Source organism: Callospermophilus lateralis, chromosome 9 (assembly GCF_048772815.1).
Source record: "Callospermophilus lateralis isolate mCalLat2 chromosome 9, mCalLat2.hap1, whole genome shotgun sequence".
NCBI lineage: Eukaryota > Metazoa > Chordata > Mammalia > Rodentia > Sciuridae > Callospermophilus > Callospermophilus lateralis.
Genome location: NC_135313.1, coordinates 28,360,302 through 28,504,480, shown reverse-complemented (window position 1 = coordinate 28,504,480; position 144,179 = coordinate 28,360,302). Strand labels below are relative to the sequence as shown.

General features: G+C 41.0%; 1 protein-coding gene across 3 annotated transcripts; it reads right to left on the bottom strand.

Moving 5' to 3' along the window:
- Positions 1-54,215: 54,215 nt before the first annotated feature.
- Klf7 (KLF transcription factor 7) lies at positions 54,216-143,020 on the bottom strand. Of its 3 annotated transcripts, none has more exons than XM_076865933.2 (4): positions 142,483-143,020; positions 101,311-101,944; positions 66,707-66,830; positions 54,216-60,307 (listed from the first exon to the last, which is right to left on the bottom strand). In XM_076865933.2, the coding sequence occupies exons 1-4, from the start codon at positions 142,582-142,584 to the stop codon at positions 60,256-60,258; spliced, it is 912 nt and encodes a 303-aa protein (XP_076722048.1). In that variant the 5' UTR covers positions 142,585-143,020; the 3' UTR covers positions 54,216-60,255. The 3 variants fall into 3 exon arrangements, with proteins under 3 accessions (XP_076722048.1, XP_076722049.1, XP_076722050.1); XM_076865934.2 differs by having other exon boundaries at positions 101,314-101,944; XM_076865935.2 differs by having other exon boundaries at positions 101,516-101,944.
- Positions 143,021-144,179: the final 1,159 nt, after the last annotated feature.

Sequence of the window (144,179 nt, the reverse complement as noted above, 5' to 3'; positions counted from 1 at the left end):
GAAGCTGCTTTGCAGCAGAAACTTGGATCTTTATTTTAATCAGTCTCATCCGTAAAATGAATTTAATTTTTCTGACCCCTTTCGTCAAGATGTTTCAAAGTGAATGGCAAAATTTTGACTGGTATTTTGAAATTAACCATCCCCAAACTTTAGATCAGGGTCTATTAAGGGCTATCCTATAGGATTAGAAAGCATTTGAATTTTGGAATCCAGCTGAACTCGATTCCAGTCCTTATACTGCCATTTAGAAACACAATGATCCTGGATAAATTAACTTATGGGTACCAGCTTCAATTTCTTCTTCAGCCAAAGGGGACAGGGAGTCCTATCTTGTAGCAGTGTGGTGAGGTACTGCGTCGGAAAGAACCTGGAATACAGTGGATGCTTAATACATTTGGTGCATCAGTAGCCTTCCTTTCAAATGAGGAGGGGATGATGTTTCTTTTACCAGTAAAACTGCTCTAGGTAAAGCTGTCAGCATTGATTCTGCTTCTTTCTCCATCCCTCTTCAAACCCTGAACTTTTCTCTCCTCTTTTCATCATCAAAATCAGCTCTCCGGAGAGGATATGACATCAGTCCTTCGCATTTCTTCACTAATGAGCTTACATCATCTCCTCCTTGGCCTGCCTAGGGGGACTTCAGGTTTCAAACCTTCCCCATAACAATAGAAAGAGTGGCTTTGCCTCTGGTTAAAAGTTCGGTTTGCTGGTTTGCTGGTTGGGAAGCTATGCACAGCAGGGCCCCTGCCTGGGACTCCTGAAACCCTGCCCATAATTCCCTCTCTTCTCTGTCTCTTTTGTCTCTGGTGTGAAGCTTAAAGTGAAGGAGAATACTGTGTTGCCATATCTACTGTACACCTGTCCCCAACCATCCTCGGAAGCTTCTCTCCTCGTCATGTAACTGCCTCCTTGGCTGTGTGGTTTTATTTTGGATTTCAATTATTTTTTTATTAGTAATAGTAATTCTCCATATGAGACAAATTGGGGGAAGGGGAGTATTTGTCTATTATTTATTACTCTTTACGCTAAATGACAGCAAGTTAATTAAATTGAAAAGTGCCCCCCCCCGGGATGTACAAGGTCCCTGGTGGTCCAATAAGGTAATAAAACCATGGTGAAACGGAAAGCATTATTGCATGCTGCTTTATTCTCATCATCAGCAGCTTCCAAATACAAATTTAGTTAATTATTGGGTGATTCAGAACAGGTTTTCTGGGAATTTAATTATCAAAATGGTCTGATGGGCACCACAGCGGCTGTGGGGCAAATGACTTGGAGTTGTCCAAGGGCCAGCAGCCTCATGTCCTGACTAAGCATGTGTACTCAGAAAGTGACTGTTGAACAAAGAAGTCTGCTGTGGTTTTATCAAAGAAAGTGTCTATCACAGCAACAACCTCTTTGAAGGGTGTGTGTGTGTGTGTGTGTGTGTGTGTGTTTCCGTGTGACCTCATTTTCTTAGCTCCTCAGCCTCCCTCCTATTAATTCATTAATTCTGTAAGTCTTTGTAAGCATCTTAAATTCCCCCAAACAATAGGACAGACATCCTCAGCATCTGAGCAACAATGAAATCAATAAAGACTTTGGAAGGGAACAAGAAGAATGGTACATGGTAATAGCAATTATTCACGGCAAGCAATCTAACCCATTTTTAATTTAATTTGGAGTGCCATTATTTCAGGATTCCAAATGCGAAGGTCATTTTAATCATGCAGATCCCATGTCTTATTGAGTTGTGGTAGAGAATTACTTTTTTGTGTGACCCCGAGTTATCAAGGACATGCTGGGCAAACAGCCAAGGTGCTATTCGCTCAATAATAATAATAATCTATACTTAAAGTTAGTGTGATGGTTATTAGCTATCGGCTATCCTGATAGGAGGAGTGTCACCCCCTCAGACCTTATAGCTGTTTGACTTAGCACTTTCTTTAGTGAATGAGAAACATCATCAAATAAACTATCTTTCTTGCATGGGAGGAAAGAAGGCATAAAACACAGACTACAAAGAGCCATGCAATAGCTAATAATATATGAAGGAGAGGTGAGTGTAGAGAGAGGGGGCCTTTGGAAAGGAGAATGAAAAGAGTCTGATCTTGCAAAGAAGGGCAAAGCCTCCCTTGCCTAGAGGATTGTCACAGAGTGAAGCAGAGCTTTATTGTGCTCTTCTCCAGAAGGAAAAGAATGCACTTACTGAAGGAAAAAAAAAGCCAATAGATACTTAAATCTGTATATAAGGTTTGCATTCTCTTCTCTAAGAGTTATCATTTGTTGAGTTCATATTATGTGCAGGGAAGTTCAAAAGTCCACTGCATATATTAGCATTATTTTTTAAAAACAAACCTGCTATATATATGACCCACATTTTATAAATGAGAAAATGGAAGCTTGAAGAGGAATATGTAATTTTGACCATAGCTAGCAAAAGGCAGTGCAGAAATACTTAATCTGGAATTCCCAGCCTCCCACTCTTCATTCTGCATCACCAACAGGCATTTTCCAACAACTTGTTAGAGGTATTTGTTGGTGGTGCTGTTTGTTTGTTTTAATAAAAAATTCAAAGATGGCCTTCCAAAATGTGTTTTTCTGGAGTTAAGTAACTTTCAAGGCTCCCAGAGAAGTACTGAGACATCCGATCATTTATTCTCTCCTTCTCAGAGTGCTCCAAATATTTAAGTATGATTTTAGAGGCACAACTAGTTAGAAAGTGGTATGTGCTGTTTGGAAGACAGGATGTTCCCTGTTTTAGCTGATAGTTACGTGGGGATGTAGATGGTGAGCTAGTAGACACTGCATCTATGCTGGGCCAGCTGTGCTAGAAGGTTTGATGACTTCTGAAACCGTTTTGCTGAGTGACATTGAGAGCCACTTACCCATCCTGTGACTACCTAGAAAGTAGGATTAATAATTTTGGTCACTATCTTTTTGGGCAAAAGAGCCAGATTAATAAAACAATACTCACACAATTGTAATTGGTAGAAAGAAAGAAAAAAGAGTTGACTTCAAAAAAAAAAAAAAACTACTTCAAAAACATTAATTCCTCCAATTTGCCTTCTAGGGAATGAAGACACAAAGACAGTCAATAATTCAAATTTACCAGTAAAATGAGAAAGTGTTATTGACCCAAAAGAGTATAGGGGTTAATTTATTTGCAAAAATCACCTCCTGCCACCAACTCTGGGTAGAAAAGAAATTATGCAAGCCTTGTGAGAAAACAGTCACCCCATTCTCTCCACACCCCAACATTTCTGTTTGCATGTTAATGAGGGGTTTTGATTATCTGGAAACCATGTTGGAAAATACTTACTAATTCTGTATTAACCATGTCAGCTCCTTAGCTTTGCAGATTTCAGAAGTGTGTATGTTCCCAGTTTGTCTATAAGAGAAGCCAGAGGGATCAAGGGGGGTATTGGCAAATATGGATGACAGTCAAGCACATTTTGCAGGTCAGGCAGAATTTTTGCAGGCCTACTTATTTATTTATTTTTTAATGATTTGCCAGCCTGGATAAATTAAATTACTCTGTGTTGATTACAAAATAGGTTAGTAGGGAAGCCCAGAGGGTCAACCTGTTCACCATTACAACTACTATTCTTTATCTCCACCCGAAATTGTTCTTTGGGGAAATTACTCTCATTTTTAATCCAATCTATAAAGACTATGGCTTTTCCTCAAATTATCCCAATAACTCAAATAAGAGAGCACTAAATTTAAGTCATGACTTGTTGACATTTGATTGGAGATTCACTGATGGGCTCATTAAGAAGCTTTTTGATTTAAAATTTCTTTGGAATGATATATATATATATATTTTTTTTTTCCTAGTAGACAATATGTCTGGCTGCAGAATTCAGATTCTTTTTAGGGAAGGAATATCTCCCACAGCTATACAGACTGAGTGGGACCATAGATGACGCCTACCCTCACACTTCCCCTAGGTAAATGGTGGAACCATCACCAGGTCCATAGGAGCCTCCCCTCTATATACACACTGAGGTGGCACTCACCTGTCCTGGCAGCAGAGCAGGGTGAGATGCTTAGGTAAGGCTGGAAACAGAATTCTAAAACAATCTGCCTCTTTTATTTTCCACAGTCAGTTCTGTTCCTCAGTTTTTTCTTCAATACTGTGAGTTCCCCCAAGCATACAACACTTACTTAGCCAATCCCTATTTTGTATAAATCAATGCAAATCCATTCCTGTTGTTTGCAATGAAATACTCTGATATTCTGTCTTTATGAAAAATGTGAAGATGAGCTGGAAGCAATGATGCTATGACCAAGGTCTAACTGGACCAGATATACGTGGGTCACTTACTTAAAAGTTTGGGCTTTGAACTCGTTTCTCCCTTGTATTGTTTTAGAAATATCTGGGGTAAAAAAAAAAAAATTACAGTGGAATTTCTCAATTAGCCACAATGCTCTTGAAGAAGGTGTCAAGTCTTAGCCTTCTCTAGTATTTGCCTTTTTGCCTCTGTACCCTGGATAGCAGCCTCAACATACAAGCCAATTCTAATATAAAAAAAATAAGCAGCAGATATGATTTCCAAATGACATTTACTATCAGTGTCCCTTCAAAAGGCAACCTGGGAAAATTATGAATGAAATAAATTTTGAATTCTGTATTAGACCATGCCAACCCCTTAGCTTTGCAGATTCCAAAATCTGTTTCCAAGATATGTCATTAGCTTTAATGTATTTTCTAACCTGATTTAGACTCTAGGCTGCTTTTTATAATTTGGGTTCATTCATAATTTACTCCTCAGGAAATTATTGTGTGAATAACAGCTGGAGAAGATCATCTTCCCTGCTCTAAGAATTGTGGTGATAATAGCAAGTTAACAAGGGCTTTCTTGGGTGTTCAGATAATAAACTCCTTGAGCTACATAGTAGTTGAGAACACAGGGAGGGGAAGGTAAGGAAAGGAACTAAATTTTCATGTATTTTTTGCCAAGCATGATGCTAGGAATTAATTCTCCACATTTTTTTAAGAGAAAGAAATTGATATTTTGAGAGCTAAATCATTTTTGTTCAATAAATATTTATTGAAGATTTAGCATGTGCCATGAACTGTGCTAAACCCTGGAGATGCAATGATGACCAAGACGCTATAATGAGGGCTGGGAATGTACCTCAGCTGTAGAGTGCTTGCCTAACATATATGTAGCCCTGTTTTTAATACCCAGTACCACACGTACACATACACATTAAAAAGAGAGAGAGAGAAAGAGCAAGAGTAATAAATGGCCGAGCCATGCATTAAACCCAGGTGCATTCATCCCTGAAGTCTGGGTCACAGTTAGTAAGTCTTTCATGCCATAGCTCCTCATTCAAGCTTTTTTCTTATGACATAAAAATAGTACCAACAACCAGAGTAGAGGCAGTTTCTTCAATGTTTTAGCATCAAGACAATGAACTCTTTACATAAATATGTGGTGTATTTTTTGCTAATTGCAATAAATTTTAAAAGAATCAAAGAAGAAAAGAATTCAATGTACACATACTTGGAGGAAAAGTCAGAAACAGAAAGAGATATGTAATCCAATATCACCTACAAAAATTAAAAAACGTGTGCACACACAAATATATATGTTGAATTTAAAGATACACATAAAGACGATTAACCTGGCTGGAAGGGTATGGTAGTGGTATGAGGATAAAAGAGGATATGTAAATAGTAAAAGGAATAAAGGAAGGAAGGAAAGAAGGGAGGGAGGAGAAAGGAAAGAATGATGGGAGGGAAAAGCATTAGTTAGCTATCATTATAATAATACTACATAGAAATTATTAAAATTTCAGTGGTTTACAACAATAAACATTGGTAAATCTGCTGGGAGATGACTGGTCGAGGCTGGGAACTTAGTCGCTACAAGTTGGATCCGGGGCCATTCCATATGTTTCTTTTCAGACTGGAAAAAGGCTTCCCAAGGTATGTTCTTGTGATAAAGGGCAGGAGCTCAAGTGGATGAACACAACTATGCTAATGCAACAGCTCTAATTTCACATTGGCCAAAGTTATACAGTTATACAGCCAACCTGAAAGTCAAGTGCAAAGAGAATGTCCTACCCACCTTGAGACTATGGCACTCCCTACAGAAAAGTTAAATATTTGAAATCTACAATAGTATCTACAATAATGATAGGTATGAATGTATGTAGATAGATGAATAGATTATTTTTACATACGTGCATATGTGTTTAAATACATAAACATATTCATTAAAAAAAAACAAGAGAAGGATCCTTGCTTAACAAATAATGATAATAAACCATGAACTAAGGAGCACGATTAATCACTCCTCTACATCTAAGTCACAAAAAAACAAAAACTACCAAACAACACTAGAACAGAAGGGAACAATAAGTGGGTAGGAAGTTCAAACTAAGCATCAGAGAAAGAGTACTGCAAATAACTTTAATTAGTCATCTCCATATTCATTATAGGGAACAAGAGTACAAAAAGAATGTTTCCCCCTTTATTTGAAATCTGTCAATATATAGGGATTTTTTTCTGTTATTGTTGTTTTGGTTTGTTTTTTCCTTCAAAGATAAGTGGAATCCACACTGCTAAATAGAGCTATGATGTGCTTCTTTTCTAAGCAATAATATAACATGGTCAAAAAAGTCAAATGTTCTGTGCTCTATGTATATGTAGATACATAGAGTCTATATGTATATGATCTTTTAAGTTCTATGTATAAAATGAGGTAAAATCCACTCTGGTTCTACTTTATTCTGGGCTGCTTAATGTACAAAAGTCAATCCTTTGCAACCAGATGTATAATTAGCATACCAGAAGGAAAATCACACGAAGAATTTACTTGGGGGCCGTTAATGAAAATGTATTAATAGAAGCAAATTCCGTTAGAACATGATTAGTACATATTTTAAACAACTTCAGTTCACTGTGACCAAAATACCTGAAAAGAACAACTTAAAGGAGGAAAACTTTATTTGGGCTTGCATTTCCAGAGGTCCAGTACATGGTGGGGATCAAGTTCATTGTTCTGGGCACAAGGTGAGACAGCACATCATGGCAGAAAGGTGTGCCTGAAAGGAACTGATCTATTGGTGGCACCTAGGAAGCAAAGAGGAAGAAGGAGGAGGGGACCACAGGGGAAATGAACCTTTCGAGGCATGGGCCCAGGGACACACCTCCCCAGCCATGTCTACACTTGTCTCTCAGTCAGATCATTCAAATATGGATGGACTGATTAGGTTACAGCTCTCATAATCGAATCAGTTCACTTCTGAACATTACTGCAATAACACAGGAGTTTGGGGTACACCTCGTATCTAAACCATAAGAGATCACATCTAAACTGAAAACTTACATTTATCCATAGACAAATCAGCAAAGTGTTGGGAAAAGATCTTTACAAAGCAATGTGGAATTGATACCTAAAATATAAGGAACTTTGCAAACAAGCAAGAAAAAGACAGGAAATCCAAAAGAAAAAAAAAATGGGCAAGAACAGGAACAGGCAACGGACAGATGGGGAAACTGAAACAGCTACCACATACATGAAAGATATACATCCTCATTAGTAATCAGAGAAATGCAAATTTCTTTTTACAAAATGAGATGCCATTTTGTAAATTTCACCCACCAGATTGGCAAAAATTAGAAAGCGTTGGCAAGGATATGGGGAAGTTTCATCCTCACTGGTGGTGAATTAAGAATTGGTGCAAACATTCTGTATAGCAATCTGGAAAGTATTTAGTGAAAAAAAAGTATGAGTAAACCCTCACAACTCAGAAATTTCCCTCAGGGGGTATGCTCTAGAGAAACGCCTACTCAGATCCAGCAGGAAACATGTTCATGAAGGATTATTGTAGCATTGTTTATGGTACCATAAAGTTGGAAGCAATCAAAGAAGCCATTAGAGAATCTAGGTAACCCTTAAATAATCCACTAGGGAAATGAAGAAGTAAAATGTGCTACATGAAGAGTCCAAAATGCTCTCTGCATGTTTCAGAATGGTCTACAGGATGCAGAAGCGATGCACTATATTAATACAGAGAAAAATGTTTAGATTTCAAAAACACAATGTTAGATTAAAAAAAAAGAAGAAAGAGAATGATAGAATACAGCACATTACCACCTACCTAACTTTAAGAAACATATTTAAGTGGCACTATTCATTCTTCTAAATAAACATTAAGAAACCAAATAAATACATGGAAAGTGGATTAAAAGGATCTGTAAAACACACTTGCAAAGGTGCTGATGGAAATGCCAGAGAGTGATTGAGGATGGAGACTAGGAGAGAAACAAAACCAAACAAGAGGACTTTGCAAGGATAATAGTGTTCCATGAATTGTCTCCACCATGTACCTTGTGATAAATAAATAGCAGTTGGGTTCCTCTCACAATTCTCTCTATTGCTTTAAAAAGTGCTGTGATCAGAAACTATCTTTTCAAGTTCATGAAGAAGTCCAACAGCAGAAAGCACACAAGAATTGAAGACAACAATGCCATTTATAGATTTTTCTTGACTAATCATTCATTTATATGCAGCCATGGGACACTGCTGATCTAGGGAGATATTGTATTGGTTTTAGCAAGTGTGCTGCAGATGAGTGATTGAACAATGGCATTTGTGTAAGTTAAATTGTTTTCTCTTTGTTCTCATGCAGTGACCATCATTTGAGGACTAAACACTCTATCAAATAGCTCTCATTTCTGACCAAATTGCTGATTGCCAGGAATTGAGCAGGCTGGAAACATTCCTACACAAGTCAGGCAGCTCCAAATCTCTCTCGATCTTCTTTTCAAACAAATGGAGATGTTGAGAAGGACATGACCCACAGATTCAGACTGACTAGCAAAGATGGCACCTCAAATAATTTTAACGAGTCATCTTCCGACTCATTATAGGGAACATGAGCATAATGCAGTTGCATTTCTCTCTTTATTTGGAATCTGTAAGTGTGCTACTTACTGATAAATATAAATGAGACTCATCCTGCAAAATAGTGCTATGATGTGGTTGTTTTCCAAGCAGAGCTCCAACATGGGTGAGAGTATCTAATGTTCTGGAGGTGGTGGTGGTAGCTGTTTTCATGGTGCTGGGGATCAGACTCAGGGAACACTAGAGGCAAGTGCTCTTCCACTGAGCTATCCCCCAACCCTCTGCTCTGGGTTCAAATATAGAGTGAGATGAGACCCTTTTACATCTGGCTCTACTCTATTCTGGGTTGCTTAATGTGCTAGTGCCAGCTTTTTGCCACTAGACGTGTATTTAGCCTATTGGAAGGAAAACCCAAAACAGGGAGTTTACATAGGAGCTAATCTGATAATTACATGGATATCTGAAAGCCAGACAGTAAGGGATAGTGAAAACAATATAATTAAATAACTTGAACAAAGCGGGAAAACTAAAGGAGTCTTTCTCTGAGACTGGAGGCTGCATAGATTTTTATCAAAAAAGGAGATCTAAAGAAAAATCTGATACAGAAGCACATTCTCTCTCAGAAGATTGATGGGAGTTCATAATCCCCAAACACCCCCCTGACCTAGTGTTCAATTTCAGGGAGAACCCAAATTGTGATTCTAACTGAAAACAGAACATTCAGGAGTTAACTTTTGGCCACATTCCATGGCAATTCTTTCAGTTCCTGAGTCTTGGGAATGGAAATAAGCCACAAAAAATTGGGGATTCCTAAGAATGATATTCTACAAATACCAATTATTTTCAGTTAGGTTTTTCTTTTCTTTTCTATTTTTGCTGCCAGTGCGGCATTTCCAATTGCCAAAATCTTCCAAGATATTTTCACAAACCACCCAAATGTTGCCTTCAAGGAGCAGGTCATCATGACCTCCAGGTCCCAGATGGTGAGGCTGAGGAGTTAAGTGAGTAGCCTCAAGCCACATACTTCATTTTGAGGCATCAGGTGCCAATATGAGATTATCTCTCCAAGTTTCTGACTCTTTGTACAGCAAATAAACCTTTTCATGGTGGAACACATCATATGGCATCTGCTATTTATACAATACAAGAAACTCTCCAGTGCAGTCTAGACCTCTTTGGATGTCACATCTGCCCTTGGAAGCATCCAGCACACGTTCATCAATGACTCTCCCACATAACATGGGGAGAGCATTACATTTATTCAGAAGCAAGCACAGGAGACTTGTAGAAAGCAGTGGCATCGAGTGGGCATTGGCAAGACTGAGAATGTCATAAGCAAACACACTGGTTCTTTTTTTCCTCCATATTTTCATTGGTTCATTGTAGTTATATATAATAGTGGAATTTTTGTTACATATTCATACATGTACATGATACAACAATATTTCCCCTTTTTTATGCTTTACTAGTCTCCCCTCAATTTTCATGAGATCCCTACCACCACCACCACCACCACCACCACCACCACCACTTTTTCCCCTCCAGCTATCACAGAGGAGAGAAAACATATGACCTTTGACTTTCTGAGTTTGCCTTATTTCTTTTAACATAATGCACTCAAGTTCTACCCATTTTCCTAAAAATGGTTTAATTTTTTCTTTAGGACTGAATAAATCTCCATTGTGTAAATACACCACATTTTCTTTATCCACTTGTGCATTGATAGCCACCTAGACTGCCCATAATATGGCTATTGTGAATTGTGCTCCTATAAACCTGGGTATGTATGTATCACTCTAGTATGCTGACTTTAATTCTTTTTTTAAAAATTGTAGTTATAGATGGACAGCATGCCTTTATTTGTTTATTTTTATGCAGTGCTGAGGATCGAACCCAGTGCCTCACATGTGCAAAGCCCAAGCGCTCTGCCACTGAGCTACAGCCCCAGTCCTGACTTTAATTCTTTTGGATAAATACCAAGTAGTGGTATAGCTGGGTCAAATGGTGATCCCACTCCTAGTCTTCAGGAACCTCCACACTGATTTTCATAGTGGCCAAGCTGATTTACAATCCCACCAACAGTGTATAAGTGTTCATTTCCCCATATCTTCTCCAGCATTTATTGCTTGTATTCTTGATGACTGCCCTTCTAACCAGAGTGAGATGTAATTTTAATTTACATTTCTTTAATTGCTAATGATGTTGTACATTTTTTTTATATATTTGTTGGTCACTTGTATTTCTTCTTTTGAGAAGTATCTGTTTAGTTCATTCACCTGTGTATGGGTTATGTAGCTTTGTTGATGGTGGTGATGGTGATGGTATGTTTTTTTTTTTTTTTGAGATCTTTATATACTCTGGATATTAATCCTCTTTCAGAGGAGTAACTAGCAAGGATTTTTCTCCCATCCTGTAGTTTTTCTCTTCACATTCTTAATTGTTTCCTTTGCTGTGCAGAAACTTATTAATGTAATGCCATCCGTTTATCAATTCTTAGTATTATTTCCTGAGCTTTAGTAGATTTCTTGAGAAAGTCATTGCCTCATGTCTATATATTAGGGTAGTTGACTCTTCATTTTTCTTTTAGGAGTCGCATAGTTTCTGGTCTAATTGCTAGGTCTTTGATTCATTTTGAGTTAACTTTTGTGCAGGGAGAGAGGTAGGAATCTAGTCTCATTCTTCTATAGATGGATAACCAATTTTCCCAGCACCATTTGTGAAAAAGACTGTCTTTTCTCCAATGTATCTTTGTGGTGCCTTAGTCAAGGATCAGATGACTCTCTTTGTGAGTTTAACACACTGGTTCTTAAAAGGTATCTGTCCTGAGGTAGCAGCAGGATGTGAACAGGAATTATATACGTGGTTGGATTCTTGGACTCCCCCATTACTGATTGAGTCACCTTGAACTTCATTTTTCTTGTCTGTAGAGAAGAGAAGATATTAAATGGATGGAGTTTTTCTATGTTCTGGGTTAAATTGTGTCCCATTCCTACCCCAAACGACCTAACCCTCAGTGCCTCAGAATGTGACCTTATTTGGAAATAGGATCTTTGCAGATGTAGTTGCATAATGATGAAGCCACTAGGGTGGGCCCTAACCCAATATGACTACGTACCTAAACAAAAAGGGAAATCTGGGCAGGGGATGTAGCTCAGTGATAGAGCCCTTGTCTGGTATACACGAGGTCCTGGATTTGATCCCCAGGACTACAAAAGTAAAAATAAAAGGGGGAAATTGGACACAGAGAGGAAGATGATATGAAGAGACAGCAGGAGAACATCATGCAAAGTTGAAGGATTAAAATCAAGAACCTACAAGTCGAGGAATGCCAGGAACTGGGAAGAGGCCTGGCAGGATCCTTCTGGTGGATTTTCAGAGAGAGCAAGGCCCTGCCATTTTCTTGATTTCAGTCTTCTAGTTTTCAGATCAGTGAGACAATAAATTTCAGTTGTTCTAAGCCACCCAGTTTGCAGTACGTTATTGCAATAGCCCTAGGAAATGAATGTATTGCAAATATTAAAAGCAATTGCCTATACAAACCATACAGCAGCCCCACAATCAATCTAAGTCCTTGTCTTCATAGAGAAGGACTTTCATGCCGAAAAGCAGACACACCTTGCTCACTTTCTCTCTTAAACTCTGCTGTGATCCAACCACATGGCTGATGCATCTCTGAATCTGCTGGAGCAGGCTTACATTCTATAAATCAGTGCCAGAAATGATCTGACCTCTGAGGGATCTCAGGGCTTAGGACTGTGGACTGAGCCACAATTAGAAGGTCTGAACTAGACCAAAGGAAATGACTGACTGAAACATAAACTGCCATATATTGGGAAGAGCTGAGAAGCTTTTCTCCAAAGAGACACTGGGACACAGTGTCAGGCCTGGCCACATTCCTGCACCCTGGGCCCTTCTCTCCCCACAGCTGGAACCTCTCCTTCTCACCTGAATCTCAGTCCCAGTCAAGGTTCTAGGAAACTGGAGCCCTTGAAGGGGGCTGTGCTCTGAAAGTCTGTTTGATGCAATGGCTGAGAATGACTCTGGAGCCAGATGGGCAAGTTACTCTTTAAGCCTCAGTTTTCTCCTCTGAAAAATGGGCATACCCCAGTCACAGGTGTGTTGTGCAGATTTGGTGAGATAAACTTGCTCAAGCTAGATACCATAACTAAAGCAATGGGTCAAGTTGAGACATCTTGTGACTATTACTTCTGATGCTATTGTCACCCCGACTGTTCTCCAGCACTGGCTGCTGACTTCCTAAAGCCCTTGTCTTGATAGCTTGCCTAATATTTAGATTCTCCAGAACTAGGACCTGGATCAGACTCTCGCTGCACCTTTTCCCCATTCCAGTAGATGGGACCTTTTGTCTGTGGCCCTGCCATTTTCCCAAAGACATCCCTAAAGTTACCCACCTGCAGGATGTCCAGATGTTTTGAACGCTGTAACCTTGGTCCCCCTCTCATGGTGTGATCTTATGAACCTCTGTGCTAACCACTCAAACAATGGCAAATGTTTGTCACCTGCTGCAGCCAGCCAGAATGGATTAGCTCCACATCTTAGCAGCTGGACTGACCCTGAGATGTCCCCCCACCCCACCCCGCTGTCTGTTCTAGTTTCCTGCAGTGAAAAGAGCCATGTCTCGGCCGGCGAGGAAGCTGCACTTTCAATATCTCCACATTAACGGGATCAGAAACACCAATTAAAACAGCTACATTCTACCTACTGAGGATCTTCTAGCAAAATTCCGTTGAAAGGAGACCTGCCGAGAATTAGTAAGTTTAATAGACGTGACAGTTTGCCCCAGACAAGTGAAACTTGACTGGCAGCGCGGGCTCAGAGTCCAATCCCGCGGCCACCCGCCGCTTCTGCAAGCGGCAGGCGGCCCAGAGCAGCGCGGCAGAAGGGTCCCCGCCCAGCCAGCAGACAGCGCCCGCCATCCCGGCTACCCTGGCGGCCCTGCTTTCGCTAGGCGAACAGCCACCCCACCCGGCTGGTTCTTAGCCACGCCGCTGCAGCCACCCGGCTTTACAAGCACCCCCGGCGGCCCTGCTCGGCGAGAAGGGCCCCCGCCCTGCCGGCAGACAGCTCCCGCCATTCCGCTCTTGTTCTGCAAGCAGCCACCCCGCCCGCTTGGTTCTTAGCCACGAGGCTGCAGCCGCCCGGCTTTACAAGCGCCCCCAGCGACCCTGCTCGGCGAGAAGGGTCCCCGCCCTGCCGGCAGACAGCTCCCGCCATTCCGCTCTTGTTCGGCAAGCAGCCACCCCGCCCGCTTGGTTCTTAGCCACGAGGCTGCAGCCGCCCGGCTTTACAAGCGCCCCCGGCGGCCCTGCTCGGCGAGAAGGGTCCCCGCCCTGCCGGCAGACAGCTCCCGCCATTCTGCTCTTGCTCGGCAAGCAGCCACCCCGCCCGCTTGGTTCTTAGCCACGAGGCTGCAGCCGCCCGGCTTTACAAGCGCCCCCGGCGACCCTGCTCGGCGAGAAGGGTCCCTGCCCGGCCAACAGACAGTTTCCGCCATCCCGGCTACCCTGCCGGTCCCGCTCTTGCCCTGCAAACACCCACCCCGCATGCCTGGGTCTTAGACACGCGGCGGCAGCCACCCGGCTTTACAAGCGCCCCCGGCGACCCTGCTCGGCGAGAAGGGTCCCCGCCCTGCCGGCAGACAGCTCTCGCCATTCCGCTCTTGTTCTGCAAACAGCCACCCCGCCCGCTTGGTTCTTAGCCACGAGGCTGCAGCCGCCCGGCTTTACAAGCGCCCCCGGCGACCCTGCTCGGCGAGAAGGGTCCCCGCCCAGCCGGCAGACAGCTCCCGCCATTCCGCTCTTGTTCTGCAAACAGCCACCCCGCCCGCTTGGTTCTTAGCCACGAGGCTGCAGCCGCCCGGCTTTACAAGCGCCCCCGGCGACCCTGCTCGGCGAGAAGGGTCCCTGCCCGGCCAACAGACAGTTTCCGCCATCCCAGCTACCCTGCCGGTCCCGCTCTTGCCCTGCAAACAGCCACCCCGCCTGCCTGGGTCTTAGACACGCGGCGGCAGCCACCCGGCTTTACAAGCGCCCCCGGCGACCCTGCTCAGCGAGAAGGGTCCCCGCCCTGCCGGCAGACAGCTCCCGCCATTCCGCTCTTGTTCTGCAAACAGCCAGCCCGCCCGCTTGGTTCTTAGCCACGAGGCTGCAGCCGCCCGGCTTTACAAGCGCCCCCGGCGACCCTGCTCGGCGAGAAGGGTCCCCGCCCTGCCGGCAGACAGCTCTCGCCATTCCGCTCTTGTTCTGCAAACAGCCACCCCGCCCGCTTGGTTCTTAGCCACGAGGCTGCAGCCGCCCGGCTTTACAAGCGCCCCTGGCGACCCTGCTCGGCGAGAAGGGTCCCTGCCCGGCCAACAGACAGTTTCCGCCATCCCGGCTACCCTGCCGGTCCCGCTCTTGCCCTGCAAACAGCCCCCCCGCCCGCCTGGGTCTTAGACACGCGGCGGCAGCCGCCCGGCTTTACAAGCGCCCCCAGCGGCCCTGCTCGTCGAGAAGGGTCCCTGCCCGGCCGGCAGACAGCTCCCACCATCCCGGCACTCCTGGCGGCCCGCCCGCTCTGCGAAGGGTTACCCCACCCGGCTCTTAGGCACGCGGGCGCCATCTGCCTGGCGCTGAGGGAGCCCCCGGCGGCCCAGCGCAGCCAGAAGGGTCCCCGCCTGGCCCGACAGAAGGCACGTGCCCTTCCGGCTCTGCTAACGGCCCTGCCCACCCAGGAAAGGGCTCCCCACCTTGAGAGGATGGGAAGGAAATCTAACCAAGCCTCTATGAATTAGCGAACTGGGATCTAAAACCAGAGATTATATCAGACCAGAGACAAGCCAGTTCCACCTCTCCCTTCGGTCACTCCTGCAAGGAGCCAGGGGCCCGCCATAGCAGAGAGGGAAAGTCACCAAAGATCGGCCAAAGAGATTCCTTCCCAGCGGACTCTAAATTAGCAGGAGCGGCGAGGGAGCCGGACGGAGCTGGCGGGAACCGTGGCAGCGGCACGGGAACCGGCGGGAGCTGAGGCGGCGCTGACGCAGGAGCCGGCGGGAGCCGCGCGGCGCGGGTCTCCCAGCTACAGCACCCACCAGTGCTGACGACTGAGGTCTCTTGCACCAGATACGGGGGCGTGGCTACCAGAAGAAAGAAACGCGATCAGTATGAAAAGACAAGGAAAGAAAGGACCACAAGCAATGCAGGTCAACTCAACTTTAGAAGAGGTAATATCTGCAGCAGATGGAATGTCAGATAAAGAATTCAGGATATACATGCTTCAGATGATCTGGAGTCTCAAAGAAGACATTAGACAGCAAAATCAGACAATGAAAGACCACTTCGACCACTTCGACAATAAATTACACAAACAAATCCAAGAAGCAAAAGATCAATTATACAGGGAGATAGAGGTTATAAAAAACAAACAAACAGAAATCCTGGAAATGCAGGAAACAATAAACCAACTTAAAAACTCAATTGAGAATACTACCAGCAGAGTAGAACACTTAGAAGATAGAACATCAGACAATGAAGACAAAGTATTTCAACTGGAGAAGAACATAGACAGCTCAGCAAAGCTGTTAAGAAACCATGAGCAGAACATTCAAGAAATATGGGATAACATAAAGAGACCCAACTTAAGGGTCATGGGGATACAGGAAGGTATTGAGGTCCAAACCAAAGGAATGACCAATCTATTCAACGAAATAATACGAGAAAACTTCCCAGACCTGAAGAATGAGACAGAATCCCAAATCCTAGAAGCCTACAGGACGCCGAATGTGCAAAATCATAAGAGAGCCACACCTAGACACATTATAATGAAGATGCCCAACATACAGAATAAGGAGAGAATTTTAAAAGCTACAAGAGAAAGGAAGCAGATTACATTTAGGGGTAAACCAATCAGGATAACAGCTGATCTTTCAACACAGACTCTGAAAGCTAGAAGATCCTGGAATAACATATTTCAAACGTTGAAAGAAAAGGGGTTCCAACCAAGAATTGTGTATCCCGCGAAATTAAGCTTCAGGATGGAAGATGAAATTAAAACCTTTCATGATAAACAAAAGTTAAAAGAATTTGCAGCTAGAAAACCAGCTCTTCAAAACATCCTCGGCAAAATATTACAGGAAGAGGAAATGGAAAATATCAATGAAAACCAACAGCGGGAGGTAGTACAGTAAAGGTGGGGGGGAATAATCAAAGAGGAAAACAAACCATGTTTAGTAACATAAATAAACAAATATGGCTGGAAGAACAAACCATATCTCAATAATAACTCTAAATGTTAATGGCTTAAACTCACCAATTAAGAGACACAGGCTAGCAGAATGGATCACTAAACAAGACCCAACAATATGCTGCCTTCAGGAGACACATCTGATAGGAAAAGACATACATAGACTGAAGGTGAAAGGTTGGGAAAAATCATATCACTCATATGGACTTCGCAAACAAGCAGGAGTGTCCATACTCATTTCAAATAAAATAGATTTCAAGCCAAAGTTAATCAAAAGGGATGAAGAGGGACACTACATACTTCTCAAGGGAACCATACACCAACAAGACATAACAATCATAAATATATATGCCCCAAACAATGGTGCAGCTATGTTCATCAAACAAACTCTTCTCAAGTTCAAGAGTCTAATAGACCACCATACAATAATCATGGGAGACTTCAACACACCTCTCTCACCACTGGACAGATCTTCCAAACAAAAGTTGAATAAGGAAACTATAGAGCTCAATAACACAATTAATAACCTAGACTTAATTGACATATATAGAATATACCACCCAACATCAAGCAGCTACACTTTTTTCTCAGCAGCACATGGATCCTTCTCAAAAATAGATCATATATTATGTCACAGGGCAACTATTAGACAATATAAAGGAGTAGAGATAATACCATGCATATTATCTGATCATAATGGAATGAAATTGAAAATCAACAATAAAAGAAGTAAGGAAAAATCATGCATCACTTGGAGAATGAACAATAGGTTACTGAATGATCAATGGGTTATAGAAGACATCAAGGAGGAAATTAAAAAATTCTTAGAGATAAATGAAAACACAGACACAACATATCGGAATCTATGGGACACATTGAAAGCAGTTCTAAGAGGAAAATTTATTGCTTGGAGTTCATTCCTTAAAAAAAGAAAAAACCAACAAATAAATGATCTAATACTTCAACTCAAAATCCTAGAAAAAGAAGAGCAAAACAACAGCAAAAGAAGTAGAAGACAAGAAATAATTAAAATCAGAGCTGAAATTAATGAAATCGAAACGAAAGAAACAATTGAAAAAATTGACAAAACTAAAAGTTGGTTCTTTGAAAAAATAAATAAAATCGACAGACCCTTAGCCACGCTAACAAAGAGAAGAAGAGAGAGAACTCAAATTACCAGCATACGGGATGAAAAAGGCAATATCACAACAGACACTTCAGAAATACAGAAGATTATCAGAAATTATTTTGAATCCTTATACTCCAATAAAATAGAAGATAGTGAAGGCATCGATAAATTTCTTAAGTCATATGATTTGCCCAGATTGAGCCAGGAGGATATTGATAACCTAAACAGACCAATATCAATTGAGGAAATAGAAGATACCATCAAAAGACTACCAACTAAGAAAAGCCCAGGACCGGATGGGTATACAGCAGAGTTTTTCAAAACCTTTAAAGAGGAATTAACACCAATACTTTTCAAGCTATTTAAGGAAATAGAAAAAGAGGGAGAACTTCCAAATTCATTCTATGAGGCCAACATCACCCTGATTCCTAAACCAGACAAAGACACTTCAAAGAAAGAAAACTACAGACCAATATCTCTAATGAACCTAGATGCAAAAATCCTCAATAAACTTCTGGCGAACCGGATACAAAAACATATCAAAAAAATTGTGCACCATGATCAGGTAGGATTTATCCCTGGGATGCAAGGTTGGTTCAATATACGGAAATCAATAAATGTTATTCACCACATCAACAGGCTTAAAAATAAGAACCATATGGTCATCTCGATAGATGCGGAAAAAGCATTCGACAAAGTACAGCATCCCTTTATGTTCAAAACTCTAGAAAAACTAGGGATAACAGGAACATACCTCAACATTGTAAAAGCAATCTATGCTAAGCCTCAGGCTAGCATCATTCTGAATGGAGAAAAACTGAAGGCGTTCCCACTAAAATCTGGAACAAGACAGGGATGCCCTCTCTCACCACTTCTGTTCAACATAGTTCTCGAATCACTGGCCAGAGCAATTAGACAGACGAAAGAAATTAAAGGCATAAAAATAGGAAAAGAAGAACTCAAATTATCACTATTTGCAGATGACATGATTCTATACCTAGCAGACCCAAAAGGGTCTACAAAGAAACTATTAGAGCTAATAAATGAATTCAGCAAAGTGGCAGGCTATAAGATCAACACGCATAAATCAAAGGCATTCCTGTATATCAGCAACAAATCCTCTGAAATGGAAATGAGGACAACCACCCCATTCACAATATCCTCAAAGAAAATAAAATACTTGGGAATCAACCTAACAAAAGAGGTGAAAGACTTATACAATGAAAACTACAGAACCCTAAAGAGAGAAATAGAAGAAGATCTTAGAAGATGGAAAAATATACCCTGTTCATGGATAGGTAGAAGTAACATCATCAAAATGGCGATATTACCAAAAGTTCTCTATAGGTTTAATGCAATGCCAATCAAAATCCCAACGGAATTTCTTGTAGAAATAGAGAAAGCAATCATGAAATTCATATGGAAAAATAAAAGACCCAGAATAGCAAAAACAATTCTAAGCAGGAAATGTGAATCAGGCGGTATAGCTATACCAGACTTCAAACTATACTACAGAGCAATAGTAACAAAAACAGCATGGTACTGGTACCAAAACAGGCAGGTGGACCAATGGTACAGAATAGAGGACACAGAAACCAATCCACAAAACTACAACTATCTTATATTTGATAAAGGGGCTAAAAGCATGAAATGGAAGAAGGATAGCATCTTCAACAAATGGTGTTGGGAAAACTGGAAATCCATATGCAACAAAATGAAACTGAATCCCTTTCTCTCGCCATGCACAAAAGTTAACTCAAAGTGGATCAAGGAACTTAATATCAAATCAGAGACATGGCGTCTGATAGAAGAAAAAGTTGGCTATGATCTACATACTGTGGGGTCGGGCTCCAAATTCCTCAATAGGACACCCATAGCACAACAGTTAATAACTAGAATCAACAAATGGGACTTACTAAAACTAAAAAGTTTTTTCTCAGCAAAAGAAACAATAAGAGAGGTGAATAGGGAGCCTACGTCCTGGGAACAAATCTTTACTCCTCACACTTCAGACAGAGCCCTAATATCCAGAATATACAAAGAACTAAAAAAATTAGACAATGAGATAACGAATAACCCAATCAACAAATGGGCCAAGGACCTGAACAGAAATTTCTCAGAGGAGGACATACAATCAATCAACAAGTATATGAAAAAATGCTCACCATCTCTAGCAGTCAGAGAAATGCAAATCAAAACCACCCTAAGATACCATCTCACTCCAGTAAGATTGGCAGCCATTAGGAAGTCAAACAGCAACAAGTGCTGGCGAGGATGTGGAGAAAAGGGTACTCTTGTACATTGCTGGTGGGACTGCAAATTGGTGCGGCCAATTTGGAAAGCAGTATGGAGATTTCTTGGAAAGCTCGGAATGGAACCACCATTTGATCCAGCTATTCCACTACTCGGTCTATTCCCTAAAGACCTAAAAAGAGCACACTATAGGGACACTGCTACATCCATGTTCATAGCAGCACAATTCACAATAGCAAGACTGTGGAACCAACCTAGATGCCCTTCAATAGACGAATGGATAAAAAAAATGTGGCATTTATACACAATGGAGTATTACTCTGCATTAAGAAATGACAAAATCATAGAATTTGGAGGGAAATGGATGGCATTAGAGCAGATTATGCTAAGTGAAGCTAGCCAATCCCTTAAAAACAAATACCAAATGTCTTCTTTGATATAAGGAGAGTTACTAAGAACAGAGTAGGGAAGAAGAGCATGAGAAGAAGATTAACATTAAACAGGGATGAGAGGTGGGAGGGAAAGGGAGAGAGAAGGGAAATTGCATGTAAATGGAAGGAGACCCTCAGGGGTATACAAAATTACATACAAGAGGAAGTGAGGGGAAAGGAGGGAAAATATAAGGGGGAGAAATGAATTACAGTAGAGGGGGTAGAGAAAGAAGAGGGGAGGGGAGGGGGGAGGGGGGATAGCGGAGGATGGGAAAGGCAGCAGAATACAACAGACTCCAGAATGGCAATATGTAAATCAATGTGCAACTGATGTGATTCTGCAATCTGTATATGGGGTAAAAATGGGAGTTCATATCCCACTTGAATCAAAGTGTGAATTATGATATATCAAAAACTATGTAATGTTTTGAACAACCTACAATAAAAATCAATTAAAAAAAAAAAAAAAAAAAAAAAAGAAAAGAGCCATGTCTACCTGTGGGACCAGGTATTCCCACACCTCACCCAAATGAGTTTGTTCATTTTGACCACATTGCCAAAACATTAAAAATAGGTAGGCACTAAAGAGTCATTTAGCACCTATGATTAATATCTATTTAATAATGACAATCCCATCATTCAGAGGTGTTGATCTGACTGTATTTAAGATTAAGTAGAATAGGAAAGTCAACATTTAGAAGCAAGTTGCTCTTATATTAGTCATTCCTTCCAAATGCATCAATGAGTGGTATTCAGGAAAAAAAAAATCTAGAACAAATTACAAAAGTAAAAAAAGTTTAACCATTTTTCTTCACCATGATGACTCCACTTAGGAGGTCTTAGTTAAATTCCTCAAATCACAGAGCTAGGGGAATCCAACATGGCAGCGGGCAGAGAGGTTGCGCTTTTAATGCACTCCCAGTGATGGGATCATAAAGTTGCAAGGATAACTCTTGGATTCTACCAACGGAGATTCTCCTAGCAAAATTCCACTGAAGAGAGACCGCCCGGGAGCTACTAGGATTTTTTTGAAGCGTCTGTGTGACCTGAATGAGCGGGACCCTGCCAGAGACGCGGAGTTCCAAATCCAACAGCCACAGTCCGCGCACCGCGGGCACAGCTGCAGATCCGTCCACCCGCCCGCAGCCAAAGTGACTGGGTCCTGCTAGACGCCGAGACACAGCTTGGCAGGAAGAAGTCTTTAGCCAAAATCACAGAGCTATAGGGGCAACTGAAATAGCGGATTGCCGGGAGGAAGGCTCTGAAATTAATGTTTGTTAAGTACTAGTTATATTTCAAACTCTGCGAAGTGCTTCCCACACAATGTAATTGTCATCAAAATAAACTTGTAAACTAGTTATAAACACTGTATTTTTACAGATGAAGAAACTGAGGCAGAAAAAAGTTAAATAACTTGACCAAGATTCAAAATCTACTGTAGCTGAGATTTGAAAATTGACCAGAGACCAGACCATGCACACTAAGAACAAAAACTCTTTTACACTCTTTCTTCCTTTTCCAATTGATTTTGATTCCTGCAGCCTGATAGTGTCCAACTAAGCATGCTCCTTCCAAACGTATTCAGTGACATTTGCCTGTGAGACACACAGCCAGCAAACACTACCCTCATTGTCCCCAGCATAATGCAAAGTCACCGTGGCCCTGGGCAGCAGAGGCAAGGAGAGTTCCTTTTCAATTTCATTAACTAACCTTGAGAGGGGATGGGGTGAGGAAAACACTAGAACTGGTTCTCCCAGCCAGCAATCAGCCTGGTCAGGGGACAGAGGCAGGATGTGATTGCTATGGGCCTTCCATGCTGATTCACCTTTGGTAGAGATAGACTCTGAAAGGCGTGCCTTGGGAATTTCTAATACATTCTTTGATAAAAATGAGCATAAAAATGTTTTTAGGGATGAAGGCAGGAAATTAGTGGCAAAAATTCCCCCCACTCCGTATCAAAGAAAATGGCTTTAGGAAGTTGAGCCTCAAATCTTGTTCCTGTTTCCCCCTCATAAATCTACCCCTAAGTAATCTTCAGGGAATTAGAGCGGTTGCTTTCTCCCTGGCAATAACGGGAATTTCAAGTACAGACCAATTAGAACACACCCAGAACTGCCAGTAAAATGTTTCACTGACTTGACTTTATTGGTTTCATAAAACAAGTGGAAGAAATCAGAGAGAGTTCCAGATCTAGGCCACGATGCGAATCTCTTCATGAAGTAGATGGAGGGGGACCATGTGGGCGCCCGGGCTCCCAGCCTCCCTCTAGTGTGCTCTGCCTTTATCTGATGATACCTGTGTAGGACTCTGTGGTCTCAGGAGCATCAGCTCATGACACAGACCTGAGATATGATCTTTCCCTTGCTGGATATTTGATCAGCGTCCTTGGGGGTTCCTTTCTTTTTCTCTGAGCCTCACTCAGTGTCCTTGTTTGTCAGTTTCAAGTGATGTCCTCTCATACTTATCTCAGGCATAGTGGTAATATAAGATCTTAGAGAATGACCAAATCCCCAGCTAGGCAAGGGATTGCCTTCATTCTTTCCCCCCCCCCACTACATTATACTTCTGGGTTGGTATTTAAGCTTAAGCATAAATAATCCTTGCTTTTATTGACACCCTATTGCAAGTGGGGTGTGTGTGTGTGTGTGTGTGTGTGTGTGTGTGTGAATGCACATATCCAGTATGCCTGTCTCCCTTTCATTCTTTCTTTGTTCCTTCTCGAGGTTTCTGTGAGAGGAGGAATAGAATGGGATGTCCTTGTCCGGCCCCCTCCCCCTCCCCAGGACAAGGGATGGACCACTGGCTACCACCCTCTCTCCAGGATCCCCCTCCCCCAATCTCATCTGCACAGTCAATGCAATGAAAGCTGAAGAAAAGTGAGTGATTCGATTATTTACCTGACCTTTGCCAGCGAGGGGAAGTGTGGACCCAGTGTTTGTTTTCTATCCCCCTTTGGGGCTTTTCTGACCCTGTCTGGGTAGGAGCCCTCCTGCCACTCCGTTGAATCAGCCTCAGTGGGCTGGATGTGGTTCAAAGCCAGGAGACTAGGAGCCCACACCCCCTCCCCACAAAATGTGCCTTTATCCCTCATCACGTTGGTTACAAACAACAATCACTGATAGTAATTAGCTGCCCAGAATAACAAGGGCATTATATTTTGCTCAGCTGTACGGCAAAGGCGCATGAGCAAATCTTATTGTGCTTCAGCACAATAAAGGACATTTGAAAATCCACTTTTAGGATTCTGGAAAATACGACCCTTGTAACTTCCTTATAACCTATAGAGCCAATTCCCATATTTATCAGGTTGGATTTCCCTTTTCGGCACAGTTCAAAAGGGAGGAGGGAACTGTCACTTTGCCCATAATTTTTTGACAAACCTACTGCTTTACTAGGAATCTGTGACCAGTCACTCGCTCTCTCCTATGGCTATCTTGAGTTCTAAGGCTTCACATGGCCTTGATGCTGTCAATACTGAGGCAAAAGCAACAATAAAATATGAAGCTCAAGAGAGGAGAGGGTGAGAAGTTAAAACTCTATTTAAACCACGGGAAGGGTTGGAAAACCGACTTACCAAAATAGCAATATCAAAAAAAATCCGAAAAACAAATTCACCACCAAACAGTTTCTACTGCTCCATTTATTTCAACTAGTGTGGTATTAATAGAACGCCTAACAGCAGGGAGTAGGAAAATAAATGTATTCTCACTCACAAGGGAATGACTAAATGACTCACAAACGCGAAAATAAATAAATGGCTGCCTATGAAAATCTGAAACTATATTACCCCAACTGAAACAACTAAGCTTTTTAACTGTAACCTAACATGTTAAATTCAATCAGTTTTATTTGAGGCCATAGATGGATCGAGCAATCAATCTCCATTATCCTGGGCTTTTTTTTTTTTTCCTTTTCATCTTCATAGTGCTATTTTTCTTCCTGTGAGACATTTCAGTTCATTTCCTTGAGCCTTCTTCAGTTTAATGGCTGATTTTCAGACCAAAAAAAAAAAAATCTCCCCTTCCTCTAGAGGGAACAAGGGACAAATAGAGCAATGGAAAAAAAAAAGTTTAGGAAGGACAGGTCGTAAGTCTTAATTCTATATAGTCAAAAGAAGGGCAGAGTGTGAAGAAGATAACAAGCAGATAGATAAATGCTGTGAGTTCCAGCCTGTTTCAAATGTTAACAACAGGTGCTGCCTCCTGACACTATAAAAAGATCAACTTTTTGTCTCCTTCATAATTTGTGAACAGGTAAGCCCTGAGGACCTCAATGAGGTCATGCCAATTAATGCACCAATTCCTGCAATCAGAGTGATAATGACATCCTTAGCAACCACCTTATCACTATGGCACTAGTTCCTGCTATAAAAACCCTTTTTTATCTGCACTGGTTGTAGGTTGGGTGGACAAGAGCTGTGGTCCTGAAATTCATAGGCTAAGTATTTACATGTACCCTTCTGTCTCATTCAGGGCATAGCATCTTTTCTCTCTCAAAAGAGGGTGGGGGGGATAAATTTTTCATTGGTCCAAAAAGCTAAGAACTAGGGCTTTCCCCAAGCACCACAGAAATCATTGGTTGGTTTGTTGGAATTATCCTTTATTAAGGGAAGTTAATGAACTTTATCTCTCAACTTTACTCAGCCTGATTGCATTCTATATTGTACCCCTTGCTTAAAAATGACTTGTGAATTATCTGCCTTTACCAATAGACGTTAATATTTACTTCATATGATGAGAATTGATACCCCAAAGGCAGCTGAACAACAATAACAACAACAAAAAACCTGCAACATCTAAGGCCAAGAAGTTATTAAACATTTTTAGGTTTTTGGAGATAGATTGAATATATACAACAAACAGGAAAGCAATGAAAAACACATAAACCAAAAATATCTCTGGTGGACAAATTTACATCAACAAAGTTCTCCAGCTACAGGCATTTCAGTTGGAGCTAACATTTATTATACCAAACCTCTCTTACCTGCTTCTCGTAATAGTGGATACTTTGGAAAATTCATGAAAATGTAAGACACTTGAGTGTATCCTTCCTAACCATAAGGGAAGTCAAAACCCTTCTGGGAAGAGAGAGGGAGGGAAAGAAGGAGAGAGAGAGAGAGAGAGAGAGAGAGAGAGAGAGAGAGAGAGAGAGAGAGAGAGAGAGAGAGAGAGAGAGAAACAGCAAACATTGAATGGGAGATAATTCTTTAAGGTATGGAGTCTTCATGGCCATACACCGCCTTAAATGATCTCTGATACTACATCTAAATAAATAATAAAATGGAAGGAGGAAAGAGAGGAAGGGAGGAAGAAAAGGACAGTCTGAGAGACAACAGAGACTGAAGAACAGCCACTCACACCAGAAGAAGGCAGTGAATACCAGGGGCTCCTCCGTAGCCGAGGCCCTTTTCTATGGCTTCAGTTACTTGCTGCCTGCCAAGATCTGACAATATATTCTTATAATGGTTCTATTTTATTAATTATTATTGTTAATTTATTTGCCTAATTTACAAAGTGAACCTTACTGTAAGTACATATACATAGGAGAAACATAGCATATATAGGATTCAATGTTATCTGTGATTTTGGGAATCTACTGGGGATTAGAATAAGAAAGGAACAACTGTATACCTCAGGGACTTTGCGTTTGTTGATCCCCTGGATGACATGCTACCCAAATCTTCACATGCTTCTTTCATCGTAAGATGAAAATATCCTACTTTGTACCTTTTTAGTGTTTGTATCCCTGTCCCCAACCCAGAAACTGTCCAACCTAAAACAGTGCGAACACAAGGCTCTCTCCAAATGTAATGAAAGAAAGAAGGAAGGAAGGAATAGGAAGCATTCATTGCAGGAGATGGAAACTGCATATTGGAGGAGGGTGTCTGGTAAGAGCATGTGGGCAGCAGAACTCAAGCAGGAGCTGTTCTCAGATTCCCTAAGCACCGGTGACAGTGTTGGCAGGCCTATGACTTCAGAAATGATTTTCAGAGCCAACGTTATCTGTAATGTCAGCAGTTACCATATATTTCTCATTGGAGGATATCAATTCTCCGTTTTCCTAATTGATTCCAGGAACATAGATACCCTGAGTGCTGTATACAGCTCACTGATTGCTGGGCAAACATTATTGAAGTGTCAATATTTGCTCTTTTTCCTAGAGCATCATTGTCGAAAGGACTGCAATTCATTTGGGGACATGTCTCTTATATTTAATGTACAGGGAGTGCCGATACAAAATAAATCTTCATTGTATTATTCATTACCCTGATCTGGTCACAGGAATGGCTTCACTCACCAGTCACCATGGCTGTCCTTAGCAACTTCAGAAATGTTCCCATCAGATGCTGATATGGGTAACAACTAGATAGTGCTATTTCCACTCTTCCAATGAGCCCTGAGAAAGAGAATCTGGAGTGACTTGGGTCGCTGGTGATCAAGGTTCTTAATCCTCTTCTGAATTGTATTAGAGGTGGCAGCTATTTCCTGTCTGACCATTTAGTTCTCAGCCTCTTGGGGTAACCTGAACCAAACTTGGACCAAAAGTTCCACCATCACACATGGCTGCAATCCTATAAAACTAAACACATATAACATACTCAGGAACATTCTTTCCCATTGTGGCATACAAATGTCCAGTCTCTTTTTTGGTTTATTGGTTTTGCCCAAGACAGAAAGGACTGTGTCTTGGCAGAGTCAGTGACCTCAAGTCTCAGTCCCCATTACTCATATGGAGGTGATTATCCTGCACTTACTTTAGGTGCAATAGAGCCACACTCTAGTGCTTTGTGTCTCCAGGAAAGTTCCCCTAGCTTGCTTCTCTTGGAGCATGTGTCCTGTCCCCCTCACTAAATCACCATGTGTCATTCCATCCCTGATCAGTTCCATTCTTCAGATTCCTTTCTTCCAATTCCCACTGGGTAAGAATTTCAGACTTGGAATCAGACCAGATTAAATCACTCTTATATTCCAGAGGCTTACAAAATGTTTTGTGACCAGAGTCTTCAGTTCTGATGACCGTGGTTTCTGTGTTCTTCAAGTTGAGGATGTTGATAATGACTTTGTTCATTCCAGCCATGTTAAGGGCAATTGAGGTCCTTCTGAAAATGAAAACAACCTGAGATGTGAACTTTCGTGACATGCCAGGCAGTGATATTTCTGATTAGTCATCACCAGTCCACCTAGACTTTCAGCTTACTTCTAATTGTGTTTCAGATAATGCTATTCCCAGTTAGGCAGATGATCATTGTAATTTCTGGTAATGAAATGGCGAGGGAGCCCATTCTGTGCTGGGAAGACAGCCAGAACCTGGCACTTGGTGAGAAACAAGTGTTATGGCCTAGGACAGATAGCTGAGGCCAGGGTGCTAGTTAAGCATTTCCAACATGCATCAGATTGAATCATCATCTATTGCCCTCCCTCCTACTTCAGATGAATATGTTTTCAAAAGGACTTGAAGGCAGTTCTGCAGGAAGCAAAGACCTATCATTTTTCTCTCCCCTTTGTGCCCTTCAGTATGCCAAAGAATCACTCTTGGCCTTCCAAATGGCAAAGTCATTTACTCTCACTATGGTCAATAGTGGTTTGATCAATAACCTACATGACCAACATCAATAAATAATAATGGAACTTTTTTGATGAGTTAATCAGATGATTATGGATAAGACAGGAAAAGGAGAAGGAAAGGAGCTTCCCCCCAAAGTATGGGATTGTCGGTTCCTAATATCCTACACCCCATATTTGTTTATTATACACTATTCACTTAGCTCCACATTTCTGGATCTTTGGACATTCCAGTGAAAAGCTGGAAGCTAGATCTCAATGGCTGTTTTCAGCATATTCAGCAGTTTCTCATTCTAACTCCTAACCATGAAGAACTCATTCTCCTTCAAGGTGGAAACCTGTCTCCCCTGATTCAACAGACATTGATTCCCTGCATACATTTCCCAGTTGTCTTTGTTGCCAGGTGGCCAGCTAGGTTCAGGCAATGGAGAGGACCCAGGGGCTGGAGAAAAGGAAGTGATTCTCTCTTTCTGCTTTAGATGGCAGTTTAAGCAATGATTCTGTCTCGTCTGTGGTTCTCACAGTCCCTCCCTGGCTTCTGGCCTCTGGAGCATCACCTTTCCCTGTATCTCTTCAGACAAAGTTGGCAGCAGCTGCCTGTTGGTATTAGTGTCCGGGTCACTTTATCACTTCTTGTGTGGCTTCTTATCTCTTACATCACCTGCACAATCCATTCTACTCTATTTGGAATACTTAGAGGGGTTTACTTTGCTGATTTGATCTTATCCTAGTCTATTCTGTTTGTTTCTGGGTAACCTTCATTGGATACAGGTATGAATTAAATCTTTATTCAGATTTCAAGACATTTCAGCAATAATTAAAATTATTAAGAGACAAACAAGGACAATAGCATCTCTCAACTATTCAACCACAGTTTCCTGGGGTCCTTACATGCAGCCAGTAGCATGCTAAGCAGGTTGCTCATGTTAGCTCATCTAATTCTCTCAAAACATTCTGGGCTAATTATTAGCACCCCCATTTTATAAATGAGGCAACTGAGTCTGAATCAGTTTAAGTAAATTGATCACAGCTATAGATAATGACAAGTGTCAACATATTGCTTTGAAAGTAGATTCATTATAAGCCCCTAGCTTTTAACTCTTGGGTCATACTGGCTCTGAAAATTTTGATGACAACCCACCCACAATCACGTTAGGAAGATACAACCGCTCCACAGAGGAATCATTAAAGATCCCAAGCAGTGCATTTTTTAATAACACTGCCCACTTCCTACCCTAACCTTTCGAGGTCATTCCCTCTGCATAGAAGCATTAAAATGGATATTTTCTACATCTCAAGGACACAGGGAAAGAATGAATGCTCAAAGCCGAGGATGACGATTAATCTCCCTCAGGATGCTTGCAAGGGATGAGAAAACGGTTCTCAGGCTCTTGGAGGGAGCCTGAGCGCCAGGGATGCCTGCTGGCCTCTGGGTTCCTAAGTGCCCTGCAGGCCTGGGCTGCTGAGAGGAGCCAAGAGCCGCAGCCTCTGGAGCAGGTGCACAAGCTCTGATCTTTCCTTACCTAAGGGCTGAGACATAAGCTGCAGAGAAAATTAATAAGAGTGAAGGAAGAAACAGCCCTGAGAGGAGGAGGGGAGGGTTTTGCAAACAAAGGGAGATTGTCTAGACACCAGTTACATCCTCTCTGCTGCCTTTTAAAATCCTTTCTCTTTCTGTTTTTTTTTTTTTCTTTTCTTCTAAGTTTTGTTTTCAGACTGATTTGTCTAAGCATTCCTTTCTTAGCCTTTCTCCCTCCATGTCTAAATATGGGGTGAGGGAAGGGGGGGTGGTCAGAAAGAAAAACCAAATGAGCCAAACGTTTTACCTTCGGGACCAAGTGATAAAAATAACAGCCCAGTTTCCTCTCTGAATCATGTCAATAGTATTGGAAGCATGCGAATGCTCCACAGGAGGGGGAGCTGGGAAGAGAGGGGTTAAGACTCTCACCCTGTATTAGAACTTGATTTATGGCTTGGATCAAGTTCATGTTCCTCTCAGGGTCTGGTTTTGAGCAAAAGAAATGACAATCTGCCAAGTACAAAATCCAAAATGGCCATGCTGAGCGGTATCATGCCACATTGGCCTCCCGGAAATAGGCAGAGTAGAACCTGCAAACTCTGAGCTTGCTTTGAAGGGGACAAAATGTCTTTGGTCCTTTGCTTTGGCCCAGGGGTGTGTCCGGAAAGAAAGAACTGTTCATTTTCTATTATCCAGGAGCAACTTACCCAGTTTGTGGTTGGTAAAACATTCCTTGATTTTCCTGTTTTCTTCTGTTTACTACTTGCCTTCAATCCCTTCCAAAGATGTGGGCAATGGAAAAGAATTCAGAAAATCAGCAGATTGGCCAATTATTGCTTCCTTCTAAGCCACTCTGATGTTGCTTGTTTAGCTGCCCTTTTTATTTTCTTCTGAGTGCACAAAAATTGTGTTTGAAAACCAAAAATTATCGGGAGATTGGTGACCCTTCCAATTAAATTCCAGTTTAGATCTGTGTCGAACAGATACCACAAGATATTCTTGTTTACCTTCTTGCACAAACTGGTGAATGGCCCGTGTGTTAGCGCTGAGCAGCCTCATACACACACATCTTTTTATACTCATAGCCAGCAAATGCTGCAATGATTTAACACTGCAATCATAAGAGCTATTGAGAATGCAGCTTTTATGAAAAGGGGGCATGTGAGTATAAATAAAATGAGGTGTGAAATGAGAAAAGCAAAACATCCAAAGGTAAGACCTATAAAAGATAAGGGCCTGCTATTTTAATTATTATTAAAAAGAAAAAAAATAGCAGGTAGAGAAAATAGAAGACACATAGCATAGTCTGAAAGACAAAGGAAAGGGGAATAAATGATGTTTTAACATTAAGGGTCTCCCCTCTGCAGCAATTATCACTGGCATATTCTGCCCTGACACAGAGAGACATGACTTGATATTAAAGGGCTTTTCCATTTGTACTTCCTACAGTTTGTGAATAACTGGCTTCCCAGGTGACAATTACTCAGCTTCTTCCAAACACAATTCTCTTCCCTCCTTTGACCCTCTCAGCACAAGCACTTAAAAAACAACCCCACCGGGTTCTCCAGAGCTCTTCCTTCTCTGCATTGGAAGTCTGGCCTTGCTATCTGGAGTTTGGAGGTTGGAAACAGGAAGAGAGAGAGGCTGCAGATCAGAAGAAATCTCCTTTTCAGAATCAGACACTCCTCCAATCTCCCTTAGAATTAACACATATTCCCTTGCCACCTTGTTCCATGAGCTTGTCAATCAATGACCCAGACAAAGGGCCACCTGCTCCATAAGCCACTTCCCACCTGCTAGAGCACCTGATTGTCAGAATCTGAATGTTCCTGAGGCAAGGGTAACACTGACCTTCAGAAAGGTACCGGGGTGCTGATTTCAGGGACTCCTGTGGTGGTGTTGCCTTTAGGGTGCCAGCATCTCCTTTAACTTAAAACTATCTCTCCAAGAGTGCCAGAAATTCCATCAAGATTGATTTGTCTTATTGAGGTAAAGCAATGGGTCATATATTAGTACTTTGGAACAACCTAAGGGGATAGAATTTCGGAACTACTATTTCCCTTCCCCCAAAGAACTCTTTTTCCTCTTTTAGGATTCCTGTATCACGGGGAATGCTGTCATAATCAGTGACAAACATCCTAGTATAATTTAGTGGGTTCAAATTACATTTCTAAAAGCATTTTTTTTTAAGAAATAGAATACACAGGTCACTTCTTGTAGGTTCTGGAAATTGAGGGAAGGCTGGGCGCAGTGGTGTATGCCTGAAATCCCAATGGCCCTACAGGCTGAGGCAGAAGGGTTGCAAGTTTGAAGCTAGCCTTGGTGATAGCGAGGCACTAAGCAACTCAGTGAGACCCTGTCTCTAAAATAAAATACAAAATAGGGCTGGGGTGTGGCTTAGTGATTGAGTGCCCCTGAATTCAATCCCTGGTACAAAAAAAAAAAAAAAAAGTAAAGAAACAAAATTGAGGGGAAGGCTGGGGATGAATGCAAGGGCCATAGAAAATAAAGAATGGTGTGTCCATGTGGAATACATCATGTAAATAGTAGATTCAACAATGGTTCAGAGCAGGAATAAATCATGGAAGCCTCCAAGAAGAGGTAAGATTTGAGTTGGAAGAGAAGTACAAATTGAGCTGGAGAAACATGGTCAAAGAAACATGGAGAAACCAAGGTCACCAGGCTTTCTCTCATGTTCTCATCCACCATCCGGGTCTTGGCTCATCGTTCTAGAAAGAGCAGACAGGAGGTCTAAAACACTAATTGGATCTTCATGTGACTTCTTATTAGTTTTAAAGGGAAATCCAAACTCTGGGCCAGCTCCAGCTCCTGCCTTCCCCAGCACTGAATTTCAGCCATGCATTCTCTCTTGTTTTAGAACAGGAAACCCTGCCCTCTAACCTTGCCTCCTTCCCCTGTACCACAAACCTAGTTGACCCCTCTGCATTTTTCCAGCTTCAACCTAAAGATGCTTTCTTTCAGAGACCTAACCCAACTCCCAGACTAGATTCCAATGCTGCTGGCAGGAGAGTCATGGCCCCTGCCCTTTGGAGAGCTCCCCAAACTAGCAAATAAACACCTACATATATAGGAAATTTTCAGATGGTGTTAGGGACTGTGATGAAAATGAGATAGAGTAGTGATCCCAAGAGCAGTGAGGGGGCAGGGAGGAGCAGGGATGTGTCCTGTTTAAGTAGAGTGGTCAGGGAGTTTGTGGCTTCCCACATTTGTCTCGTTCGCTGCACTTCCCCATCACAGGTAACAACAGTATGATAAGAGCCATCTAATCATTTATATTCCTCATGAGATTACAATTCTGGGGCAAGGTCTATCTATCCATTTCCTCATTTCCCCCTGGTTGCTAACTTGCCTGGAGTGTAGCGCTTGATAAATGTTTGTTGAATAAATGAGAGATTAGAAAGGGGAGACGCTTGAGTTAGATGACAATAACAATTGTCTGATGAAAGTCTGAGCTAAAGTGATACTATCGAGGGTGGAAAAAAAGAGGCCATTTGGTGAGTGGTGTCGTAGAGGAAGTCTCAACAGGAGCCAGTGGATGACAGGACAAGGGAAGGAGATCTGAGGAGGACGAGGTATCTCCTTCAAGGCTTTGCAAACAGATTACAGGGAGAGTAGAAGACCACTCATTGCTCACTAAAACCCTCCTGGGCACACAGCCAGATAACAGTAGGCAACCTCCTTTTCAATTAGGGCACATGACCAAATTCTAGCCAATGAAGTTGAACCAAATGATGCGTTCTCCCTCTCCGACCTGGCCTGTATCTATCGCCCAGTCAGGATCCTCAAAACCCTTGTTCCTTTTGCCGTCTGGATGTCAACCTGAGGAGAGGGCTTGGTTATGGTCAGGGTTGCTAGTGGTGCTGAGGTCAGGGTGACATGAGAGCACAGTGGAGTAGAAATCAGATCGTACCCCAGTGGCAGGGCAAGTATGTGGAGCCAGTAAGCAGAGAAGCCTTTTGATCTCTCCTCCCCGGATATTGCAGAGAAAAACTGAAAGTGACATCTGAAGCTACAAAGAGTTGATGAGCAAGGAGGAGACTGTTCTTACCTGGAGCCCTGGGGGTATGTGTCAGTGGAGAGGACTCTGATGAAGCATAAGACAGAAGAAACAAGGGGTGTGAACATCTCCGGAGGAGCATGAGGAGGGAGCAATCCAGTGGACAAGGGGATGTATCTCTGTCAACAGAGGGACTCTTTGCTGACATGTTATGGCTTGGATCTAGAATGTCACCCAAAGGCTTTTGTGTTGAAGATTTGGTCCTCAATGCAGCAGTGTTCAGAGACGGTGCCTTCAGAGAGACGACTTGATCAGGAGCGCTCTGACCTCATCAATGAACCAACCGACTGAGGGATTCATATTCGATGACGTTATGGGGAGGTGGTGGAAACTGTAGGAGGTGGAGACTTGGGGTGGGGGGAGTAAGAAGTAAGTCACTGGGGAGCAGGTAGTGTGTATCTCTCTCTCTCTCCCTCTCTCTCTCTCTCTCTCTCTCTGTCTCTCTCTCTCTCTCTCTCTCGCCTGAATACCTTGTGAGCAGTTTCTCTCCACCATGTCTTTCTCCCATGATGTCCTGCCTCACATTAGGCCCAAAGCAATGGAGTCAGTTAACTGAAACTTCTGAAACAATGAGCCAAAATATGTCTTTCCTCCTCTAACCAGATTGTACCCCAGTGGCATGGCAAGTATGTGGAGCAATCCAATGGACATGGGGATGCATCTCTGTCAACAGAGGGATATTTTATCCTAGAGATGAAAAAGTGACTTGCACAGAGGTGATATCAGTGAAGGAGAACATAATTGCTCGACTCCAAGGAAGGTAAAGGATGTGGCAAGGAAGGAAAGGAGCCGCAGCAGAGATTCGGCCCCACAGGGCCAGATTCACTCTTCAAACCGCACACCTGCCAGGTCCTGCCAGCCTCTTGTTCTCATTTCATTTCAAAGCTCCTGTTTGCTTTTAACTAGAGTCTCCAGCTCTAGGTATTTCTGATCATCAAGTCTTAAGATTGGGTCTGGTGTCATCAACTTAGGCCCTGAATTTTTGCTTGAGTACTCTAAATAGAAAAAATTCTGTGAAAGCATACAAGAGAACCATATCTCATAATCATGACCCCATTCCCACGTGGGCTGTTGAGGGAAACAGGGCCTGATCCCTGGTATGGAGAAGAAAATCTATTTTCTATCCCTAACATAGAGCCTGAAGCATGGCAAGAATACAGCAAATGTCTGCAGCTCTTATTAATACTATTATTAACAATTTACCCCTGGGGTTTAAAGTAGTCATCCCAGAAATGTTATTACCAACAGTAGATCCAAGGGATTGTTGGTGGTTACAGCTGAAACTCAGAATTTTCAAGGCAAGGGCACTTGGGGGATGGAAGCGGTGAGTGGGAGGAGAGATGGTCATTAGGCCTGTGCTTCCTATTAATGAAGAGGGTCAGATTTATACTTTAATTATGTTGCCTAACAAAGTAGTATCTTTAGTCTCACAAGACTGAAGGAAGTCATCATTGCACAACCTTAAACTTGTGTTCCATTTTTGAATCCCACTGTCCGTGGTTTCCAAGAAGTATTATTTTTACAAAGGTTTTTAATTATCTTGTGAGCTTAAAGTACATTGCGATCTTATATTAAATGTTATTAGGTTAAATGTAGATACAGATAACAGGATTCACAGTGTGCTCACCTATTTGAATGGTTTTTAAGTTCCATTTTGATTTTTCATGTTTTCATTAGGTAGAAGCTTCTATACAGGAGGCTGCCTGGATTTCTCTTGACCAACAAGAGTTCCAGGCTAGAGATGAACTATTTTAGTGATTCTTAAGCACAGGAACACATTTGAGTCATCAGTGGAATTTCTTGAAAAACAATGCCCCGCCCACCTAGAAACTGAGACAGGAAGTCTGGGGTATATCTGGGACTGGTGTCTATTCTGAAATGCCCTAGGGTATTCTGGTCCACAGTGCTGATTAAGATCCACTGATGTGACCCAGTTATCTTTCCTGCCTCCCCATCTGGGGCTCCACCCATGTGTTCACAGCCTGCATGTCATTTACCAACATATGCCCAAGTTAGGAGAGCCTGGGGCAGGTGCATTTGTGCTCTTTCAATCTGAGCAAGTGAGTCATTTTTTTTTTTCTTGCCATCCTTATTAAATCATAACCCTGACGCAGGACCACAATGTGGTGCTTCCCAAAAGCCATGTGCATTTGGCTTCGGAGGCAACTTTACAAAATAAAATAGTCCTCCTGTCTCTCTGCCCACCCCTCTCCCCGTCTCTCTCATGAAATTTGATGTGGGAAGCACATGTTCCCAAACTTGATTTGGTGATTAATTGAGAAGATTGCTTTATGGGCAGGACTTTAGTTCCTGCACCACTGGGCCAGAGGAGTGATCTGTGAATTTCCACCTTCTTAGCATAGCAGCCTCTGAGTTAGGGGCTCCAGGCATCCTGGAACTGTATGTCATGCCCTTAGGGTACTCCTCCTAAAAAGGAGCTGGAGTCAAGTGGTCCTGCTCTCCACTCCAGGACACAGAAGTCGCTGGTACAGCTGTGTTTCTGATGCTCCAGGAAAAAGACTGAACATTTGTTGATGTGCCGTCTGTACATCAGTACAGGACACAGATGCTCCCCATAAAGGGACTGACCATGTGTCATCTTTGTGCTTTCCAGAGGGTCACGGCACATTAGCACTGGTCGTGGTACTTTTCAGAGGGATAGGGCATTCTGTCTCCAGATTGCATTCAAATTCTGGACTTAATGTCTGTGCATTTGACACTAAGTCATATCCTGTCTCATGAAATCGATGGTCTTGTCTTTCTGATGTTCTATAACTATATATGTATCTCATATACACTATTTATAGTGTATCTCCTCTAAATTGTAGATGCCTTGGGGGGAATTGTCAGTTGCCTATATTTGTGTCCCCACAACCTGGTACACAGTGTGAGTTCAGCAATTTCAGACTCAATGAATAAAAGTTCAGAAAAGTAGCCCAAATCTACTTTCTAGTTACCGGTGCTATTAATATAAGTCACATCCAAACATTCATGATTCTAAGGTCCTGTCCTTAATTGGCAGGAAGATAAAGGAGGATAAAGTCAACCAGTGAATACATTCTTGTTGTTAATGCTAGCTCTCTGCAAATTAATAGAACTGGCCTTTAGTCATTACCAAAGAATTATCTATAGACATCACCCCAGTTCAAATTTCTGACGTTTCTTGAATATTGGAAATGCAAGACAAAAGACAAGAATGATAATGACTGGGAAATGAGGACTATGTCTTTGACTTTGGCTTTTCTTATTTGAGGTTCTGGTTAGGCTGAAATAGATAATACATCAGTTGTTGAGGGCCTGTGGAAGTATGTTCTGTATAAGTACCACATGCTAACCAGTTGTGCCACTGGAGCATCCTGAACTGTGTATTCTGAAACAGAACTGGGAAGAGTGGAAGTCAATAGTGCCTGGTGAAACAGGATCAATCTATTTTATCTATCAATCTTTGAAATAATAAATTAATTCATTTTGAAATCAACAAATAAAAATTATATGTTTATCATGCACGATATGTTGTTTTGCAGTATATAAACATGGGGGAAGGACTAAATCAAACTAGTTAACATATGCAGTCCATCCATTCTATTTCTAGCAATTTAGCCAGAGGAAGTCATATGAATAGTGTGCAAAGGCACATGTGAAGAAGTCGTGAAATTATTGAAAACAACCCAAATGTCCACTAATGGGGGAAACTGTATTTTGTCATTTTTTGTTATTGTTAATGTCTTTAAAAATGAACTATTAGTGTTTTATAATCAAAGAAGTCTCCCAATTATAATTGGCAGCAATTTTTCCTTCATATGGGCATGTAATCTTACAATTACAGGTAACTTTCATTGAGTGAAGTATGTTATATTAATGTGGAAATATAGTCACAACACACAAAGTTTTACAATTCTACAGAACAGTCTATAGATAAGATCCCATTTATAATATATATGTTAGTTTCTGGAAACAGATGCACCAAATTTGTTACAGTATTTGTCTCTGTGGGGTCAAAGAGTTTTAACCCTTTCTGTATTTTTTTAAATAATGTACAACATTCATGTATATCCAGAAGAATAAAGATATTTTCAAATGAATCAATAGTTGTGTCTTTTTCTTCCCATCCACTAAGAAGCTGTTACTCAGAGTGAGAAGGATTTCAGGACTGGCTGCTCATAAAGGAGGCAGGTGTGCTAAATATTGTCCTTTTCGCCTGCAATCAGGCAGCAGCATGGTTACGGCCACAAGCCTGTGACTCTTGGCTCTCAATTCCTCAGTGCAGACATCTTTTTGTGAAGTGGCCTTGCTTGACTGAGCTCCTGTGTGACCTATTTTAAGTACAGCCTAATAAGATTGTGATGAGGACAAGGAGGTCTTCTCAAGGAATCCTGTTTGGTGGGGGGATGACAGGGGTTGGGGGGGCAGAGTAGAGACAAAGTGGTTATTTGTGGAGAAAAGCTAGCTCTTCTGATTATGAAAGAATAAGGGATAGAGAAAAACAAATAAAACATTTAGAAGCTAAGTTTGCCATTTATCTTCTTCTGACCCCCATTTGGTAAATGTGTGCCCATAATATGCGGCTTCAGGATTGAACATCAAGTATGTAAAAGGAGAATTCAGAACATGAGAACAATTGTTTAAAAGTTTCAGGGTTTGGTTTTTTTTTTTTTTTGGCATTTAATTTTATTACATTATTTAAACAACCGTAATTGGATGTTAACCAGAGTCATTTAAACTTATTTAATGTGTGATTTTTAAATTCCTAAGCATTGTGCTAAGTAGAATGTTATTATCAATTACATTAGCATTCTTACCACTTTTGTTCTCAATAACTTTGCAGCCTTCCACTGCTATTGTTTCGAATTTTAGTAGCATCTCATCAGCAAAGGCTCATTGTGGCTGCCCGTCTGTTCCATTAATAATTTCTTAATTAAACGAGGAGACGGCTGTCCCTCCTTGTCTGCACTACCTTGTCACTATCTTTCTTTCCAGAGTAATTTTGTTCTGGTCTTTCTCATTTTTTTTGTTCCTTATTTTTCCCCCCACAGACAAGCTTAGCTCCTGGTGTCTTTCACAAATGGATCTGAAATCTCTTCTCTGATCCTCACCCCGCCTACCCCAATCTGTTCTCCCATCACTTGGTTTCAGTTCCCCGTTCATTCCCCTCCGCCCTCAGAGACTCTTCTCACATCTTTCAGTTTCTCTTCTCCAGTTCTTTCAGTAGTCTGGGGTTTCTTTTCTATTGATACCCACCTACCCCCCAATCATCTGTATTATCTTCTTTTTGTATTTCTCTATAAATCTCACCTTACATTCTAAAAACCCAGTTATAGGAACATAATCCTCAGGTGAAGAGACAAAATTAGTGCAGCTTCATCAGGGAAGCCCCTCGTGATCTGGAAACTGTCACATTATAAAGCAATCCCCACAGCAGGCATTCATTTATTTATTCACCTCTAAGCATTTTTTTTCCCTAGCTATTTTTCTTAATGAGAAAGGGAGAACATTAACTCTGGAACAAGTAGTCTACTCCATACCCAAATACAACCCCCAGGAGAATGTTTCTTAGGTTTTTTAACTATTGAGACTATTGTAATTGTTTTGAAATGTTTCCTCTTGTTGATACAGAAACTGTGAACTTTTAAAAAATGTCTAGAATGATATTTGATTCAAAAATTTCAAAATTGGCTTGGGAGTCAATCCTTATTGTATCTAAATGGACTTCTCTAGTTCTGAATTGTATGTGTTGAAGCATAGATGAAGCCAGAAAATACCTTAATGGGTCCTTATTTTGTAGACAAGAGCCCTGAGCAAACACAGTTTGGGGATTTCTTCTGGTCACTCCAATAACTGCTACCAATGCATGATGATTTACATTTAAATTAATCAAAAGTAAAAATGTGTGCATAGTATATTTCTCAGTCACACTAGCCACATTTCAATTGCCGAACAGTCACCATGACCAGTGGCTACTGTATTAGACCACACAGATAAACAAACTTTCCATGTTAGCAGAAAGATTTATTTAAAAGTATATGTTTAAGCCATACAAGGTCGAGACTCAAGAATCTAGGACTCCCTGCCAGTCAAGGAACCCCATGCCCTATAATAAATTTTATTTTGTTATGTTGTCTTACAGTACATGAATCTGGGAGGTCATGTACAGAAGGAAACTAAATTAAATAAAATTTCATATAGTTTACAGCTCATGAAAAGATGCTCTTCTGCTTGCAAAGCATTTCACATTCATCATCATACTTGGAGCCCACAACGGCACTCATGATAGGAATGACAAGTGTCCAGTATCTTCATTCAGAAGAAGAATCAGTGGGTATGAGAAATGAGGATTTGTCCAAAGTCAAACTTCTTTTAAGTTGGGGCATAAACTCAAGTTTCCTGCTCCTTTGATCTTTTCATCATATTGAAATGCACCAGGTGGATAGGAGGTTTTTTATGATAATGTGTATAAGAACATTCTAGATGGCAATTATCAAGAATACAAATAATAATAAATGCTGGCAAGGATACAGGGGGAAAAGGTACACTCATACATTGTTGGTTGGACTGTGAATTAGTACAACCACTTTGAAAAGCAGTATGGAGAGTCCTCAAAAGACTAGGCATGGAACCACCATATGACCCAGTTATCCCACTCCATGGTATATAACCAAAAGAACTAAAATTAGCATACTGTAGTGATACTGGCACATCAATGTTTATAGTAGCACAATGTACAATAGCCAAACTATGAAATCAGCCTAAGTGCATGTCAACAGATGAATAGATTAAGGGAATGTGGCATATATACACAAGGAGTTCTTTCTACTTAGTCATAAAGAAGAATAAAATTATGACATTTGCCAGTAAATGGATGGAACTGGAGAACATTGTGCTAAGTGAAATAAGCCAGACTCAGAGAGTCAAGCATCAAATGTTGTCTCTCATGTGCAGAAGCTGGAGCAAAGTAAGGTGGGGGAAAAAACAGATCTCACAAAATAGATGGAAAAATCAGTGGAGTGGAGTAAGGGAAACGAAGAGGAAGGAGGAGGGATAGAAAAAGGGAGAAATGTGAAATGAATCTGATGAAAGTACAAATGTACAATGACAAAGCACTGTATATTTATAACTCTGCCACAGTGAATTCCACTTTTATGGAATTCTCCCTTATTTTCCCTCTTATTTTCTGCTCCCTGCGCTCTCCGCTGGGCCTCCCCCAGCTCTACAGTCCTGTCTCCTCTATGGGCTTTGCTCGTGGAAAGTCTCTTCTTCAGCTTTCCCTTTGGATGCTCATTCTCTCCTCCCCAGGCACCTGTGCTTTCTGAGGTCTCTTCCCAACCTTGAATAATGCTTGGCATCATAGAATCTATGTATTCTGCTTCTATGTATTCTATGTATAATAGAATCTATGTTTTCCTGCTTTAGGATCCTGCTTGCTTTTCCTCTGAAAAGCAAGGAAGGGGAAGCTGGGTAGGCTGTAGGCACAGGGGTATTGACTGCCTTCCCCTCTCTCAGCTCATCTCTTTATTCTCCTCTATGCTGTTCCCTCTGCCTTCTCTTTACCGATGGATGGTTGCATTTTCATGTTTCAAGACCCAGCTTGAACCTCACTCTCTCTGTACCACCTCCTTGATTCCTCTGCCCATGCATGGCAATTTCTCCTGTATTCTTCAAGCAACATGATATACTTCCGTAATGGAGCTCAAGTTAAATATATCATGTCATGATCTGTTCAGAGATCTCCAGAAGGGGAGCTGCCCAGCCTTCCTGGGGGTGTCTCATCCCCACCTACACCCATGTGACTCTCACAGGATCCCCCACAGTAGGCTCTGTGATCTGACACCTTGTGCATGCTGACTGGCTGAAGGAGGCACTGGACTGAAGCAGAGGAGCCCTCCCCACAGGCAAGAGCCAACTGATATAGAATGAGCTCCTGGTCCAAACACAGCCAGTCAGTGGCCTTCTCCAGGGATTTTAGAATTAGAAACAAAGAAGAAGAACTCCTCTCTGGTTCTGAAGCAATAAACATCAAAGGTCCTGGCAGCCATGTTTTTCTGACATGAGGGCAAAGGAAGTGGGAGTTTGTAGAAAGAGAAAAATAAAACAAAAAGCGGAGGGGAGAGCAGCTGAGATAAAGATACCCTATTATTCCTATAGTTAATTCTACGCCAGGATCCTTAGAATGAATTCCCCTTTGTGCACAGACTACTTCAGTTTGAACTTCTGTCACCACCAAAAATAAATGAGTAAATATAAATACACAGTTCTAACTAATATAAATTGCCTTGTGCATCTTCCAGTCCCCAATGATAACAGTCTTCAGCTCATTGTATACTCATTAATTAAATTAGAGAATTAATTAATCCTTATCCCAAATCCTGTGTCATACAATGCTAAACAAAAACCCCCCATTTTGTAAAAAGAGCATATGTAACAGCATAGTCATGTTCTAACTGTCAAAACTGGACTACTAACTTACAAAAATGTAGTATGGCTCACCTTTTGAGCAAACTTCCAAACTAAGTGAATCAAATTAAGTGGATCAAGTCTTTGGACATCCCATCACAGAAGGGTAAAATCTGCACATGGATGAGAAACAGAATTAATAGAGATAATTTCTATTAATTAATAGAATTAATTGGAATGTTTTTGCTCCAGCTCTATTACTTAAGGCCAGTCTTCCTGGGCCTCAGGATCCTCATTCAAAAAACAAAGAAGGGATAGGGAGTTTGGCTTAGATAAAAGCAGTTTTCCTACCTCACAGGTTTGTTGTGGATATTAATTGAAATAATATGTTAAAGATCTCGTCCAGCTCTTAAAACAATAGCTAAAGGGGTGACACTTTCACCATTAGCCTATCCTATGGCTGGCAAACCACTGAACAGCTTTCATTTTCTTCTATACCAATGAGAGCTATTATTACAAAATCCAAATCATCAAACCAAATCAATTAAAATCAGCTTTACCATTGTAGCAGGGTAAGTGCCACCACCTGAGATGGATTTTCAAGAACTCACAAAAGTTCCTCTTAGGTGGGGAGTGCTCAGGATGTCTCAGAAGGATCTTCTGAATTAGTCTCTGAGATGCCTTTCCCTTTTCTCAGCTCCCCTCTCTTTTCTTCCCCTCTCACTGAGCGCCACTTCCCCAGGCAGAAGCCTCCTGTAATACCAACAGGACTAACAGGACGTTTTCTTTTGCAAGAAATTCAAATCGTTGAACAAGCAAGCATTGTCTCCTTGTCACAGCCAGCCACGCTGCCAGGGAGCGCGGGGGCCGGAGGGGAAACGCTGACTCTTCTGCTCACATCATCTAAGGAACATTCTCCGCGACACTGACCTCCCTACACACAAAGAGCCGGGCAGCCCTGACCCCACGGAAGGGAGCGGCGCTGAATCACAGCCCCCTCCGTTTCCAGCTCGCTCGCCCTTCTTCCTCCCGGTGCTCTCCAAGAATCGCAGGAAATCGGACCTCCAGTGTGGAACAAATAACACTTAGCAAAGAAAAGGGCAAACATTCCCACCAGGCTTCTGTTTTCTGAGAACACATTGATTAGTTTTTTCGGGGACGAGGTCTCTGGAGAAAGAGCAGGAAGGAACCTGGGGAAGGCAAGCTTCGTGTGCGAAAGATGCGACCGCCCGGGGGTTCTTGAGGATCCCACCCTTCAGGGCTATCCCAGCTCTGCAAAGAGTGGGGACCTTGGCACCTGGGGTGGGGGTGGGGGGGTCCGGGAAAGCAGGCAGCGTGCACAACTGGAATCCACACCACCATCCACACCACCATCTTCCCTGCCCTAAGCCCAGAGCAGAGGCCACCAGACCCAGGCTTAGGGTGAACATGAGCAGCGTGTTCCATTTCCCAAGGACTGTGATTAGGTGGGGGTCTCGGAAACCCTCCCTATAAATGATTAGAATTTCTAACCCACTTGAATCAAAGTGTGAAATATGATATATCAAGAACTATGTAATGTTTTGAACAACCAACAATTTAAAAAAAAAAAAAAAAAAAAGAATTTCTATTAGCAGCAACAATGACAGGCGGCAAGTATGGAGCATGTGTCGGGCCCAACTCCTATTGTTTCCGGTGCGTGAACCAGTGTGATTCTTACAATGATCTTTAAGGAGCTAATAGAGGCTAAACAGTAAACATGGTGGACAATTCATATTTAATGTCTGCTTGTTTCCTTATGTTTTTACAATTTATAATTTACCTTGGAATGTGTTTTGACGTTATTCTAAACTGAAAGAGGAAGTTCTATTTAAAAGAACTGATACAGAAGAAAAAGGAAATATGACCTAGTGTCTCTCTTCAGCTATACCCTTTTCTGCATCTGTAGTAGAAGAGCTCAGAAAGTCTAAGCAATCTGGGTAAGAACACACAGCTCAGCAGAGGCATAGCTAGAGCTAGGAAAATGATTCTTGGCCGCTCACCCACCATCCTTGCTGCCTGTACACCATGCTGCCTCACCCATAGCAATAAAGAAAAGCATCCTTGACCTTTTGACCATCCGTGACTTATGGAATTATTTAAAAACATATGGTATTTTTCACCATTGTGCACCTTTTCTTTAGGGTCTCATGGATCTGTCTTGAAAAGTGCTCTTTTGCAAAGAGATGCAGCAAGGAGAAGCAGATAAGGAGAGATCAATGTTTCTCTAAGGTGAGTGGGTGAATGCAAGTGTTGGCATAAATTATAAACTATCAACAGAAACAAGAGAACTATTTTCAAGGCCCTATTGCGTATTCAAAGACAACTGACCGAAAAGATGAAGGGAAAGGCCCTTGCACATTGCCCCAAGGAAGCCCAACTGAGTTTCCCATTCTTTCTTCTTTGCCTATGGCTTATCCTGGGGTCTGGAAGGATGAACAGGACCAATCCCTCTACTATCTTGCAACAGCTGATTCAGCCAATGATGAGCTAGACCTGAGCCTGGCCAATGAAATTCTCTCATGGGAAATTGGATGGAGAGCCAGAGATGGTGTCAGTCTCTGTGGGGAGCCAGTTGACAGGTCTTGTAGAGCATGGACCTAAGGGAGTTCCTTGTGATTAGCTCTGGTGGAAGCTATACTGGACCATGTGTGATGGATGAGGAAGTAAGGAAGTTCGTAGAAGAAAATATAAAGCAAATGAACAAAGCAAAACAGAAATGAGACAGAGTGGGAGGTCTTGATAACTCAGGTTCCCACAGGGACTATTTTTCCCATGGTAGGGTCTCATGAGGTCCCTCTGCATATTTTTCTGAATCTTTTTTATCTTGATACAATTGTAGTAGGTTTTTGTTCTTTGTAGCAATGTGGACTTCCATTTAGAGAAAACCAATAGAATAGAGGAGATATTGTTGCTTTCAAAGGCACAGGTGATGTGGAGCTTAGAGAATAGAGGTAACAGGCTGCAGAGACAGGAAAGGGGAATAGAGAAGACTGAGGCTTGGGGAACACCACCAGGAGTCAGCTGGGGAAGCGGAGGGGGTGGGTGAGGATGGCACCCCATTGACTCGCTGCCTGGCCAGTTATATTCTCCATCCCCAAGAGGCAATCAGCTGCTCATCACTACAACACAGGGAGAGCATCAAAGGGATTTAATAATGGTTGGCAAATGTCAAATTATACTGAATCTAAACCAAATTCCAGACATTTAGTGCTGTGCAGTCATTAGCAATCAATTAGTGCACTCACTTTTCAAAGCATTTTTTTATACCCTCTCCTCTCCATGACAAGGAAACACATGCTCTGCTTCCTTCCCCTCTGCGGCAAAGCAATGCAGCGTTCCTTCAGCGTGGTCAGTGAAGGAACAATCCTGTCCCTGTTCTCATTGTGTTTCTCATTGTGGTTTCCCTGTTTGCATTTTCAGGAGTGGAAGGAAACATTAAGTGGCATTTGTACATCCTGTCCTGCAAACATGGGCTAAAGAAAGAGAGATCAGACTTTTTTCTTTCTTTCTTTAGTAACGAAAGGCAAAGACAAGGAAGAGAATCCTCTAAAGCCTCTTATCTAGTTGGAAAAGAGTGAGTGTGGAGCATTGAGGAGTAGTGCATACCAACCACATGGGGAGCCATTCTGTGAACTCAATTCACCTCTGAAGGCCCATGTTTGGAGGCAGCAGGATTACATTCCAGAAGCACAGCCAGTAAACATTGACCACAAAACAAGACGTGGCTCTATTGATTGCTGCGTATCTGCTTCATCCTTCCCTTTCCAAATTAGCTCAGATTTATGGCAATTCCCTTCCTGTTCCCTGAGTCAACCACATCATCTCTGAGGTCCTGCAGGTCAGAGGAAGGAGATAAGCAGGAATCTGTATCCGAACATTTTCAGGAAGAGCTTTCACAATCGTTTTGAAAATTCCTCTTTTGCTCATGCTTTTTCCTGCTAGATCTTCCAGAGGTGTTATTTTTAGAATAACTTTCTCAGAATATAGAAAAACCCATATTCTCCAACTGTGACATGTATTCTTTCCTCTAGTGTGGTTGATAAAGTCTGGACTTCAAACTGGGCTTAGTTCAAAAGTGGCAAATGCACACATGGGTCCTAAAGATCTCTGTCTTACATTGGGCTTCCTCCAAGCTAGCTTTAGGTCACTGTTGCTTGAAAGATGAACCTCAATGGCATAAAGGTGGCAGTGCAGAGAGAGGCAGAGGTTTAGGAAACAAATAGGACTTGACACAGAGAGGGTGTCACTGGCTCCTCTTGAAGCCATGGGTGGGGCCCAAGCTGTGATCTTAATCCCCAAAGAGGGTGGTCCTTTGGTCTTGGTTACAGAGTGGTGTTCCTATGTCCAGGTGAGGGCTCTGCCAGAGGCCATCTCAGCACCATACACAAGCTGTCAAGTCCAAGGGAGAGGACTGAATCGAAATCAAGAAAATAGAGCCAGGTACGATGGCACATGCCCTGTAATCCCAGCAGCCAGGGAGGCTAAGGCAGGAAGATCATGAGTTCAAAGCCAGCTTCAGCAACTTAGCAAAGCCCCTAAATGACTCAGCGAGATCCCGTCTCTAAATAGAATATAAAAGAGGGTTGGGGATGTGGTTCAGGTTTTAAGCGCCAGGTACTAAAAAAGAAAGAAAGAAAGAAAATAAAAACCCGCATCCCCAGTTATCACCATAGAGGTCTATTCTAAGACAAGATCCAGGGAAGGCACATCCCACAACACCTTCAGGAGGGGGTCCCATGTATCTACATGGTTGCCTCCTGAACTCACCCCACAGAGGGTAGTAGAAGGGCAGTTCTCACTGGGACAGGCCCCAAACAAATGCAGCCCAATGAACAGAAGCACCATACTCTAACACATCATGCTACAGATGTTTGAAAATCCTCATTTTTACAGAATAAACCTAGAGAATGTTTATTTGCTTTATTAAAATGTTGCTTTCTTTTACAAAATAATCCCTCTCTATGAGTATTTCTAAGACTCTCCAAAATGACACAGAGAACACCTGTCAAAATACACTTACTTGTCCAGGCCACCACCCTCCTCAGTCCAGAGCATCTAATTCAAGCCTGGAACAAAAATCAGAAAATTGCATTTTAAGAAAGAACCCTCAATGATTCTGCTGTGAGTGGTCATTGCCAGGACCAAAAGAAACACTGCACACAGTAGACTTCTGGGCACATTTAAGTAGAAGTTGATTTCTACTGGGAGAATAATTGTGTAAATCAAAGACCTCATATACTGTAATGGACAGGATGGTGAACTAAGGGAGAAGGTTGTTTGATTATATTATAATATTGACTCTATAACTTATCAGATAGCTATCTTATTATTATCCTTTTATTGTTCAAGGGTCTTGATAAGAAGCATTGAAACCTATAAACATGTAACTGATACATCTTACATAACATGCGTCTTAAGTGACTTGTATACTGTTCAACAAATGAAGCTGTGTTAGTATCCTCGGTGTCACCCAGCATTTTTTCTCTAACTGTATCTCAGAGAACCAGGAAAGCAACCTACATTATTCTCTTAGTAGCACCATTCCCAAATTCTGCTGCAAAATGCATGTCCTTTGACTGGGAAACAGTGACCAATACAGAGGAGGGTGGAGGAAGGGCAAGCTGCTTGGGAAGATGGTCCCATGCCATCAGAGCAGCTCTGGGTATGGAAAGCCAATATGGGCTTTGGGGACAGTTCTTCACAGTCATTTTGCAGAGAGGAGGAGATAGGAGGGAGAAAGGGAAGAGAATAAATGGAAAGAAAAACAAAACAACCGAGATAGCAAGACTGGGAAAAGAAGGTGTGAAAGATTCCCAGAATGAGACAACATTTAAATTTTGGCCTTTCAATAATACTGTCTTCAGATATCATTTACCTTAGCTATTTCTAAGAAGGGATGAAAAAAATGATTTTTTTTTTTTTTTTTTTTTTTTTACCAATTGGACATGGAGTCAATTCATTGAAGGTTTGGGTGGCATATCTTCTGGCCTGAATTTCTGTGAGTTCACCAAAGCATGATAATACCAGGGTTTTGGGGCTGGAGCAAGAAAGACACAGGGTTCCACCCTAGCAGTGCAAAAGAAAAAAAAATACTAATATCAGGGTTTTTATTTCTTATAACTGGGGTTCCTTGAATAGAAAATTTATAATCCTGGCTCAGGTACTTGTCAGATCAGTCTGCAAACTAAATCCCAAGAACATTGTATGTTGTTGAGCTAGAAAAAATATATCACCAATGCTTTGGCTCTCATGTTATTTAGAGTCCATGCATGGTAATCCTTTAAATATACCCCCCAGTGAATCAAATATGTCCCTATCTTTGTAAAGGAAATGTTGACTATATGCCCATAATAAGATCGGGATGCTAAGAGTTGTTGCTTCAAAGAACAGAATCAAGCCGAGCAAAGTAAGGATATGTAATTGCTATTATAATCTAACTAGAGGCTACCCATTTGCTGATAGCTGTTTCCTGTGATAAGCTCAGCAGAGCCAGGTTCCTGTAGACTCTCATTTTGATTGCATAAGGAGAGTTTACTGGCAACAAATTACTGCTTCATCTCCTTTATGAAGTCGCCTGATGGTCGTTGGCTCTGCAGTGACCTGGCTGACTGCTTAACCCTCCCCGCAACCAAGTCCCAAAGTTGGACCCTTGCATATACATGTTTTTTTCTCTTCCATAATTTCCATATCTTCCATTCAGTTTGTGTGTAAAACTTTTTTGATGTGAAAGTATGGAATCAATTCCTTCTTATTTAGGAACATAGGGTGGATAAGGCCTGAGGATTCACCTCTTCCTGACTAGTTGTAGATTGAAACCAGGGAAGACATTGGGCAAATAAGATTTATTAGTGGAATATCAGGTGTCTGGAAGCTGATTGGAAAAGATATTTGGGGGCTGAGTTCTGCATTTGTGTGCATGTAGAGGTGGTAGGCTAGGGATCCCAGGAGGGCAGACATGAAGGTGAGCACAATTGGAAATGGGCCTCACAGCATACACTAGCTTCTAGGCCTTGACTGTTGACTACAAAATACAAGGAAAGGATAAAATGCCCTTGATATAGTCAATGTCTGATGCTCAGGGATCCATCCCCAGGATAATGAGCATATCCACTGAGAGTGCCTTTCCCTGGGGGAAGATAGGTGTTCCAGGGAGGGGAAAGCAAGGCAGAGACTGCGCATTCACTTCACTCACAGGCCACACTATCTTTCCTCCAAAGAGACCTCTGTGTCCTTAAGTAACTTGCCAGACATCAAATCGGTCTTTATTAAATTTTCACAGGCACTTACTTTTAGATTCAATTTGAAATGTGCTCCAAGGAGCATCATATGGACTAAATAATTAGCTAAAGAGAAATGGTAAGGCTTAGATTTTAGAGAATGGTACAGAACAATGCATCTTAAGTACCACTAGTCATAACTGAGCATTTTAATGTAACATTGGAGTTATTTATTTTCATTTATATTTAAAGGGAAAATATCAAGTCAGTAGTTTGGAGACTACTTTTGCTTAGATCAAAGCTAGAACCTGTATTTAGGGTTTTAAAAAGTGTATCAGTTTAAAGAAAAGTACTAAGGAAAGAATTACCAGTGCAAGGATATCACAAGAATCTTAAAGGTCACACTCAAGTGATTCAAGTTTAAGAAACACTGCCAAGACCAGTAGAGCATTACTGCATATCAACATCCCTAGGTTGGGTCCTGTTCTACAAAGAATGTTCTATATGACCTTGGGCAAGTTGGAACTTTCTGAACCTCAATGCAGTTCAGTGACATTGAAGGACAGACATATCCACACTACCTTCCAATTCTAGCATGTGACTTTACTATTGGTTACCTTAACACCTGGAAACAAACATACATAAGCATTGAGCTAGCTCCTGGTTATCCTAAAGCAGTGAGAGACAGAGGAGAGTCCGCTGGATCTGGCATCAGGGGACCCTGCAAGCCAGCTCCACTATTTGCCATGGGAATTTGACCAAGTCATATACTTTCTTTGAACCCCAGTTCCACTATTTATTTTTTAATGAATTATTTTTAACCTGACAAATAGTATGTATCTATTGTGTGCTGCATGGTGTTTTGAAATATGTATACATTATAGAATGACTCAAGCAAACTAATTAATACATGTATTATATCACAGACTTCTCATTTTTTTGCGGTGAGAACACTTCACAATAGCTAGACTGTGGAACCAACCTAGATGCCCTTCAATAGATGAATGGATAAAAAGAAATGTGGCATTTATACACCATGGAGTATTATGCAGCACTAAAAAATGACAAAATCTTGGAATTTGCAGGGAAATGGATGGCACCAGAGCAGATTATGCTTAGTGAAGCTAGCCAATCCCTAAAAAACAAATACCAAATGTCTTCTTTGATAGAATGAGAGCAACTAAGAACAGAGCAGGGAGGAAGAGCAGGAAGAAAAGATTAACATTAAACAGAGACATGAGGTGGGAGGGAAAGGGAGAGAAAAGGGAAATTGCATGGAAATGAAGGGAGACCCTCATTGCTATACAAAACTACATATAAGAGGTTGTGAGGGAAATGGGAAAATAAACAAGGAGAGAAATGAATTACAGTAGATGGGGTAGAGAGAGAAGATGGGAGGGGAGGGGAGGGGGGATAGTAGAGGATAGGAAAGGTAGCAGAGTACAACAGTTACTAATAGGGCATTATGTAAAATTGTGGATGTGTAACCGATGTGATTCTGCAATCTGTATTTGGGGTAAAAATGGGAGTTCATAACCCACTTGAATCTAATGTATGAAATATGATATGTCAAGAACTTTGTAATGTTTTGAACAACCAATTAAAAAAAACTAGAAAAAAAACCTACTTTCTTAGCAAGTTTTAAGAATGTGTTGTTATTAACTACAGTAAGTGTGTTGGACAATATAGTGCTTGAATTTACTCTGCCTAGCTTAAATTTGTATCTTTTGATAAACATCTCCCTAACTATTCCACCTCCTGCCTCTGGTAACTGCTTTTCTACTCTCTTCTATAAATTCAACTTTTTTAGATTCTTTATATAAATGAGTTCTAGCAGTATTTATCTTCCTGTACCCTCAGTTTCCCTATTTGAGAGAGAAAATGGTCACCGTGGTGAAAAATACCTATTCAATCTATGCAGTCTTGATGAACGGCTCAAATTCAGTGTATGGAAAATGAAAACTTCTATACAAACATAAAAATCTTGTTCTTTGGGGCTGGGGATATAGCTCAGTTGGTAGAGTGCTTGCCTTACATGCATAAGGCCCTAGGTTCAATCCCCAACACCATTAAAAAAAAAAAAACTTGTTATTTCTTTGTCATTTCATTATCTTAAAATACAGTATGGTCATATATATGTTTATATTATGATCAGGAAGGATTTTTTGAAATATAAGTTCAAACCAATCAATATTGAGAGTCTTAAAAATCTCAGGTAGAATATTTAATGTTGAGAAGAAATTGTGAAATTGCTTATCATGGATAAATCGGAAAGCCATCACCTATCAGTAACCTCAAAATATTGTTTTAGTTAAAATTTTTTATCCATCTGCCATTATAAACCTATAAGTGGAAAATGAGCTAGAAATACTAAATTATTTATTGATTCCACTGAACTCTTTTTATGAGGCTTATTTTCATTAGCCCAGCATTCCCATCTGCACACACAGCCTCAGATTAGAGCTGTCACAAGGTTCGGGAACTTACTTGCCTGGAACACTCAGGTTACACTTTCAGACTACTGTCTGTTGAATTCCAATTACAGTTGTTGTTGTTGTTGTTTTCACTTAAGAGGTTACCAGTCTTGCTTATTTGATGTGCTGATTGACAAGGAGATAAATACTGCTAGAAGGTGACACAGAGCTTCTTGCAGCTTCCATAAAGAGAGAACACCACAGGGAAAGTAGAACTATCCAATAGGGCAAGCAACCTCACAGTCTATAGTCACCCCTGAATTTACATTGTATTACAAAAAATGGATGCTCAAAAGGTTATAAGTGGGTAATATATATTGAGTCCTATTTTAATGAAAGTATGTATCTCTCAATATGGATGCTTTAGTCTTCTAGAATGTTCACTTAAGTAAACCATCTCTTTTCCTTATGCCACCTAGATCAGACTTACCACTCTTTTAACATTTCAGCACAGCACAGGTTGTCTGTCAGCCACCTAAAATGTCCAATTTGATATTCTTTTATAAGTCAGGGAAGCAGAATAATAAGATTTGTTCTAGATATATTGCAAAGCTATCTTAACCCTCCTTGCTCAAAGAAGTTTCTAGGTAAATGATTTTGGTTATGAGGATTAAATTGCTCAGCTAGTCCTGGAGAGGCCAGGGAGTAGGAAATAGGTCAGCAGACCTCAGTGCTGTGCCTTCCCCACTGGATCATGTGGTTTCTTGTCAGTGAGGCTTGGATGACTATATGTCCAACTCACTTACCTCCTCAGGAGATGGCAGCAGCTGATATTTACAATTTTCAAAACCATTCTTGAAATCACTGAGGACATGGTCACTCAGCTTTCCTCCCAAGCTTCTCTCCCTTCCTTACACCTGTTCTCCTGTTCAGAGACTTAAGGAACATCAGGGCACACGCAGCCAGCTCAGTCTCTGTAGCCATTGGAATACAGTAAGGCATTCCAAGGCCAAAGGTGAAAATTAAGAAGTTTCTCACCAGATTCATGTGATTAAGGATATAGGCTTCTTACCGTCATGTCTGTTTTGGTAAGTCCAAAGAACAAGAAGAAAGCTCAAGTAGTACCAAGTCCCCCAGGGATGATGTGCTTATTATTTCCAGTTAATGGTACCACTTCTCCTGGGGATCAGCTGGGCAAGGGATGCTGGGATAACACCACCCGCTGGGTGCTCCACCTTCCTCTCTACTTTGATGTTCTTTCCAGGAAGTCGTGTGTGGAAGAGAAGATTTCAGTAGCAATCTTTTGGGTTCTGAGAATTTGCCCAGGCCTTTCATCTCCCTCTTGGAATCAAAGGCTGCTTGCATTTGTGTCTACCTCTCAGCACTCTGCACAGCAACCTTAGTTTATCTGCCTTGCCTAGTCATTTCCTCCCCACTTTGTTACCAAGCATCTCTTATAAATATATCCCCCTCTTCCTCACCTCATTATTCCCACTAATCTTCCCCCTTCTTCCTTGTTCCACAACTGCTTCAAATGATCCTTTCCAAATATGCTCCAAATGAACACTACTCCAGAACAAAGGGCCCCCTCTCACCAAATAAACCGGTTTCAATAGCCTCTCCCAACCTCCTAAACAAATAACATCATCTGCCTCATTCTAAAATATTGCTTTTCATAATCTTCAACTATTTGCTCTTTTATTCTCCTCTTGAAGAAATAAGCTGCCTTCAGTGTCCCTTCTTTATTTGGACACACAGTTACCTCACTGAAACCATAATGTATACCCACGTGTGTGTGCACGCATGCACGCGTGCACGCACATACACATACCATCCTCCCAAACAAAGAAAAATGACCAAATATCTTTCACCCTTCCTTTCTCCAAGAGAGAAAATTCCCAAGAGGTATATAAGGCCTCATTTGTGTCTTTTTGAGGATTTTCTTCCCCAATGAAATAAGCTAAGGAGAAATACAGTAAGGCATTCCAAGGCCAAACACATTCTACTGTTTATTACACATATTACATTCTTAAATAAAAATGCGTCACATAACATTTTTTGCATAGATATCTTACAATATACCAATTTAAAAAAGAATTATGAAACAGACCAGTAACAAAAATAAATTTTTTCTTCATTAATAATTTTGTAACATTAACATACCACCATCATATAATACAAATAATAGTTTTAAATCTTAAGACTTTTGTACAGCAAAAAAACTTGACAAAGTAATATATTTATATATATATATAAAAAGCTTAAAAAAAATAAAATGTCAAAAAAAGGCATAACCGAGGGCTATAAGACTGGGTACTTCTGTGATATATTATAAATACCAGAGAAGGCCTGAGAGAATGTGACGGGGAGGCGGGGTGAGGGGAGGGGCTGGGAGTAGGTCTTTCCAAACACACTTGTTAGACACATCTGGCAAAAGGAAATGTATAGTGCAAAAATAAATTTCTTCAAGCAACTGTGAAGAAGATGATCAAGATTTGAAATAAAGTCTTGGTGGCCGGGGAAGTTGCATGATGAGAGTAGTGGGGGAGTAAAGGACTTGCAGGGGGGTTGTGAATGGAAGGGGAGGCTTCAAAAAACATTAAACATTTATTTTTGCCTCTGTGTTAGCAAGGAAATCTTGGCCATAACAGGTGTATTTTTCCTCCCTGGAATGAAGCAGAAGTGAAAACTAAGGAAATTAAACTAAGTCAGGGTTTGGATAGGATATGCATGCTGGGGGAAAAACAAAACAAACAAAAAAAAAAACCCTAAAAAACATAAAGGTCAAGAACCAGCCAATGAGCCCCAAAGCCTTCAGGACCTAGATTTGCAGAAATCATCTGCCTCCAGTCTAAAGGCCTAGGATATAAATGTCCCCTCTCTCCACCCACTGCCCCTCCCCTCCATGTGGAACTAACTCCCAGTGTGGTTTTGATATACTGGCAATTACAAGCATCCATTCCCCCCCCCCCCCAAAGATATTAGGCACTGGTGGCTACTCCTCCTAAACGTCAGTAGCCTGTTTTCCTTCTGCGAAGGTACAATCGGCACATGCGCACGCCCGTCCAGGCACGTGCGCACATACCACCCTCATTATTCTGACGTGGGGTCCTTTTTATGGCAGTAGACAGAAGCTGGAGTCAAAGCAATTTACGATTCCAAAGCTCACAGTTGAAAAAAATTGTATAAACAGTCCCCAACCAAGAACGTATCAACATTCCCTCGTGACCACTGAGAGGGAGCCCTGTTTGAAAAGAGTATCTGGTTTGGGATACTGGTGAAGTGACAGCCTAGGATTTCTCTCTCATTTTTGATACCTGTTTCCCGAGGACTTATATGTAAATGCAAATCACCTGAAGAATACAGTACTATAATATTGGAAGGATGAGCGTAAGAAAGTTAACTGCAGCTTTATTTGTCCCCTTTCTGGGATTTATTATAAGAACCAACAGAGGAGACTTAAGCAAGAGAAACCCTGGAGCCTCAGTTAGTCATGAGATACCACATTATTTACAAGCAGTTTTTGCTTCCTTTGACACACATCTCTGTTGTCCCATCTCAAGTATTTCAAAAAGTCCTCCAAGAGGAAAATAGGCCATCGAAAAAGACATTGATGTATCCTCCGGCCAGGCCCTCTAGTTTCCAAGATGAGATATCACCATGTTTACCGAAATTTAATCCAGACATCCATAATTTGAGTCCACCTGCCTGTCCCTGCTCCTGACACGTACAGAAAATGGAAGGAAAAACTTCCATGAATAAATTTCAACAGATTTTACATACTGAATTTCCACTTTGGCAATGTTTGGGGTGCAAAATTGTGGCCCGAAATGCTGGCCCTCAGAAGATTTTTTTGTTTGATTTTATAAAGGAGGAAGGAAACAATTTCTGTAGTCTAATTGGGTTAAATCTCTCTACTCTCCTTCCTTTCTTCCTTCTCCTAAACATAACTCATGCAAAGGAGAAGACAAGAGCACTTCCCACTATATTTTTTATTTTACAAAGTGACTTCCATGGAGGAAATAATTTTAAGCCATCAAAACTAATCATTGGGTTTTGTTGTTCTTGCAATTTGAATCTATTTCTTCTGGTTCTCCCATAGAACGCAGGAGTGAAGGCTACAGGCAGAATGTTCTGAATGCTCTGGATGAACCACCCCAAAACTCTGTTTATTTCCCCTTTGATGTAAATAGACATGGATAATCTGGAAGCTTATCCCAAACTAATTTCTTAAAAAATTTTCTCTGTCTTTAGAGAAGATTTTTTAAAACCAGAAATCCATTCTGCTCATCGTGCATGAGGTTGGCTGTCTTTTTACCCTGTTATAATCAGGCAATCAAGATGTAAAAGGGCACAGAAGGTGTGGGTGGGGAGGTGATGACATTGAGAAAAGGGGTATTTGAAGGGCTTTGCAAGGGAAAGCACATAGAGAGAAGGAAATGGTCAGCGTGAAGGTCATTTTGGGGTCTTCAATATTTTTACAAAATGCAGCTTTGTCATGGAATCCAAATGCCTCTGTATCTGGACATAATACTCGGGTCACCACCAGGCATATGCTGGGGCAGTGAACCAACAGGGGGCAGGAGGCCAGCAGCTAGGAGCAGCTTTATCATTCAGGTTTCCACATCTCTGACTTACAGCCAATGTGGTAGGAGAAAGAAGCATAACTTGAAATAAAGAAAACTGTCAGTGGCTTAGAAACACATCAAACTCTGAACCCAGGATCGAGAGTGCTTGAGAGGACATCCACAGAAACACCATGCCAGGTTTCTCCTTTCAAATTTGGGATCCCTGGAATGTTAGGAGGTAACCATTTAATTGAGAAAGGGGTTGAATGTGTTTCCAATGTCCATCAAAAAAAAAAGCACTGCTAAAAATAACCAGCCCTCTCGGGAGCCAAACACATTCCGATTCTTTCTTGGAAAACCTGTTCACATCAGAGATGATGGACCGTTCATCACCAATCCATTTCCAAAATGAGCGGGGCCACCCCCGCCCACAGCGAGGGCTGGTTATCATTCACAGGTGTCAATCTGGGCTAGAGAAGAACAGTTTCAAAGCCATACACTTAGCACCCACCAAATTCTCAGGCCATTTCTCATAGTCAGCATAGGACTGAAGCAAGCAAGCACCATCATGGTGTTTCAGTTCACCCTGCTCTGAGAAAGGTCAGGAGCAGATTACAAAGGACCTCACTGATACAAGAGAGAGAAGTTAACCAAACATTTCAGACACTGATGAGGACCAAAGGGCCTTTGTTCTGCCACATTCAAATGAGACCACAGATGACAACGGGGAGCAAACAGCAATGATTACTCTTTTGCATTCTTTGTGTTTTTTTAAACTTTCTTTTTAATAGAGCCTTGCATTGGTCAGTTCAAAAATTAAATTAAGTATTATAAACCCTTAATAATAGCATTTTGAGAGGCAAGAGCAGCTCCAGCTCAGGGGAGAACATGATAAATCGTGGCAGCCATGGCTCAGGCCATCACTGGCGTGTGCGTGCGTTGACGCTGGAGGCTGCTACAGAAAGGAAAATGAACGAACCAACAAAATGTGGGGCATCTAAAGTTTCATCTAGTGCACTGACTGGAGGCGCTACAGTTTAATACAGCTGAGGTTCAAGGTCCCTCACACATCCTTTATCCAGAAAGGATGCACCACACATTCAAATATAATCCCATGGGATGCCCTGATGGACTGGCCACAAATACACTCAAAACGCAGTTGAGGACTACGAGATTGTCAGCAAACAGTGCTCCAGAAATTGTTTCTAAGTCATATTTAGTTTTAAATCTTTGGAATAAAACTGATTTTTTAAAATACCCTCCAACTAACATATATATAATTGCCTCCGGCAAATGGACAGAATCTGTTTTGTGTATGTCTGTGTGTACGTGTGTGTGTTTCTGTGTGTTTAGGGTAGGGTTTTTTTTTTTCTTTTTTCTTTCTTTTTTTTTTTTTTTTAATTTTTCTTTTTGGTCTAAGTTGGGAAAAAAAAAAAGAAGAAAAGAAGTAGAAGGAGGAGGAGGAAGAGGAGGAGGAGGAGAAAAAAGAGAAAGAAAATTCTAAGGGCCAGACCTCAAAACGCCCCAAGTGTCCAACTGGCAGCTACAGCATTTGTGATAAGGAGGTTCCTTGACCCTCAGACGAGTAGCTTCAACACTGCAGTGAAAGCAAAGTTTGCAGAAAGCTGGAAACCCAAAAGCCAAGGATCTTGAAGGTTGCTGTCATATATGTGTTTGTGTTCCTTAGATTATGATTTCCTTTGAGAGACTTCAGTTTTGCATCCCAAATATGTATGGGGTGGCATTTTAACAGTCAATGAGTCAAACAGTCAAAGGAGGGCAGGAGGGGAGCCAGCTGGTAATGAGGAGCAGCAACCATGTGTGGACCAAATGCCATGTTTGTTTGTTAGACGTGTCTTGAAGGGATGGTCCCAGAATATACAAAATATACAATCTGTCCTAATAACCACCCCGCTTGCTTGCATAGGCCATGTAATGGTCCTAAAGGCAGTCTTTGGAGTTGAGGCCAGTGCCAGCTAGCTAAGAATGCGGGTAGATAGAGACCAATATTGGATGTGTGTGTGGGATGACAGGTGAGGAATGTAAACCCCCTCGGAGTCAGCTTGCAGAGTAGTGTGAGGCTTCTGTTGATCCTGGGTGCTCTAGGTCACAAGGCATAGTGGGTCTAGCCCAAACCCCAAGAAACATCCCAAAAGAGACACCTCCAACCTCCCCTTAAAGTCAACCCTCATTCCCACAATGGCATTTTGAGTGGTGGATTTTAACAAGTGGGTAATATGAGCTCAGTGGGTATGAGAGAGGAAGATAGGATGATGTTTTGTGAAGCCACTAGACTTAGGAGGCATCCTCAGTTTTCCCCACTCCTGGAAAGAGTGATTTTTTTTTTTTTTTTTGGCTTTTTGTCAGGTCAGAACCCAGAGTTAGATTAAATACGCAGCTGCCCTTTGAGACTAGCGACATCTATGCTGTGACTGGTTATAGGGTAGCAATGACACACAGCACAGTGGTTGATCACTACGAGCTGAGGTCATCGGGCCTCAAGGAGGATGAGGGAACTGTGATGTCCCGTCTGATTGGCTGCTTCGAGAGCTGGACATCCAGGTGCTGAGAGAGAAAGAGAGAGGAGTCCTGGAGAGGCTTAGTCCATGGAGAAAAGATAAAACATTTAAGCTTCCAAATAAGCTTTTCAAGTTTCGTTAGCAAAAAACAGAGATTAAAAAGAAAAAATCTAGCACTGGCAAAAAGGTGAGGCTCAAGGGATATACTGTGATTTATCATCAAGGACTTTATTCTCTTGGCCACTTTGCAGTCATGCTAGAAGTTTCCAGAATCCCTAGTGCATATGGTGTGCAAGAGTCAAAAAGTAAGAAAAGAAAACTCCTCCCTTGAGGGTGAAGTCTAGAGAAATGCAGGCCAGAAAGGTGTAAGGTGTTATTCCAGAGTCTGCCGCCGCTAAGGCCGTTGGTACCGACTCGAAAGATCTCAATGGTACTAAGAAGAACCAAAAAACCCATCAACAGTTCTGTGAGGAAGTCTGACGCACGGAATAGTAGGACTTTTCACACACAAAGGACAAATAAACCAAGAGTTAATTTTGGCTACCAAACTGCAATTTGGTTTTCTAGGTCATTTTCCCCCAACTATTTAAAAAGAAACATTAGTGCTACACATTTGCAACTTTAAGCCGGTGTATTCTCCTATCAAGTTGCACTGAGAAGCGAGTTAAATAAGCCCCTCGTACTGCCGTCCACCCGCAGAGGCGTCACATCCATTTGCTTTGCTTTCCATTGGCAACAGTGGGAAGAATTCCAATAGCGTTGAAGTAAGCAGCCAGTCTGTCTTGCTGAGTTCACCTGGTTTCCTCCGTCTTCGCCTTCTACCATCTGGCTAGGGCAAGGCATAAGGAATAGACGTATATACTTTAAATATAGTTGAGTGCATGACGGCGTGGATGTGTGTGGGTCTGTGTGTGAGAGGGTGTGTGTGTGTGTGTGTGTGTACACAGAGGTTTACAAGTGAGAACTTTCTTCTGCGAGGCAGTGGGTCCCCGCCTGAAGTCCAGCCCCCTGCCTCGGCATTTCCTTCCAACATTGGCCGGCGCCATGGCAACTCTGGCCTTTAGGATTTTTAGATATGTCTCTTCATATGGAGGGCAAGATGGTCAGACCTGGAAAAACACCTAGAACATATAGATAACAATGAGGGTATTAGAGAGGTTCACGGAAAGAATTCTACCTTCATCACCCCTTAGGAAATGATCAACCTTACGCTCAAAAAAAAAAAAAAAAAAAAAAAAAAAGGCACACATGAAGTGAGTGTGGGAAGGTCAACTGAGGTTTTAGGCGACTTGAGTTCAAATCCTAGCCCTTCCCACAGCTGTGTGACTCTGAGCTCACAGACCTCCCTATGCCTTAATTTCCACTGTCAATTGGGGATAACCCCAGCGCTATTCTTATAGTCTGGTTGTGAGGATTAAACAAAGTGATCTATGCAGAGTACTTAGACAATTACCTGACACCTATTAAGATCTCAATGCACATTAACTATCATGATCATAATTATAATTATTAAATAAGAAGCGAATGTGAAAGTACTTTGAAAACATGTGTCATGATCAAATACTATAAATACAGTAAAGAAGAATTAGACTGTGATATTGAAGAGTGAAACTCTATGACATTTTCACCCTTCTGTATCCTTGGTGGTATGGGGCTGTCTTCCTTCTAAGGCTGAAATATGGCCATTGTGATCTGCTAAGTGACAGTCACATGACCCATGGGGCCCCATGAGAGGAAGCTGAGACAGCTGCTGAAATTATTGGAAAAGAGAAGCTCTCTTTCCACTGGGATTGCTAAGTTGCTAAGATAAAAGCCTAGAGCTGCTGGTGTCCATATTGCCATTGTGGGAAAGAGCCTGCTTGAGAAGCAAGCGAATGGAGAGAAAAGGGGATAGGAAGATTAAGAAAGAGCCCCATGACAATGTCTGAGAACCTGGGTCCAGCCAAGCATAAAGACAAATCTAATTCTGTTCTTGTTAGTTATCTAAGCTAATGCATACCCCTAGTGTGTGCTAACACCAGTCCAAGTCAGGTTCTCTATCTTATAACTAATAGTGAGGGCATTTCCATATCCTAACAGCCTATAATCTAGGGTTTTCACTGGAATCCCAGTTAAATGAGCATGTAAGAGAGCCATCATGCCTGACTCTGGTTATATGAACTCCCTCTGAATTCCCTCTTGAAATTGGCTACTTCCTTACCTATGAGAACATTCCCAGGCTTCCACCATCCAAATCTCTTGTTAGGATGTTAGCAAGCTGCCCTGTTCAGGTTAGCAGAGTTTCCTGTTCAGAGCAGGATTTCCCTGTGTTTGTTCATTCTTTAAACAAACAAACCAAAAAATCCACCCTGTCCCCTGACCCTAACATTCTCCACACCCTCTGTTTATGTCCATTCCTTAAATAGGTTCACGTGCAGGATAGAACTCCAAGGAAATGAAGCAAAACAGGACAAAGGTACAATGAAAAACACAGAAGAATTGGAAAATTTCAGCAGAATATCACCTAAACCAATAACGTACTGAAAAATAACAATGTTGATTGCAGCCACCTCTTTCAGGCCCTGACTGAGTATGGGCAAGCTATTTGGATAATCCCTTGGAGATAGCAATGAAGGAGATCTGATATGCTATAAAATGGTGATAAGTATCTTTGGTACACAGGAAAAGCCTGCTGGGGATTGAATTTCCAAGGTGTACAACTCTGTCCTGTCCTGGGCACAGCTCAGTACTGCCCACTGCCTGTTCTCTTTACAGCTCTCCTACTTTCTTTTCTCCTTCTTTCCCTACCTCCTACTTCTCTTTATCCCAAGAACCTAAAGGGGGAAAAAAAAACACAAAAAACCAAGTTGGGAATTTCTCTTTTTAGGTATTTTTTTTTTAATTAACATCCTGACAACAACCTATTAAAAAAAAAAAAAGAATGCCATTCTTATCTCAAGTACTAGATGATATATTCATCAGAAAGTGGCCAAGTCAGGATTTGAACCCTGGAAATCTCAGCTCCAGAATTCATACTCTTAGCCACATCTGCTTTTTTTTAAGGCTGAGACAACAATTGCTGAGCCATCCATTTAAGGAGTTTGTGGTCCGCAAGCATCTATAGTGAGTGCCCCACGCCTGTGGTTATGGGCAGTTACATGGCAAAAGAGAATTAAGGCTATAGATGAAATAAATTTACTAATCAGCTGGCATTAAAGTAGGGAGGTAATCCTGGGTTCCCTAGGTGGGCCAAAGTCACCAGAAGGGTTCTTAAAAATGGAAGAGGGGATTGAAGAAGAGGCTCAAAAGATGGCAGCATGAGAAGGATTGAGCAGTTTTGGTGATAGGCGATAGGGTCATGAGCTAATGAAAAGAAGCTTCCAGGAGCTGAAAAAGCACAGGTTCCAGAAAAGAATGTAGCCCTACCAATGCCCAGATTTCAGCCCAGAGAGACCCATGTTGGACTTTTAACTCACAGAATGGTAAGGGAGTCAATTTGTAAAGTAAATAAACATGATACTAAATGTGTGGAGATTGGTTACAGTGTCAGTTAGAATGTAACCCAGAGGTTAAGTGGTTGGGCCAGAGCAGTTGAGACCCGAGAGAGACAGTATTGTAGTAGGCACCAGGAATGTTGCCCTTCCAAAAGAGGGCACAGGGACTTGAGATGGTGAGAAGTGAAGAGGTCCTGGCAATGGGCAAAACCCCTTTGTTTTCTTTTCTATGCCCTGGGAACTCTCAGGAAAATAGCATTCTTGATACAAAATTTTATTTGAAAGCATTGCTCAGTCTTGTATGTGTTCACCTTTCATCTGCCTTTGCCAGTTACTGGGTATCTAGTGATATACGTGCAAGCATCTGACTTTATCCTTCCATCTTTTTCAGGAAAATGAAATAGAAAAATCAAACCAAATCTTTAACTTGATATGAACTGGAACTGAATCAAATGAGCATCAGTGTTTGTTCAAATACTAGGAAATACATGATGCTTAGAATTAGACCAGGTTCCTTACCATTAAGAGTTTTTTTAAATTTAATACATCAGCAAGATATTTAGTCTTGATTAATTTTTATTTATTAATTTATACTTACTGAATTCCTTATAGGAATAGTAAAAGTTAAAAAGTAATAGTTAAAAGTTAATAGATAAACTCACTACCTAGAAACACAGAATCAAATAATTTTAAGGGAAATAGACTTCCAGAGGGTATTTACAACTATACAGCAGCCAGATGACCATAAATAAGGTTCTTAGTGCCTGAAATCTGTACATTACAGAGGACTAGTCAAACCTCACAACCACTTCTCTTTCTTATAAAAAAGGCACAGTATGGTCACATGGGTATTGACAGCTATCTACCAGGGGACTAATGGGCTGAGATATTGGCTGGCATTTCCTACTACCTATCAGTGCACTGACATAAAGAGCAAAATGCCCCCTCCACACTGCCCAAGAGCTCAGGTAGTACCCTGACAGCAGTACCCCTGGAATATAACTGCTCAGCTGGTAGGATGGTGTTGTGCATATTCCTCTAATGGAAGCAGAATCTTATTTACCACCATTAGCAGCCTCATGCTCTATGGGCCGCAAAATGACTCATCCCTCTAGCAACTGGTCACTGTGTGATCTTCATGGTTCAGTCTCATGGTAAGGAAATGGCACAGTCACCTTACTGGTTTTCCCCCAACTGAAACCTGAAGTCAGAGATCACAAAAAAACAGTGTTTTCAAGGGTCAAGTAGATAAGACATATAAGTGTAGTGAGCCACATGTGAAAACCCACAGCACTCTTGGGCTTTTCCCACTTCAGGTTAAGCATGGATACAAAGAAATACTGCTCTTTTGGTAAGAGGAACAACAGAGCAAGTTGGCCAATACTTGAAAATAAATGCTTTGCTTTCATGTCGGGGAGGCAATCAGGGGTGGTGAGGACAGTGGAAAAATGTCATCATGTGGCCATCATAAATGGATAGTGATGGCTAGTCAGTACTAGCCAATGAGGGCCATGTGGGAATGTGAGCCCACTGTCCAGATCTTATTTTTTTTCAGCAAAGTCAGAAATATAGACTTTTTCATGTGAAATTTAACAATCTTAAATATTGGCTAAATAAATAAAAATGCCTCATGTATTTTTTAAACTTCTCTGGACAAAAATAGAAGCATAAGTGAGATTGGTACTAGAAAAAGAAAGCTCAAACCCTGTTTAGCTTCTAAATAGGGTAGTCTGCTCAAATTTTAAAGGGCAAGGAGTACACGCACATATCCTCTGGTACCAATCTTCAGTCCTGGGGAGGGCTGCAGATGCTGTCTCTGAATGTAAAAGTCTCCTAGGAATACCAACTCCTTGGTCACTCCGGGCCTTCCTTTCATCTACTTGGGGCCATTCCAGTTCCCCAAACCACCTCCCAGACCTGTCTATTCTTAGCACCCCTGCTTTGATTGAAATGCAAGGTGCTGCCTGTCATGAGAAACTGATGAGAACCTAACCCTTCCTTTCCAGCACTGTTGAAGATGCACTACTATCCTGTGCCCCAGGACTCTAGTATATTCATGTACCAACTGTCCAGCACAATTCTAACTCCAGAAACCATGGTGTATTTTGATGGAGAAAATAAAGCAAGTGACTAACCAAATTGCCCATCACTGAAAACTCCTTCATTGAAATGTCCAGTTTGTTTGGAATCTTTTTCCACCTAAATCACACAAATGGCCAGATGGAAGGCTGAAACATTGACTGCTCAGAAGTTGTAAATTCCTCAATAGTGAGTTGATTTGAAGAGAAGGGATAGCAACCCTGTCAATTTCCCCTGAGAACTCTGTCTAGTTCCAAGGATCATGGTGACCCATCATGCCCAAGGAACAACCTCAACACCCTTCAGAAACAGGTAGGTGACCTGTGTGTGTGCGTACTGCCAACACACTGTGACAACTCACAAAGAATCCACCTTCATTCCGGCTGATGTCACAGAACGCCCTCCCTCAAAGACTGTGAGCACAGACAATGTGTGTGTGTGTGGCTTCTTTATTAGCTATGGCTAAATAGGAGTGAAGCAGGGACACTTGGAACATGAAGGACGCCACACAGGAGACACTTTCTTAGGACATAGTCTGCAGAAGAACAACTGCTGATTCATGACACTCAGGAGGACTTCTAGGGAGTGGGATGGAAATCAACAACTGTTTCTGGGAGGCAGAACAGAATTCCAAGGGAGCGGGAGGCGATCGCTACCCTGGGTGGAAGTCTATCTCTGAGCTCCAGGAGGCACAGGATCCTTATTTAGTTCTTAAAAAATTAAGATAAGAGGAAAATAGCCTTCTCAGGAAAAGGGGGGTGACAAAAAAAGGAGGAGGAAAAACACAATTGCTCTTTTCAAGGCACCTTAAAGAAGCACCCAGACAACTTGGCCAACTAAGAGACTTGGACAACCCTGTCCTGCTCTTCGAACAAATAAACACTGCTGAGGAAGGCCTGGCCAGCGGGAGATGCAGGACACAGGGATGGGGGAGGCAGGATGCAAAAAACGATCGCATTTCCTCCCAAGGAGAGCCAGGCCACTGCTGACATCCTGCCCACCCCCTCCTGCCATCCTGAGAGCTGCTGCCCAAGCCGGGGAACCCTGAGGCTTTCAGGGGCTTTTATCGTATTAGAAGCATTTTTCTCATCATAACTGAGACCTTTAGTATTGCATTAAAAAATGGTTAATTTTCTTAAGCTTCCTTTTAAACACAGAAATAGGATTAGAAGGATAACACGCTCAGATGCAAGCCCATTATTTGATTATGTCTAAACCTAATCCTGCCTTCACCTTGGCCTGCAGAGTCTCCATTTTGGGGTTTATTGGTTGATAATGCCAGGGCTGTCAGATACTATTACTTGGGTAGTATCTGTTGCTACGTGATCCTTCTTCCACTATCAAATGCTGAAGGTCTGAAATTGAATTACGGGGGGCAGTTCTCAAAGGGTTGCCATCTTTTGGACCTTCATGCTTATCTCCAAGGGAGGAAGGAATGGTCCAGGCCTCCAAAGAGTGGAGGCTTTCTCCAGTAAATTCATTTCCAATAATGCTTCAGGAGAAAAAGAAAAAAAAAAAAAAACCTTATAAACTAACCTCCCTTCTGTTAAACAAGCTATTTTTTCATGTTATGAAGGATGAGGGAAAACGGTATTGATGTTAATAAAAAGATCAGAAGCAGCAGCTGCAGGTGACCATTCTCTACCCTATTACTTTTCCTATTATACTAAAATTATTTGTCACATCATCTCCCTGAGGGTGGGAACAATGTCTTGTTGATACCCAGTGACAAACACAGCTCCCGGCCCACAGCTAGTGTTCAATAAATGCTTGCCTAACTGAACCAAGAATTCGTACCACCTCTTGATGACACGCAAGCAGACATACCCTCTTGGTGGAGAAGTAAAAGGCACTCCTAAATCTACCCATTTGTAAGACAGGTTTATGGCAAATTTAAGCCCCCCCCCGCCCCCGCCGCCAATCCTCCTCTCATCCCTCCCTAGCCCAGCAGCTTCTAAGGCTCTTTACCTGTCGCAGTGGTTGCATTTAAAGGGCTTTGCACCTGTGTGTTTCCTGTAGTGCCTCGTGAGCTCATCACTCCGTGCAAAACGCCACTCACATCCTTCCCATGAGCACTTGTAAGGCTTCTCACCTGCAGAAGAGAGGGAAAGACCAGGGTCAGTGACAAAACCTCCTACAGCTGATCCAGGTGTGCTGCCTGGTGGTCAGTCTCAGAAAAACCTGTATAAATCATTCTCAAAAGGCTACATTTCCTTACAGGGCACATCACATTTTTTTTTTTTTAAGTCTCTTCATTTTGTTTTGTTTTGGTTTTTTAACCTTCAAACATGGTTTCACAAGATCTTCAAATCTGAAGTTGTCATTTCAGTGCTCAGAGTCAGAGCATTTCCTTTGACTTGTGAAGGATCAATTTTTATTTATTTTCTATTCCCCAGAGCACTTTGACCCCCCACAGTCTAAACAGAAAGGAAATGTGCTATTTTCACCGGAACCACAAATGCTTCTAATTCTATTTTTCTCTAGAATCTAGGGTAATTTACCATTTTGGGATTTTTTAGTCTCCTCTGTCCCCTCCCCTTCTACCACAAAACATAGCCAGGTAAGCTGATCGACAGAACCAACAGTCCAGTAAGACAGGTTTATGGCAAATTTAAGTTCCTCGTGCCTTCCAGTAAGTGTGAGCAAAGAAGGGACAGGCAGGAAGGAGGAGCATGATTTGAAAGCAAAACAAAAATCACTTGATGAGTCCTGGAATTTTTGGAAAATACTGTCACCAAAGTTCTGGTTAGGAAACCCATAACTTAATGACTCCAGTGCATCCATATTATTACACAATATTTTAGAAGTCAATTTGTAGAGCAAGGTTTCAGCCACAGGGTAGCTGCTTAGAAGCATGAAATTTGAGTACATGTGCTCAAGTGACCTTTCACAGGAGAAATACAGATAAAGGAATATGAAGATAAAGACATAACTTTGCCTGAGACCTTCTTTTAAAAAAAAAAATCCTTTTAACTCATCACGTGTCTGTCACCAAACATGACAAATATTTGCTCTTCCAACTGTGTCGTGCAATGGTTCTAATTAAGAAGAAAAATAATGTTTAAAACCCCCATGAAATCATGAAACTGAGCCCCTGCCACCTAAAGGCAAGTAAGCACAGTGGTTAAGGTCTCCCAAGCCACTTTCCAAAGTTCAGCTTGCTCTTCTGCCCCTACGGGTCTAACCTTGGGCAAGGTTGAGTAAGCCTGGGTAACCATCTAACCTTGGGCAAGTTTAAACCTTTCTGTGCCTCACACAAAAGAATATACCTCAAAATGTTTGGAAAGGATAAATCAATATGCATACAAATTGTATATTAATTAGAACAGTGGCTGGCACATATGAGATTCAAATAACTGGTACATTACACACTGCATAACTTGGTATTTCAGGATACAGAGGTGCCAAACGATGGATGGAACATTATTTCTCTATTTTTTAATAGCTAAATCTTCACTCTGCAGCCCTTAAGAAGATATTACCAGTTACTATACTTGACCTACTTTCTTCTTTCCACCTTTCTCTTCCCTTTAAACTTGACTACAAAGCATTCACAGTCTCTATTTGTATCACCTAGAATCAAACCAAACATGCTCGAAATTTTTATTTCATTAAATTGGTGCCCTAGTGAGCCACTGCTCTGTAAGACCCACAGAGAAGAGGAATGAGACACACAGACGTTTCTTTTAAAGAGAACCAGGAGGACATGAAGGAGGGTTGGAAGCCCAGGAGGAAACCCATTCATTTTTGGAAACCTGGGGGGGGGGGGGAATGAATCACGGAGCCATGTTAAAAGGTCACCTTCTGGCTCCTTACAGCCAAAATTGTACAAGAGATTGCACCTGCTAAAGTTAAGGTAGATGACTGGAGGTGTGACATCAGTTTTGTCATCAGCATACTTGGGACCTTGCTCAGTTTCTTATGGACTCTAGACCTCAGTGTCTTTATCTGCTGAATGGGGGTGGGGTCTATTTCATAAGCGTGTATTTATTACGAGGTCTAAGTAAGTTGTCATGCACAAGATAGGTTTCTTGAGCCTGGAACCCAGCAGGTCTTCAGTTAATCTCAATTCCCTTTCTCCCACTATGTTTGCAGGGGCTGTTAGGGAGAAAGGTCTAACTAGCTGTCAATAAAAACTTTAAGAGCTCATGGGGCAGCCTAAATATTGGAAAACAGGGAGCCCTTTTTTAAAGTTTTAAACATTTTCTTAGTACATGGATGGAGAATGGATCTGAAAAACTGAGTGTTCTTTAGGTCTGTTCTGAATAAGGGGGTTAGTGAAGGGAAATTAATGGACCCCGGTGCCCTCTCTGACAGACATGTTGGCATCATTTACTTAATCCCACTGATCACCCACAGGCTCTGCTATTTTGAGTGGAAATCTGACACAAAAATAGGTAAATAATAATGAGAACGAGGCACCTAAGACTTCAGAAATTCAAAATGCTGTCTATTCTCAAAGATGTTCAAATATAAATAAAACTATGGTTTCCTGGCACCTCAGGAACCAAACATACCCCCAGTGCAACAAGGGCTCCCGGGAAATCCCATGAAACTCTACAGCAACAAGCCGAGACATCCAGTCCCCAAAATCAATCCCACAATCGAACTGACCCATCCATCACAGGAAACCACATTTTCAATGGCACAGGAAGGACAGAGAAATTAAAGGAGACTGAAGTGAAGGTCTTTGAGTATTTCTTTCAATTCAAACTATTTGCTTTTCCTTTTGCCAAATTCTTTTAACCAATCTTGTTTTGTTTTATTTTGATAAATAACATCAAGGTTTCCGTCATTTCCCAGAAAATGCTGCAGATGCTTAGTTAATTCCCAGCACACATCGACTATCCTGTCCAGGAGCAATGTCAGTGTCCTTCCAGTGGCTGTTTCCCTTTGGCCACTGCGCAGGGAGAAACTGCAGACAGCTGACGTGGCTCACGATCTTATCACGTTACACTGTTTTCTGTTTGTGGCCAGGTGCTACACAGAATAATACAGAGGACAGGCCCCTTTGTGCCCTGATACTTGGTCAAGTTATACTACAGTGATCTATCAGGCTACTCTTCCAGTGTCTATTCAGTTTACCTTTAAGATGCCATTTCTGCAAATACTCACTAATAAGAAAGTCAAAATAATCAAAAACTAACTGGACAAATGAAGGATTGGTGCCTGAAACAAAATTCAGAAATCAGAGGAACAAAAAAAAAAATGGATTGGAATATGACTTCATATTTAGGGCATAGGAGTAGTGGGTTTAGGTTGGCCTCACTTGCAGGTTCTGTGCCAGTCCCATCAACCAATTTCTCTTGGTGAGGCAGGTCGGTGAAATTCTTCTTGACAGTATTTTCAGCATGGCCAAAATGGCATGCCTCCATGGCTTGATCTGAGGTAGACCCACCTCTAGCTGCAGAGCATTAGTGGCCAACTCAATACCCCACCTAAAGATTTCTGTTCATTCTGCATGTGGCTTGGGTTTCTTTCTTTATAAAACAATTTTTTTGGCGGGTGCAGTGGCACATGCCTGTAATCCCAGTGGCTTAGGAGGCTGAGGCAGGAGGATCATGAGTTCAAAGTTAGCTGCAGCAATGTAGTAAGGCATCACAACTGAGTGAGACCCTGTCTCTAAATAGAGTTTTAAAAAGGGCTGGGGATGTGGCTCAGTGGTTAAGCACCCTTGGTTTAATCCCTGGTATCAAAAAAATAAAAAGGAATTTCTTTATTTAATAAAGAAAAGAAGAAATGTGTCCTATCTTTATGAGACAGACAGTGCAAGCGAAGTGTGGGGTGGCAGGTCAGTTGTAACTAGAGTTACAACTTGCCCCTCTACCTTCTCCTTCCCTCTCTCTTCTTCTCCACTCCAGGTACTCTTCCTGGGGATAAAACAGACTATCACCCCCTGCCCCAACTTGTGTAATGACACACATTCAGCCTGCTGCACCTCAAGAATGAACACAAGCGTTCCAGAGTGGTCTATGTGAGGCAGGCAGAGAAGAGAGACTTAAAACAGTAGGAGTCCAGTCCCCAAGCTGTGATGCGTGAATTGAATGAAGGTGAGCCCTTCACCAGGACGGTGGGTGAGTGGCGTGGTATTCTGCCCGGCTCACCATACTAGAGGTGGACACTCACTCCAGAACCTCCTGCATTTTAGGGAGGATATTGAGAACCCCTTTTCCTGCCTGGCAATCACCTTGGGAAACTTGTTTCCCTCGGGGAGTTAGGGGAGGACGTGCCACCTCAGAAGTGACAGTAGGTCTAATCAGGTGTAAACAGATTTACAGCCAGATGAGGGCTCTTGAGGAGAGGCAAAGGGTGCTTGAGAAACATGACTGACATTTAGCGAGGTTGAATCATAGCAAGAATTCACACTCTCCCACAAAATGGATCTGAAATGGAATGTGGTCTAAAGCACGGTGGCAGTTTTTGAGTTTCTGACAGGGTCATTCGCCCTAAATCGTGATCATCCGATTTGATTGATCAGACAACACTTTCATAAATATTTTCTGAGCTTGCGCCTCCAATGTATGTAGATTTATTCATGAATTATATAAATGTGCTAATGCTCCAGTATATTAGAATATTATAAAATGTACATTCAATGGAGCAATTAAAAAGAATGAGGGCAAATTAAAATAGAAGTTATACATTTTTCTTCTTGCACTCAAAAAGATCATACATTAAACATAAATAGAAGTTATATTTTTCCTTTTGCACTCAGCAAGATTGTGTTGCACAACCTGCTTCTGAGGTCAGTACCCTGTGGGTTAAATGGATGGGGCTTTGCTGCTGGCCCCATCTGACCGGTCTCTATGCTCCCACAGTCTATTTTCCCCACAGCAGTCAAAGATTCCTATGAAAATGTAAATCATAGCATGTGTGTCCCTTTCAGGGACTTTAATATATTATATATCCTTATAATTGGTTTCTTTGACATTCCCTGGATTTTATTTTGTGCATTCAAAAACATTATCCTGCAAAAGGTACCAGAAGGCTTCACCAGACTGTGAAGAACACTCACAACTCAAAAAAGGTTAAGATGAAATAAAAGTGTAAATGCTTCCTGTAGCTCCCTATCCCTCTCAGAATAAAAGTCAAAAGCCTATATGGCCCCACAGGATGGTATCTGTATGATCCTGCTCCTGGCTACCCTTCTGATCCCTTCCAGTACCCTCTCCTTTCCAGAGTCCCACTGCTACCGTACTTTACAGGCTTGTACCTCAGGGCCTTGGCACATGCTACTCCCTCTGCCTGGAACACTCCCTCATTTCATTCTTGATCCAGGTGTCTGCCTAAATGTCTTCTCCTGAGAGAGACCTATCCTTACTCTCTTCCATAAAAAAGTGGATGGAGTCATTTTATCCACCACAGTTAAATATTCTGAAATTAAGCTGCATATTGTTTGTGTGTTATTGCTAGCTTCCCCACTAGGCCATCACGTAGGTGTCCATTTTGCTCACTGGGATACCCACAGCACCAGAGCATGGCCTGCTCAACCCTGCTGAATATGCTGAATAAATTTAAAAACAATTCTGATTTGTTAACAAAGACCTCAGCACACACAGAGGGGGCAGGACAGACCGCTGCTGTCAATGTGGGGAACGAGCTTAAGAGCAGAAATGTGGGCTTGGTTATTTAAGCCTGACATCCCTCTTTGTCGGGGATTAAAATGTGGTCCTCTGCAATGAATGAAGTATCCCTCCCCCAACAGAAATCATTTCCACTTCATCCCGAGCTCTCAGAGCCTAAAACAGAAGGATCCTGAAAACCTTCCTATAACCTCCATCTCACACTAAGCTCTCAGCCTCCTGAGCAACGTGTCCTCTGGGAGGCAAAGTGCGTCATTTTATGAAAGTCGTTTGTAAAATTTTTCTCTCTGAAGCTGTATCTGGGAGAGCATAAATGATATGTCAACTGTACTGGGCTAGAAATGGGCCTTTAAAGATATAGAATGTAGTGTGAAATAGGAACACGTGGCAGAATCTTGCACTCAAGGTTTAATAGTTCCCTGGAAGTAAACATGGCTAATACAAAGTTTCTTCGTCCATTTTCTAATCTGCGAAATTTTAAGTTTCTAATCCAACTCCTAAAAACACTAGGACTTTGATATGCTCAAAGTTCTGTAAAAACTAATTTTATCTCTTATTGTTATTATTTTAAATGTGATTACTAGACATCTGGGTATGTCAATGGTTCTAGTTTCTTCAGGATTTGGATTAAGGACTCGGAAATTTCTCAGATCAAGAAATGGAAAAGCAGATGCATTCTCCTGTCATGTATTTTTTAAAATAAAAGCAATTTAAAAAAAAGAATTAGAAAAGCAAACTGTAAAGGAGGAAGAATATATTGTAATGGGTTTATTTGGCCACCAGTGCATACAGAGGAAATCAGTGAAGACCCTTCAGTTACTTCTGCAATACTTTCAGCAGCACTAGAGAATTTAAGCCACCTGGGAAATAAGCCTTTGTAGAGAGAGAATGTCACTAAGCTTTCTTAACATTAGAAACATAGTAACCGGTAAACATCACTCCATAGCTTGGCCATGCCTGCTCAGAGTGTAGGTTCTACAATTAAAAAATACCAAGTTATTGGCTGACTCTGCTTTGGAAAATTGACTGAGTTTCCCTTCAATTCCACCAGAATCTTAATTATTATCTGTTTTTTTTTTCCCCAAGATTTTTCACTTTGCTGATTGATGGGAGACAAGACAAAGACTTCAGTTTCCAGTTTTTCAGCATCATTTATATTAGATATTATATAAAATAAAATGTGTACTCTATTAATTTATGCTCCATTTTGCTTTTTCATTCATCTGTCATTTGTTCATGCCAACTAGGTGTTAGGACCTGAGCTACTGCATTTATACAAAACATCAGTCACTTTACAAGGCAAATATTTACCCCATTTAAAAAAAATTCTTGAAACAACTCTAAAATAGTGACTGGCCTAAGTTACCTTTTCATAGACTAGATCACCACCTTAAAATGGCTGTTCAAATTCTGTAGTCCAAAATTAAACCACATTCTCAATGAGGTACAACCGCTGCAGAATATGGAGAGAGGTGAAAGAGGATTTTGACATAACCCTAAAGCTGTGCTGTCCAGTACAGTAGGTACAACCACATGTGACTATAAGCAGTTGACTTGTTGCTAAGGTAACTAAAGAAGTGAACTTTAAATTTAATTTTAATCAAAAGTTAGAAAAATGATACTGCATGAAAAATGCTGTGCTCAGGATTACGTTTAACTTTCACCACTGAAAAACTAGCCTAGGGATTGAGATAGGCTGTTAAAAGTAAAATATAACTCATTAATAATTTTTCATATTTACTTCATGTTGAAATGATCGTATTTTTCATACAGTCATTTAGGTAAAATATATTATTAGTTTTCGTTTTACCTTTTTACTCATTTTAAAAATGAAGTTACTAGGAAACTTTACATTCTATATGTGGCCTGAATATATCTCTATTTTGAACAGCAGTAATTGAAAAGATATTTTCTCTACAGACACCCCAACATCAACTCAAGCTCCATGGCTCGTCCTTTCTGTACTTTGGCCTGTGCCCACCCATGGTCTACCTGCCAGAGTTCCCATGTCCACATTCCTACCTTTGACAGACACACTCTCCCATGCTCAAAACCCTGGGGTACTTCCTAGCTCTGAGAAGACAGAGGAGGAAAGACTGAGCAAAGGAGCCCTGCTACTCCACCTTTGTGGAATTTCTCATCTCCACCACTTGCTTTTCATTCTCATGACTGTCAACCTTACTGTCCAGAGCTCCCTAGCAATCTCACCAAACGCAACCACAGCCCTTCCCTGTGTCTAGGGCTTTCCTTCTTGTTCAGTTGCACCAGGGTCACTTCAGACCCACTAAAAATGCAGATTCCTGGTTCCCATCTCAGACTTTCTCTCTGAATCCTTTTCTAGAATCCCTTTGTATGGGTTCAGGCACCTGAGGAAGTGATGCTTACCTAAGTCAAGATGCGAAGGAGAAAGCAGTGATTAAATGCAGAGGATTAAAGAACTTGGTTAAAAAAGAAAGAAAGAAAGAAAGAAAATAGTACACTACGTACAAAGGTCCTGGGAGCAGAACTTGGAGCATTTAGGGAATGGTCATTAAACCAAGGGGTTCAAAGAAGCCTCTCTGGTCTTCACATCTCACCCCAAACTTCATGTGTGCTTGGGTCTCTCCCTGGACAGAGTGTAGATTTCATGAGAGCAGGAGTGACACTTAACTTATTCTCTCCTTTATCCACGGAGCATAGCATGAACTTTACACATAGTAGATGCTTAGATAACACTCTTATTTATATATTACCCATAAAGAATGCCATAAGAAACCCAAAGTAATTTAGACCCTTAAATAGTTTGTATCCCCTATAGTCCTCTCACCAGTAGCCCTCTGGTAAAGTGATTCTCATACCCAGCTTGCATTAGAATCCCCTAAAGGATTTATTAAAAAAAAAATTAAAAAAGAAAGAAAAAAAAAAAAACCAAAAAACAGGACCTCACCCTGGAGAGTGCCTGATTCAGTAGGTCTGATTCACTAGGGGAGGGCACAAAAATCTGCATTTCTAGCAAATTCCTAGACGATGCTGGTCCGGAGACCACACTTCAAGAACCATTGCTATAGTAGGGGGAAAAATGGACAACTCATCAAAACATCAATTATTCTAGTTCTGGCTTTGCCACATAATAACAATGTGGCCTTGTAGAGTCAGTTAACTTCTTTGGGACTCATGGTTCTGAATTGTGTGGGGAAGGAATTTTTTTTTTTAAATGTCCTGCTTCCCTTGCAGTTATGAAGATTCAATGGAGCCTACTATGTGACAGTGGCTGGGAGATTACAAAGCCCCAAGTGAATGAAAGGTGTCACTATGATGGTGGTGACATCAAAAGGAATTTATAGGCATGGAAAAGACTAGAGAGGGTAGTGGGAACAGAGCCCCTTGTGCAAGGCAAGGGCACAGGGGTTTCTCCATGAGACTTCAGCTGGAGTCAGGCAATGCACAGAGTCACTTCACAGGCCCATTCTGCATAGGGTACCACTGGTCAGGGGAAAACACAGGATCTAACAAACCCATGCTCCATTTTTAACAATTATTAACTTCATCGAAATGTTTGTTGGAGACAGTGTTACAATTCTGGTGAATCTGTTAGAAATGCTGGAGGAAGTTTTTACAATGAATGGCCATTCCAATATATGTTTTTAGATACTGTTCCATTTCCCTTAAGCCTTAAAAATACAGAATTTTCAGAGTCAAGTTCTTTTTGTTTTAATTACAAATGTATGCAGCATTCTAATATTTTCCAGTGGGCTCAGTAAAGTATAGCCAATTAACACTACATTCCCCAAAAAACAAAACAAAACCCTACAACTCCTAAGATATTGTTATTATTCCCCAAAGACTCACTTAAGAATTTAGACTTCAACACACTCATACCTGAAGCTATATGTTCTCAAGTTTTGAAATAGGTAAGTATGACCATTTGGAAAACCTACATTTTAATTTTTGTACCAAATTTTAAAAATATTTTTTATATTTTTGTTTTTTATTCCTAGTGCTCAATTTTAATTTTAAAAATTATTTTTATTAGCTATTTTAGTGATCAATCCAAAGAAAGTTTAATGTGTCTTGGAAATTTAAATACACTTCGGTGATTATCATTTACAATAAAGTTAAAAGCTAGTTATATGTATGTTAAATTAGAAGAAAAAGGTTACTAAAAGAGCCACTTTTTTTCTTTCAAAAATGACAACTTCATTGTGTGAATTTTATTGAGACTAATTGATAAGATGTTTCTTCCATTGAGTACTAAAGGTATTATTCTGCAAGCCAAGTCCCTATAATTCAATTCAATATATTTAAGTAGGAATTTAATTGTTAAAAAAACTATGATTTTTTATTTGTTCTTTTTAGTTATACATGACCGCAGAATCTATTTTTATATATTTCTACAAGCATGGAATATATATTGTTCTAATTGGGATCTCAGTCTTGTAGATGTACACGATTCACTGTGGTATATTCATATGTGAACACAGGAAAGTTGTGCCAGATTCATTCCACTGTCTTTCCTATTCCCATCCTTCCTGCCTTCCCTTCATTTCTCTTTGTTTAATCCACTGAATGTCTATTCCTCCCATTCTTGGTTAACTTTTACATATAAAAGAAAACAAATTCGACTTTTTTTTTTTTTTTTTGGATTGGCTTATTTCACTTAGCATGATAGTCCCCAGATCCATCCATTTACTAGCAAATGTCATAAGGTCATTCTTCTTTATGGCTTCTTTATTCCATTGTGTATATATACCACAATTTCTTTATCCATTCATCTTTTTAGCTCACCTTTGGTCAATCTTTAGTTTTTACTTTCAAATGTAAAGATAGTCACAATGCAAAGAAGACATGCAGAGCAGATTTATACTATAATAATAACTAAACTGTTAGTTTTTGAATCACTTTTTCATTTTGGGGGGAGAAGGGGATACTGGAGATTGAACTCAGGGGTACTTGACCACTGAGCCACATCCCCAGCCCTATTTTGTATTTTATTTAGAGACAGGGTCTCATTGAGTTGCTTAGCACCTCACTTTTGCTGAGGCTGGCTTTGAACTGTGATCCTCCTGTCTTAGTCTCCTGAGCCTCATTAAAAAAAAAAAAAATTTCAAGAATGAAGAGGAAAAAAATTTACTTTAGCTCCAAACCACATGGTTAATATGAAGGGCATCACTGAGCCAACTAAAAGTAAGGATACCCCTAAAGCAGACAGACAACCTTTAGAATTAAATGAGCTTAGAATAGGAACTTTCCCCTAAAATCCAATCAATTCCAGAGGTTGGCAACTCACATACTCAACTCAAAATAAATAGAGCAAGGCATTCATTAGTTTTGCATTGGAGGAGGGTAGTAAGAAAAAGAATAGCGGCAACATACATAGCTTTGAGGGAGGGGAAGACACAGAGGTCTTTTGGGGGAGCTAAGGGTAGTGTGAGATGATCAGGTGCCTGAGAATCATGGAAAATGGAGGCATGGAGGGCCAGTACAGGTGTGGGAGGGGAAGACAAAAACAAGACTCACCATATTAGTGACCCTTGGTGTCACCAATTGGCACCTTAGTTGATGGTGTCTAGTTTATTGTCCTGAATATGTTAAATATTTTCCTTTTTTCTAAAATTAAATAATAAAATCCTTACTATTAGAAAGTTAACTTTCTCCTACATACATGATATATATGAAAATAAATGGACCAAGAGTATTTAAAAAAAATCCTATAGGATAAAATAATCCAAAAGTCACCTAAGATCTGCTTTTGGAAACAAGATGATTGGTTTCAGCATCCTGAATTTGTTTTGATAAGCTCATAATAACACTGATTGCTATTCCCTGATTATAGGAATGCAGATGGTAGAGAAGTAGCCTAAAAATATCAATATTTCATAAGATAATCTGCCATAATAAAAAAGGTAACTTTTATCAATTTTTAAGGAAACCAAACTGAACCATTTACATCCAGATAATGGAGCGCAGGACCCTCCCCTTGACTAGCTACCATTTGAGTTGAACAGATATAGATCCAGTTCCCTCGAGATTTTTAAAAGCAAATATCAAATCAGTGAAGGTTTAAAACATCAATAATCCACATAATTCTCTTCCAAGATGATCAAATTTTTTTTTCAGAAATTGAATTTTCCCATTGACTAAAGCAATTCAAATGATACCCAAGTATGAGGTTCAAGAAAAGAGTAATCCAAAAGAAAACTGTAGTTTCTTATTGTGACAAATGATAAACTAAGAGAGATGCTCTTTATGTACCACTGCCCACGTACTGAAGAAAAGATATTCGTGAAACCAAGGCACCTATTTTTCTATGCTCATTACCCATCGCACCTTACATAAGCCTGCTGGTCCTCTGCATCACTAAATATCCCTCCCCCACCTTTTCCACTTACAGGGGAATCTTCTACTTATAAGGTGTCAGTCTGCCACACGTCACCCTCTCCCAAAGTATTTTTTTTTTCTTCTCAGAAAACTACAGCCTTGTTTTAGCTTTCACTCAGGCCACTTATCTACTATTCCCTGTACATATTTATCTTTTTTATGCCTTGATCTCATGCCCTCCTTTTCCCCACCCACGTGAGCTGGAAAGTGCTTTTAAAACTGGGACATCTTATGCCTGCAATTCAGTAGATCCTGTCTAAGTAGGTGTCTAATATGTGTCCAGGCACTCGGTTAGACACTCCCTGATTGCCTCTTTGTAGAGGAGCAGTCCAGCTCAGGTTTGGGCACAACATTTGGTAGGACATGTGTTAACTAATAGATCAGCCATGGATCAAAATCCATCAGTGCAAAAAGCTTTGTTCACCTTGCTTTCCAGATTCAAAAATCCTAACATGCATCATTTTCAGAACACCTCACCTCTGTCCATGGTGAACCACTCAAGTCAAAGACTTAGATTTCTGATACAATTCACTCACAGGGAAAATATAGTCTCTTCAGTGTGACACATCAGATTTCGCCAGCATTAATGGGTTCTAATATGCACCTATCAATGACATTGCTAGAGATTAAGGTAAAAAGGAATTGCTGCATTAAAGAGATTCCAGGTGGAAAAGCACCAGGCATGCAAACCAACACAACAGGGCCCAGTGAGTTCGATAAACGTGGGTATGTGGGTACACACATGGAAAAGAGAACCCCTACAGTTCTACCATTAAGGTAGGTGCCCCAGAGAGATCAGCCTCAGTGAAAAGTTGCCAGGGACAAGGGCAGTTATATAACTCAGGGAGAAGGACAGGCAGGTGTCAAGGCCCAGGGAACAGTGACACTGGAGTTCATCACCATGCAGGTGAAGAATAAGTATATGAGGTGCAACCTCAAGAATGAACTGAGAGGTGGTAACACCCAGATCCTGAGGAACCTTGATGACAACACTCTCCCCTCAAGAGACTGATTTTCTTGAGGCCAGAGTCCCTGTCTTTTTATTTTTTTAGGGGGGACAAGGGTACAAGGGATTAAACTCAGGGGCACTCAACCCCTGAGCCACATCCCCAGTACTATTTTGTGTTTGATTTAGAGATAGGGTCTCACTGAATTGCTTAGTGCCTTGCTTTTGCTGAGACTGGCTTTGAACTTGTGATCCTCCTAATTCAACCTCCCAAGCTGTGAGTCCCCATCTTTGTGCTTATAGCTGGCACAATGCACAGTCCTAGTTGTTTCAAAAACACATCCTCTGGGAGTGACTTTGGCAGAGGTGGGTGCTCCTTTCCTCTGCGCATAACTTGATCTGGAGGAGACTCACAATACTGAGTAATTTGTTTACAAGCTCTGGCCCTACAAAACCAATGGTCCCTTCCAGGGCAAAAGTCAGGCCTTATCCATCATTTTAAGTACTCCCCAGACTTAAAATGCTAAAGACCTGTCAAAGACCCTCCATTAACCCAGGTGAACAAGCACATGCACATACTACTAGTGCATCTTCCTAAACTTCCTTCCAGCACTGTGCCTACAAGATCTTCCTAATCCTGCGTCTGCCGCTCCCTAGTAGGAGTCATTAGGAAGAACCCTTGAAGTCTACATGAACACACACACAGCCTCCCCTCCCCCCCAAAATCTGCAAACAATTCAGCACAAACATATTGACACCCACATATGTAGAAACATCCCCTCACAATCTGTCAGACTATATACCCCTAACCTCAAAGAGCCTTAATTTTTGTCTGTGCTAAACCCACAGCTACAAGATGCTTTCTCTTCATTCTTCCACTGGAGAATGAAAGCATCTGGGAGGAAAATGTCACTGCAATATAACTTTTCACTTTGGAGGTGAAAAAGATGCAAGGCATATAAACGTGTGGCTCATTGGATCCTACATGCTTGCTCTCAGTCAGTAATTTCCCAGTCACTTCATATTATTCTGATAAGGCAATATTCTCATGAAGTGTAAAGTGTACCTTAAGTTTCCATTCTGGATTTCTGCTGTTCCAATGGAACCTAGTTTTCATGCAAGTTTTTGTTTTTGTTTGTTTGTTGTTTTTTTTTTTTTGACTTTGCAATGTGCCATAAACTAATATACTAGGATTTTCACCCAGTCACACATTTAGAATTTCAGAACTCAAGCATTTTCATGTTAAGATGTCTGCATTATAGGCTAAAAAGAAATTATTTTCAAGACCAGAAGCATAGCAGCAACTGCCATTGTTGCCTATATTCATTCTCTTTTCTACAATAAGAGTACCCTTATCTTTTACTTGAGCTCATGGCAACCTGGAATAAAGTCTGTCTTGGTTTCTTTGCAGTTGCTTATTGATATCTGACTAAGCTCTGGATGATGAGATGTGAATGGAAGTAGCAAGTGCAATTTCAAGCTACTTTTAAAGGTTGGGACATACCTGGCCCTTCCCACTTTTAAAATAACTGCATGAGAACTAAGTCCCTAGAAAGCAAGCATGGTGGCCAGCATCTCCAACCCCACTAACCTGATCATTCCTTAGAAATGGAAATCCTAGGGATGGAGAAAACTGGGTGAAGAGTTAAGAATGAGCTTCCAACGGTTTTGCAGAGCAGAGATCTAAGAGCCTGGACTCCATAGGCAAGAGAAAAACTTAAGCTTTGTTAGCTTAGGTCTCTGACATAAAAACTTCATTTATGATCTAATTCATTCAAAGGGTAAGAGAAACAAGTGAAAAAGATACAGGTCCATATGGCCAATACCTATGGTATAACAATTATTTCACAGCTCAATCTTAGTTAGCTCTGAAAGGTTGTCAGAGCTTCTAGAAATGGTATCTTGTATGCAAGTAAAGTTTAGTGGAAAACACACACACACATACACACACACACACACACACACACACACACACACACACATTCTCAACCAGGAGGCTTGAGTTCTAGCTGCAGCTCTTATAATCACTCTGTGTCCTTAGGAGAGTTATACACTCTGAATCTTGCCTCCCTCCTTTATAAAATGGAGCTAATAATCCTGTCTTTGTCACCAGCCTCACAGGTCTATTGTAAAGTGTTAAGAGATAATTTCTGTACAAGCACTTAATGTATCAGGAGGCACTAGATGGAAAAGGTGATTATTAAACTATTCCACACATAAATCCTTCTTCATGCAACTTGGCTCATATCAACACTCAGTACCCAGCTACACAGGTGCCTGTAGTCACCTGTTTTTAGTAAAGATGGTTAGAGACCAGTGTGAAGGTGTAAGGAGCTTACCACCTCCTGAGACTGGCATTTCATTAATGATAAGATGCCCACTCTAGCTCCTCAACAGGTAACATACTGCTGATCAGAAAACTAATGTGTTTGAACCAAGCAGCACAAACTCATCAGTGTACAGAGAAAAACAGTCCAAAGTCCCAGCACAATTAAAATATGGGACATATCACACCACACTCTATATCTCATCCACTAAAATATATTTGGCTTTTTCTATTGGATGTATAGATGGCAGGATCAAACCCTGATGGGATGTCGATATTTTTCCTCCTCACATACACACACAGCTAGTAGAAAACTAGGAGTGGGAGGAAAGGTGTGATGTGTTATACATAACTAAGCTTGGCAGCAAATGTATCCCTGCAGAGAAAACACCTTGAATGATCATCCTGACTTGTGGCCCCATTCCACCACTTTTCAATCGATGATAGTATTTTACTAATCCTGGGTAAATGGGCTGTAGGCTCATGTTTATTGAGCACTTAGTATATGCTGGGCCCTACAACACTAAGGGCTTTTATATGTATTTTGTCCTTGAATCCTGTCAATAGCCCTAGGGAACACATGCTTTATCCTCCTCTGTTTCCTAGATGAGGAAAATGAAGGTCAGGGAAATTAAGCCAACCACCAAGCTCATTTAGCTTACAAGTGTCATAGTCAAGACTTAAACCTAGGCAGTCTCACCTTCAGAGGTCACGTGCTTAACCACTACCTCACTGCCTCTTATTCAAATGCCAACAATTAAAATAGAATAAATGTTTACATTCCCTTTGGAAATATGTTCTGGTAAAACAAATGTTTCAATGGGAAAGAATTTCAGAACTCCTTAGATGCACCCAAAGAATAGCTGTTCTAACTTTTAAAAAATGAATGAACAAAGGAATGTAACCTCCTGAAACTAGCAGCCCTCTTCAAGGCTTGGTCTACTTGCCACAGAACCTTCATGTGGGGAGAGAGTCAGTTTTTCTCAGAGAAACTTCATATCAACTCCACCAGCATTTCCCCACTTCAGTCCTTTCTCAAAAATCATCTATGTAGCTTGACACAGTTCAAGGTAAACCAAAAATGGAGACTCCCAAGGCTGAGCGCAAAGCCAGGGCTTCTTTTTTCACCAGGCCTCTGATGCTGGTGAGCCCTGCAAAAGGCAGAAGGAAGAGAGCTCCACACTGGGCTACTTCCTCCAACTCCTTAGCAGGGATGAGGTTCTCTCATACCTCTGCGGCATCCTGTCCTACATCCGGGAAAAGAGGAGGATCAGAGTGTGTTCCCTACAGGGAGCAAGAGACAACGTGTGGCAGGAGGAGAGGCAGGAGCAAGACCCTGCCGACTTAGAGCGACTCGCCTGCTGCAGTCTGTTAGCCAGGTGGCTCCTGAGCGCTTGAAACGTGGGCACTCAGAAGGCAGACATGCTATAAGTGTAAAACAGACACAGGATTTCATAGTCTGCAAAATGGAAAAGGAAAGAATGTGAAATAGCTCAGTAATAATTGTTTATGTTGATTACTCGTTGAAATGCTAATATTTGGATATACTGAATTAAATGAAATATAGTATTCTAATTAATTAATTTGCACAATTAATTGCTTTTTAATTGTGGCTTGTAGAAAATTTACAATTATGTATGTGTCTCACATTAACTTTCTATCCAAAAGTACTCTTAAGAGTTTGGACTTCACCCTACAAACAATGGCAGTCACTGGGAGCTTTTAAGTCAAGGCATAACATGATCAGAATTGAAAACTTCACTCTGGCTTTAAAATGGAGCATGCGCAAGACAGGGCAAGGAGTGGATGGGTTTGGGGGCTCTCTGGGAAGTTCTACAACCATCTAAGAGAGGAGACAGTGGCTGGAGCATGGATTTTATTACTTACAGCAGCAGAGATGGAGGAAAGTGGACAAATACAAAACATTTAGAAAGCAGTGCCCACAAGATATGGCCATTGATTGGAAGGGTGTGCACCAGGAATGCCTCCCAGGCTCTGCTCTGAGCAGAGTGGACAGGCCATTCAGTATTTATGGTTCATCAAGCATCCTGGGGTCACAGCAGCCTGTTTGTATGAAGTTTCCCTGCAAGGGGCATGAATCATAGATGCTCTGGGGACCTTGGAATTAGTGCATGCTGTTCCAAAGTGCTTTCCTCCCGAAGAGCTCCCAGAGCAAGTACCTCAAGATTATGCCAAGAAAAGAAACACTTTGAAATGCCGCTGGAAACGATGACGGTAATTGATGCTAGACCAGAAAATAAGCTGAAAGCATAGCTAATGGGACTGACTGGGGTGAGGGGAGGGTGGGGGGGTCTTTGCTCCAAGGCCCCCTTCTTGGTTTCTTCCCCTGGGAATTCTGGCACAGCATTGCAGGAGAGAAGGCTTTGGAGTCAGGCAGACTCAATAGGCAGCTCAACCACTCACTATATCTCTGGCCCCCTCTAGCCTTCCATTTTCTCAGCCTTAAGGTGAGAAAACCTTGTCTACATTGTAAGAGACAGGTAGAAGACCACTGGCCTACCAGGTCTGTAGAGAACATTCCAGAACCAGGGCTATTATAGATCAACATTTTTCCTCCCCTCAAACCCAGTCAATACAGAGAGTCAATGCAGAGAGGGTGGTGGGTATAAATGAAACTCCAGCTTTTCTCACCTCTCCCAGGTGGAAACATGACAAATCTCAAGAAGAGCAAGGTGGGCTATTTTAGTGTTAACTACACAGAAAACCAAAGACCAGAATGCAGTTGCTCTGACATTGGAGGCTGGCTCCTTCCAGGGCAAGCATTATCATGAATAATTAAAGCGAAGCTCTGCTTATCAAAATAAATGAACAAAGGCTGCCTCTGACATAGCAGTCCCTGCCCCCACCTTTTTTGGGTTGCTTTAAAAGACCTTTTTTTTTTCCCTTCCCCCAGCTACAGCTCCTTCCAATCCGATCATCTTCAGAGACCTCCCTATCAATTTGGGTAAATTAGCAAGCTTCTCCTCCATATGGACCTGCGGCCATAAATCACAAATATGAGCATGTGTAAAATTATATAGCATGGGCCCAGTGTAATAATAAACACATTTATATTTTATAACTGCTGTTTTCTCCACATTCAAGCTGCCTCATTGCCTGGGCCCCATGGGTTCCCAAGCACTCCCCACGGCCCCGTGTGTAGCAGTCTCGCTTCGTGTGCAGTTTCCTTCCCGCTTGTCACAGAGCTCTATCTGCCAAATGCCAGCCGGCTCTTCTTTGTGCTGCGGCAGCGGGCAGGGAACCATACAGGCTCACGGCTCTCTGCAGCAGAACACAGACAAATGAGCAGGTGACCTTTCAAACCGTGTCAAAACGGGCCCTTGACCCAGAGACCTCAGAACTTCAGTGGTTTTGCTGTCTAAATCACCCAACTGAAAAGACCTATGTTTGCACAATGTGATTATGTTTACACAAAGATTTAACGCCTCAACAGAGCAAAAGCTGTTCTGTTAATTTTAATTATTGCTTTATTCTTCTCACAACAGATTTTTTTTAAAAAAAAATGTTTAACAGAGAACTTGTGGTAATTGATCCCATAAGCTTTGTACCTATGGTCCTTCTGTCTTATACAGTGACAATAGTGAGAAGAATGCATGAAAAGTTTCCCTGGGTTGAAAAGGATTCTGTCCAGTCCCTGGCTTTGCTCATTAAACATTCTCTCTGCAGAAGACATTAAGGAAAACCACAGAAAAACTTCAAGATCTGACAGTGGGAGGGGGAGGTACACAGGTGGGTTAGAAGCATAAGAGCCAATATCAAATGAAGATGGAGGGGCCCTGCCAATTATAATGACTTACTATTTCCTTGGCAGGTAGAATAAAATAAAAGGGGGAGGGAATTCAAAAATACAAAGACATACAGGATGACACAAAGAAAAATCTACAGGCAAACAATGCTCAGAAGTTGTGCCCTCAGGGGTAATGTATATTGTTCCTTCCACCTTCCAGGAATTTGTCTTTTGGTGTTCATATCTTTTCTTTCTTCAGATCTCTGGAAGACAATGCAAGTGCCCAACCTTCTGATGTTCCTGTGGATCCTTTTGGCAGAATGTTGGAAAGCAGCTATTCTTCTGTGCTGTATGCTTTCTTGAATACAGAGGAGAGACCACTGCACATGCCAGGAGAATCATAACTTGAGTTTGGGATCTTTGCCTATTAGTGGATTTATAATCCCTGTATTTACCAAGGATCCTTAAGACATTTAACTCACCATCCAAACTATCCTCACAACTATCCTCTAAAAAGTGGGCACAAAAAAGGAATCAAATAGAAAGATCCCTAAGTCCATATTTGCCATACAGACAAAAATAAAGGCACAGAAATCATTTGTTCAAATGATTTTGTTCAAATCTAGTAGACCTCTGGCATGAGCAGAGGAACATGCAACTTACATGTCAAGGTCCATCCATCCCTAGCTTCCTTCAGCTTCTTCTCTAAGCCACCTTCACTGGATTTCCCAGTTTTGTAATCAGAGAGGGCTGCTAAAGTGCATTCTTTCAAGTAATCAGGGAAAAACTTCTATTTATTATTTCTTGCCACATATTCTCTACAACATGCAGGTGACTAGCACTCAAATCTCTTTCCAGAATAATTACTATGTGTTTGTTTGCATCTTTAAAACTAGTTGAAATAGGGAAAAACCAATGAAGATCATCCCCAGGTTCAACCAAAACAGATGATACAAGACCATCATTCTGTTTTCTTAGCTACCCTGAATCTGTAGTCACATTGGACAAGTCAGATGTCACTTCACAGGATAGTGATCATATGCACAATTTTAAGCAGGATGGCAGATATTAAGCCATTTATTCCCTGAACCATAAATGCAAATAAATTCATTTTTATTTAGTATTGTTAGGCCCCACCAAAGAAATAACCAATTTATAAAGAAAAATACAAAGTACAACAAGCTCTGCTACATTTCATCAATGATAACTTTAACAATCTTTCTCTGAGCCTCAGTTCCCTAATGTGTAAAATGGGTATGCTGAGAATACTTACTCTATAGGTAAATCAGGGTGAAATATCACGGCACTTGGCAAGTTATAAAGATCAATGCAAGTGATGTTATTGCTTAGTTGGGTAATGCTAAAGTGGAAGCAGCCATTCCCAGGTTTCAGACTCAACTGCCTTCTTACTCCCAAAGCCAATTTGAGTAGGAGTGTCTCAGCCTACCCTTTCTTGAGCACATCTGCTCTGGGGAACTGACTGAATAACCATTGCATCTTTGGGTCATCAAGACAAATATTACAAATTCCCAACAGGGTCTAAAACTAAGGTCCGATAACAATTGTGATCCAAAACATGGCACTTACCATGACCCCATGAGGCCAGCTCACTAATGGCAATCTCTCCAAGTGGCAAGGGATAAGCTAATCTGTGTGAAAGCCACAGATGTCACGTACTCCCTATAGCTGCATTCACATGTATGAGAGGAATAATGTCAACAGTATTATCTCCAAACAGCAAGGACAATGCCATACAATTATAATAGCATATTGTCCATTGTATCTGGGGATGGCACGTCTGACAATGTTATTTTCTATGCATGTGAATGTAGCTAAAAGGGCCAATGCATAATTCACATCTCCTAACAAAATGCAGGCCATAAAGTATGTGTCCATTAGATAATGCCATTGAAATACTTTTACATGAAATAACACCTTTCTCCCCAAGAACTCAAAGTGTTTCTAGTACTTTCCTTATGGTGCTGATGCTAACCAGAATAGCAAATAGCAGGAAATGGAGTCAAGTAGCAAATAACATGCAATGTACAGTTTTTCCAATAAAATTTCTATTTTCTATCTGAAAACATGTCCATCTTGTTTCTGTGCTAACAGTTAATATCCTTTTAGATAATAAGGAAACAAGTGTTATAAACCAATGTGGCTGCCATACAAGAGGTACAGTGGGACTATACCACATGGTGATGCAGATCTTTAGGGCCAGGTCTGTTAGGCCTTTTGCCTGGCAAACTGCCTCTCTCCCACATACCAGGCTGGCAGCTCGTGTGATTCAAACCCCTGTCTCAGCAAAATCTCAAATTATTACAGGTCAGGAGCCTTCAGCAAAAGAGGAGGGGATGGTGCTCAAGAAAGACTGCCATCACAAATGTTAAATCTAGAAAGCTAAGCATCTTTCTAGATGCTTAGGGGGGGGGGGTCAATTTTCTCTATATCCTAAGGAGAAAACGGCACCTCTGTAAGTCTCAATAGAAATAACGAATTATATATTATTTTATATTTAGTCAATACAGTTAAAGAGCATAAAAATCAAAGGCAGGATATGGATGGTAGTCGTAAAAGAATAAGGAAATCTTTTTCAAGTGGTTCAGAGCAATTTAGAGAAGGTGAGGACAGAGAAGGTCGTGTTGAGCCACACTTCTGACCCTTGAAGCCAGATAATTCTCCACTGTCCTATGTCCTATGTCCTATGTGGGGCTGTCCTATGTACTGTGGGGTATTTAGTAGCATCTGGCCCTCCATTCACTACATGCCAGCAGCACCCCCCCCCGCATCCCCGCTATGTGCCAATGAAATGTCTCCAACCAAATGTCCCCCATGGGGCAAAATCTCCCCTGGTTAAGAACCACTGCATTAAGCAACTCATGATCTCGCATTTTGGGTGAAGGGCCAGATGAAAAGGTCTTCTCTCATGGGGAATGCCTCTTCAGCCATTGAAAGGAGATCCCAGCACCCTCCTTGAACCATTCTATAACTTTTATTTTCCTACTGTATCCTCATCAGCCTCGGAAATTATTAAAAGGTCAGAGAAGGTCCCTCTGGGTGGATCACTCCTCTGATGAGCAGGCAGCCGTGCCAGACTGTGAGCACAGGTGCTCAGGTGAAGCACAAGAAAGAAAAATGCAGCTTTGCTTCTCAAGCACAGGGCAGCACTGCCACATATAAAGGCCCCCACTGACTGATTCCCAAAAAAAGGTATACTCTGGGTTAGCAGCAGCTCTGGGATGGGAGTGGGAGGCAAACGGCCATCAGATTCTCCTTTCCAGATTCATGATATGATAGGTAGCAGCCTTGTGCGGCATGAGAACTAGCAAGCCTGTTTCTGGGACTAAGGAGAATCCAAGGGTTGAAGCATGTATACGTGGAATAACTTCTTTCCTTGTCCCTAAAGCACACCTGTATATTTGTGCTCTCACAAGTGCTTTCAACATGGAGACATCCAAAGAAATATCTGCTCTGGCAGAGAGCATGAAGAAAGGGAGCCCAGAAGGAAGGACTGATGTTCCCTCACCACATCAGCCTCCTAAGACCTCCACCTTGAGTTTCCTGGGTGTTTCTAGAACCATCATGTGGATACATAGTCACATCTAATTCATCCAGTGGGTGAAGAATGGAACTGGGCAAGACAAATGCTCAGGATTTCTTTGGACTTTTTGATCCACATCCTGCTTAAGTCAAGTAGTGATGATTCATAAAACACTCGAAAATGTGTTAATCTGGCTCTTCTGTCAACAAAGACTAAACCCTCAATCAAAACTAGCCCTTTTCCAATATCATAATATGTCAAGTGATAAAGCAATATTCTAACTTTTGATGGTTTCTCCCAAGCAAATGGCTAAATACTTTAGTATACAAATACTTATGAGTGATAAACAATAGGTCTTCTTAGTAGAGACAGCAGAAATAACACATAGTTCTTTGGTAGTTATCCTCTCATAATAAGATTCTTCTCTTGCTTTTTAAATACTACTAGTGGGTACTTGGTTTCCTTGAGACCTGTGGACTGCTACAATATTCCTTCTATTGGCCGAGCCTGCCCCAAGGCCTTCCTCTAATTTTAAGGATATGTTATGGAGAAATGATTCCATAGAGTCTGATCTTATCTCACAGTGGAAGAGCTTGTAGCTTAGAATAGGGCTCTGTCTGCTTCACTTTTCAAAGGGGATGGTAGATCTCATTAGTATGGGAAACCAGTGTCAGCCATTAGTGTCAAATCAGAGTCGCCTTTGCTAACTATTTCTGTGCATAGTCACACAACATGCTCTGAGTTTTCTCAATAAAACAGCTTCTTCCCAGGAGGATGAAGTTGCTTCTTCAAGGGGCCCCAACTGACATACACTTTCTCAACTATTTAAAGTGAAATCTCCTTGGAGCATGACTTCACTTCTGAAGAATCTTCCTCCTCACACTTTCAGGAAGAATTTCAATAATGATGAAATGGAAACTTCTTCAATAGAAGTTCACATCAATATGAAAAGTAATGACCTTTTTTACTTTTCTCACTCACAAAATTGATTTCAAGTTGATATTGCACCATATTCTTCTTTTGCCCTAAGAAATATAAGTGTGCAAAACGAGGGATAAAATTGTAATGTGTCTTCCACAAGCATGTGGTCATGTGCTGTGCACACAGAAGAATAATCGAAAATCAGAAGGGTCTAGAAGCCTCCCTGTATTTCTTCATCATGAATAAAATAGTTGAGAAAATCCCATAATGCTTTTAGTGCATTTTATTTTATTAAGAAGAATCATTACAAAAGAATTCAGTCTCTTTAAGAGATCAAGAGGCATACCTTTAAAACACTAAAGATGCTGTTTTGTTATCAAGTTAGCAATTTCAATGTTTCTGCAAATTCTACTAGTATCCATGTCAAATATAGATGTGTAATATTCTGCCAATTTTTTCCTTAAAAAGACTAAATCCATTGTTTATGCAATAAGTTTTCAAATATCTTGTTTCTTTTAAACTATAATCACAAGGTATCTACAGAGAAAAGAAAGACTTCAAGAGTCTAATGTGTTTTCTTAGCTGAAGGATTTAGTTGAGAAAGCAGGATGAGGGGACGCAGGTGCCAGACATTGTGTAGAATTTGCACTTATGCTCCATTAATTGCCAGCATATCTTCTTCTCCCTTTTTCTCCCCTCCCCCCATTAAATCCCTCCGGAAAACAGCAGAGCAGCAGGCCCAGGCTGGTACCCAGCAGCAACACCAGGAGCAGAAGTAGCCAATTACCCTCCAGAATACAAAGAGGGTGGGAGGAGGGGAAATGATGCAGTTACCTAGCAACCAGAAAGAGCAGAAACAGCTGTGTAGCAGGCCCAGGCTGGTACCCAGGCAGAAACAGGATAGCCAATTAGCACACTGTATTTAATGCTGATGTGGTTTCCTAGTAACAAGCTGTACAAGTCTGTCTGTTGCATTTTTTTCTCCCCCTCCCCTTTTTCCTCAATCATGCACAGTATTACTATTTGCCCTAATTACTGTTTCTCCACTGCTTCAAGCAACTATTATTTTGTCCCCAGAGAAATTGGAAGAACTCAGAAAAAAATCTTCTGTAATGACAGTATTTAGTTTCAAATTCAGTTTAGCTGTAAGCCTTGAAATACTAAACAACAACAAAAAGGAATGGGAAGGAAAAAAAAGTCAGCAAATCACCTTCTGCTTAGATTTAGGCAGAGGTAACCTATGTTAACTTTTCTACATTCAGTATATTTACATGTGCATAAAACAGAAAAACATTTAATAATAAATACCATCATTCTGCTTGCTGTACACTACATTTTCAAATAGGTTTACTAGACTGTATAGTTGAATTTATTCACATTGATTTTCTGACACTGTCTCCTAAAAGCTCGGAACATAAAATGTCTTATTACCTATATCAGAAATGGGAGATGTATCTTTTGTTGCTCTTTTAAAAATACCAATACTGGGGCTGGGGCTGTAGCTCAGTGGTAGAGCGTTTGCCTAACACATGTGAGGCACTGAGTTTGATCCTCAGCACCACATACAAATAAATAAATAAAATAAAGGTATTGTGTCCATGTAAACCAACAAAAATGTTTATAAATAAAAAAATAAAAATAACAATTCTAGTTTCAATAGACTCATGACCAATTGAGAATTCAATATATGAGGAATTGTTATTTCATTTCTTCAAGTTGAGTGAGAGTGAAAGATGCTATACATCCCATAGTAAGGAGAGTGAAATCACCATATTATAAGTTTACAATCAAGCAGGGAATTCCACTGAGGTGACATTAAATTACATGAATATACAACGTGAGGACAGAAAACTTCAAAACATGAATACTGAAAAGTCACTCTAACATGTTTCCTGCCACATCTTTCTGCTTATACAGAGAAGAATACAGGTCAGAGTTAACCTTTTTGTTGGGTCCTATTCATTAGCACACAGAATATATAATTCCACATTTCTTAGAGCATCTATCACTCCTAGAACCTCTCTCAGTTAATACTGGCATCCATATTGGAATAACCTATAGGACTTCTTTTAAAATATTCCTGATATGAAAACAACAGGGCTGCAGAGGAAGGTATAAGGTACCATAACACATCTACTCAGGCAATTCTCTACTACGGAGAAAAAGGGCTTTTTTTCCCCCTCTCAGTTGAGGATGGCTTTTGCCTCCTCACCTACAACAAAAGGATTAATAGCTTTTATTATCTTTAGATGACTAGTGAAACAGGTAAAACAACTTCCCAACAAATAAAAAAATTGAAATACTGTTTGCCTGAAAACAGTATATACCACTTCACTGACTTCCACAGATTAAATGTTAATTATGATAATGAAAAGAAGATACATTCGGAAGGCAGAAATAATAAAAGAAGCCTACGTATATGTCTCATGAACCAGATGGATGGTTTATAATATAAAAGAGTTTTAGCTTATAAATGCATTTTATTTTACAAACAAAAATTTAAAAAGACCCTTCTCTGAATGCAGATAAATTTTGAAGAGAAGAAAGGAAAAGATGTAGGGTTCAAAAAGAAGGAGGTCTTCCAAGGAAGTCTGGTTTAGGACAAAGCTGGACCTAGACTCTGAGAAACTACTAATGGGGTACCCTGCTCTTCCATGCCCTCAAAGCTTATGGGGTCCAATTCTTAGTCAATCCCCAACTCACCTATATCCATAAGCACAGATGGTGAAGGAGAGGATAAGGAAAACAGAAATGGTAAGTTTTATTCTCACTGCAGATATTCCTAAATAATTTACGTGGTTTGTGCTCCATTATATAAGCTAACCAGGTCCTACTGCTGAAGGTTGAATATGGCCACACTGCAGAAATAGGGTCTAACTCCAGCACATTAAAAAGTTGCCTTTTGATTACTTTGGGTGTTCTTACCTCTACCAACATTTAGCTTGAAAACTGTCAAGTCAATATATTATTTGAAAAATTGGTTGTAAAAAAGCTACTTTTAAAAAAAATGTAGAAAATACAGTAGTAGGGGAGGGAGGACAGCCCAGGGATGGGGTAGAGAGGGAAATGTTCCCCCAATTTCCAACATTTCACATCACTGCCTCCCTTCTTACTTGAAGACTCTTGAACTTCTATTCATAGTCTCCCATTATTGAAAATTAAGAAAATAAGCAGGAATTAATGAGTTATTCACTGTTGGCCGATGAGTAATCTACCCATCTCCAGTGTCTTGCTACCAAATCCTGTGGTGGAGAAGGGTAGAAGAAGGCTCCCAAGGCAGGAAGAGAGGAGTGTGGAAGGTATCAGGCTAGGTGCTTAGGTGGGGAATGGGAAGAAAGGATGAGCCATCCAATTTGCCATCATTAGGGTGGGGACAAAGAGGATCTACCTAGTTGGGAAGGATCAGCCTTTCTCTACTGGGCACCTGCACAGCCTAGCAGAACCCATATGGGCTTGGTTTTTCCAACAGTTCCTTTGGCTTTGCTGAACCAATTTTTTTATATGAAAAGTTTTTTTTTTCTTTCTGATGATCCATTATCAAGGTTTCAACTGTAATTTCTACTAAATTCAAAGTGAATGATTTTCAAAGTCACATATTTTACAAATATCTTTTCATCTGTCCTCAGTTTTTAGCTTTTTTAGAAAAAAAAATAAGCATTCCTGGTTGGTTTTTTTTAAGAGTTTTGTAAATTACACAACTTTCCTCAATTCTGCTTTCCCCCCCCCTAATTCAAACAGAATCACTCCATTATTGTTTCAATTTCAGGAGACACAAGAAAATTATTGCCTACCACCAGGAAGTTCTTATAGCATCATCTTAGCCTTTGGTCTTTACAAATCTCCATTTAATTTTCCTTAAACTTCCCAACGTAGTATGCACAGGACAGCATGATCATCATGGTCAGTGACTCTCCTACTATAACAGAGAAGACTTCTATATGTTATCTGTATACTCAAGGGCACAATCACTCCAAAGTTCACTCCTGACCTTCCCAATATCAACTTTTCATTTGTACAGATATCTTATGGTTCACTTTTTCTCTTTTTTATCAAATAGAGCTGGGCTTCCCCTTTAACTCTTAGAATTCATAAAATTCTGTTACTTTTACTGCCTTTTCTGAAATGAGATTACTCTTCTCTTATCTCCTTCCTACCCAGCCCCCCTCACCTCAATTCACACTATACTCTTTTGAGAACAGGTTCCAAATATGGGCTTTATTAAACTATAGTTTAGGCTTCTGCACCAAAATTGAGGTTCTCAGAGACGGAGGAAGAAATGGCATGTAGTACAGCGAGTATTCAAAAAATAATTGTTTATGATGAAAACCTCATTAATTTCACATTTTTTCCTTTCTTCTTGGTTCTTATTTTAACATCCTTATTTATGGTGGGACTACCAATTATCCTTTAAAAGGACATCTGGAATAGCCCACAAAAGTCTACTTTTATTATCACATTATAATGATAAAGCAAATGTGCTTATTTTATGCATGCCAAGTTGAAGTCATTCTATCCAATACATGTTTACATAAAGTTATCTTTATAAATGTTATGATCATATGACTAAATTATCATGTAGTAAAGTTCTGAAGTTTCTGGAATCATAAAATTCTCCCATCCACTTTTTCCTCATTTCACACACCTTCATTTCAAACTCCTCTTAGGCTTCTGAATATGCTAAATCCAAACTATCAAACTCTCCCATTAAACTCTCTCCACCTTGTGAACTGAACATTTAACCCTTATTCTAGTTTCCATCCTGTAATCGGAGTCTAATGAGTTTCTGCCTCAACTCATGGATAAACTTCATTATCAGCAAGTGTCTCAGCATATTAAAGGCCCTTTAGTGTCTTAAAATTGCCCCATTTCAGCTGCTCTTGTATAAATTCGAAGAATTCTTATCTATGACACTGAGGAAGTTGAAAGTGGGCAATACCACAACCCTGAGATATTTCATTTTATCCTGCTGATATGCCTGACCTTGAATTAGGTCTTCTATTTATATCAATTAGCGTATTGTCACATTTGCACTATTTAAAAAGATGAACAGCATAAAAAAAAAATACCCTGTCCAGAATGGTGACTCTTGCTCCAGAATGTTCCATGCTTCCTCCTCCTACTGTTCAGGCCCCTGCTGTCATCCAATGCCCATTCTCCTTCAGAGACCTTCTCAAATCAGCCTATCCTATTCTCCTTTGATGGTCACTCAATGGCATAGTGTCTCATATCCATATTATTATTTTATACCTATTTTATTATTGCTCTGGGGACTTAATATTCATTTGTGAAATGACTGAGGAACAAATAAAGGAAATACAAAGAACGGTAATTATTAAATAGGATGCAAGCCTAAGGGCCAGGAGACTTGAGTCTATTTTCAATTCTGCCAGTAGGGGAAATGCATAGCCCAGGTCAAGTCATATTTACACCTATGGTCCTCAGTTTCCCCTATATATGCAATAATCCTTGCCTTTATTATTTCATAGGAATAAAGATTAACATTTGTCACTTGAATGAGTGAACTGACACTACGACAAGAAAGTCTCTCCCTAATCCTAAGGTTAAAAAGAAAAATAATAGTAATGAGCATGATAATAGTATAATAACAGCAACAATCATAATGGCCTGGAAAGAGGAGACCATTCATTCACTTGTTTTATTTCCTTGTACTGATTTAGTCACCCGAGAGGTCATATGTCTAAATGTGTTTAAGGATCCTTCTAACTCTTATCTGTTTATTTAAAAGAGTTTTCATTATTTGTTTATATTTAAACCATATGTGCTCCATTTTCTCATGAGAATAGATCATAAAAAAAAAATCTAACTGACTGTTTCTCCATCATTAATTAGCAGAGAGGTAAAGAGATTGAGCTAGACCAACACTGTGGTTCGAATCCTGAGCTGTGTGAAGCTAGGCAAATCAGTGATCTCTTTGGGTCATCTCGGTTTCCTCATCTATAAGACAAAATAATAGCACCCATGTGACTTAATATGAGAATTAAAATGGCTAATATTTGTAAAAGTGATAAAACCATGCCTGGAACATAGCAACTGCTTTCCAAACACTTATTGAACAAAGAAAATAAACAAATTATACTTCCAACTTTAAAAAACTTTCATTAAGTGCATGCTATGAGCACTTGTGTTTGCCTCCCCCACGCTTCATTTGTCCTTTTGTTTGAAATATGTTTAACCACCTTTTCATTTGAAAATGAGCTATAAACCTTGATTGAACTTACAGATCATGCTACCTCTGGATTCAATAAGGCTTGCCCCAAAGCAAACGCAAAACACTAAGCAAACTGCCACTTGTATTATCCTCTACCTGAAAAAGCATCCAATTACACCCTTCAGCACAAATCTATCACCACCTGCATTCTCAATTCCAGCTACTCCACTTCATGGAAAGGGTCCCCCAAGTAGCGCCTGAGAGAATGTGGCTTGTTCATATAACTGTTAATAGTGACCAACAACTGGAGATTTAATTTGTGGCCTTTGTCTGGACTTTACCAACACGACTCACTCTTAACAATATAAATGTAGACATGCTTTTCTATGAATTTGTAAAATTAAAAAGGCAACTCACTTAGCACAATTCAGTTTCACGTTTTTTCCTTTTTTTCTAAGAAGTGGCCCAGAAGAAATGTGGGAAATAATTCTTTCTCTTTTTGTATAGAAAGTATGAACATTTTAACCAATTGTGTTTGATGGAAATTAAGCATCATAAAGGGATTACTTTTTATATTGCAAGTGAAGTTTCTTCTTGCATTGAAATATCGGCATCATTTAGCTGACTCCAGGAAGATGGACGACAGCATGATTGCACTTGGTTGAATAATTGAGAGAGAAAAATGTATCATATAAAGACCAGAAAACAAGAGTAGGAGACAAGGATATGCCATGGCTTGGCTGCTGAAGGACATCTGTACACTTGTGCCAGCACTAAGTGCTCTTCCCAATGAATAAACCATATGTACACGTTCATATGCTTCCTTTCACTAAGATCCTGTTATTCTCTTTGTCTCCTTCCCTACCTCACCTTCTTCCATCTACAGCCTGCTTTCCCCATCCCTAACTTCACCTTTTTGGGCAACCAGTATTTATGCCCCAGCTACCAACTTGAACATCTGCTAGCTTTTTAAAAAAAAAAAATCTCATTGCTTAATATCCTCCAGGGCAAAAAGTTTGAAGGATTCAGCATCCTCAAAAAAAAAAAAAAACAGCCACAAAAAAAAGGAAAAAAAAAAACTGCATATCTTTTCTAGTTCAGTGAATTCTATCTATATAAAGATTAAATGAATAACACTTTAAAAATTCCTCAATGCAAGCAAATCCATGTCACCGACAATGTATTGTCTTTCTTTATGCAGAGAAGATGGAGACTCACACATTTTTTTATTTTATTTCACTTGTGCAACTGTGTCTCCTTTGCAATATATTACCATATAAAAGAGATATGGCATAAATATAACTCTAGAGAACAAAATGCTGTTATATGTCTTCTTTCTTTGGGATGGTTTTCTTATTTCTCTTCCTTTCTTTGTTTTCTGTCTCAAAACACCTCTCCAGCTGAAAAATGATACATTTCCATTGAATTAAACTGAGTCCTTCCCCAGTATCAATAATAATAATAATAATAATAATAATAATAATAATAATAATTTTTAAAAAACTAAGTCTACCCTAAAATAGTGTGCCTGAATTCATCCAGAGACAATTTGTGAAAACTTCATTTTAATATTTAGTCTTTTCACACCAATTCTTATAGCAGCAGATTCTTTTCCACCCGAATTTCCATTGCCCATATACCTTTGCCCTCAAGCTTTTACCAGTCCATTTCCTTTATATGTTTACACTTAATTTAATTCCATCCTTCATGCTGTTTTCATCAGTCTTAGTTCATCCACACCACATAAATTATCACCTATGTTTTCAGTTCCCCATGTGCCCCATTCACACCAATTCCAAATAAATACTTCTGATTCTCCTCCATTTCATCTAAATTAATTCATATTCTCTCTTTCATCCTCCATCCCTATCCTACCTCCCCTCTTATCTATTTCTTTTTCCTTCCGTGCTTGTCTGTGAGGAAGGTTTTTATAGGCAAAATGCTTCTGTAGGATGTGAGGCAATTACTTCTGAGCTGTCTTCAGGAAAGCCATTCTATACATTACTGCCAATCTCAGTGGGCTAATGTCTGCAGGGCCAGTTTTACCCTCCACCCTGGTGCCCATGTGCATTATCACCCCACACCCTACTGATCAACCACTAGGAAAATATTCTCTTACTTTTTGGTTGTATAGGTTGAATAGCCATTATCTGAAATGTTTGGGACCAGAAAATATTTTTTTCTGATTTTTGAATATTTGCATGCACATAATAAAATAACTCATTTATAGTTCATGTTCTCCTTATACACATAGCCAGAAAGTAATTTTAAACAACATTTTTAGTGTTCTGGCATTTGGGTTGACTTGTCCCATGAGGTCCCATGTGGAATATTCTTCTTTGTGATACCTGTAGGCTCTCAAAAATTTTAGAGTTTGAAGCAGGACTTAGTGGTGCATGCCTGTAATTCCTACTACTTGGGAGGTTGAGGCAGGAGGATCAGAAGTTCAAGGCCAGTCTCAGCAACTTAGGGAGACCCTGTCTCAAAATAAAATAAAAAGGGCTGGGAGTGTAGCTCAGTGGTAAAGCACCCCTGGGAGAAATTCCAGTAGCAAAACAATTTAGGAGTTTTGGATTAGCGATACTCGATCTGTATTTAACGCTGGCTAACTGGTTCATTTCTCGTTTACATAAAGCTGCTTTTCACTCAATTATCACTATTCAGTGTCAAGAACAATACTAATAACTATAATCAGCAATAACAGTAATGAGTTTTTACTATCTGCCAAGTAATTTGCTAATTTAATCTTCAAAACAATCTCTGAGGTAGATGGAATTGGCACTATTTTACAGATGAGGAAACAGAGAAAATAAATAATGTATACAGAAAACAAGCCCAAGTCTACCTAACCACAAAGCCCTGCTCTAACTCTGCTGCCATGCTACTTTTCTAATAATGCTTACTGCCTCCTTCAGGGCATTGCCCATAGGAAGGAGCACTGCAATCCACCTCGAGGCATTGGCTGCAGGTGTGGGTAGCATAATCAGCTCCACCTTGGTAATCACACTGAGTGGACAATGTTCCAAAAACAACATGCCAAATAATGCATCAATCATCACATCTTCCATCATCTCTGCTGGGAAGAGGGGATAGAAAGAAGAAAATGCTGCAGATTGCCCCAAAGAATGTCTGCTTCACCAGAGTGGTCCAGCTTCCATACAAGGCAGGATGTAGCCTTAGTGTTAATAATTCTGAAAGGTGTCCATAATTATGAACTCTATAACCCCTACAAACGTCAACATTCTTGGTTCATGGTGCTTCCTCTGGCTTCCTGGGGGCAGGAGATTAATCATGCATTGAAACCCGGGAGCACTGCAATGTCTTGTCTTTACTTACTGACTTTAGCAAGAAAGGAATATAAATAAAAATTACTTTCAGGACAAAATCAGAGAAGAAAAAAAAAACTAACAATATGAGGAAGCATTAGGCTTTACATATAAATTCTGCAGCAAAACCATGAATGGAACCCTACACCTGATCCATAGGACTAAAAAATTATGTTAGGGGATTATCCCATGAACCAAGAAAGAGCCATATGGGAAATTAAGTTTAGAATTAGAGGACATGCCTGTCTTGTATATAAGGAAGCAATGTCTGGTCTCACTATCTCACAGGAGTGACTTTGAGTTTCAGCACTTTTATCCAGTCATATTTATGCATTCCTACTTGAGGAAAAGTTATTTAGTACCACACAAAGACATTTCATGGACCATCGGAGCTGAAAGGGGCCTCAAGAGCCAGATTGTTTGACAGATGTAAAAATGAGGCCCATAGAGATAAAGAAATGTACTCCAGGTCACAGAGCTAGTTAGTGGCAGTTAGAACTAGAATCCAGGGTGCTCTGATCTTCCAGCCAATCGTCTTTATGATGCATGCTTCCTTGGTGGCACAGTCCACAACCACACAGAATACCAGACTCTTCTCCCACCTCAGCTGCAACCATCCACTTTTCTCTGAGAATGTTCTTATTCTTCCATTTATACCTTTGGGGATTTTCCCTATTCAGCTTGCAGTGTGCAAACACTATGGAAAAGCCATACAAGTCATATGCTCTTAATGACCCACTTAAAAACCACCAATCACAGTAATTGCTCCCAGTAGCACCCTAGTAGACCAAGAAGAGATGCTACCCACAAGCTACAATCTCGAAGTAGAGAACAAAGACCAGTTTAAGATACGGCCAATCTCTCCCTCTTTTGTGTGAACCCCACTCTTCCAAATGATCCCATTGCTCAAAAGATCAATATGAGTCCTTGGAATCACCATGGAAGTCCTATGTGAAACATACAGGCCGTCTCCCTCCCCCACCAGCCTTTACCACACACATAGCAATGTAATCACTTTAGCAACTTCTCAGTAACAAGCTCATTAAAAAGCAATTCTGCCATCTCTCCATAAAGCACGCGCCAGAGAACAATGCAAAAGAGGAGATGCCAATTAATTATAGAATGATCACATCTAATGAACTCTGAAACCCTCCTGCTGTTGGTGACTTTGATGAAAAATCAGGGATGCTGGGAAAAGAGTAATAGGGACACCCTAACCACCTTGTTTAACTGTGGATGCTTCCTAGTGTACCTCCTTGGATTCTGGTGTTGATCAAACCTGCAAGCTACACTCAGAAAACAAAGACAAGTGTCAGCAAAGGGACCAGAGTCTGTACTATGTATGTCTTATCGTGAGTCACGCTACCAGATCCCCTTCCATCAGCCTCAGAACTCTGAGTTTATGCTGTGGTTGGCATTGCCTCTGAAAGCAACTCTTAGCCAGCCGGTGACGAACCCAGGTCTTGCACTTGGGACATCTTGAGGTTTTAGGGTATAGAGTGAGTCATTCTGCTTCCCCACCCAGGGCCCTCCTGCCTTTGGGTCACCTCCTAGTCAGCACAAAGGCCACTTCTTAGAACAAAGAGGAGCCCTTCCCACCTCAAGGCAAAAGCAGGGGAAAGAGGAAGAAACCACATGCGGCCAACTTGTACCACTACCTGTGTGAGTCCTCTGGTGGGCCTTTAGGTGGGAGCTTTTTGTATAAACTTTCCGGCACCCGTTAAACTGACAGCGGTGAACCCTCTTCTTGTTTTCGGGGCATGCTTCTGCCCCTACCCCTCCTTGTTCACTGTCGCTCTGTCCACTCTTAACTGCCCCAGCTGGTGCTACGGCGGCTGCTGCTGCTGCCACCCCTCCCACCTTTACTGAGCTCAGTGCAGCCTTCTTGGCCACCAGTTTCAACGTCACCGTGCCATCCACGGCTGAGAGAGTCTGTGAGGTTTTGACCAGATGGCGGCTGAGCTCAGGGGACGATGGGGGCGTTAATGAGGTCACTGCGTTGAGCTGGGCCTGGTTGACGGCTGTGTAGCTGTCTAGAGAAGAGCTGGTTGGCTGGAGGCTGAGGCAGGTCTCAGATAGCAACTTGTCCCGAGAGAGCAAAATGTCCACTGCAGAGCTCTTCTCGCAGATGGTGGCTTCCACTGGGAGCAGCAGGGGGTCTAAGCGCCGGAAGCTCTCCTCAATGCATGGGGGAGGAGAAGCATGGAGGAAACAGTCCAAGTCCTCACCAAAGGTCTCCGAGATCCTCCTGGGCTCTGTCTGTAGGTAGCGTTCCAATTCAAGGCATGTCTGCAGAGAGGAAGGAGGGAGGGAGAGAAATCACCATCAGAGGCAAAGAACACCGGGAGGCCACTGTTGACAGGCAGAGGGGGAAGGAACAGAGAATGGTTACATGGCTGGTATCTGAAATGCTCTCACTGAAAGGTCTGACCCTGCTATTTACTCTCTGAATACTTCTGAAGGGTTCAGAAGGGTCCCATCATCATATGACTTCAATTACTGTGGCTGAAGGAGAACTAGAGTCCCAGAAGGACAATCTCACACCTTCAAGATCCCAGAGAACATCAAATGCCAAAATGATGATCTCCTGCCCCTCAATCCCATTCAGCAGGTAAGATGCTCCAGGTATCCCCAGGATTTCCCATGGAAGCAAGAAGCAAATAGAAACAGATAAGACTTCTCATAGTGTCACTTCCATTTTTAAAATAGATTTGATCAAGTCACAACAATAAATCTATTTTCCAACTCATTCTAGAGAACAAAGCATGTCCACTCAAACTAAAATGTGACCTTAATAGCAATTAACCAACAGCAAGATCTGGCTTAAGCACAGATTTTCCAACCAGGAAGAATGGATCTTGTTCTAAAGAGTGCTTAGTATAAAGCCTTTGAGGTATACAACAAAACCCCTGATGCTCACAGCAAGTCATTAAAAATACAATTTCTACACATTATGTGGCATCTACACACAATGGTTTAGCATCTCTGACTACATGATAATAATAACTTCAGATGCAGCTATTGAGACCTGTTAAAGATAGGACCCTATATATCTCAACATAAAGTTTTTCCTCCTGATAAAGAAATAGAGAAGAAGAACCAGAAGGTTTAATTTCAACAAATCTTCATCCTTGGTGCCTATAAGTCTTTGTAAGATTATAGAAGCACTTTCATGGCAAAAGTAGATAATTAAGAAGTCTGTGTTCTAATGCTCTCCTCCCTTAAAAACTCTACTTCTCTGGACTATAGTATGAAACTATATTGCTAACTTGCACTATTGGTCCAATTTGCTCCATCTTCTGGGCTTCTGATGGCACATTTTAATGTGACTGGCTCCCAACTGAATACCTATGTGAAGTTTCTATGTTTTCAACCAGAGTTCTGATTCTAGGCTTTTATTCTGCTATGCATGTATTTTAATGATATACCTAGTCATATTGTATCTGTCAAGGATTTTATTTTGGTGACATTTCAAAAGATTGGGTTTTAATCAGACTTCTAGAAAAACTCTGTATGACTGAATAAGAAAACCAGATTCTTAACTATGAATCAGCTTTGGGCTTCACAGTTGATTTTTAATGATATGAACTAATGAATGGTTCTATCTTCATTCAACACTTATGTCACAAGTGTTCATTCAACTACTGTGCCAGGAGCAAGATGCAGGGCTTTGTATGTGACAGAATGATAAAACATGGGAAAGATCCATGCAATATACATGTAGGTACAGAATGAACAACCACAAACTAGAGAGGATATGAATTTACAAACAAAATGACCCCAAATAAACACCGTACTATAAAGTGAATTGGTCAGGGGATGAGTGGGTAATGAATTCTCTAATATGGAGGTATCCATCAAGGAAAGCTTAATGAAAAAGTAAGATTTTATTGTTTTACTTTTTGATTAAATGGTAGCTCTATCTCAGTAGCTTCTCAGCACTTTATATTAGAAACCAACACTCCAATATTAGCACCTTCTCAGATCTAGAAATTTGCATTATCCTCCTCACTTGCTTCTTTTCCAGAAACTCCATGTCTCCAAATTTTTCCTCTTCCCTTTTGTACCTTATTGTCAGAAATTATCATTTACTTCTCTGAAATACTGAAACCCCCAATCTTAGCTTCAGTCAGTTCACATCTGGATTATAGAAGCCTACTCCTGAAACCTCTCTTAATCTTTTCTTCCTGTTTTAAAAATGCTGCCAATCAAGCTCAGTATTTGGCACCCAACAGATACATAGTATCTGCCAAAGACACAATCAACCATGTGCTATTACTTTGGTCATTCTACCTCCTCTACTCTTCAAAACCCATCTTCTGATATTCAAGCCTTGTACCCACCTTATCCTTGGCACTGTTCCATGTTCCCAAATATTGGGAAAATATCTGTACAGTTTCCCTACTTTCTCCCTCTTCTGAGTATGTATCTGTCATCAAAATCTGACTGTTTCTGTTGACTTTCAAGTGCCTTCAGGTAGATGCTTTAATACTATGCTCATTATTTTACAGTTATTTTCAGTAGGGGAATCCATTATTATTAGGGACAGAGTAAAAAAAAAAACAACATGTTGTTTAACTTCCAGATATTTTGGAATTTTCTACATATATTTTTATTACTGATTTATATTTTGATTTATTTGTGCTCAAATAACATACTTTATAGGATATCAATCCTTTCAAATTTATTGAGGTTTACATTATGGCCCAGAGTATGGTCCATCTTGCTGAGGCTAGAGGTCTTGGAAATGACCACTAACGTGGGTCTTTTAAGAACATAATCATAATGCTTCTTGAGTTTTTGCCTAAAGAGAAGAACCAGGTCTTTAAGACATGGATATGTTCCAAGTTAAAAAAAAAAAAATCAGCTGAATCATGGGTTATAGGATGTCCTTGAGGTTACAGGACGGTCCCTGCCTCCCACACAAGGACTAATTCATACACCCAGTTGCTACTGTCTATGGATAGAGCTTTTGTGTGCCCTGTCCATTTACACACTTTCTAGCTCAAAGATTTGAAAGTCACCAAGGAAGTGATTGATGTGGGCTCATCTTTCTTCATAGTCAGAGTTCTGAGAAATTGGGATATTCTAAACACATTTATGCTCTATTCTGGGAGCATTAAAAAATAACCTTCCCAATATTCCCTGGTTTGCATCCCAGGAGCACATGAGTCATCCTTGTGATCTAAACATGGGGAGACCTTGTTCACTAAAATCTGGACCACTTCAGAGAGGCTACCACTTGCAATTTGGACACAGGGCATTCTTGTTCTAAGACTTAGAGAAGCATCAGTACCCATCAGGAAGTGCTAGGTATCCCTGTGAAATCATTACAGAATGATTTTGTCTTGAGAAATCTACTTTTTTACAATATGTACTAGAGATGAAGCTTAGATAGAAAAGAGCTTGTCACCTGGAGAAGTTAAAATATTTTCTCATCAAGAGTGTGGAGAGTAAAATGCTAAAGATGAGGAGAATTTTAAGATGAAATCTTTCTAACCCAAACACAACATTCATTTCCAATCATATTTGTAAATAATTAGGAAAACTTATTTAATCAATGCTCATGATGTTTATCTGCAATTTATGGTATCAGTATTTACTGGATTTTAATACACATACACAAACGTGCAACAGACACACAAATTATGTAAGGGCAAACTGATGCTATATCAACAGAGCATATATAGGAATAAATGTGTACATACATAGACAAATTATTCATACACATATTTCCTAACTCCACCCACTGAGGAGCCTACAAGCAAAGGCAATGCTGTAGTAATGAGCAGAAAGAATTTGGTTTCTAGAATCATTATCCAGTAAGGGAAAGCAGGGCTCCTTGGAGAAACAATCATTTCAAGGACTGGGACAAAGAACCTGTAGGATAAGCCTAGAACAGCTTGTGGAACCAGAAGAGATGGAAATGCTTGTAAAGTAAGAGAAGTACAGCAAAAAACTGAAGAACCCACTTAAAGAAAGCTCTCAATGGCCAAACATCAAACAATTTAAGCAACAACAACAAAAGAAAAAAATGGAAGTGATAATAATGAATTATAACCCACAGAATAAAATAAAACCCCATGCTGATATAAATAAATAAGCAAATAGGAAGTCAACTCTTCCTTATAATAAAATTACAATGAATAAATGTAGAATGTTTGATGGAAATAAAAAAATCACCATGAGGCAAACACAAAATTAATGATAGCAAGTAGGAACCACCAATGAATGCTAAAATCAATATGAAAATCAAAGTATGATGAGAAAAAAAGATAAAGGCCTACTCTCAAGTTATCCTCCAGCAAGATTTTTATTAATTACAAAGACAAAAATAATGACCTGCAGTGGAGAAACCTGGCTATCACCACCTTCATCATGTTATCAAAGTGAGCAGCACCAGTAATAAGTCATACTGATAACATGCACAGCTAATAGGGCGTGCTGAAATATTCTGTGATATTCTGTGATAATCCGGCCCCCAAATGAAGGAACTCTGTCTTATCCTGAGAAAGCATCAGTCAAATCCAAACCGAAGACCATTCTACTAAGTAATTAAGCAGTATTTGCAAGTATCAAGGTCAAAAAAAAAAAAAAAAAAAGCAAGACTGAGAAGCTGTTGCACACTAGAGGAGATTTAAAGAGAAGTGACAACTAAACACCATGGATCCTGGTCTGAATCCTGGATCTAGAATAAAAGGACATTGGTAGAAAAATAATGTAACTCAAATGAAGTGTACACATTAGTAAATGGCATTGTACCAAAGATAATTTCCTGATAATGATAATAAGACTATGATTACGTAGATGTGGACAGAAAGCAAACAAAGTAGGATATTATAAATTTGGATCTAGAATTCCAATGTCTGTGGGTCCACGGGAGCAGAGTCATCTCTGTTCTGATGGTGCACTAACCAGCAAACTCCAACTCTGAGTCAGCAGATATGTTTAGTGATATAAATTATGCCTGTCTGGTACCACATCTTGGAGATGTGAGTTTTCCCTAGGCCTGACCTAACAATACAACTTAAGGGCCTGAGTCATTGGATATCACCCCCACCACCAACACCACAACACACACACAAAAAGACCCATTACAGTCAGCACTGGGTAAGAATGCTCCCAAGTGCAAAGTGATTTTCTCATGTATTTATGAGTCACAAATGTGCTTTGTGAAAACTCTAATATCTCAACTTTGAAATGCGTGGCTTCATCTTCTCCTAGGCTCCTAATAAATATCACCTGAAATTGGTTTTGAAACGATCACCCTGAAAGCTCTATTAATACATTCTTCATGGCCTTTTTATTTGTTGAAACATGCTTGTTAAAAGTAATAATCCAAGACCTAGTTAAAAAAAAAAAAGATTTCAAACTTATGACTGCCATACCTTCTACTACTCCCTCTGAAAGTACTTCTACTACTTTCCTCTTGAAAGAATAGGATAATTCATGTCTTACAACACATATTTAGTTTATGAAAATCTCCCTGCTACCAGCCAGAAGTTGTTACTTTTATGGGTTCAAGAAAAATATAAGACATTTTTTCAACTATGGGCATGATGTCAAAGTTATCAAAAGACTTTTATTCAACCTGTCTTTGGCTCATCAGAAATTACATGAAACTTGCCATTCAGGATTGTAGACATCTCCTGTCACTTTACCACCTCCCCATGACACTTCCCTAAAGGACTTTGACATCTATTTTTCCTGTTTACTTTCCCTCCTTCTTATCTATTTGAAACATTTCACCTTCCTTTCCCACTAATCATCCTTTTGTTCAAAGTTCAACATGCAGCAGCTCCTAGGTGGTCTCTTCCATAAAGACTGTGGAAGCCTGGTCTGGAAATAACAGTGTAAAGAAAATGTGCTGACTGCCAAATATTGAAAGATGACCCTTTTCAATGGACAATAAAACAGTTAGCTCCAAAACATATCTAAGAGTCCACAGCTTGGTGGGATGTCTGGTTATGACCTTAAAAGCAATGAGTGTAAACTCTAGTTGCATATCCTCAATGCCAGTCCTTTCTAAAGTGTTTAGGACATTAAAAATTCTGATTTTTAATTCTTTTAATATGAACACAAGACAAAACCATTGATGCAACACTTTTGCCACCACTCAACAATTATGCTGTAATAAGCAATTATTTGAATTCAGTGGATCCACGAATACTCAAAGTTGGTAAGTCAAAAAAAAAAAAAAAGAAAGAAAAGAAATTGCATTCTGCTAATGAGTTTTTTTTTGTTGTTGTTGTTGTTGTTGTTATTGTTGTTTTTTGGGTTTTGGAATGAGACAACATCAAAGAAATAAAAGTCCATCTTTTAATTACCAACTACACTTATGTTGCTAATCAATTATCAGTCATTCATGGTCTCTTTAGCTAGTTGCCCTTAATCTCAGTCATTCTACCTATCTTACCAAAAAAGGGCAAGAGTTAAAAGCACAAAAGATAAAACAAACTTGGGAAAGTATATAGATGCAAAATCATGGGAAAATGGCAACTTTCCACTTCTTAGAAACTTGAACAGTCAGGTTTCTTCTGAAATCAGACTATGACCTCATGATGATCATGATGATGTTGTTGATGGTGATGCTACTGCTGATGCTTTTCCTGGGCAAAGAAGGGGTGAACTTTGGTTCCAAGCAAGAACGCTCACCCAGGTAATTACACACATAGGCCAACTACACTTGGCTGCCCTTGGGAGCTTCTTTCTGACATTTATTATGTGTGGGTTTTGTCACGTGCTTTTAACCATGGTGCCATAATCCCCAAAGAGTCTGAAATACAGAAGAGGAAAGGAACCCCTTGCCTGCTCCTGGAAAGGGCCCAAAGCTCAGTGACTTTTTTGCACTTTGAAATCTTCACACACATCCCAGAATGGAAATTCAGAGAGACACAAGACCAGCTACTAACAGGAGAAAAATCTGGCTTTCTTTTTTCAAGTCATCTTCTAAAATACGCCTTCTTTTCTAACATTACAGATGTGCTTACACTTCACACTTTTTAGCCAAAAAGGCATTTTTCTCTGACTCCTAAAAAACTGTAGGATTGCAAAGAGTGATATTGATGGGAACTTTGCGGCTTTCCCCCTTGAAAGAATGAGATGATGTAATGATTCTGACATATTCTCGTCTTTTAAAATTAGGTCAGAGTTGAAAGATGGGAAAGGAAGTGGGAAAGCACAGCCAGAGAGATCTGGTGCCATTTTTCTCAGGGGGTGGAAGAGGGGAAAGAAGCACCATGATTAATAAACTCGGCACGCCCGTGGGAGAACCGCAGCTGTCAAGCACTTGAAACTTGCTTGGATGGTGACATTGAACCTACTTCAGAAAGGATACATGAACCAGTGACAAGAATGAACCTCCTAAGACCGAAAAACTGAGTCCTAAGATGCTTTTAAGCAAACGTTCATTCTTTCTTGTTTTTGATCCCAGACAACATTAGGGTAGAAGATTAAGAAAGAAAGAATTTTGTCCAGAAAATGTAGGTAAGCAGGTGAGCAAGTATACAGTGTAAGTGAAAATCTCTTACTGCGGTTTTTTTTTTGTTTTTTTTTTTTGTTTTTTTTGCTATTAGATTAACACACACACATGCCCGCGCGCACACATACACACAATAGCACACACCAGAGGTACAATAGTATTACACATTACTGTCAGAACTGCTGAACTCCACAAAATAACCACAGTATTACATCCAATGTAATTTCCCATTCCTTTTGACTGTTTCTCACATCAACTGGTTGCTGGAGCTAAAACCAAATTAAACATTTCCCTCTAGTAATTTGTAAATTCTGAAAGACAATGCTGTGAAAATTAATTTATTTCTAAACAAACATGAAAGTTGGGAAATTTCTATCGAAACCTCTTCAGTGTTTCTCCTCCCCAAATTATTTCCAACATACAAAGAAAATATTTGTTTGTATATTTTTCCCTGGGGAGGCCAGGGAGGAAGGAGACAAGATTAAAGGCCTGGGGAGAAGATGATGTCTTTGAAATTACTTTCCCTAGGCACATGATGCAAAGCAGCCTCAAATATTCCTTTCATCTTCCAAGGATTCCTCAGTTGCAATGCATAAAAGAAATCCCCTAAACAACACAAATCCAAATTAAATGTTAAAGTAAGCCTTAAAGTCACGCAACCCCAGGCAGAGCTGGGGGCTGAGGCCTAGGTCTTTGCTCTCTGAGGAAGATACTGGGATCCCTTGCATCTCCAACAACTTAGAACTGCCTTTTTCCCCATTTAGAACATCCATGATCCTCAAAATGAATGGTGTCACTGATGGGCCATCCTATCTTGGTTCTGTGTTGTCTGTCCAGATGTTACCTCTCAGAACATATCAACTTGAAGTCTATTGCTCCAGCCTCCACCCACAACTGCAGTTCAGTCTTAAGATGTGTTGCTCACTGTTCCTTGGACACTAGACTATAAATTCTAACTTCCAGCTGGTCAAGAGACGCCACAGTTCGTGCACAGGTGAAAATGTTCAAGTCTACTAAACTCTTATTTCCCAATCAAGCTGCTATTTAGGTTGCCAAAAACGGGTGGAATCCTATTTGCTACTAGGTGGCTTTGAAAGCAAGTTTCAGTAAATGTCCCTGTATTAGTCATTACATTTCCATAGACACAATAAGATTTGTGTCTTTTGAGTCAATAAAAAATTACTCTATGTATACTATGAGTAAGAGCAAAGGGCTAGATGTGGACTAAAGGAGAAACTTACAAAAAAAAAAAAATGCAGAAGAGATAGTCCTAAAGGAAAACTCTACCAGGGCCCACGACAAAGCCAACCACGTCCTGAGGAAAGAAGGACACTCTATCCAGCTCCTCATGAGAGCCCAAGGATTTGGGGAGGCCACTCTTCTGAAGAGTGATGGCTTCCAAAGAAGAACAATAGGCCTGACGGGTTTTCAGCTTCACCATTAATTTTCCATAAAGAGCAGTTTTCTTGACGAGCGCTTGTGTCAGGCAGGGCCTGATGCTTCAGAAACCTGTAATTATTCTTGGCTCCCCACCCCCCACAGCCTCTGCACCTGTGTCAGTTCAAGCACCAGCTGGCCATGTCTTGCCTCCTGCCTCTTGAGGGGAAAGGGGGGAGCCATCATTGAAAACCCAAACTCACATTACTCGCCTCTTCTTCCAAAATGCAAAAACAAAACAAAAATTTTAAACTCACCACTCTTATCCCTTCCCCCAACGGGTCTTGCCAAAGGAAACAAATAAACATTAATTGGCTAGAGAGTCCTCATTCAAACCAAAATTACTGAAAAACACAGTTACAGGGAAAGGTCTGACAAGGGGTTATTAATCCTGTTTTACAGCCCACTCTTCCACCCCCCTACCCATTCCTATTAACTTTGCGTGCACACGTATACACACACACACACACACACACACACACCCTCCTCAAACTCCCTGGGCCCCTTTACTCTCAGTGGCCAAGATGGGAACATGCCGAACCAATTACATCATCTCCCCTTCCTCTCCCAAATCACTTGCACAGGCTGACTCAGGCTACTGGGATTTTTTTTTTTTTTTAAGCAAATTCATTTCATTGACTCCCTCCTGGAACATTGTTATGTCCTTCTCAGTTGGGTTAATTAAATATACCTTTCCCTCACTCCCCATAAAAAAATACATTTATATACAATTACTTCTTTGACTCAAAACACATTGCACATGTGTACAGTGTTCTTCTCTCTCTCTCTCTCTCTCTCTCTCTCTCTCTCTCTCTCTCTCTCTCACGGCTTGAATTTCTCAAGAACAACAGGTTCAAAGCCCACTGGGGCCTTCAGTGGCAGATGTAATTTAGTGGCTGGTGATCACAGAGGATACTCGCAAAACTGAGAGCTTTCAGGAACCTCCAGTGTAGAATGTCAAAGACAATGTAGGCACGCTAAGGGGAATGCTTGTTCTACTCAGACCACAGAAAATAGCAGCCAAAAATAATGACACTAAGCCCTATGCTACCTCTCCTGCCTGGATGACTGTACTTTTACTTAACTTGAAATACTTGAGATACTTCCCAAATATTTAAGATGGCTGCATGGCTGAGACATTGCACTGCTCACCCCAACTAAGCAAAGAGACTGTGACTGTGTACATGGACAGGCAGAAGAGTGGGGGATGAAGAGCATCACATCTAGAACCAGACTTCCGGGGCCCAAAGTCAGATCATAGCACTTACTAACACAACTGCTATGGAGGAAGTTACTTCACCCTTCTCTTTCTCAGTTTCCTCATCTGTAAAATGGGGTAATAGCACTACCTACCACCCAGAAGGGTTGGGAAAGATCAATCAACTGAGATAGGTCAAGTATTTAGAACAGGGCTTGGCACAGGCACTATGTAGGGTGTAGCCATTATGTAACCAGTGCTATTTCCATTACACTTCCCACAGACAATAAAGAAATGTATCAAGGACATGGGAATGGAAAATCAAAAATATCAAATAATTTCAAAGTAAAGTAAACCAGTTAAATATAAAAACTTAAGTAAGCAGAGGACTCTGAGTGGGGAAGATCAGCCTAACAAGCTGAGTGAACTTCGTCTCTCAGGGCTGTTTTGTTATCTACCAGGGGAGTGTGCTGAACTTCTAAAGGACCCACTAGTATGGACTGCTATGATGCCTTGAAATAGCCACAGAGTGTAAAGATTAGAAAGTGAGACAGGTTCATGCAGAACAGGTTCAGAGGAACTGACACAAGGCTCTGCTGTCAATCCAGGGGGGAAAGTAAGGAATTTTGGACAACCTAGGAGAAGATTGGGTCTCAGACCCTCCTCTGAACTGAGACCTCAGGGGCTCTATTATAATAATTCAAGTTTGCAGAATGCTTGAAACTTTATGAGCCTCACCAACACTTAAAATGTGATTTCACCAAAATGTGGGCTCCTCAAATGAGTGGCAGATCTCAGGCATTGAATGAATGAATGAATGAATTCTCCCTCCAATTGAAAAGTCCATGGTGATTACAATCATGGGTAGGTGGGATCCAAGAGTAGGATGAATGCCAAGAATTCTTCCTTCTTCTCCAAAAGAACATCAGAAACAATGTGTATGTGTTTATCACTAGTATTTCTCGCGCAACACATCAGTATTTTTAAGCTTTATCTACAAGAGTTAGTTAATTGTCTTTCATTTGAAAAACATTTTTATATGTTTGGTCTGGGATGGACCCAGTATTCTAAACTAGGAGGCAACTTTAATTTCATGGTATAGCACTGTAAATATGTACCTGTGAAGGGATAAAAGCCATTCCCTTGCCCCCAAAGAATGTCCCTGTTCCTCTGCCACTTCCTCTTTTCTCCTCTGGTCCCCAGAAAACACCAGGAAGAGATGCAAAAGACACAAGCGGACACAATCCTGTTTTCAACTCTCGCTTTTTATTGGTGGAAAGGACCCCAGCCTAGGAATCAGACTTAGTGCCTCCTTTTCCTACACTACCCAGCACATTCCATTAAACAGCAGAAAGTTCACCTCAGTCTCTGCAAAATGAGTGCACCCCACTCTCCAAGACCCCTTCCTGCTCTGACTGCCTGCTGATAATCTGTCCATGGTCTACCACTGCTTTTCCAACCAGCCCTTGCCTTACTTGGCCTTACCTTCCTCCACTCCCACCCTTCTCCCTGCACTCCTCCCACAGACACTCCATGTTCATACCTCTCTAAGAGCTCTAGTACCAGCCTTTCTGCATTCCAGAATGTGGGCTTCCTGGGTCATTGCACACCTGCTTCCCTTAATGCCTCAACTTCACTGCCCTGATGACGCTTCTTTGATTCAACTGAACAAATAAGCCCAAACACCCTATTCATTCTCCATCATTCTGCCTTGTTTTATTTGCTTTTTAGTGCTTTCCAAGTCCCGGAAAGATCTCAATCATTTGTTTGCATGTTTATTTTATTATCTTTTCCTACTAGAATGAAAGTTATAGGAGAATAAGGACTTAGTATGTGCCAATGAAGCCCTAGCACTCTGCACAGTGCCTGGAAAAAGCAACCAAAACATACCAGTTGAATGAATAAATGAATAATGGAAGCCATTAGTTAATATGGAAATTCCAGGGAACACTTGAGCCAGTTTCTCCAGCCCAGAAATCTATCCTAAAATTCCTGCCTTATTAGGTTAAAAGGCTCCATCGTCATTTCTCCACGGTTTAAGTTCTAATCCTAAAATGTCACTCACTGTTCACACTCATCAAACAGGAGTGAGAGGGAGCCTCTTCTCAGACAAAGAGGTCTGTCCCAGGTGTTCACACCCGCTGTTTCAGACAGATGCAAACACCTGCCCATTTCTTCCCAGCAGTCCGTATTGCATCATGTACTCTGAGTGTCGCAAGGATGAACAAAACCCGCCCTTCTCCGCACCTCCATGACAGGTGCTTATTAACTGGTGTCCTGAGGGAATAAAATAAAGATCCAGGCTTAACCTATACCATTTATATCATTTGTTCTCATTTCCATCACCTAAAAGGATCTACCCGAGAAAGGCTCCTCTGGTCACACATCTCTGAAGCACTTGAGACTCATAGCAATTTGGTCCCCATCACTATCAGCCACACATCCATCAGCCCTTAAATAAATGGTCCTTAAGTGCAAAGGTCTTTTCAAATCTAGCAGTCTTCAAGGACTCGTGTTTTCTCTCATCCTAAATGGTGCCACACTCCATGAACACCAGGTGAGGTCCTTCAAAATTCTTATTTTGGCCAATTCTGATGTCTTCCCCATAAATTCCCAAACACTGAAGCATTTCCTTCCCCTACATTCCCTTTAAGAATTTTACATAAAAAGATATCTCTACTGAGAGGTGCTATTTATTTCAGGATCATTATTTCACAGATACAGAACTCTCTGACACTGGAAGTGAGCCAAAATCCAATTAAGAGGGTATGGCGTTTGAACCAGGCAACAACCGAGGGTGAAAATATTGAATAGAAGCTGTACAGGATTCCTATGAATGTGTGTGTACGTGTGTTTCCACGCACGCCACTGACAATGAAACGTATATTCTTTTTACTGTATTTCAGATGCCTTTCTCTAAACCTGTCATTGTTTCCAGAGTCACAAAGCCGTTCCTTTTCCTATTCTTTATGTTAGGCAATGGGAATCTTTCATGGGTTGACTGGGAAAAGATGAAGGAGAAAGGAAGAGATGGTTTTCCATCATGTAAAGTAAAGTAAATATTGCACTTGGCCCATTTCTGAACCACGTGACAATGTTGCCGATTTCCATTTAACAATTCCACCCAACTTGACAGGGAAGAATCTAGTGCTGAGACTCTGAAGTTGGGATTCCAGTCACTCTGGCACCTCACTTAACCTTAGGTGGCTCCACTGATATCAGATGACATGCACTCTCAAGCGCACCAGGCTTATTGAAGAAGAGACACTAATTTGAATCATCGCTGCCATCCCCTCTCCCCTTTGTTCCTGTCTGAACCAATTTCCATACAGTTTCAAAGAAATCATCAGCCCATGCAAAGGGGAAATCCCAATGGAACAAGAACTACATTAGCAGCATGAGGGGGGAAATCTAATTTCCAATCCAGTTGCTTTGTTGTTTCAACCTCCAAGGAAGGTTGCTACATATGCACAACACAAATTAAGTTTTAAAACATCACTATGATTTAAAATTAATAATAATAATTTTAAAAACCTCTCCTGGGAAAAAGGTGGTTCTTGAACCTCATATAAGAAAGGTCAGTCCCCCAGAACTTGTGTGTAGTGTGGGTCTTTGAGGTCTCAATCATCTAAACCAATAAAATTTTTAAGACCAGTATAGATTTATTGAAATCTATAGTTTATAGTGAATTGATTCTTAATCTAAAGCTGATACACATTAAGAAATCTGAAATTACCTTGTAGACAAAGCTCATAGAAATATATTTTAATGGTCCAAATTAAAGATTCCTTTTTGACATGACAAGATATGCCAGTATGATTTTCTAGTGCCCTACTTACTGGAAAAAATCTTGTGGCAAGACACCAGTGTGACTACATCATTAATTAACCTGAATCACATACCGGAACATTGCTGCTAATAAAACTCCCCTATAAAGAAAACATGTTTTCTCTACTGAGAATCCTGGAATGTGGGCCCCAACAGAGCTATTGACTTAATTAAGGAGTTATTTTGATGTTTGTGTCTATGTCTGTGATTGCCACGAAGTTTGGTCATATTTGGCTTGATCTTTAATAACTTTTCCTTGCATGTGCTTTTTTGGAAAGAGAAAAAGAAAATGACATCCATGCTATCAGGATTTGCTAACAACTATGTGAATGAAAGGATCACTTTTGTTAAGGTAGGAGATGCTTTATCTGCAGAGTTCTTAAAAGCACAGTGAGCTTTCAACCCACGATTTACTGAATCAGAGATCTATGGAAACCTTCCATTTTCTCTAGAAAACAGGCTGAGAGAAAGAGAACAAAGTCATAACTGTAACACTCAGGTGAAATTGGGACTTTTTCCAGTCTAACCCATATAAAATGACAAGCTTTTTTTTTTTTTAACAGAAAATTCTTTTGTGGAAAGCATCTAAAATGCTTGTCAATATTTGTCATGTAATCTCATCTAGGAGACCTAAGAGACCATACAGGCAGCAAAGACTAAAATTCCTGTCCTCTTTATGGGAGAACACAGAGTAGTTAAGAAAATTGGGATTACCATAGTTATGCAGTCATATTACCAATATGACCAGAAACAAAACCAAAAATCTCTTTGCCACTAACAATTAGACTGTTTTTCGGTCCAATGCTAAATCTTTCACCAAGTATCTCAAAACATTCTAGAAATTTAATAAATTCAAATTCATTCTTGAAATCTTACATCTTGATGAAGGTTTGGAATCTTCCAAATTAGAAACAACAACAGATCCTAAACTACAACTCATAAGCTTTTGGACTGTATTTCTCTGTGTCATTTCTTCTGATGGGACTGGGATGAGTGGGCTTGATTTCAACAATACTTTTTATTATGAGATTTTTTAGTTTTCTGTGGTTATTCCATACTTTGGTGAAATTATTAATAGCAAATGGGATTTCAGTCATTCTAATCTGTCAACATCAAGTATAACCTTTGAGGTAAAAAGAAATGGAACTAGCATCATTTTTTAAGATGTGAACCAAGAAACATAAATATAGCTTACTGAAGACCTTATTTTATTTACTTGGTCAATGTCAAATATCTAGAAACTAAAATTTATATACTATTTTAAAGCAGGGATTTAAATCTATTATTTAAAAAATTTATAAATACTTCCTAATTTTAATAAATACAAAAATAAATTTGATTAAATGAGATTCCACTTTTTCCGTGTATTTTTCTCCAGAATAGTGGTTCTAGCTCATTTTCAGCACCAGTATCAATAACCCATTCCCTTTGTTCAAGAATCAAATAGAAAACACAGCTAGAAAAAAAGACATGTAAGAAATAGAAGCATCAAAAAGGGGAAAAGAAATGGGAGCAATGAAAAACAGATGAGCAGCAAGCAGTTCATTCCTGAATAAAAATCCCAGATGTGGATGCCAATATCTGTCTTTTATCAGTAAGATATCTCTAACAAAGAGAGTCCATCAAAATTGAGAAGCAAGTCAGCTCAAGGGCAAAATTTACACGTGGCTCTGCTTCTTACCAGAAATTTAATTTTGAAGTGGCTTGTCTAATCATCTGGTAGTAATAGATGGCATGGGCGAAGAAGATCATGATTTGGAAATATATGATGGTAGAAGGTTATCTATGTTAAAAATTAGGTAACAGCATATTTTAGGAAGGGGTAGCTAAGCAGTCTTGAATATCAAAGTTCTCCAACTTTGGAACTTTTTACAAGCATGTAAAATTAAAGGCAAGGAGTGGTCATGCAAAGAACACAAACCAAAGTCAGAAGGACTTTTACCATCTCCTCTTTTATCATTAACTATGTGCTCTTCCATGAATCAACTCCCTTTCTTCCTCGATTTCTTCGCCAAGAAACCAAAGAAATTAATAAAATGGACTAGCTATGTACAATCTATCCCAGTGCTATGGAAATCCTCTGAGTGTGAGTATAATAAATTTCTCATGATCAAATCTTGCTTGTCTAGGGAAGCTAAGCAAGAAGTAGACGGGATTCACTACTCTGAACCGTCTGCCATGTTTTAGGAGCACTATGTTTCCAAGGATCTCAATTACAGACTCTGGACTGCAGTTTCTGTCCTTTCTCCTAGATAGAGTCCCAAGATGTGCGGCCACTTGGTTACCCCTAAAGTCTAGGGAAGATAGGTTTTTATATCGAAGGATGATTTCTTTTAGAAGCTAAGCCCCTCCTCAAATATATATAGGGGTCAGAAAAATAACAGACACTAGTGAAATAGTTAAGGACTATGATAGTAGGGAGGGGTGGGCATGTGGTAAACCAGACTGAATCAACCATCCAAAAGGAGGTTGCTACAAAGCTCAGCTCATTGGTGTCAGGTGGGAGATGGAGTCCAAGGTTGATAAGGAAAAAAAAAAAAAATTAGAGAAGTAAAAGAATCCAGAGGGCTATATGAAATCTGAATTTTTTAAAATTTTAATAAATAGTATTAAAAGTTAGAGTGTGTGAGATCAGCAAGAGGTCCTCAGGGGCCAAATTGAGGCTTCTGTTCCAAATGAAAGGAGAGATCAAAGAGAAAACAGAGGCAGATCTTGGCAGTTCTCTGTGACCTATATTATGGCACAAGATAGCTGTAGAACTTTGTGCCTTTGAGTAGCTACCAGCTGGGGAAACTCCAGCCACGTCCCACAGAGGATTCCTATGAAACTCATTACTTGAGGAGAAACAGGGCTGGAGGAAGTAATGAATTACCCCTCTGCTCAGCTACTCTTGCCCAACACCACTCAGTTTGAATCCTTGCTCTCAAGAAGAATCAGACAAAAGAGTAAGAGATCTGAACCAGGAAATACCAAGGCGTCGCTATGACAAATCCACAGAAGCCTTAAAGTTTTAAACTTCTTTTGGGTTAAGCACCATGTTTGTCATAATCAGTAGTGCTCAATAAATTCCTCTTGTATGATTATTCTTAAAATCTGGTTTAGGGGCCCCTTCTCATTGCCTGCTTATCAGTCCTGGATTGGTAGGTCTGTCCAATGACTAGGGAAAAACTCTCAGGATAAATGGGTTGCGCCTGTTGAAACTCTGTCAGTCTTTCAGGGCAGGGATAGTATCTTTTACTGTTTTAAAATTAATTCAACAGTTATTCACTGAGTTTCCACTTTTACAAGACATTGTGCAAGAGTGTTCAGGAGATGTTAGGGCTTCATGCCTGCCTACAAGCTGCTCATGGAATAGTAAGACTGAAGATACACACACACACACACACACACACACACACACACACAGTGAAAGAGAGCATGGCACGTGTGTGACTAGGAACCAGGGCTACAGCAACACAGAGAAAGAACAGATTCACTCTAACTGCAGAGGTCAGTAAAGGCTGTGTGAAGATGTCCCATTTGAGCTAGACCTTGAAAAGTGAGTGAGCTGTTGCCAAATGAAGAAAGGGACAATGAGATTCCTGAGAGAGCAGACCACAAGAACAAGGGCAAAGAGGCTCAAAAATCCCACTGTGTGTTTGGGAAAGGGTGAGCAGTCTGCAGTACATGTTCTGGAACAGCAAGAAAGGTATCCCCAGGGACTGGAAAATGCCAAGTGTTTTTGGCTCTCAATTGTATTGCTAGCCTGCTCCAGACTCAGCTTCACCACAGCACTTACTAAAAACCATGGTCATTTTTCTAGATCCTCAGAGAAAATCCAGAGTAAGACTGAAGCACTCAGAAGACACTAGTGAGGCCCAATAGTCATTTAATGCAGCTGAGAAATATTCCTGAACTTAAGTGTTCCAAAAGTCATCTGGGGCATTTTTGTTCAGGTTTATCCCTCTAATGTAAAGTACACACCTAACAAACCATAAAAGGACAACAGTGACAAAAAAATATCAAGAATAAATATAGGGGCTGGGGCTGGGGCTCAGAGGTAGAGCGCTTGCCCAGTATATGTGAGGTACTGGGTTCGATTCTCAGCTCCACATATAAATAAATAAAGGTCCACCAACAACTAATAAAATATATTTTTTAAAAAAAGGAATAAATATAAATATTACCCCAGAAGATCTAGACTAAAAACAACCAAAACCTACTGAATCAAGCACAGAATTAAATTCAATGCTGATCTGCTGATCTGCCTGGGAGCAGAGGCAAAAAGATCAACCGTGAGTTATGAAATCCTTATCATCAAATAAAAGGAATTTCAGTGAGGACCTCAGAGATTGTTGTGTGCACATAATGTTTAAAATAAAAGGAGAAAGAGGAGGACAAGAAAACATGGGAGAGAAGAAGAGGAAAAAGAGGGAATTATATGGTAAAAATAATAATCTCTCCCCCCATTAAGAAAAAAAAAAATGTTTAAAAGGTGAAATCTCCATTAGAAATGCTCAAAGGTTTTATGGGTGAGGAAACCAAAGGTTCAGGGCCTGAGTATGTTTTTCTCTTTTGCAGCCTCTCTCTGTGGATGTTTTTCTGGCTTTCTAAGCAAAGAGGAAACCTCACCCATTCCTGTAGACACACAGGCCAGTGGCCCCTGGCAGCTCCTTGCTGCTTCTCCAGGGTGGCAGGGTGGTGTGTTTGGTGCGTCTATCTAGTTATGGTCCTGTTGTTGCTCCTACCTAGGTTCAATGGTGGTCAGTCTGTGAGGCTCCAGGGCAAGGCTCCCTCATTAAGGACAGAATGTGCAGGCACATTTGACCTTTGGAAATCCAGCCCCAGTCTGAAGCATCCAGATTGAAAAGGAAAGCTCCAGGGCTGGAGAGGGAGTGGGAGGAAGCACACTGCAAGTTCTGGCCCTTCCCCCATGCTCTCCCGTGACTGAGAGTCTCACAAAATCAATAGAGCAGCATTATTAACTCCGCAATATCATAAGAGAGGGCTTCGCTGGGCCGTGATAGGGAGAGCAGGTGGGGGATGGGAGCTTCATTAAAGTCCCAACTTGGGGTGGGGGTGGGGGGCTGCACAAACTCAACAGAGGAGCCCAGTGTTGAAAGGCTCCCACGAAAATGAAAATCTTGCCCCTGCTCCAACAGCTGTCACAGTGGAAAAAAGTACAGCTAGGCCAAGCAAAGTCTGGACAGCAAAGAGTTGTTGGTGGTGGTTTCCAATATGTCAGCAAGGGACAAGTCAAGCTGGGGATGACCTAAAACAAAAGTTTTAAATACATCACCTACGTGTGACTGAAACACCTTCGTCTGGTGTCACAAATTTTAAAACATTCCACTTTCACTAATTTTTCACACTATTTCTTGGACCATCCACAAATAAAAAATGAATGCTTTCCATTTTTTTCACCAGAACAAAATTCAGAGCTATTAGTAAACCTGCATGGAGATGAAGCCAGCACCTCTATCCTTCAGTTCCTTTAGGTTTGTCTACAGACTCTCTCCCAGCTGGGTCACGGCTCCCTTCCTTGGTCGTTATAAACCAATCCAAATACCTTTATCTCCAGGTCAATGACACCAATAAATCTCACCAACAGACAGCGAGCAGGGACTCATTTGGTCTTTGCGTTCTTAGGAGGGTATAGGCTGGTCTCTCTTGCCACCATCCCTCACAGTAGGGCTGGTAATTGTCTGTTGGAAACTGCAAATTTGTTGATATTAAAGGTAAACAAAGCAAGTTTCCAGATACACCTTAACTCCCAAATCTTTCCTCCAATCCTGCAGATCAAGTACATGTCTGATCTTTGTGAAGTCATAGTTGCCTTCTCTGATTCTGGCATTTGATTCTAGATAGGTTAAACATCCCCTGTTGCAAATCAGACTTACATCACTTCAATCCATTTGCTGTTAAGAAAGGCATCACTCTTCCCAGAAAGGATTTTATTTCTCTCTCTCTTTAGCCATGTACCAAGCCAGAATCAGACAAATGCATTTGCTCTATTTACTGATGTTATTCACATCTGTCAACAGGGGACTAGAGCAACTTGCTAATCAGTCCTAGAGCAGAACCTAAGGAATGGAATGCTTATCACATCTATATTTTAAAAACAAATTGCTGCCAGTGATGACCATAAACCAACCTTCTGCTTTTACGTTTATGGGTTTTGTTAGGAAGTGCTGTTCAGTAGCTTATAATTAAGACTTTTTCTTATCTGAGGTGATTTAATATATAACAGGGAAAGACTCATTAACTCTTCCTTTTCTTTAATTCATTTATGTTTTTCCCCAATGGAATAAATAATATAAATCTACTAGAAAATATGATTAAAAAAAACTTTAAATAATACCACCATTATTCAGTGCTAATGATATACAATCTTCCCTTGGAATCTTGGGGGATTGGTTTTAGCAACCTCCTGCCACCTCAGACACCAAAATGTGCTCAAGGGTCTTATGTAAAATGGTATATTATTTGCACTTAACCTATGCCCATCCTCCCAAATACTTTAGATCATATCTAGATTATTTATAGTGCCTGTTACAATGTAGGTGCTATTGCTATGTAAATAGTTGCTATGTCATATTGTTCAGCCAAAAAAAAATTATGTCAGTACAGACATAATTATTTTTTACTGAGGATTTTTTCATCCAGAGTTGGTAGAATCTGCAGATATAAAAGGCTAACTTTTATAAGTGTGGCAATATCTTTTCTTAGTAAGATGAAAACTCCAGCTAGATACATAAGTTGGACGTTATAAAGCCCGAGAGGAGACCTTGTAATGAATGAAATACAGATGTTTAAAAGCTATACACATTTTTAAATGTTTGTTCCATTTTAGATTCTTTTTAAATAGTAAATGTAAACTTTGGGGGAAAATTTTAGAAGAACATTTTGGGGAAGACAAGCAGGATAATTCCTCAACCCTGTGAGTATGACTATGAAACTCACTAAGGAATGTTCCTTCCTGTCAGTCTTCCTTATATCCCACCGACAATTCACCCTCCCAGATTTCAGTATCTCTGGAGCGACTTCTGGATTCTGAGCTCCATGAAAGCAGGGACACTGGTGTCCTCAGCACCTAGCAAGGGCTTACCTAGCACACAGAAAGCCCTCAGGAAATAGAGGGAAGAATGGAAGGAGGGAGAGAGGGAGGAATCAAATAATTAATAAAACTAATAAAATTAATTAGATAATGAATTAAACAGAAGTCACAGAAGAAAAATGAAGTACAGCTACAGATTAAGCACCCTCCACTTCCTTCTCAAGAATGCAAATGTTCACTGTGAATGGACTCCTTCTAAGGACCTCATCCCTTCTTAGGGAATGAAGGACCCAGACCTAGCCACAGCCAGTTGAATTACTAGGAATTACGGTTCTGATGTAAGTGACAAAGAACAGGCAAGTGACAGGTGGACAACAAAGGACACAGCAGCTTCCACAGCCGGGGCGTTTTAGAGACGTGGGGTTCTTTTGTTCTCACATATCCACACTTGATTAATGCTACCCATCTATATTCCTAATCCCTCCATTTCCGCTCCCAGGTGAGGACACACTTGCTCAATCAGTCCACTTTCCTGACAATTCTGTCATTTTCTGACCCATGTTTCTCAAATACCAAGGGATAATATCCCCTTGACCCCTCCCCTAGGGTCAGACCACTGTTGGGCCTCCTTATTGCCCCCGCCCCTTGCCCTTGCTTCACAGGACCCTCCCTCCACCTCCTCTCCTCTCAGTCTTCTCCTTGGGGGAGGCCTTTCCCTTGTCCTGTGATTCCCTAAGAGACTTCCACTCCTACAAGCATGCGTCATTCCCCTGACATCTCCCAGACAGCTCTACCCTGCCCCTTTTCATGGAGGAGAGACACGGTGTTCCCACTGAAACCAAGGTGGGACAGGGAGGACCTGGATTGTGCTGGGCAATATACACTTGCCTACTGCTGGCTCAGCCCGTGGCTACAAGGGGCTGGGGACCCAGTGAATACCAGGAGGCTGGACTGCTTTTGCCAACATGGTCTAAATTCAATAACAAAGCTGATATTTGACCTCCACCTATCTGGTTCCTATGTCTGTTTTCTCAAATAGGCTAAGGTAGGGGAGAAAGGAAGTTCATTTATTATCCCCACTGAAAGAACAGCAATTGTATTATAATTATAGACAACTGTTAATGGTTCAAATTATTGATCCTCTCAAGAAGCTTGCTATTTTTTAAGCTAATAGATAAGTCTTTAAGTAAACATAAGCCTAAGAAAATATACGTAGTCCATCATCCCATTATCTGGATTTGTGCTTAAGAAAATTAAGACTAATGATCATATGTGAAGGTCAAAAACAGTTTTAAGCAGAATAGAAAAAGTATAAAAAGTAAAAATATCCCTTTCTTTGTCTCCAGGTATCTGCCCCCATCAATAAGTGCTAAAATGTTATTTTATTTGAAATATTATGTGCATCAGCCTGTATAATAGACATTTTTATTCCTTTTCTCCTCTCATTTATATAGAAGATAATTTGCTTTCATTTTATCAGTTGAAAGACCCCAGGTGCAGGAAGGCTGGGGGGAGGGGAGGCCTGGATGCTTCTCTCTCCTCTTTCCTCCCCTTGCCTATAGCTCACCAGTACCCCATCAGGGCTTCACCCCTTTTTTCCTAGGCATTTCTTCAATCACATCCTCTTACACACAGAGTGTGCCTTGAAATGGAATAATAGTATAGCTAATAAGATATTGCCATTGGAAGAAGCTGGGGAAGGGCACGGGCCTCTTTGTATTATTTCTGCAACTTCCTGTGGGTCTATAACTATTTCAAAACAAAAAGTTTTTTTTTTTTTTTTTTGTTTTTTTTTTTAATGAAGTAATTCAGTGCTTAATGGGGAAAGGCTCAAAGGAGGACCCTAACCTGAGAGGACGACAAGCAACTAATTAATGATGAAGTGCTTTGATAATATCATATGCCAAATGTGGACATCAGCTCCTGGCCTGGCTGCTTCCATAATCCCCTGTGAGCCAGGGTAGTAACTTCAGCCAGTTTTTTGACATGTTTTAGGACATGTTTGATTTTCTTTAAAGAACAAAATAATGTTTTCCAATAGAGCTCATGGTTTTGAACTTGGAATGTTACCACTTGATCTAAAGCATTTTATTTTTTTTAATAGTAGAGTGAGGTTCTATGCTTTTTAAAAAAATCAAAACTAAATCTTAAAAGTACATAAATATTTAATTTTGCAGAGAAAGGTATGGCTCTCCAGATGGGGAGGCTATCCAACTCATGATCTCAAGCATTTTATAGCCTCACTTCCCTGCAAATCACACTGATGGCAAAAGCCCAGCTGCATGCTCAAGTGTTTTGTCACATTCCTGACCCCAGAATCAAATTGCTCGTGTGGGAGGTTGAGCCAAAGGTATGTCCCAACACAGCCCTAGAGAAGGTTCTGGAGGCTGACTTCCTGTCCTTCTTCACCTCTTCTTCCCTAAGGAAGTCTAAAGCTAGGGCCAACAGTAGCAATGAACTTCAGGGACAGCACCCAGTGCTACCCAGAGTCTACCCAGGAAGATGAAAGGAAAGGGGCCTTGCCCAAGTCCCTGGACACCACTGCCCCCCAGGGCTTCCTGGATGTAAGCTTTCACTTTGTATGGATGTATAATGACAGACTACTCATCCCCAAGGATAGATGGGCTAAACATTGGTGGCCCTTAAATCAAAAGATTAGTTTTTTTGTTTTTTTTTTTTTAATTCTGATTTCTAGTAGTTCTTGAAAAAACAGATCTGGCTAAAGATACTGCGTTCCTTTAGAGCAGCATCTGGCTAGAGCTGAATGGCATTTTCCCCTTCAGATGGAATCTGGACTATGTTGCCACAGTCCCCAACACTCACTCTCACCTTACACTCTGCCTGCCTTCAACACTAGCAGCCTGGCTCCCGGGGCCATCTTTAGGACTCCTGCTCCCCTAATTCTCTTTGCCAATATCCACTTTGAGGGGAAGCATCTCCTATCATCTCTACCACCATCTAGTCTCCATCCTCTAAATTCTTGATGCCCTTTACATATGACATACCCGGTCATCACCCAGCCCTCTGATGTCCCCCCTTTTGTTCAAGACCATAAGAACAAAGGCTTGTCTCCTAACACCCCACTCTTTGTTCTAGCTACAGCATGCACTTTCCATCAGCTCTTAGGGGCTGATAAATCTTTTTCCAAGTACCACCCAGTCATGTTGATTCCTTCATCAAAAATAAGAAATTGGTGTGGTTTCCTTTCTGGGACGAATCTTCAATAAATTTCTGGGAAGAAAAATTTTAAATATGTTAAAAACAACACCCCCACTCAGAGCTGTCACTCTCTCTCCAGGCGGCTCTCTGCCTTTGTCTTCGACATTAGCTGTAAGTTTTTCTAGCATGATCACTGCTGAGGTTCAGCAGGGGTGCCAGTCTTGCACAGAGGAAGGGGTCTCCTGGGCCCACACCCCAGGCTTGCCCACATCTGCTCTACTGGAAACGCTGTTAGTCTTTGAAGAAATCACCAAGGATCCATCCTGGCTGACTCTTGTGCCCTCTCGGCTCAGAATAGCACTGTCCAGTGTGGATACAGCACCGGGGCCACAGTTGCTGGTGACAGGAATATACCAGAGAACCTCTCAAAGACAAGGTTTCATTTATGTCCTCATGCCCACCAGAGCTCTGGGTGAGAGGGTACTTTGAACTTGACACCTGGACCCCCAAACCCCTGCTAGTTTGGTGCCTGCCTTAAATAGTAAGGTGAGCCTGAGCATGGTCAGTGAAGGAGTTCATGGGGGTTGGCCAACAATGCAATGCGACCCTGGTGTCTGAGAGTTCGGCTTGCAATGACCTGCTACCAAGGTTCCCTCTGGCTGGGATAAGGGTCCATAGTTCCAGATAGCAAGATGTTCCTCTGTCACCCCACCCCCAGTGTGGCATAAACTGGCAGGTTTCCCAGCAAGTCAGGCTCTCAGAGGTCCTGGGAAGCTCAGGACTTCCTATTCAGGTAAGTCCCCATCTTCTTATCATTTAACAACATGTGACAGGGCATTGTTGATGAGTCATTAAGCCACACAGACTTCCACTTGCAGAAGCAAACTGCCCTCAGAGCTCTCACTTCCATTCCAAAACCTAGACTTCCTTCATTCTGGGTACCATCACACACACACACACACACACACACACACACACACACACAGTTGCTTTGTGAGTGTGGTAACATATTTTAATGATAAAAAAATGTGTTTAAAATTTTAAAACAAATGTATTATTTTTAACCAGAATTTCTGACAAGCTCTAAAGCACAGATTTAAGTTTATTTTCATAAAAAGTAGTTAAAAGTGAACACACAAATTCATATATAAGAGTTTTATGTCCTCATTTAGGTAATTGGTAGAAAAGTTTTCAAAATGCCACAATTAAGTGACAAGTAACAGCCCTGTTTGAACAAATCAGCTACTAAGTTTCCACTCAGAAAACAGTAGAAATCTCAAGAGAAAGAAAGTCAACAAGAAGCATTAGTTTAAAGCTTGAAACAAAAGCTTCCCCTACCAGGGAATAGAGCACAATAACAGTGCATAGCGCATGACAGTTCACAAAGCACTCTCACATCCAAATATCATTTGATTATAACAATCCTATTATTATAATTCCCCCACTGCAGATGGGAAAATGTGGCTGAGTAATTTGCCCTGGTTTATACTTTAAAAGTTAGGACTAAGTTCCACATTTTCCAATGGCAAACCCCTCGAATTTTCCAGAACACCGATATTTCTCAGACTTCGTTTTCCTTCCACCTTCACACATTTTTTTCACAACATTCCATTTGTACAATCATTCCCAAATTTTTATTTTTCAGTTTTCTAAGGCTGCATGTGTTTAAATTTTTTTTTCCTACAAATGTCCATTGATAAATGATCATCATAAACTTGAAAACAATAAAATCAAAACAATATTATGAACTTTTAAGTGGACATTTGTCTGTCAGAAGCTCTGGGTCTGAAACCTGTTCTCTTTATTAAAAATAATAATAATCAAAGGAAGGGAGGGAGGGAGGGAGGGTGGGAAAGAAGAGGAGATTATCAATCCTTGAAAGATTTTAAAGAAGCTCCCTCAAAGCCGACTTTTTTTCCTTGAGTTAGAAGGAAACCTCTTAGGTGATCCTGTGTTATTTAACACTGTGTTCACAGAGCCCCACAGAGTGCAGCCCACCCTTTGAGAAGCATTGTTCTAAGTCATGCCACACCATGCATTGTGTTAACATGCAAATGTATTGAAAAGGGGCTCAGGATTCTTGAGAGTCTAATACTCACTTGGACTTAATGATCCCTAAAGCTCAGACAGGTTATTTGCAAATTGAAGGGGAGAAGGAGGGATCAGAATGAAATGTTTAGTGCTCCTAAGAAAGTTTTAATATTTGCAAAATCCAAGTCTTGTGGATGAAAAAGCAGGTATGCGTACACTGGGTAGAAGGAAAAATGGTTTGCATTCTGCTTCTGCTATGTAGGAAAACCTGCAAAGACATCCTATGTCCACATGTCAGCCTTTATTCATATCTTTTTATTCCTTTGTTCCTTTCTAGAAATATTTTTTCAGAAATATTTTAATACTAGCTAATTCACCTAATAAGATAAATACTTATTGGTTTTGAAAAAAAATAATACAAACAGAGAAAGAGAAAGCAAGAGAGAGCATGCCACGATGATGACCTTGGGCCTTCACTTAGCCATCAGAAATTTTTGAAAAGTAACCGGAGATTGGAGAAAAGAAGATCTCCTCCAAGTAATTCAAAGGAATGGCTGTTTTTAACCGGAAAAGAATGACCCTGAAAATCCCCATCTGGTCAACCTAAATGATATCCTGAGTAATAGAAGGAAGCCAATATAAAAGAACAATTCTTTTAAACACCCCTAATGTACAATAGCACCCTGAAAGCATTTGAAAATGCAGGCCAAGTGCCTTGCTAGCAGTTTTTGAATGCTGAGGGGAGGAAGAAAGCAAATGACTTTATTCTCAGGAAAGTACATTATTATAATACCTTGGACTTCTTCACACAAAAAGCATCACTTCCTCAGTGAAACAAGCCCTATAAAATCCACTTCCACAAAAAAAAAATGGCAATTAAAACAGTGGAATTATGTACAATGTGTATCTACGTCAGACTAAGAAAATTCCAGAGCGGGTTACACGTTTTTCTTCCAAGAAAAGGGGTTTTTCCCACTACTGACCAGTTGGGTCTCTGTGAGAGGAAAAAGAGACCATGCTTTTTTGTTAATGGGGGATGTCTAATAAAAAAAAAATGTTTGATATTATTCCAGTTGACTCCTACTGAGACCAAGAAGAGGCTGCACACACAGGAAACTTAAGAGTCAGTTTCCAAGTTGGAAAATGTTGCAAATACCAATAAAGAATGAACATGCTCAAGACAACTGCTCAACCCAGGAAGGGGGAGGGCTGAGCCAGATGGTCTTTTCCATCCCAGATTTCGATGATCTACAACAGATCCTGGATGACTAGGAAAAAGTGAGATGCAATTTGGAAATTGCTTTATAAAATAGAATCCCAAACAAAGACATTCAACAAGACGGAGAAATTGAAAAAGAAATTAAAATGGATTCTCAGTGAGAGCAGAGAGTAAACCAGCATGAAATGGTACAGAGAAATAAAGGTTGCCCCCAACCATAGGTTTTTGGAGGGAAGGTGGCTTAGAGTACTCCTAGTCTAGGGAGGTTACAAACCCAAATGCATGCTCATTGGGCCAGATCAGAAATTAAGTTAGGTGGAAATTGTAGGGACATGGTTAAATGAAAAGTACATGATTGTATCTAAAAGCATCCAAGTTAAAAAAGAAAATTGAAATATGCATGCTGGACAAATAATGTACATCTTTACGTCACTATAGCCTAACAGCTTACTGTTTAAATCTCTGATAATCTTACTATTCTTAACAGAAAAATTGTATCTTTTTTTTGAGAAGCACAGAATGGTGGCTGTATGTAGCAGAGCCAAAGCACTAGACTTATGCTACACCCAAGACAAGGTTAAACGGGGGGGGGGGGGGGGGGGGGGGGGGGGGGGGAAAGAAAAGAAATTAAGGCAAAAGTCTTCTGAATGCCTTTTGGTTCAGGTATACCAATTTTATATGGTTTATTCTTTCAAAGACAAATTAAATTATCAACTACTTAAATACAAAGTTATTGAGAATTAGTGGAAGATACAAAGGGAAATTATGCTAAAAAAAAAGAGAGAGAAAGAAAAAGTAAACAAATAAGTGATCAGAAAGTCGGACACTAAATTTAAAATGAAAAAAAATGGCCAAGTCTGTGGCCCTGGGTGAGATATGACAAAAAGAATCCATAATTTCCATTTTACAGATAGGAAAAGTGAGGCACTTAGTTTGTTATTTAAAATATATTTTTTAAAGTTATGGGTTCAGGGTTCCTTCTGGGTACTCTCCCAAGGGAGGTAAGAAAAATCTTTTCCATTCCTGCTATTGGTTAATGCACATTAAGAAAACGACTACACTTAAAAAATATTTTTTAAGTGTTATTCCAGGGGAAAAAAAAATACATTTCAGATACATTAAGTGGTTTAAAATCTTCCCAGGAAAGCCCAGGAAGTGGAGGGAAGAATGAGAGCATCCCTCCACCCCCACCCAGGGCAGCTGGAAGCAGACCAGACAAAGAACTGGAGCCCAACTCTGCTGTGCTAGTCAGCAGGACTTTCCTTCCCTGGTTTCTATATATCTAAGCAAACAACAAATGTACGACCCGCAGGAAGAGGGAATTCAGTCTTCACACCAGGCTGGCATCTCTAAAATAAATCTCTCCATAGGTGCGAGGCTAAACCTTAAACATGAAGAAATAATCTTTGAGTTTTATAGCAGCATATGCATGTTTCTGCCCCTCCCCCATAAAACTCCCAACAGGAACAACCACATCAAACGACTGCTTTTCAGAAGCCAATTCAAAAACACCCTACTTTATCACAGAAAGAACATTCCTTATATATGTGAGCACCTCCATTATGTCTTATTTGAAGGAGGAAAATGTAATAAAAATCCTATCTGAGATATTTATAGATCTCATAAAACCTGATTCGCTCTCATAAGCTGCTGTAAACTCAGTCATCAGGTAAGGCAGAATGGCAGGTGTGGTAACCAGCACTGTATTATGTTATATGTGCCTAATTCTGGCTCCTAAAAATAATAATAATAATAAATAACTGCATGCTGGAAAAACTTAGAAGAAACAAGTCAAAAGACTACAGAGAAAGAAAGGGAACAGGCTGGATACCTGCATGAGCAAGCACACAAATTCCAAGGATGTCACCCTAAATCCAGTTTCTGGGGGGGCAATATGTATTTCTATTCTTTCCCCAGTTCTAAGCACAAGTTCTTATGACAGCTTCTCCGTGGATGGATAAAGGAACACCAGAGCCAATGCCTGCCATTCTGACTTCCCCACCTTCCCTTCATTCATTCTTTCTTAGACACTCTCTAGGCTCACTGGGATCTTCAAGCACCTAGTGACACTATTTCAAGAAAGAGCATTGTGCCATTTTGTACTATCATTGAGGGAGAGAAGCAGAAGGATGGAGCACTCACTGAGTGGCAGCTCGATCAGAGAGTCAATGCTTAGGTAGGAATTTGTAACTTTATGTCACAGATGACCAGAGACTCAGAGACATTCAGTGACTTTTGCAGGGTTCCACCTGTGCCCGATGTCAAAGCCTACATGCAATGTGTCTATAAAACAGTGTGACCTTAAGGAGTATTTGCACAGACTAGCCTATTTATAGATGAGAAAACCAATGCCCAGAAAGCAAACAGACCAGTAAGCTATTCCAGTCCATACAGGTCCACTGACTGCCAGTCTACAACTTTGGCTTCTGCCCTGATGTCTCCTATCTAACCAGGAGTCACTATAAATATAAATAGAGTGTGGGGCAGACTGCCTAGGCTTGGATTCTGACTCAAAAACTATCAGGCTGTGATTCTAGGCAAGCCATTTAATACCCAAAACCCTAATGTCTCCATCTATAAAATGGGGATAAGCAGAATATGTATTTCCCAGGATTGTTGTCAAGAATAAATGAAATAATGAATATAAGGTGCTCAAAGGAGATAATCTTCAGGAAGTAGCTGATATATATATATATATATAAATATATATATATATATATATATATACACACACACACACACACACACACATACATATATATATATATATACATACATACACACACACACACATACACACACACACACACACATACACACACACACACACATACATAACATAACTATGATGACAGGAAGAATAGCCAGATGGGAAGAGGGATGAGAAAAATATATCCACTACTTGTTTGCTTTGCAGCCACAGTAAGACAACTTGCTTAATCATCCTCTAGCCCAATTTTCTCACCTCTGAATGGTAAGTTCTGTAATATCTGCCTGTTCCTTAGTTATGGCAAGGACATGTCAATAAGAAACCATGAAAGAAACACCCCGAGCCCTTCAGAACAACAGCTCATACAGATGTTTGTAAGACACTCCTAAGCAATGGGGCATGGTGTATACACAGATAATTCCAGCAACATGGGAAGCTGAGGCAGGAGGATGGCAAGTTTGAGATCAGCCTCAACAACTTACCAAGACCCTCAGTAACTCAGCAAGAATGTCTCTCAAAATTAAATAAATAAATTAATTTAAAAAAAAAAAAGATCTAGGGATGTAGCTCAGTGGTTAAGCAACCCTGGGTTCAATTCTCAGTATTCAAAAAAAAAATTCCTAAGCAAACATAAAAATTCCCATCATGCCATCATGCAGCCAATCATATTAAAGGAAGCAAGAGCCTCAAGACAGATAGGAAAGTGCATGTTTTAAGGCTGAACAATCTTGGAATGCAGAGGTAAAGTCAACAACTCAGGTCTGACATTGAGTAAGATCTCAGTAGCTCACAAGAGAAGCAGTTGTGCATAGGGCCTCCTCACAGAAGAACTCCAACACCACAGGAGGAACTGTGTCCCATGAACTGGGTCTACAGTGGCCACTGGAACAAACGTCAAAAGCTCAAAAGGTAGGGGTAGGGGGTAGGAAGAATCTATTTCCACTCCTTTGTATACGAGCAAATTTGCCATCTCTCCAAAAATAAGTGCCAACGTTCTGACCACTCCATTGAATTCCTGCTAACTGAGCTCTGGAAGGTGAATGTTAGAGTGGGGTCAAGAGCAGGCGGGCACTCCCTTGCAGGGCAACGGCTCCGCAGCTAATTGCCATTTTCACAGCTGGGTTGAGCTTTCCAAAAAGCATCCTTCAACCCTGAGCTCTGAGCTCCTCTGCTCTTGCCAACCATATCCCCATCAAAGACAGTTCATAGATGAAACGATGTAGCTATAGTACAAACAATTTTGCAAACATCACAGTTTGAAAAGCGGGTATTTCTAAATCTTCTTTGTGGACATCACCACAGGCCCACAGTCATGACCACAGGAGCCAAGCCTTCTATGGAAATGGAGCCTGCCTCCTTGCCTGAATGTCTTCAGCAGCAATTCTTCCACAGTTTATATTGGTTTCTCTTACTAGAAAGATGGTTCCTTTGAAAATACTTTATAAATAAAGTCTACTTCCAAACAGTGTGGTCAGTGAGAAAATGAAGAGCTGGTAGCGAATGCCTATTTGGCATCAGCCAACAGATGTACATCCAGACAGTCATCCCTTTAAACCATGGAGTAGGCAGAGCTAAGTGGAAAATCAGGGCTAAGGACCTACCAAAGATGAATTCTTTGAAACATCACATGGTTGGAGCTTCATGCCCAATACCACAGTTTCCAAAAATGGAATTTGACCAGGTTAAGCAAACCCAGGGTGGGTCGTAGGAAATGTGAACCAAACAGGACTGCCTTAGACACTTTAAGGTGAGGGAAAGCAAAACAAGAAGTATAAAGAGTTCTTGAGCAGCTGCCACTAACCATGAGCTAAATGAAATGCACATGCCAGCTCTGTTCTGCTTCTTATAAACCACTGGTACACTTAAATTCCAAGTTATACAAGAAATTTGATATTTCAACATAAGAAATAAGGTACCTGCAACTCTGATATAGCATTAATTCTCTAAAGATCTATGGGCTCAGTACCTTGTCTGCATACTGGAATCCCTGGAAGCTTTACAAATACTGATGTCTGGGTCCCTTCCCAAAGGATACTGATTTACCTAGTCTGCAGTGCAGCCCTGATTGGGAACCACTATTAAAAACACAGTCAAATCTTAAGTCATAGTCAGAGCATGCTCCCTAAATAATTATTGAATTCCTAGTATGTGCAAGGCTCTCTAAAAACCAGACTACATATTAAAAGCTGATTATCAAAATCATAACCAAGATATAGATTCTGCTTTACATCATGCAACCTAACTGGAAAAATGAGAAGAGAGAGAAAGAGAGAGGGAGAAAAGCAGGCAGGTAGGCCATACTACAAGACAAAAACTACAAAACATCATAAGGAAGTACAAAGTTTTACCCAAGAGTGTAGAAATCAGAGCAATTACTGTTGAAGGGGGAGGGGGGCAGTTTCCTGGAAGATTTGGCAACTCTCTGAAAGTTAAAGAATAGGTAGTATTTGGACAAAGAGAAGTGGGAGGGGTAAGAGGAAGAAGGAGGAAGAAAGAAAAAGATAAAGAAAAAAATTGTAAAAACAGAAGCAGGAAAAGCACAGTCACTTCATTTGGATGGCAACTACTATACACAAAACAGGCAAGAACTTGCCGATCTTATGTAGGCCCGGCCTTGGAACACCTTGACTCTTAGAAGTCTGCCTTTATCCTGTGTGCAGTAGGGAGCCACAGCCACACAAGTGAGGAAAGCAGAAAGACAATTTCCTGGAGGTGACAGGGGTCTCCCCAGGTGGCAGAAGGAGCAGAAAATTGAAGGCCACCAATGTTAATGTACAACAGAAGCCAAAGCAATGAGATTTTTTCAGTTATTTTTACATTTCAATAATGTAATCTTTCAATCTAGAATTTTTTACAAATTATATTCAAGGGAAAGAGAAGAGCAAAAGATGGATTGTAAGTTAAATCTAGAACATGAGGAGAATGGTCATGTTAACAAAAGAAATAAGGAGGCCAGAAAAAGGAAGAGGTCCGTGGTAGAAGATGATGAGTTAGGGGTTTGGGACACACTCAACCCAAAAAGCATTTAATGTTAGTTGCACAGGTCTAATTTTAAAATGCAGACACAAAGTGCAGGAAAATATGTGGACTGGATCTATAGATTGGAGAAGAAAAAAAGAAGTCTCCAAATAATTTCAAAAAAGAAAATTCAACTTCTTCTTAGAGGTAAAAGAGATTTGTGAGACAAATTCCAAGAGAGAATTTCCACCATCAGAACTAGCAGAGATGACAAAAGGGTAAGGAAAGTAAAAAAAAAAAAAAAAAAAAAAGAACCAACCAGATGGGTTCAGTAGTGCGCACCTATAATCTCAGCAGCTAGGCAGGCTGAGGCAGAAGGATTGCAAGTTCAAAGCCAGCCTCAGCAATTTTAGCAAGGCCCCAAACAACTTCAAGAGACTCTGTCTCAAAATAAAAACTGAAAAGGGCTGCAAATGAAGCTCAGTGGTTTAAATGCCTCTGGATTCAATCCCTAGGGAAAAAAAAAAAAAAAACTAGAACCAGGATGTAGGAGCGATAATTGGGAATAGTCGTGAAAATTAGGCCTGCTTCACCATCCAGCCCCCTATGTTAGGCTGAATTCATTCCCTACTCCTTATTAAAGTATGCAGTACTTTTTGTTTAAATTTATAAGACATTCCAATTCCATTGCCCATCCAACCCTCTTAAGAATTTTAAACTGCTTCAGAGAAGAATTTCATGGACTGGCACATGGGTTGCTGTTTCACGCCATTCTCTGTTGGCAAGGTGCCAGGGGGGGAAGAAAAAAGCCACTGCACATTTGCTCCTCTCTACATAAAACACTGTATCTTTCACCCAACACCCTACCATGTCTGCCTTGATGCACCCTCCTTACGCCCACTCCACTTATTATTTAAATGACAGTACTTTTTATAAGACTAGTGTTGTAATTGGGAGCTTTTTTTTCCAGCACAGTGTATATTTTCCAATTTACCACACATTATTAAAGTGGAAAAGAGATTAAATTAAACAAGTAAGGCTTCTTTGAAATATTCAATAGCTTGGTCTAGGATCCAGTCAATTCCAAAATTCTATGTATTCATATTCTTGGAAGTAAAAAAAAAAAAGGTGGGGGGGGGATTTTCTCACCTCCCTTTATGGAGGTGGGGGAGAAGAATGAAAAGCGAGTCCAAGTTTATTCAAAGGCAATGATGGAAAACAAGCAAACTTTTGGGCATCTGAAAGAGTCTTGTGCCCTGGAGCCACGGGTGTTAACATAGGGCAGTGGCCTTAAAGACCTCAAAGCCTTGTCTGGCTTCAACAATCACTTGGTCCAAACCTACTCTCTTAAGAGTTGAGAAAACCAAGACCCTTTCAAGAATTACAATTCTAATACTGTATGTTCCCAGCTTTGGCACAGGCTGGGGACCTGACTTTCAATATGACCCTCAGAAAATGTCAATAAATTCATATTCAGAAATAGATATCACATATGGCTCTACATTAATTATCGTAATTACCTAGAATCATTTCCGAATGACTTGTTTCCTGGCCATTACAGACATGTGTATTCATTCACATTGTACACTCATCTGCCTTAAGAGTATCCAGCCCCCAGCATGTCCTTAACCAAAAGCCTGCCCAGGGTAGAACTGAGGAAATCTCAAGTGTGTTTTATAAGCAAGTTTGTAACAATGTACATAAATGCAGATAGGCACAGGCCAGTGAGTATTTAGAAACTCACAGAATTTAAGATTTTTGTTTGTTTGTTTTGTTGCAACTGTGTTCTTGTGTGTGTGCGTGTGTGTGTGTGTGTGTGTGTGTGTGTGTGTTTTAAAACATGTTTTTTCTCCCCTGCTAGTCAAGTTCCTAGGGGAAAAAATCTACACCCAACTCTACTTTGCATCACTCAAACCTAGTATTTTGCACAAAACAAGAGGTATAATATTTTCTGGATTTAATATAAATAAGAAACCCCCACAAGGTGTAGGTCCATCTACCAGTTCAATCAGGAATGGTCTCTCCAGGAAAGCAGTCGGCTCTCCCATATCAAGCAGGCTGACAGCAGACTCACACCAAGGCTGCCACAGACACTCAGCTGTAACATCTACACATCAAGCATGTGGCGGGTACAGCTGCTCCAATGCAGAGTTGAATAGACAGAATACACTGAAGAGGACCAATTTCTTAGGGTCACACCAAATACCAAGTGAGAAAAACAAAATGACCCAAGGCAATGGAAATGAGTCTGCAAATTAACAGCAAACAATTAGGCCAAGAGGAGAAGTAAGATCATGACCCATCTTAGGTCAAAGCATGTCCTAGTGATGTCAATACTTTGTTTATTGGGGGAACTCTTACATTAGGTCTAATAGGATAGTTTAATCTGTGAATGTTCTAAAATGAGCATACAATGTAACAAGAGAAGAAGTATTTGTTAACTTCTCAATGAAATATGTAACATTAATGATTAGATACTGTAACTTCTTCTAATTTGAACACCATTAGTAGCTGCAGAGTTTTCTGATCACTGTACCTGATAAACTTTGGCCATCTGGGGTTGAAACATCTCCACCAGTTTATGCTAAACAAACACTGAGCTGATTTGGGAGAACAAAGGGACTTGGAGAAGACTAAACCTCAGCACCTCACCTTCTTGGCATTGCTCAAGTTAAGTTGGGGAGCTGTCCTAAACTTTCAGCAAATCCCTATTCTCATGCTAACTGACATACAGAGTGAACCAGAATCGCAGAGGCATTCTCTGCACTCACCAGCCATAGGTGATTAAAAACCTGTCCCAGAGTACTACAAACTGCAAAGATGGGGGCATCTACAAACCAGGCAGCTATCCGAACACCTGTCCTATCTAACAGGAGACACTGTGACTGGCTCCAGTAAGCTATATTCTTCTTTCTCTAATAAGCACAAAGTGATGAAAGATGACTACAATGCCTGTACTAAAAAAGTTAAAATACGGGAATTCTCTGAAAGGAGAATTTGAAGACTTATAAGAGAATGGCTATTTAAAAACCCCATTTTGACCCTCTCTAAACTATCCCATTTAAGTGGAGAGGCAAATTAGCCCCCATAGGCATTTATATTTAGAATGGGCTGGGAGAGAGGAAGAGCCCACATTTGAACACTTAAGGTCTCTGATATGCCCATCCATAAATCATTTCAGGGCAAAGCTGTCACCCTGCATCTTCTGCTCTGCCTTTTAAATGGATGGGACCCCAATATCCCATTCTCCTCAGGGTAGGGAGTGGGGGTGGGAGATTCATGGAGAACAAAGAATAGTGGTTTCCTTTTCCCCCTATTCAGGACAGATGAAGTAAAAATATCTGCATCGAAATCTTCACCCACTCTAAAATACTAAATTTCAAACAGGTAGACTAAACAATCATGATTGAGAGCCCCTAGATCCACACAAAGATGTATCTCTTAAAAGAACATAAAAATGAATTTATTAAAGAAAGGCTAAGTGTGTGATTGATTGCCTTCACATGTGCTTTCATTTTTAAAGCTACATTTATTTAGTGATTGCATCCTCATAAAGCAAAATCTGGATTAACAGGGGAAATTCTAATTTCTTTTAATCCACCAAGACACTATTTCGAATAAAGAAACAGATTTACAGTTAGTAAGAATGCACAAGTTAAATATATTTTTAAAAGCCAGCTATTTTATCCTTTCAGCATGGTTACTAAGGCTCCTTTGTGTCTACAAATTTCTCAGGGTGGTGCTGTTGCCAAGAAATTCTAATTCATGACAAGGTTTTCTGCAAATTGGGGACAGTGGCAAACCTGCGGATGGACAGATCCTACAGTTTGCTTTGTCTTTCTGCCTGAGAAAGTACTTAGGTGTTTAGGCCTGGAGAAGGCAGGCAAAGGTAAGATCATACAAAGGGGAAAGAAATGTTAGTCACAGACTAAATCCCATCCCTGGTACCAGGAGGCTATTCTTGGAAGGCAAGGATTTCTTTCTGTAGGTTTTCCCCTAGAGATGCCTCCTACCAAAGGCCCTCATAAAAAGTGTTTCAGGGTGCCTGAAACCAAGATGAAATTGCAGTGTTATGGGGAGACTTTAGTCCTTACAGTGGCCAAGTATGCCATTAGATTAAAACAATGGGGGAATGGAGGAGGAGGGAAGAATGTTCTATGATTTATTTATTTGTTTCCAGTAGCAGTGGAAAATTTTCTCCAAGCAAAAGGGAGGCCTGAAACTGACCCCATCTGCCAATTATGAATCAGCATTAACAATGAACATAAATGCAGAAGAGATTTCAAGTAAACATGCCATCCATGCCCCTCAATGACATGAAGCAAAGTGAAGTCCAGGTAAGACTTAAAGCATCATTACTTGACTTGTACTCAGGGAATAGCCAGCTAGGTATAATGAATAAATAAAAGTCTAGAAGTCTTTTAAATAGTCTGCAAAAAAAAAAAAAAAAAAAAAGTATTGTGTCAAATCCTTTTTATTCTATTGGCAATAAAAGTCATGAATGGGTCTCCCTTTATCTGCCATCAAATTATACCCTATAATCTCCTCCAGCTTCTGTCCTACCCTTGACTTTTTCCTACTTTTGCTCAGACAGCTCTTGGAAATTTTCCTGCAAGTTTCCAAAGAGCTTAAGGCTGGTAGCCTTAAGAGTTGTGTCAGCTGAATTCCATAAAATAATAGACCACATAAGCACAGTGTAATTTACAGTTATATGACAGGGAGAGATGATGTTACTTGGGCCAAGTGCTTAAGTATGCAGTCAGAGCCCAGGAATGGAGAGCTGTTAATGTGGGATGTCCATTTGGGTTTTTAAATTATACCAGCAATGATTTTTCAGAGTTGGAGCAGTATGCAGCTACAGCATCACTGCCTGAAAATCCAATGTCAAAATGATAATCTCCAAGACAGGAGGTGGCCTTGTCATAGTCCAGGACATTGTCACGGGCTCATTGACACAGGAAATTATCCTATTTCATAAGTTTGAAATAAAATCCCCAAATAGTCCATCCTCAATCACAAATGCACAAATGTTCTTGGGTTTATCATCCTAGACACTCTTTCCTCTAGAAACCAAATCAGATTATGTGGATCTCAGTATTTCGCTCCTCTCCCCGGGGCCAGGTACACTGCTCACTTTAAGAAGAACATCTAATAATTACTCCTCATTTGACCTCTAAAATCTGATTACCCCACAGCATCAGGAAACTTCCTCCTGCCTGGGGTTCTTTGCAGCAACCTTCTCAAGCTGTTTTGAGCAAAGGAGTCTCAAATTTTCAACATCTGATGGTTGATTTGGAACCAAGAGTTGCATATAATCACTCCCCCCACTTGGGTTCAGAAGCAGCAAGGGGGTTCTGAGAGGGGAAGGAAGGAAGAGATGGTGATGGAGGCTAGAGATGTTGTCATCAATGTGAACTTAGGGTCCTAGTTACCTTTATATAGAGAGAGCAGAGCAGTCATGGAGTGGTACCTTGTTTATAATTGCTCACCCACAAGTTATGTTTCTGTACAGACTATGAACAAGCCTCCGAAATAATTTGGTAAAAGGTTTGAGAATGAGAGCAGTTGGAGAGAGTTAAGGTAAAAAATATGGAAGGGGTTCAGAGGGACGAGAATTCCTTTGCCTGCAGATAGAAACTAAGCTAGAGGTTCCTGGAAGGGGGAGGAGGGGAAGGGAGGAGGAGGAGAGAAGGGAGAGCAGAGCTGGCTTCAGAGGAGACAATAGAGCTAATCTATCCCCTAATTGTCAGGCCACTGATGTTTCTTTGCAGATCTAGAGTTTCTCCTGGAGGGTCTAGCCAGATCTAGAAAAGCAGGTTTCCTCTGGAGAGGCTTTCCCCCAAAGCAGGCTTTACTACTGCGAAAACTTGAACCAAAACAAAGTTGTGTGATTCATCAGGAGGGAACGTTCTAACAAATAAAGCCAACTTTCTTCCCTCCAACACTGCTTAACAGTCACAAACAAGGGCTGCCTTGGGCAAGCTGACTAAATCAACAGATTCTCTTCCCTAACCTGTCTAGACAGTCGTTAATATGCAACTGATTCGACACCAATGAGCTGATAGTGTGAAATGAAGGCGATTTAGAAAACGAAATTCTGGCAACATTTTGGTTAATTAGCATGCAAAATAAAAGAAGGAAAAAGATCCAGTGAGATCCTTCATGAGATAAAGTCTTGTTAAGAACAAGGGAAAGAAGGCAATGAAGAAATGCTTTATGCTACAAATGTGTGAACTGTGCATGTATTTAGACAGAGTAGAGAGTATCTGCCAGCATCTTCAGACAGGAATGCATGTGAGGACACACAGCCACCAAAGGCCAACACCTGGAGGAAATGTTGCAGCTTCTAACCAGAGAACAACAACTAATAACAATGCTACAGTCAGAGGATCAGCTTTACCACTGGGCTACTCATACCAAAAGCCAAACCTCTCTCACTAAAGCAGCAACTGTTACATCGCAGCCTCAAGCTGGCAAATCCTGCTTTGGATCCTGGCAGAGGAAATTCAGCCGTTCATTAGCCTTAACAAGCTGCTGTCACTGAGCAGAGAAGTTACAAGAGCAGCCACACACCAAGCCTCTCTCACAGCCCTCCTCAAGGGCAAGTGGGAGTCTTCAGGACGGACTGTACAAGTTCACACTTCCGATGTGACCATCTTCTTGGACTTTCCATGGTGCATATTGTTGGGTTTTTAAATACCCGTCTGTCCTCCCCACCCCACCCCCCACCATCTTTCCTGCAGAATGTCCCCTCAGCAGCTTCTAATCCCTGCTGGGGGAAAAGAAAAAAAAAAAAAGAAAAAAAAAACCACTTTTTTTTTTTTGCAGTAGACCCAGCACTTTCCACTGACCAGCATTTTCTTTATTCCACTTCACAAAGCCCAGTGAACTTATCCCTAGCCCTGCTTCATCCTCCCTGGGACGCAAAGCCAACTTGGCACGGGTGCCCTTCAGCATCCTAGGAGTTTCTTAACTAGTCCTCCAAGACAAAGTCAGAGGCGTGGAAGCACACACCACCCTTTGTCTGAGGTTTTGCTATCTAACTGGAGAGGGACCCCAAACAAAAAAAGAGAAACAAGGACATATGTAGAGGGTGTTTTTTTGGTTTTTTTTCCTAGAGGTATTACACTGGGGAAACCTACAAGGAATTGTCAGCCTAAGATAGACACATCTTCCCGTCCTCCTTGTAGATATCCTTGAGTACCTTTTGTCACTGGGCTCCTCTCCCTAGGTCCACATTCTAATCTCAAAATCAAGCTCCTGTTCTTTATTGACACTTGCTAATTACAGGGAAAACACTCCGCTTTGCTCCCCCCACCCCATCTGACAGTCGTCAGCAGCAGTTGAAATAGATGAACCTGATTTAAGGTACCAAACAGGTAGAGATCCGTGGATGTAGAGATGTGGTATACTGTCAGCGATCGCTTCTAAAGCCCGAAACCACCTTCCCACCCGGCTCCTCCGAACCCCAAAAGTTCGGCAGGTCTCCGCTGGGGGACAGGGGTGTGCGCAAGGATGTGTGTTGGTGACTGAAACACCGGCAGCTCGGACCGGCTGCTCAGCTCGGCACACTAAGGGGTTAGGGGTGGGTGGAGAGGTAAGCGCATATGACTCTTTAAGAAAACATTTTAAACACATACAGCCAAAAAGGAAAAAGAAAAAAACATAAAACAAACAAAAAAAAAAATTTCAACCCAAAGCCCACACCAACGCAGCCCCTGCGTCTCCGCCGCCACCACACGATTTACACAAGTAATTTAAATCATTCACCTGCTGCCAGGTCTCCTCCAGGGATGGCAAAGCTGAGAAGTAGCCGGTGTCGTGGACAAGTTGTAGCTCCTGGAATATACTATAACTAGCCAACACGTCCATGCTGCTGCTGCCGGGCAAAACGGGAGGAGAAACCCTCCCCCGAGCACAGTTGGGTCTGTTTGTTTGTCAGTCTGTCTGGCTCACCCCCCAAGAAGGCAGACATCCAGTGGCCCTTTTGTTTTGTTTTGTTTCAGTCAACTAAAAAGAAAAAAAAAATCAATGCAGGAGAGAGGGAGAGAGGAGGTGAGAGAGGAGAGAGTGAGTGGGGTGGATGGAGAGAGGCATCCAGCGTGTACAGTGCAGATGACTGCCAGGAAAAGGGGACTTCACGGGAGTAACAATTCCCTTCCAGGGCTCTAATCACTCCAGCTCGTGGATCAGGAAGGGGATGCAAACTCACTGACACGAAGCTGCCATCTATTTCTGCAGCGCTGTTCGCTCCTAATGCAATCTTTGCTCTTTATTTTGGGAGGTTGCATTTTTTTTCTCGCGATCGCTTCTCTCCCCCTCACCCCTTCCCTTCCCTACCCTCCCCACCCCCCACCCATCCTTGCTAGTTTGTAGTCTCCCCCCCCCAACCCTTTCTCCTCCTCCTGTTCTTCCCCCTCCCCAAACTCCCTCCCTCCTCCCGGCTCTCCGCGCAGCCGTGGGATCTCGGAGGAGGGCATCCATTAGGCCGCGTGTGACCATGTAAGGTAAACAGGGGGCTCATGAAGTCACTGAGGACCAATAGGGAGCTCGGAGCGGGTCCCGGGGCGGGGCTTGGCCCTGACGGCCAGCGCGGATTGGCGCGCAGCGGATCTCCCTGCTGCCATACAAGGCGGTGCGAGGCGAGCTATTTTTAGAGGGCTATATAAGGGGGCTGAGGCGGCCGCCCGGCGGCCGGGGAGCTTGAGCGCCGGGGAGGGCCGCGGCGACACTCGCGCCGGCTCCCGGGACGCCGAGGCGGCCGCACTCGGGCCGCGCGCCGGCCTCCGACCCTTGCTAGGCTGCCCAGCGAAGCCCCTTGGTGACGGGAGCCTGAGCCCCTCGGAGGGGAGGGGGTTCCGTGTCGCCGCTGTGGCGTTGAGGCGGCCGGTCAGGAGGTGCAAGTCCAGAGTGCTGGGTTAGGATGCCTCCTGGAGGAGGAAAAGGGAGGAGAGCCGCGGAGAAGCTGTCAAGGGGAAAGTGACACTTTGCACTCTGCCTCCTCGCAGGCACCCGGGCGAGGGGCAGCGAGGGGAAGCGATGCAAAGGGGTAGGGTCACGTACTACAAAGTAAACAAAAAATAAAAATAAAAAAAGCACCAAAAGCCCCTTAACGAATTCCCTGTAGGATCCCAGGCTACAGAGAAGCAGCTCCGGAGGAGGAAGTGCTTCACAATGGCAGAGAACAAAGGGGAGCAGCACAGAGAGAGCGGCCTGCGCCCGCCCCGGCGCGGTGCGCAGTCCCCGCCCCGACCCGCGCGCCGCGGTGCGCGCGGCCGACACCGCCCTTCCGCGTGTTTCTTCTGACCCCAGTCCGAGACCCTGCGGGGTGTCTGATGCCCAGCTAGAGTAGATTGAAAACGTGCCTACTCTTGAGTGGGCGTTAAAGAGAAGAGCGGGAGCCAGCCTAGACCTGGGGGGCCCCCCCCGGCTGGGGACTGGCAGCTTGCTAAGGGGTCTTTATGTGA

What these genes read in the sequence shown, in the direction of transcription:
- Klf7 (XM_076865933.2), bottom strand. Translation starts at nt 142,584, where the DNA reads ATGGACGTGTTGGCTAGTTATAGTATATTCCAGGAGCTACAACTTGTC. An exon ending in TGGAGGAGACCTGGCAGCAG is followed by an intron (nt 101,945 to 142,482) that starts GTGAATGATTTA and finishes TCCTCTCTGCAG; the next exon opens with ACATGCCTTGAATTGGAACG. An exon ending in CCAGAGGACTCACACAGGTA is followed by an intron (nt 66,831 to 101,310) that starts GTGGTACAAGTT and finishes TCTCTTCTGCAG; the next exon opens with GTGAGAAGCCTTACAAGTGC.